Source organism: Sciurus vulgaris (genome assembly GCF_902686455.1).
Source record: "Sciurus vulgaris genome assembly, chromosome: 9".
In the NCBI taxonomy this organism is placed as follows: domain Eukaryota; kingdom Metazoa; phylum Chordata; class Mammalia; order Rodentia; family Sciuridae; genus Sciurus; species Sciurus vulgaris.
This window is the reverse complement of record NC_136469.1, coordinates 104,620,489-104,764,667: the sequence shown is the minus strand read 5'-3', so window position 1 is coordinate 104,764,667 and position 144,179 is coordinate 104,620,489.

Sequence of the window (144,179 nt, the reverse complement as noted above, 5' to 3'; positions counted from 1 at the left end):
ATTTATTTATTTATTTATTTATTTTTTGCAAAAAGTAAAAACAAGAAATAACATGGGTACTGCTAAAGTGTGTCCACTACTTTTGCAGATCTACAGAAAGCTGTGAGAAAGTTTGAGCCAGCCTAAGTTGGACAGTTCTACTTGAGTCTAGAAACATATGTCAGCTTACTACCTTAGCCAGAGTTAATCATGAACTGCCCTCAAAAAATTTTTTTTACTTTAAAGTCAACTAAAAAGAAAATTATGTCAATTATTTTATTATCCAAAACTAATAAGATTTAACTCAACATATAATGTGCCTCCACTAGCAATGTAATGTATGTGTTTAAAGATTAGATAAAATGTAAGCATTGCATAAAAGATTATATAATGGGATAACCCTATCCTGGACAAGTTTTTAAAATTGGTACATAAGGGAAATCACAAAGTCAAGTCCTCCCTGAGACCTCCTTAAAGTGCTTATAAAGTACAGAATAGAAATATGATACTCAAAAATTGTAGCATCTCTGTTGCAATTGTTGGTTAAATGAGAGAGAAGGAGGGAAATTAACAGCAGGTATAGCATAGCATCAATGAACAAAATAAATGACCTTGTTATAAATGTCTGGGCAGGTGGGATCATATTCATGCATGTAGGGGCACATCTTCCCTGGTGTTGGTGCACATCAGTGGTTTGCTGTTAGAAAGGATGCCCCCCCTGGGGACACTGAGAAGCCTCTGGAGACATTTTTTATTGTCACAACTGGGTGTAGAGCTACTACTGGCATCTAATAGGAACAGGTCGGGGATGCTGCCAAATATCCCCAGCCCCCCAGCAAAGAATTACCTCGTCCAAAATGTCAATTGTGCTGCAGATGAGACAGGTCTATGAGACAAGTGAGTTCTGGAGATCTAATGCAGAATATACAGGACTTTGTGTGCAGTGATGTTTGCGTAAATGCAATGGCATTTGCTCAAGGAGTGACAGGCAGGCCGAGCCACTTGCAAGCCATAGTTTTCCACACGTGTGTATGTCTGTGTGTGTTCTTACAGGTGCCTGCCATGACGTGGATGTGGTTTGAAGGCACCAAAACTCATGTTGAAGCCTAATTCCACAATGACAATGTCAGCAGTTGGGGCCTCTGGGAAGTGATTAGGACATGAGGCTTTGCCCTCATGAACGAGTTAACATCTTTTTTGAAAGACTGGGTTAGGTCTCTCAAGAATGAGTGAGGTCTTGTGGAGGTCACATGAGACTGGATTAATTACCAGGAGAGGGTTGTTATTTATAACAAGGATACCCCTGGTATTTTGGCCTCTTCCACATATGCCTGCTCACCACTCCCATATGTGGTACTATCACACAATGCTATGGGTTATGTTATGACACAGTATGAGGCCCTTGCCATATGCAGTTGCCTGATCTTGAAATTTTCAGACTTCGGAACTGTGAGTTAAATAAACCTCTTTTCTTTACAAATGATCTAGTCTCAGATATTTTGCTATAGGAACACAAAACAAGCTGATACAGTGTCTTCTTCATCTTGGGATGAATATTTCTTCAATTATAGAAAAGGAAACTCTCAACTATACAAATCTTTAGTGAATCAACCTTAAAAGTTTCTGTTTAGACTTATTTTTCTCAAAGAAGTTTTAATTATGAAAGTAACCTATCATAATTATGGAAAACATAGATAATACAAAAATGTAGAAAGAAAATAAAATGAAAGAACTGCTCTTTGTGCCACCACTCAGAAAACATAAGTTTAAATTTTAGTGAGTTTCCTTTTTGTATACTTTCAATTCATATGTATTTTTTCAGATTCAGATCATTTTATATTTTTGCTTTTGCCCCATAACTTTAGGAACAGTTAATGATTGTGTAACTAAATCATTATAATGTACTTATCATTTCCTTTTAGTGTAAATTCAGATTTTTAGACGTTTTTGCTGTTATAATTGAACCACAGTTAATATTTTTGTACATGATTTTTTTATACATTTTTGACTGTCGATAGTCATACTTATTAGTCATACTTATTAGACCAAAAACTTTGGGGAAAAATTCTACCCAGTTTATGCTCCCAGAAGTTGTACAAAAGAACCATCTCATCATTTTCTCCAGAACTAAATACCATATCGTTTTTAAGTTAACCATTTAGATGGGTAAAATGTGGTATTTTATTGTCTATTTCAAAATTTACATTTCTATTGTCATGGTTTAGATATGAGATATCCCACAATAGTTCATGTGTGAGATAATACTAGAACTTCCAGAGGTGAAATGATTGAGTTATGAGAGCGTTAATGTAGTTGGTGTTAATCCAATTCACTTGAATGGGTTAACTAGGTAGTAACTGTAGGCAGATAGAATGTGGCTAGAGGAGGTAGGTCACTGGGGCTGTGGTGCCCTTGGGGTATATATTTTGTCCCGGTGAGGTGGCTTTCTCTGCTTCCTGATTGTTGTGCCCTGACCTGCTTTCCTGCACCACATTCTTCTGCCATGTTGTTCTGTATCACCTCAGACCCAGAGCATGGAGTTGGCCATCTACGGACTGAGACCTCTGAAGCCGTGAGCTCCAACTAAACCCTTCCTCCTCTGTGTTGTTCTTCTCAGGTCTTTTGGTCACAGTGATAAAAAGTCTGCCTAAAACAAGATTTCTAGAGAAGTGAACATTTAAAAATATATGAACTATACTGCCCCTTGTTTTTCATGTCCTTTTGATGATTTCCCCCTGTACTTTTAGGATTTGTTTTGATACATTCTTTATCTGATATCACTATTTGATTATTTTGAAAAACTTATTTCTAGAAATTTATGAGGTAGTCACCTACCAGCCATTTAAAAACAAGTTCACTCCAAATTCAGAGAGTTAAGTGTCAAATATTTTCTCTCATTGCAAAAGCAAGAGAGAGAGAGAGAGAGAGAGAGAGAGAGAGAGAGAGTTGATGAAATTAGAAGGGAGAACAGAGTAGAGGAAGGGGATTAGGGGAAAAATAGGAGGGGAGAGAAATGGGAGGTACTAGGGAATTAAATGAAGAAAATTATACTACATACATGTGTGAATGTATTGTGGTTAATCCCACTTTTATGTATAATTATAATGCACCAATTACAAAATAAATAAAAGGGAAAATAGAATAGAAGAAGGGATTCAGACAGTGAGGAGGGGAGGTACTGGGGAATGAAATGGAACAAGTTGTTACATACATCTATGAATATGTTACAATGAACCACACTATTATGTAAAATTATAATCCACTAGTAAAAACATGTAAAAATAAAATAAAAATGAGCTTGCTCTTTTTTAAGTGTGACCTGGAGGAAAAATGGTGGCTTTCCTTTGGATTCAGCTTCCTGTTTTTATAGTGCCCCAAGAATATGGATTAGGGTTTTCAAATTTGTCCCTGGAGATGAAACACCTGCAAGACACATGATCTTTATAGAACAACCTAGAACGTCAACATAGTCATCTTAAACTAACAACATAAATTTGTATTTAATTGGTTATCACCTCTCCTCAGAGTCTAGTACTAATGCTCTGAGAAAATTTTGGATGAAAACTTTAAAATTGATAAAAATGTATCCCACTTACTCGCTTTGTCAATGAACTGGATCAACACCTCTCTTATGCATTCGTTTTTGATAAAACACCATTCCAGAACACAATCATCCTGCAGAAGCCTAATATGAGATGTAATGACCTGAACATCACAAATCCCACCCATTCCACAAGAACTTAAACTCCCCGAAGGCAAGGATTTTTATCCATCTGGCTTCCTCAGTGCACAAATCAGCCTGGAACATAATGAAGGTCACTTGGTAATTATTTGTTGAATGAATGAATTCTGCTTCCTGCAGGGGGACAATGTGAATGTAGTGTCTTGGAGGAGCCGAGTCTGGGATTTGGTAGACCTTTATCAAAGTCAGTCTCCTCCCTTGCTCCATCACCACCTCTCCAGTTATTCCAGAAATAACCCTGAGGTCCCTGGAGGCAACACAACTGTGTCCACCCTTTGGGCTGAGAATAAGCCCTAGGCCGCTACACAGATTTCTGGGAAAGGTTGTTCTCTGGAACATTTTCAGGGAAAAAAAAAAGTGGTCGCCATGTAAAACTTAGTTATATTTTCTTCTTTGCCCTTTGAAGGCAAACTATTTTTAGTATTGTTGTACTTTTCTTTTTAAAAATTTCTTCTCATCATAGACTGCTACTTTTGTAAAAAAAAGAAAACAAAAACAACCCCCCCCCAAAAAAAAAAACCAATAAAATGAATTACTAGAAAAAATTAAATGAAAAAGTACAAAATGCATGACAAATTTGTTACTGGATTCAAGAATCATAAAATTAAACTTTAACAAATACAGTCAGAAAAATATGATAGAGGAAAAGTCACAAAAAATGTGAATGCTGTTCATTGAGAGAGTAGGCATAGTGGATTAAAATAGAATTGAAATTTTACTTTTCTCTCTCTGTTTTCTGCAAGCATCATAAAATAATCCATAATTGAAATAACCTATACTAAGCATGTACATGTGTAGTTATAACAAACCCCACATACATCAGTTTAATGCTTTAATAGGACCAAGTGATCTTGCTTCTTGCTGAATAATTCAGTCATCTATGTAAGATCAATGACAAATGATCCTCACAGTGGATAATATATATATTCTATATCATTTGTATATTTGGATCTTATGATCCTCATGGTAGAGAACTAGTCTCACTAAAGTATGCTGATAGGAATGGAAGAAAAGATTCGAAAACAATTTCCAGCAAGATATTTATTTTTAAATGTTATTTAAAATGAAGTAAGTAGGGGTATAACTTTAAACATTTCATCAATTCCACTTTTAGCAACTATGTACTTAAATTACCTGGAATCTGCTATGGTTGTCTTTAAACTGTAATACTCAAGACTGAAATCAGTGCTTCAGATGTGAGTCATTGAGTAGAAAATTGAATCAGTATGTTAAAGACACATCCATGCCCCATGTTCATTGTGGCATTATTTACAACAGCCAAGATATGGAATCCACCTAAGTATCCATTGAGGGATGAATGGAAAATCTGGTATGTATGTGTAAGTGTGTGTGTGTTATGAAATATTATGATTCAGTCTTAAAAAAAGAAGGAAACTGTGACCTTTGCAACAATGTGGATGAACCTGCAGGACATTATGCTAAGTTAAATAAATCAGGCACAAAAACGTCAAATTCTTAAAAGCAAAAGAGAGAAGAATAGTGGTTTCCAGGGATAGGAAATGGGAGCTGGGGAGGTGTTGGCCATGGTAGAAAGATTCAGTTATAGGGTACAAATTCTGGAGATCTAATGTATAGCAATGATGGTTATCATCATATTCTTGGACTTTACTAAGACATTTACCTTAAGTGTTCTCAGCACAAAAGACAATTATAACTAAGTGAAGTGATGGCTACGATAACTAGTTCAGTTATGTTAATTATTTCAAAACATCAAGGTTGGACACCTTAACTACATAGGATTTTTTTGTCAAGTATACTTCAAGTGTATTTCAAAAAAATGGGGGGGTGGGTTGAAGGGGAGGAACAGAACAAACCTTTAATAATAAGACCTTCCCCCAACACACACATCTTGGCCCTAAGACTTTCCCCCACCCCTGAATCCAACAGAACAAAATCTTGGAGTCAAACATGATGAAGTAGGGTTACTGAAAATGTCCCAAGTTATATTTTTATGCTGAAGTTTATGAAATGAAATTCACTCCCATTAAATATTTCATGTATCAAAAAGTAACTCTCCATGGTGTTTTGGAAAATATAGAATTTACCAAAGACCCCACCGTTTGTTTTAATGGGTGAATGAAAACCCTTGGAAATGAACCATCTTCAAAGACAGCCAGTTTGGTAAAATGTCTTCCCTTAATTGGATCTCTCTCACACACATTTAATGTCAGGAAGGAACATGTGTTCCAGAGAAGGACGTGCCTTATAAGGTGTCACTCTGGGTACACAGCCAAGCGGGACATGGTAAGACGTGGCCCATGCAGCCGCAGTGCAAAGGGCGTCAGCTCAGACCAGTGGCTCCAGCTCCTTCCTCAGGGTCTATTAAAGGCTACATGGACCCCAGTGCCAAGCCTGCCAAAAAAAAAAAAAAAGAGAGAGAGAGAGAGAGAATTAACATGCTGTTTTTCCATCATCCTTTTTGGTTACTACTGAATTCACTTAGCAAACAATGGAAAAGTAAATGGAGTGAGTTTTGCCCTTTTTAATAGCTGACATTGCTATTTTCATCTTTTTCCATAGAATATTCTAACAGAGATGCTGGTGCCAACATTAGATTTTATTCTACTCAGTGACATTTTCTTGAAGAGGTCCCAAGTTTAATAAAGTGGAGAAAGATTTCTTCCAATTGACATAAAGTCTGCACGTAATACAATCTGGAAGAAAACACGGCTAACATTCATCCTGGTGTTGCTGTTTTCCCCCAAGGCCGTTGATGAACCAGGACGCGAGGCCAGCAATAAAATCAGTGATGTGTCCACCAAGAAAAAAAGTGTTGCCAAGTCTGCTGTGATTGATGAGTAATTAATATAAGGCTAATAATGAGGCTTCGGGACCAGGAGGAGGGAGAAACAGTAAAATAGCCTCAGTGTGTGCGAAGGAGTCCACAGGGCGGTGACTCGCCCTGCATGACACTGACCCCGCATCTGCTTTATCCCCCGCCAGGACCCCGAGCAGGTTCCTTGGCTAACCTCGTCGTCGCTCCACCAAGGTAAACATGCCAAAAGGGATTGGGTTTGGCCGAGAATGAAGTGCTCTCTACTCCATCGAGCATTTTTTCTTGGTCACGGGGGAGTACTCAACCAGTTTTCCAAAGGCACATGTGCCAAATAGAATGAGCGCGGCCTAGCGCCGGGGGTTCTTCCTCCTTCCTGCGAGGACGGCCTGCCTCGGAGCATTCTCACGAGGGCAGCCTCTTTCCCCCTTGGGACTCATATGATTTATAACACCAAAGAGAAGTTCATGCTCTGTCTGACTGGGTGGTCAGCATTTGGACTCGATTGTGAAATTCGTTTTCTTCCACTTTGTGAACCTAGCTGGACGTAAGGATGGTTCATTTGGATTTCTCTGGGCAATTTTCATCTGCATGTACCTTGCAGCTTAAATTTAAAAACAAATGGACTAGAAGAGTCTACCTTCCTAGTAGAAAATTGTTCTCTTAAAGGATGTGTGTGTATGTATTGTGTGTGTGTATGTGTGAAATTTCCATAAAGAAAGAAAATGAATTATTGAATTGCAAGCTCCTTGAGGCTATGACCTTATTTTATTCAACTCAGGTCTCCAACTTAGTACCTGGTACATAGCAGGCACCCATAAAATGTTTAAGTCATTTTTATTCATTCTTCATTCTTTTAATCAACAAATAATTATATGCTTAGAACTATCAATCAATAGATAAATGAACAAAGAAATAAATTTACAAATGAGCAAATAAACTATCAGCTTTGTAAGCCTTTTCATATCACTCCAACATTGTATGGTCTATAGAAACGCCTTCTTGTTCACAGACCTTATGCTTGGGAGAAAAAAAAATTAGCACTAAATGCATTTAGTATCAAGGAAGAAAGCAACAACAACAAAAAAACTTTTCGTAAAAATATAAAGCACATGTAGCTTCTCGGTAATTAATAATTTCCCGAGTACCTTCTGGATTTACACACCTTATGGGTATTATAATAATATCAGTTAATATTAAGCCATTATTTTGGATGAAAGAATGTCCTAAGTTTACGTGTATTTTATTTAACCCTCACAACCACAATATAAGATATATACGACTGTATTCCCCACTTCATAGCTGGGAGATTGAGGTGAAGAGAGGTTAAGTGACTTGCCTGGGGTCGCACAGTTTGTCAGTGATGCAGCTGGGACCTGAGCCCTTGCATGCTGACTCTCATACCCATATTCTTAGTCACACTGTGCTAGCTCCTGATTCCATAGCACCACACCAAGCCCATACAGAGTGAGGAGACTGGCCAGCCACGATGGTCTCCATTTGTTTACAGTAAATGTTCTTCTTCACCCACACTCAAAGCAACCTCAATGAAGAAACGGAGGGTATGTCTGGGCCACACTGACCTTAGCTGCACTTGCTAATAAATAAACTAGAGCTTGGGGAGCTAACATTTGTGTAAGAATTCTAGTTATGCAACATCGGGCACCTGTGTGCATGGGCAGGTACCGACACAGAAAAGAAGTTACCAAAATATGAACGTTTGCTGTGTCAGGGTGACAGGATTTCATGTGAATTTGACCTTTTCCCTTCCATTTTTTGGTGCTGTTTTGGAATATACAGTTGTACAATTTATATAATGAGGAAAAAGATTAAATTATTTTTATCATGATATGAAGAGTGACGGCTCTGGAGTCGGTTTGGGTCTGGATTACTTCATGATCCAAAGATCGCTTCACGATCTCGGCATGGGCAGGTGTCTCATTCTCCCACCTTGGGATTTCCTGTCTGCAGATCAGGACTAATGAAAGCATCTGCTGCTGTGGTGGAGGAAGGAGACCTTCATGCGGATGACAGATCGTGCGGAGGCCTGCCCGCAGGCACGGCACTATCACCAGATGTGGTCGCCTTCTCTTACCAGGCCTGGAGAAAAATGACAAAGGAGGACACATCCTGCCTCCGTAGAGCGCATGCATGTGGTTTCTGGAAAAGTAAAGGAATTTGCACCCTGCCTTGGGCTCTTGTTTCTGAAAGGAAAGCCAGGCCTCCATGTGGCCACAGTTCATGCATTTAGACGCCGCTCCAACTTCATTTGGGTTGTCAGCCCCTCTTTTCTGTTTCATATCAAGGGCTCAGAACAGCCCCAGGCAGCAGTGGTCCAAGCGGCTCCGCCCTTGGCACGCTTTGCATGGAAATCAGTGTGGAAGCAACATACTGGTATAGTTTGTCCACTTATTTCCTTTTATCTGGCCAAAGAAGATTCCGTTCACATAAAGCAGGTTACAGTAGTTCTTTTCTTTAATGCTGTCACCACACATATTGGCTCTTCGAAAAAATATCCAGTGAAACCATGAAACCCATCCATGAAAGGAACGGAGGATGGAGAAACCTGGCAGGACTGGTTTCCCTGCCCCTTGTGGGGTGGAGAACACTGAGGGAGACCATCTGGCAGCTCAAAACAGAAGAAAGCAGGAGCCAGAGGTTTGAGGAATCACACATTGTCACCTTCCCTGGCTAAAGAAGACCTTTGCAGTATTGGAGGAATTCCCAGTCTTAAATGGCCAGATCCAGTGAAACACAGGTTTTCTAGGCAGAGCAAGGCATGGGGCAGCGGCTCCTCCAATCACACTCGGCTGAGACTGACTTAGCAGGAAGCTCCCTTGGGACTCATTTGAATGGTGGAGTACCAAAGGTAACAGGCCAGAGACAGTCGATATCAACTCACAACAATTTTTACGGTGAGGCAGTGTCGTTGGTAGGACAGTGGCCCTGACTCTTTTCCATTATTGGACAGAGCAGCAATGACGGTTTTCTCCTCAGGCCATTCTAGGCTTGGATTTGTACATTACTTCTGGAGAATAGCTTCAAGTCACCAATATCCATTTGCTGAACTCAATGCCTACTTAGTTGGCAGTGGGCTTCTTATGTATAACTGAGAACCCCAAAAAAATACAGATGCCTAATATTAGAAAGATGTTTTCAGCTTCCAAAGGCCCGAGAACCACTCCTGGGCAAAGTCTTTGCTAACAGTTTTTACACTTTGAGACCCTGAGCCCAAGACATGAACCCAAAATAGCCACAGGGAGAGGCAAGGTCTCTGTAGGAGGAGTTTGCTTGGGAAAAGCAGAGGATTGACATCTAGAACATGTAGCAAACTCTAGGTGCATCTGAGGAGGTTGGGCAAAGGGAAGCCTGTAAAGTTGAAAGACAGTAACATATCAGTAGTTTTGAATCAAGAGAACACTGGTCACAGAGGCAAATTGCAAGAGTTGATGTCTGTTATTTAGAGGTGATGGTGTAGGCAGATATTACTAGGCAAGCATACAAGTTGTCCTTGTATGGCTAGCTGTTCTTAAGGTATTTTTTTGTTTGTTTGGTTGTTTTTTTTTTTTTTTTTTTTTTTTTTTTTTTGGTACAGCATAGTGCCTAAGTGTAAGAAAACCCATGAAAACCATGCCGGGCACGGGAAATCACATAAGGGAGTTTATTAAGCAAACAGAGAGTCTCCCTGCAGGGTAGAAGAGAAAATGAGAGGAAAAGAGAAAGGAAAGAGAAAGGGAGTGTGAAAAGTGAGGAGGAGAAAGAAAGTGGGTCAAAAGGAGAGAAAAGATGGCGGGATAGCTACCCTGAAGCAGTGGAATTCCGCCAGGCTAACAGGGGACCAATAACGGAGAAGGATACTTGCAAGCTGACTGATGAACCAATAGCTAGCTAGGATGTTCACAGACTGACAGTAGTTGGGAGGCGGGGACATGGCTGCAGTGGAAAGGGCGGGCAGAGCAGCTCTGTACATTACACTAAGTGTCCTTGAGTGTCCCTCACTTGGCTTCCCAACTTCATTTTATTAGGATTGGACATAAGTGACTTCATTTTGGTATTAACTTTCAAGGTGTTTGATCACACTGGGTCTCCCAAACCCTTGTTTTTCTTAACTTATGCACCCCATTCTTGCCCTAACGGTGGTTCTCAAACTCTGCTGTACAGTTCAATCGTCTGGGGAGATCTTAAAAATCCCTAATACCCAAGTCATACTCCACGCAAATTAATAGAATCGCTGTTTAGTTTTTAAGCTCCCTAGGGGATCCCAGTCTGCAGTCATGTCTCAGAATGAGCAGCCTAATCAGTGATTCTCAAAGGGTGCTTCCTGGAAAAGCGTTACCTGGGAGTTTTGGAAATGCAAATCCTCAGGCCCTGCCTCAGACCTACCTTGTTGGAACCTTTAAGGAGAGTTCACCCCTCCCCACCTGCCAAGCAGCACCCTGGGCTTTCATAAGCCCTGCTGGTGAGTCCTATGCACAATCAGGTTGGAGAATTCCAGGCTAAATCACTCTCTAAGGGCTGTAATTTAGGCATTTTTAAAGTTTATTCTTTCCGGTCATTGCTTAAGAAAACTTTTATTCTTGCAATTAATATGTCAAGATGAAAATTTCTGACAGCAAATTTTCCATGTGTCCCAGGGTAAGTACAGATTTCAAACCAACTTTATCCATCTCCACTCAAGTTTAGATTGAATCCATTTTTTATGAAGGTGTAAAACATCCATTTCATTATGTTTACTCAGGAAGATTATATTACTTTACTTTTAAAGATGGAACTAAAATAAAAGATGGGATGCTGAACATACAGAACCCAGAGACTTGAATTACGGCAACTACACACACACACACACACACACACACACACACACACACTTCCAGGTGTATGAAGTATTATCTGTCCCCAGCAGCATGCACACACCCCAGGGACAGAAAGAAATTGGCAATTGACAAGCAGAGACCTAACATGAGCAACTGCATTACTTGGCACAGAAACCATTTGAGGAATTGTTATCTGTGCCCTTTCCTGTGTGACAGAAGATTAGACAGACCTACCTTTGATGCCAGCACCTGCTGCCTACCAGCAGTGAAATGAGAATCATCATTTTGATCCTGTAGTAATAAGTGCTCTCAATAAATGATTTTATAGTTGTTAATTTCATTGCTGCTATTACCATAATCATGGCCTTGGCCACCTGGAGTTCCTCCCAACATAATCCCCCACTTGAGACGTGTAAGCACAAAGAAGGATTTCCTGATCAAACTTCTTTTTCTGTCCAAACCTAGAAAGGGAGCCTTCCAAAAAGCCTGAAAGAGGAGAGTTCGATCAATTTTAAGCCCAATTTCTCTTCCCCAGCCAGCAAAACAACAAAAAGCATCATGATTTCAGAAGGTCCTACTAGAGAGTAAGAAATTACTTTAAGAATATTCTATCTATTCTCTTTGTCACATGCTCGTGTTTGCCACTTTTAAAGTAACACAAAGATTAGCAGCCAATACCCTTCAGTGAAGGGCACATTAGGGACTAACAGGCAGAGAAAATCTGGAAGATGTGTACAGCAAGTCCTGTGTAGTGGAAACCCCAAGAGATGGAGTCAGTTGTAGGAAGTTAGAAGTGAAGGAAGCAAAATTTGGGGCTCAGAAGTAATGGTTCCTAATAACAACCAGGACTAACATTGATTAGTGAAGCACTGGTTCTGTTCAGATACAACCACGAGCCCCAGGCGAAAGATGGAAACTGAGGCACAGAGAGGTTACACAAAGCAGGCGACTGTGGAGATCTGACTCTGTGGAGGAGTGAGGGGTGGCCTGGGCCTCATACCCCATGATTAGAACCTCTGGAGTCCTGATCGCCTCTTCTGTAAAGACCTCGGCTTGTCCACTGCCATATCTGGAATAGATAGAGAGGTGAAGATTTAGACCTTACTTTAAGTGGACGTACAGAAGAATAATTGCAGGATGTTGCCATCACGGTCACCCTTAGGTAACTCGGTGGAAGGTACAGCAGCACTGAGACCTGAAGGCACTAATGCTGGTGAAGGAGGGTGGAAGAGATTCCAGGCAGGGCAGGGAGGATGGCCTTCATGGATGCTTGGAAACCTGTAAGTGTGGCCCTTCAGTTAATGCAAAGGTGAAGAGTGGGTGTTGATCCAATTTGAGTTGTAGAAAGATTGTTCTGGTTGCAGTCTAGAAAATGTATTGGGTTTCAGTTTTACTGGGCAGAGGAGGGACCATGAACAAATATGTATTCAGGGCTTCCCGTGCTAAAAACTAGACATCCAGTGTGTGCTGTCTTGGAACTCACACGCTACTGGGGGAAGGAAAACAAGTTGACAAGGACGCAAATGTTAAACTCTCACTCAGGTGAAAAGAGGGTCATGGCCCCCATGCTTCTCAAACCATCCATACCGAAGGATTAGATCCATGGCAGGCATGTGTTCCTCTACCTGAGTTTGGCCAAACTGCAAGTGGCCTCAAAGCAGTGGATTTTGTATGGATAAGCTGCAGCAATGTCAAATTGCAATAGTCTCTGAACACTTACTCTTGATTACACTCAGTGAAGGTGGATTGTGGTGCTTTCTCCTGAGATAGAAATATGTCTGGAGGAAAGTGCAGTATTGAAAATATTGATAAGAGAAACAGCTGGTGGAACGCAGAGATGTCTGGGCAGCTGTGTAGTGAGCTTGAATTTTAATCTACAAGCTGTTGGGAAGAGCAATGTGCATTGTCATTTCAATCAGTTCCTTCGATGTAAATCTGATTCTAATTCACTGTGCCAGCATCTTGGGTCAACTCATTTAGCTGATAAAGCCAATTTGAACTGACTCACAGTGAAAAAGAAATCACATTGTGATCAGAGCCATGCTGGGTTACCCACTGAGTGGGGATGTGATGGGAAGGGTGTTAGGGTAGAACCCATCTGGAAGCAGCGTGAGTCCTAGAATACATGGCCTGGTGGACTGGTCCCTGCTGGTAGGACACGCGTTTTCCCTGGGGGCCTGGACTCTCTGGGGTGAGGTCCGTGATCTGAAACCCTGAACAGAAATCTTTGTTCCACCAGCTGCCACTTCCCAGGGAACAGAGGCAGGCCAGCTCTCTCATGTTGGGCAGCCAGCCATGGAGAGGTTGTCTCTGTGGTCTTCCTTCTGTTCTTGCAGCCAGCTTCCTGTGTTCATGGTGGGCTCCAGGTGCCTCGGACGGCCTCTGTCCTGGGGCAGTACCTGTAGTAAGCAGACATCCCAGAGAAACCCTGAACAGAGGCGTTTCGGAGGCCTCGCCTCTGCCCAACAGAATTTTTCTAACAAAGATGATCTCCCAGGTAACGGGCATTGCCTTGAATTGTCTACCTGTCGGGAAGAATGGTCCCCAGAGACCATTCTTTGACATTCTTCGCCTCATCCTCTCCCTTGCCTCTTCTCTCTCTCTCCTCCCCCACTCCATCCTTAGAACCAGTCGTGGCGGCACGCTGTCCTCCGCATTCAGGCGGGAAGGTGACTTGGCCAATGGCCAGACGATCATCCCTAACATGGTGTTAGATGCAGTCATGGACTGAGATGTGCTAAGGAGATTGAAAGAAGACCACCTCCCACCACCAGGCCATTCCTGCAGCAGTGTGCATTGACTTGATGCTTTTACAAATCCAACGATCTTGGGAGGCACCCTTACATTATACAGTGGTCCCCTACTCCTGACGGACTTACCTAAGGATTTTCAACTTTGACTGCGATGCATTCCGTAGTAACCCTATGGAACACCCACACCCCCATTCTGCTTTCACTTTCAGGAATAAATTACACAAGATATTTAATACTGTATTTTAAAATCTGCTTAGTGTTGGAAGATTTTGCCCAACTCTAGGCTCATGTAAGTGTTCTGAGCACGTTTAAGGTAGGCTGCTTGGGCTAAGCTGGGACTTTAAGTGTATCCAATGCATTTTGACTTATGTTATTTTCAACGCTTATTGGGACTTAACCCCGTTGCAAGTAGAGGCACATCTGTGTTGCATTTGTGTGTGTTTAAAAAGACCAATCAGTTCAATGTAAATATGTCTTAAATGTCAGCATTTCCATTTCTTCATTTAAAAAACTGAACTGAGGACCTTAAATAATGGAATTTGCCTGATGCTTTCTTGCCCAGACACTTTGCTTCCACTTCACCCATCCACCCCCAGGAACCTATCTTTCACTTTCTTGTTTAAAAAGAAAAGGAAAAGGAAGGAAAAGTAAAACAAAACAAAGCAAAATGAAACCCCAAGCAATGATCTGGCCGGCAGGGGGCAGCAAGAGACAAAGAATAAAATGCTGGATGTCGCTTCCCCCAGCCCCCAACTTTGTCAGACTCCTGGTTTAGATGAGTTTAAATTGGGAAGAGGGTGGTGGAGGAGCAGGGATGGATTCCAAACCACAGAACGCAGATTCATAAAGTTAAGTGGATGCAGAACTTGCTGGAACAAGATTTACCAAGGACAATAGCCAGACTGCCTTTAAAAAAAAATTTTTTTTTGCACTCTTTGGAAGAAGACTGCCCAGTGGAATTTTTAGAGAGAGCCTGATTCTTTGGTGATGTCCACTAACTTGGTAACATGAATATTATTTGGGAAATATAGATAAGATGAGAGAATGGAGTTCCCTTTGATTAAAATCCTACAGTCTATGATTACTCCACCCACGCTAGGGCAGTGGGAGACAGGCATCCAGCACCAGGTGTCCTGGGGCCCACCTAAATGAGTCTTCTCACCCAGGTAGGAGAACATGTGCCATGCTGGAAAGTGAGGGTGTTCTCAGACCTACTTCCCCTCGCTTCCTCCTCGAGGTGGGTGAGAATATGAACGCAGATACAAAGAGACCTGGGCCCAAAGGAAGAGCATGAGGGAAAACAGGAAAGGGAATGAGGGCCGTGGGAGGATTCTGCTTGGGAAATGCTTATTTGGGGTCCCAGAGTGAAATGGCGGAATGAAAAAGTCCTGGCCGTTGGGCTTGTCTGTTCCCTAGGGCTGCCACAACAAAGTGCTTCCAACGGAGTAGCTCAGAACACAGAAGTCTACGCGCTCACAGCCCGAGGCTGAAGTCCAAAGCCAAGGTGTCGCAGGGCTCGGCTTTAGGAGCAGTAAGAGAGGAATCAAGTTTGGTTCCAACACATGGATTTTATTCATGCAATGCACACTCAACCTAACATTCCTAATAATAACAAGTCACAAATACATTGAAGAGTCACTCCCTTGTTCACCCAGAGTCCAATCCCCATGGACTTACTCAAAGCAGCATCTCTTAGCCAAAAAGTCAGTCAGCAAGATTGAAACCAGAATTGGGGACAGGTAGTTAGTGTAGAAATAGGGGATCAGGTAAAATCAAGGAAATAAAGCCATGAAGCCATCTGCCTCTGGAAGTTGGAGACTGTCCTGGGAGAATGGAATGTCAAGGACCTGCAGAGTCTATTGATTACCAAATTTACCTGCCCTTGTCAGGGACTATAGGCACGGAGATGCTAATGAATGCCCCCAGGCCCTTATCTGGCTGAATCACCTTGGCCCTCCCCCTGCCCATGGCTTCTCACTTTATGCAAAACCAGGCCTAGTAACTTGGGCAGGAAGGAGAGATAAGGGGGAGAGAACTGGAGAACAAAAGAGACCTTAACCTAAAGAAGATGTAGGGTACGCTCACTTCTTGGGACTTTAGAACATCAGCCATGGCCCCCTTCTTCCTGCTGGGACAAGGGACAAGTCTGTATTATTACCTTTAAATCTTAAATTTAATGCTTAATCTGCTTGCCTTGGCGTGCTTCTCTAGTGTTCAATCTTCAAAATTAGAAGGAGCAGAACTCGTCACCAGTGAACGGCGGTATCAACAAGACCGAGGGGATTCTTCTCATCCGTAGCTCCTCAGATGTCTTGGATGTCCTCCAAGAGACTTCCCTGCGTGGCTCCTGAGTTCCTCTCTCCTTTCTCTTTCAAAGATACCAGCTGCTCCATTTAGGGTCCACTCAGACCTCAGATGATCTCATTTACACTTACATCTTCAAAGACCCTATTTCTCAGTCAGCTCGTGTCCTGAAGCAGCCCGTGGGTGGGGATTTAGGAGAGGGCGATTATTCGACCCAATGTGGACCTTGACAAGTTGTCATATTGGGGCAATAAAGCTGGACAAGTTTGCACCCCAATCCTGACTGAAGGGTTATAGAAAACAATATTCCTCTAAGACAGCTCCCCAAGAAAAATGGAGTGGTGGTGCGCTCGGGAGGAGGGAGGGGAAAACTGGCCAAACATTAAACCTCCCCCAGAGCATTCTTTCCTGTTAACAATGGGCCCTTCCGGAAAGGGGCTCTAACCTTCCCCTTCCCCCAAGGCAAATTAGTCCTAAATGACAATGGGCAAGATTTGAGGACTCATCCCTCCAGGTCTGGTTTTAACCTGTACAACTAGCCCGATGTCAAAACTGCATGTGCACGGTTTCCAATGATCACATCGTCCTCATTGTACCCTATAAAACCAAAATCTCCCCTGTCACTGGCAGCCATTTTCCCATCTGGAAAATGGGTCCTCACAGTGTCCGAGTCTGCGAAGGAATAAAGGCTTCTCTGAGCCCCTCCAGGTCTGCTTCCTGTCATTTTGCGCTTACTCTGACTATGCACCCTCCTGCTCCTTTGCCTCCAGAAACTTTGACTTTCTCATCTATAAAATGGTAAAAACCCTTAGTGGGACCACGAGGTAGATCAGAATCACATGCTTGGTACGCCTGAGGCATAACCGTGGTCCAGTGGACAGGCAGGCTGAGCCACAGCAGAGGCTCCTCTGTCCCAGTCACAGGCAAGCCCAGGAGACTCTCTCAGACCTCCCAGAGTGTTCCAGGTGTCTCTCAATATTGGGGTTCAATATCGACCGATCCCCAGAGAGTCAAAGTGCACACACGGCAATGCAAACCACACAGCGAGGTTTTATTGCAAGCTCAAGCTTGGACCTCAACCAGCTTCTCATGCCACTACCATGGCTGAGTGGGGAGTGGCCCGAGGGATGAGAAGGCACTCTACTTAAGAAATTTCCAATCATTCACATACAAAGACCTGTACATTAATTGGTTAACATTTGAACAGCTAAACATTTGTTCTCTTTTGTTGGGTCCTGCCAAAACTGAATGGTCCTGGAGGAAGAAGGGAGGTGGGAGGGGGTGAACTATGCAGGAGATGAGTCGGGGCTAGGCCCCCTCCCCTGTCCTTGATAGATAAGGTTCCTGGGCAGCTGCCCATTTCTCGGACAGATATCTCTTAACAGCCTTGATAAACCCAGGGGGGCCCAGTACGTCCTGTTTGTCCTGTATTGACTCTTGACGGCACCTGCGTGTCCTTTCCTGGGGGGGTTTACGGGCCAGTTCCCGACATGGCTTGTTCATACTGTAAAGCCACCTTTCTCTACCATGACAGGAATTTCCCACCTCCCAACGACCTGTCAATCTGCGTTCTCCCCGCCTCTCACGTTATAGGAATTTCCGGCTTACATTGCTATAAACTTCCTGCCTCCCACGTTAGGTCCTAATATGTCATTGGTCCATCAGTCAGTCTGTAAGAATTCTCCTCCGCGATTGGATCCTCTCAGCCCGCGGAATTCCTATGTCTGAGAGAAACCTTGCGCCATCTTTCTCTTTTTCTTTCTTCCCCTTCCGCTGTGCAGACATGATCGTCTGCGCAAAATAAAGGTTCCTTGTGTGAGACCTGTATCTGTGGAGCGTTTCTGGGAGCTAGCGACGAACCATAACTGCGCTTTTATCACCTAACACATACAACATGGCTGCACAGATGTCACCTTGTTCTCAACATCAACTCCTTTGCCCCACACTTTTTTCAGGAATCTTGTTTGTCATAATTGACTTGGAATCTGACATGTGGGTTTTCTACTTACAAGTTGTTGCGACTTTTCTCCCAGATGAGATACATTTAAAAGGGGGCATCTCCTACTTTGAATCTGCCTTCACTACCCTGAGTAATAAGGGGTTTGGAGACAATTTTAATACCTAAGAGAGAAAAGAAGAGCTTTTGAGGGGGGCGGTGATTCCTCAACCTTCAGATGGCATCTTATGGTAACCCACCTAACCTTGCTATCCATGGGCCGGTCCTGACTGTAGCAAGCCTTTGTTTTAGAAATCTGGCAAGTCCTGGGGGCAGGGACATAAGAGAATGGAGCTGCAGTGTTTACAGGAATACTTGTTGTCTCCAGTGGCTCTCGCTTTGATGCTGGCTCAGGCATGATGTTGAGTGCAGCCCACAGATGGGCTTCTGCAGGCAGCATTTACCCCAGGCTCACTGAGATAGATAACAGCAAAAACGGTGTGATACTTGATATTGGTATTCACTCATTTATCTGAAATGCATATTGTGTCTCCGTATAAATCTATTGCTTCTGAAAAGGAATTTTTCTAGGATTGATAAATCTCTTTTTTGCTTAATCAAGGAACTATGTTTTGATATGGCCCAGATTTCTGTAAGTCTGGATCTTCTTGGCGTCAATGACAGCTCCCTGGTCATGTTTACCTTCCCCAGCCTGACTGACAGAACGAACTAGGCACAAATAAACATCCTCAGGAAGTGCCCTCTCATGCCCCACGGGCTCGGGGAAGCTGCAAGAATAGCTGACTGACCCAGAACCTTCCGAGAACGGACCTCAATGGAGATGCGCTTTGATCTGCAAGTGTGCAGCCCGATGGACTGACTCTGTCAGTGCTGTCCTGCAGTGGTTCCTTCTGATTGGCACTAGACTGAGTGACCTCATTTATCCCATTATCCATTCATTTCACAAATACCCAGGCCTATCTGGTTGGCGGCTCCTAAAATGTCTCCCAATCATCCCTGCCTCCTGGCGTTCCTGGACCCCTGGATTCTCCTACACAAGGGTATGGGCTGGGCCCAGGGACTCGCTTCTGACAAAGAGTGTGCATAATGTCACCCGGAAGATTGGGTTAAAAAAGACTGTGACTTCTGCGTGCCTCTCATTCCGTCTCTGTCTCTTTCTGGCTCATCTCGCTTGATTACTCTGATGAATTAGGTGGTCACGTGGTGAGCTGCCTCATACAGACGCTCCTGAGGTCAGAATCTAAGCCCGCCCACTGCCGTCAGTGAGCTTAGGAGCGCGGCTTATCCCATCTCGCCCTGAGTGATCTGCAGTCTAAGCAGACTCCTTCATTCCATTGACACTACCGTACCATGCGGATGTGTCCAAAAGAAATGAAACCAAGAAGCCAAAGAAATATCTGCATTCCACGTTCATAATAACTAAGACATGGAATCAAGCTAACGTCCATGGGTGGATGAATGGATAAGGAAAACATGTGATACAATCATCCCTCAGTATCCACAGGGTATGGGTTCCAGGACCCCCCATGGATACCAAAATCTGAAGATGCTCAAGTCCCTTTTATAAAATGGCAGGATATTTGCATATAACACATGCACACCCTCCCATATGCCCTAAAAAACATTTGTGTCAAATAAAGAGTTAATGCCATGTAATCCTTGTTTTATGGTATTATTTAGAGAGAATAATGACAAGACAAAAAGTCTGAACATGTTTAGAACAAATGTAATTTCCCCCCATCCCTAATTGATGAATTTGAAGATGCAGAATCTTTGAATACGGAGGGTCAACTGCATATATATACACAAAGGAAAACTATTCAGCCTTTAAAAAGAAGGAAATCCTGGCATTTGTGACAACATAGATGCACCTGGAAAGCATTATGCTAAGTGAAATAAGCCAGGCCCGAAAAGACAAATACTACATTCTATCACTTATATGTGCAATTTCAAGGACTCAAACTCATAGCAGCAGAGGGTAGAATGGTGGATGCCAGGGATGGGGAATGGTGGGGGGTGGCGGTGGGGAGCATAGGGACCTACTGTTCAAAATATATAGAAATTCAATGATGATACATAAATAATTCCAGAGAGCTAATATGCAGCATGGCGACTGTAGTTAATAATTGTTTTAACCAGGCACAGTGGTACATGCCTATAATCCCAGTGGCTCAGGAGGCTGAGGCAGAAGGATTGAGAGTTCCAAGCTAGCCTCGGCAAAATCGAGGCACTAAGCAGCTCAGTGAGACCCTGATTCCAAATAAATACAAATAGGGCTAGGGATGTGGCTCAGTGGTTGAGTGCCCCTGAGTTCAATCCCTGGTGCCAAAAAATAAAAAATAAAAGTGTTTTAGTTAGATTTTTCATCATTGTGACTAAAAGACATGACAAGAATGATTAGAAGTCTGTTTTGGGTCTCATAGTTTCAGAGGTCTCAGGCCAGGACATCATGACAGAAGAATGTGTGGAGGACAGCAAGTCAGGACGTGACCACCAAGAAGCAGAGAGGGTGTTTCCCTCACCACGGACAAAATATATGCCCCAAAGGCACCCCCCAATAGGAAATAATGGTCTCCAAAATGCCTGTTACCTTGTCTTTCCCACAGATGACATCTTGCAAAACTACAGCACAATATCACAGTCCTGACATCGACAGTCAAGATACAGAGTGTTTCCACCATGACCCGGTCCCTCCCGCTGCCCTTTCCACCTGACCTCACTCTCTCCTTTACCCCTGAGAACCTCTAATCTGTTTTCCACTTCTATACTTGGTTATTTCAAGAATGCTATATAAATGGAAGCATATCCTTTGTGATCTTTTAGTATTAGGAATTTTCACTTAGCATAGTTCTCTGGAGACTCATCCAGGTTTTTATCGTCTATCAACAGTTCCTTTCTTGTTATAGTCACCAAGGTAGGATGACAATCTAGGTTGTTTCTAGGTCAAGGCTAAGATAAATAAAGCTGCTGCAAATATTTGTGTATAGGTGTCTGTGGAAGCAAACATTTTCATTTTTCTAGGATAAAATGCACCCAAAGTACAATTTCTGGATTGAATGTTTAGTTTTAAAAGAAATTTCCAATCTTTTTCCAGAGTAGTTTTACCATTTTACATTTCCACCAGCAATGTATGAATGACCCAGTTTCTCTGCATACTCACCAGCTTTTTATGTTATCACTACTTTTATTTTAATCATTTTACTAGGTACATACTGATATCTCATTATGGTTTTAATTTGCATTTCCCTAAAGGCTAATGATATTGAACATTTATGTGTTTATTTTTCAGTTGTTTAACCACTTTGGTGAAACAGATTTGTCTTTTGCCTATTTTGTAACTGATTTGTTTGCTTCCTCCCACCCCAGTTTTGAGTTTTCAGAGTTCCCCACACATTCTGAATACTAGTCTTTTGTTCAATATGTGATTTAAAAATATTTCCTTCCTGATTGTATTTGTTCTTTTCCTTCTTTTGCAGAACAAAAATTTTTAATTTTGATAAAGTCAAGTTATTAATTTTCCTTTTATGAATCATGCTTTTTTCTTTTTTAATTTTGTCCATTTTAGATACAGTTGACTGTAGAGTATATTTTGACATATTATACATACATGGAGCATACCTTATCCTAATTAGGTCCCATTCTTGTGGTTGAACATGATGTGAATCATGCTTTTGATGTAACACATCTTAGAATTGTAGCTTCTCTGTAGCTCTAGATCCTGAAGATTTTCTCCTATGTTCTTCTATTCTAAAAACTTTTTAGTTTTACATTTAAGCCCTGATTCATTTTAATTTTCGTATAAGTTATGAGACTTAGGTCAAGGTTTACTTTTTTACTTATAGATGATTAGTCCCTGTAGCACCATCTGTTTTGAGAGGGCTACCTTTTCTCCATTGAATTTATTTTATACCTTTGTAAAAAAAAAAGTTAAATAAGCATAATTGGGGCAGGTGTCTCTTTCTATATCCTCTCTTCTGTTCCATTAACCTATGATCCCTCTACAATATCATAGCTTTGATTACTATGGTTTTCTCTCAAAATCAACTGCAGTTATTTCTTCAATTTCACTTATTTAAAAAAAAAGGTTTTTAGTAATTCTATTTCTTTAATTTCTTCATATAAATTTTAGAATAATATCTGTATCTACCAAAAAATCTTGTATTTTGATAGAATTGTGTTAAATTTATATTTCAATTTATGAAGATTAGACATCTTTGTTGAGTTTTATAATCCAAGAACATGCTATATCTATTTATTTAGCTCTTTTTTTTTCTTCATCAAAGTTCTGTAGTTTTCAGCATATGAGTCCTGTATAATTTTGTTATATTTATACTTAAGTTTCTCTCAGTCTCTCTCTCTCTCTCTCTCTCTCTCTCTCTCTCTTTCTCTCTCTTTCCAATTGTAAATGACATGATACTTTTCATTTTTATGTCCCTTTGTTAATTTCTAATATATGAAAATATAATATTCTTGTATGGTTATATTGCATCTTGTGACATTGGTGGACTCAATATTATTTCCATGACTCACTATTATTATTTCATTAAACTTTTTGCAGGTTTTGGGTTTTGGGGGCTGGGTTTGAGGAAATTTTACATGTAGATAATCTTGTCATTTGCAAATAAGGACAGTTTCATTTCTTCTTTTATTATCCATATATCTTTCATTTCCTTTACTTGTCTTATTGCATTGGCAAGAACTTCTAATATTAAGTTACAATAGAAGTTAAGATAAGATATGATAGAATATATTCATTGTTTATCACATGTAAAAAGACATTGTTATAGTTTAGATATGAGGTATACCCCTAGTGTGTTAGACAATGCAAGGAATTCAAAAGTGAAATGATTGGGTTATGAGAGCTTTAACCTAGACAGTGCATTAATCTGACTGAGTAGATTAACTAGGTGGTAACCACGGGCAGGTAGGTGTGGCTGGAAGAGGTAAATCATTGGGGGTGTGACTTTGGGGTACATATTTTGTCCCTGGCGAGTGGAGCAGTCTCTCTCTACTTCCTGATTGTCATGTCCTCAGCTGCTTCCTCAGCAACACCCTTCTGCCTTGATGTTCTGCCTTACCTTGGGCCCAGAGCAATGGAATCAGTCATCTATGGACTGAAACTTATGAAACCATGAATCCCAAATAAACTTTTCTTTCTCTAAAATTGTTCTTGTTGGGTCTTTTGGTTGCAGCAATGAAAAAGTTGACTAAAATAGTACCCCTGGAGTAAGCCCCATTTGGTGCTAGTGCTTAACTCTTCTTTATATATTTTTGTATTCCATTAGTTAATATTTCATTAATTTTTTCCAACTATGTATTAATGAGGAATATTGGTCTGTAGGTTTTTTCACGTACTGAAGTACATGGTTTTGATATCCAAGTAATACTAGGTTCATAAAATGAATTGATGAATCTATCTTTCATTTTTTTCAGGAAAAAAAAAAAAACAGTATGGTATTGGTGTTTAGTTTCTCTTAAATAGTTGGAAGAATTCTTCAGTTCTCCAGTGAAATCATCTGGACATAGAGATTTCCTTTGGGGAAATTTTAAAATTATAAATTCATTTTCCTTAACAGTTATGGAGCTATTCAAATGATCTATTACTTATTGAGTTGTAGTTGTTTGTGTTTTAAGAATTGGTTCATTTCATCTAAACTTCTTGACTTGTCAGCCTCGTGTCAAATTTGTATCAAAAGTATGTGTGTGCCTCGTCCAGCGAGTACAATGAAGACTCGGCTCTCAAATGAAGTTTTAAGGTCTTTATTTTTACGGGAGAGCTTCTGAGCCGAGTGCCTGGTTCTTCCTCCTCCTCCACTGCCGCCGTCTTCTTTTTCTTCTCTTGTTGTGCAGTTTTCTCTCTCCTTCTTTTCTCTCGTGCAGCTGTCACTTCTCTCTTCTTCCTCTCTCGTCGCCCCGCGGCCACCTCTCCTCTTTTTACGTCCTGCAGCTGCTGCCTGCCCTCCTTGCCTTGCTTGCTCTGCCTTGCTTGCTCCCGCCGCCCCGCAAAATACGCAGCTTTATGGGATATAACAGCCAATCACCTTAATGGGTCAGGCTTTTGGCTCGTGGAGACTTAATGGTGAGTAATGAGGACATGTACTGATCACGAGCTAAGCACGGACGCGGAGGAGATCAGTCAGCCAATAGAAAGCACTTGCAGCTGGGCTTCTCGGCGCCATAGGGCGAGGCCAGCCACCACTGCGGGCCCCACAGGGCAGCAGCCCCCAACATGTGTGTAGACATGTTCACAGTATTCCCTTTTTCTCCTTTAAGTATGTGCAAGGTCTGTAGTGATATCCTGCTCTGTTACTGATGTTGCTAATTAGTTTCCTCTCTGTTTTTCTCTTTGTCAGTCTCACTAGATGTTTGTCAATTTTACTGATCTTTGCTAAGATCCAACATTTTCTTTCACTGATTTTCCTCATTGTTTTTTGTATTTTCATTTTCATTTGTATTTTCTTATTTATATTGCTCCTTCCCTTCAACTTGCCTTGGGCTTAATTTATTCTTATTTTCCTCTAGTCTCAAGATGATAGCTGTATTATTTATTTGAGACTTTTCTTCTTTTCTAATGTATGCATTTAGTACTAGAACTTTTCATTAGGAAGAGCAATTCTCCAGAGGATACCAGCTGGGTAGATGCCTTATCATGCAATTAATTTTGACACTATCTACCACAAGATAGCGAGTGCCAGATTCCTCAAGTTCAAGTCCCTGTCCAAAACTGTCTTCCTCCCACCCATACCATCTCAGGTATCAATGTGTATTTCCAGCCAACTGGCTATAAATTGGGAGTTTCCATAACTTCCTCTTTGAGTTTAATTAATTTGCAAGAGTAGCTCAGAGAACTCAGAAAATATGTCATTTACATTTACCCATTAATGCATAGGATATTTTAAAGGGCACAGGTAAACAGTTGGATGAAGAGATATGTAGGGAAAGATTCAGAAGGGTCTTAAGCACAGGAGGTACTGCTGGTGTGAAGTTGTATGTGTCACCTCCTGGCACATGAGTGTGTTCTCATTCATCAACACAGAAGCTCTCGGAGTGCTGTCCTTTAGGGTTTTACAGTGGCTTCCTTGTATGGCATGGTTGATCATATCACTGGCCACTAGTGATCCACCACTCAACCTTCAGCCCCTCTCCCCTCCCTGAAGGTTGGAGGGTGGAACTGCAACTTCCAACCCTTTAATCACATGGGTGGGTCCACTGGCAAGACCCTCCTGTGGTTACTCAGTGGTTTTCCCAACGTCACCTTGGTGGCATACACTCAGCTATCGTTTAAAGGGGCTTTCTATCAACAAAAGACCCATCTTTCTCCTTTTTCAGCTATTTCAGGAATCAAACACAAAAAGGGCAAATATTTAGCCAAAGATGCTGCAATTGCTCTGGTCACCTAGGAAATTGCAAGGGTTTTAGGAGCTGTGAGCCAGGAATTGTAGATGAAAATTGAAATACATATGTCCTGTTCTATTACAACATAATACTGAGTGAGAGAACAAGATAAAGTTTCTCCCTTGATTATTTCTTTTCAGTTTAGAGACCCTTAGTCAGCCATCATCTTAGGGCAGATATTTTGGCAGCCAGTTCTCTCAGTTTTCCTTCAGCGGAGAGTGTTTTGACTTTATTCCTGAAGGATACTCTTACTGGGTCTGGATCTGCAGTTCTTTTCTTTTGGCTTCTGTGCCTTTTCTTCTAGCTTCCGTGGTTTCTGATAAAAAGTACACTGCAGTTTGATTAGTTGTCTCCCTTTAGGTGAGGTTTTCTTTTCCTCTCACTACTTTCAAGATATTTTTTGATTTTAATTTTCAGAAGTGAGATGCCATGTGTCTTGGTGTGAACTTCACCTAGCTTCTTGCCTTGGTGGACTTAAACCTTTTATCACATTTAGCAAGTTTTCCACCATTATTTCTTCAAGTCCTTTTCCATCCCACCTTCTTTCTCATTTCTTTTGGAGCTCTGATGACGTGAATGCTAGGTCTTTTGTAACCGTCTATCTTTAGCACATGAAACGTCATTCTGATAAAGTGCAGGGATAGTGTTTTTCATTTTCTTTACCGTCACAGCTGGACACTGTCTCCACATATATGCAAAAAGAAATCCAAGACCTCTGTGAATCCACTTCTCTAACAATGGGGTGACCTTCAATTAGGACTCCTATATTCCTCCCATAGCAAAGGCAGGCTGCGACTTCACAGCATTCAATGGGCTCTCTGTCTCTTAAAGACAAATTTACAAAGGAGGTATAGAAAAGACAAGATGAAACTTGGAATAATGGAAATAATTTTTAGGGAAAAAGATCAAAGCAGTGAAAAGATTAAATATAATGCATTGTCAAAAGGCTGGTTCAGAACATAATACTCCCTTGAAGAGGCTTGAAAAGAAATAATATGATGCTCAAAGTTTGTAATACAGTCTTCACAACAGAGTGATTGCCACTTGATTAACGGTTGAAAAGCCATCATGGAAGTATTCTGAGCCTCCCTTATTGATTCAGGTGCTTGCAGTTAAATGGTTTATTAGTGTTTATAAAGGTGACCATGTCCATCAGTTGCATAATCTCTGGTCCCTGCATCTTTGGGCTCATGCCTTTGCTGTCCAGCCAACTAAATCCTTCTTGATTGACAAGTGCAGGGTCTAATAGGCATTCCTGGAACATACCTGAGAGTGTTCCCAACTCCCAAAGTGCTTCCAAAGCCCCCTGAATATCCTGGTGTTAACACTTTTCACACTTTGTCGACATTTGCTCTCGGACACCTGCCTCCCCAAATGAACTGTGTGCTCTCTGAGGTCTGATGCAAATTCCATTTTCTTTACTCAGCTCCAGGGTCTGGCATTTAGGGGACATGCAATCAATGCTTTCCTCATACATGTCCGAATGAACAATATCTCTATGGGTATAGAAAAGATCTTCCCATCCCAAACTCTATACGTTCATTCAATCATTTATTCCAAAAGTTTTTACTGAATGTCTACTATGTATCAGGTGAGGCCCTAGACACTGAAAGTACAAGGAACATTTCAAAAGAATGCAATTTATTTTCCAGCCAGGAGCTCCCATGGAAACACCAAGTTAAACCAGAGCTTCCACGTGTTGGTTTGGACTTCCATAGGGGCCCATAGATCAGGTGCTGGGAAACTATGACTAGTGAGCCACATCTAGCCACCTCCTTTTTTTACAACAAAGTTTCACTGGGACAGAACCACACTCATTTGTTTATGTCCTGTCTGTAGCTGCTTTCATGCTAAAATAACCTGAAATGCTTAAATTCTCTAGTCATTTATAGGAAGGTTTTACCAATTCCTGCCCTAAATTGCAAACTGTGGAATATCTACTCCACCCTCCCCTTGCCTGGAAATACCTGCAATGTCAAACACAGGTAATAGTGTTACCCCTTAGACAGCACTGGCAGTCAAGATTATTGGTGGAGCCTGTAGGGAATGGTATTAAATTAACAGATAAAATATAAATATTTGCCTCCCCATAATCTTTTTTAAAATTTATTTATTTTGATTTATTGTAAACAAGTGGGGTAAAACTTATTTCTCTGGTTGTACATGCAGTAGAGTCATACCATTTGTGTAATCATACATGTACATAGGGTAATGATGTTTGTCTCAATCTGCTATTTTTCCCTTTTCCCCACCCCTCCTACCCCTCTTTCCTCTGTACAACCCATTCTTCCTCCATTCTTGCCTCTCTCTCACCCCCCATTATGTATCATCATCTGCTTATAAGAGATCATTCAGCCTTTGGTTTATTGGGATTAGCTTATCTCACTTAGCATGATATTCTCCAACTTCATCCATTTACCAGCAAATGCCATAATTTTATCATTCTTTATGGCTGAGTAATATTCCATTGTATATATATACCACAGTTTCTTTATCCACTCATCAATTGAAGGGCATCTAGGTTGGTTCCACAATCTGGCTATGGTGAATTGAGCAGCTATGAACATTGATGTGGCTGCATCTCTGTAGTATGCTGATTTTAAGTCCTTTGGGTATAAGCCAAGGAGTGGGATAGCTGGGTCAAATGGTGGTTCCATTCCAAGTTTTCTAAGGAATCTCCACACTGCTTTCCAGAGTGGCTGCACTCATTTGCAGCCCTACCAGCAATGTATGAGTGTACCTTTCTCCCCACATCCTCGCCAACACCTGTTGTTGCTTGTATTCTTGATAACTGCCATTCTCCCATAATCTTCAGATCACATATTAATGCTAATCAAAGCCCCTGATTTCATTGCAGTTTCTTCTTATCTAGATTAAAACTCACAAAATGAAGACAATCAAGGGGACTTTGGAGTTAGAGTTCAGGACAATTGTTTGGCCCCATCGTGGAGCATTTATGCATATGCAATACGCAGCTCCATTGACTGACGTGGCTGCATGTTTGGTGAGGAAGAGGTTCGATGTGACTGGAGGTGGTGAGTGAAGAGATGCGGTGGGACAGCAGAGGGCTGGGAGCTGTAAGAACTTGAATTTGAACTCCTGAAAGATGGAAGCCACTGGAAGGTTTTGAGCAGAGGCGTGATTGCATCTGACCTGTGTCCTCAGATCACTAGGCTGCAGTGAGGCGAGTGTGGGAGCAGGGCCGCGGGTGAGGAGGCTGTTGGAATGATCCAGAAGAGACCCTATGGGGGCTGAGATCATGGAGGAACAGAGGAGGGGCGAGAAGGGGTCAGATTCTGTACTTTGCAGATGGAGTCAGTAGGATGTTCTGAGGGATGGAATGTAGGAAGACCATTCAAGGAAGGCTTCAAGACTTTTGACTTAACAACTGGAAAAACAGATAGGAAAGACGGAGGAGAGTCAGGTTTGGGGGTAATGCCGAGCTGACTGGAGATAAGTTATTTAACATGCCTTGTTTTTCTCCCAAGTTTCTTCCCCTTCTTCATGCTAAAACCAGGACCCCTGCATTCTAAAGCCCACGCCTGTCCCCTGCCTTGGCATCATCAACCCCACCGGGAGATGGCAACATGTGGTTACAAGTGTGGCCTCTAGAGACAGGATTTCTGCATTCAGATCCGATTCTGTCATTGAGAAGGTACATGGGAAACTCGCTTAACTTCTCCACACTTCAGTTCCCACATTTGTAAAGCAGAAATGGGATTTATGCGGATTAAAAGGGATAGTATGTGTGAAACTGTTAAGTACACAGGAAGTCTTGGATCCCTGCATATATCTCAGGTTTGTTTCTAATGTCTTCCAGTTTCCTGGGTCATAGATCAGGACAGGAGTCTGAGGATGAGGCTCTGGGTGCTAGGGACACAGTTGGGACAGGTGAGGGGGGAAAGAGCAGCTTCTCCACCTACCAGCATGGGCCAGGGGCTCAGGGGCAGGTATGGTTACCAACAGAGAACTGATGGACTGAGCACCTTCACATTTCTCGGAAATAAATCATGATACTTTCCAGTGGTGGAAGGGGCAGACATGGAAGAGGGAAGCCAGGACTAACAAGAGATAAGGCCAGTAGAAGAGGGCAGTGGAAGAGTAATGAGAAAATAATCCCTGGTGTCCAAGGACAAGGAAAGAGTATCGAGATTCAGGCAAAGCCTGGAGTGGACATCTTGGAAGAAATGGTGGGATTTCAAGAGAGGCTGGAACACAGTGATGGAGACTGGGTGTCTTCTGGAAGGTCCTTCTGTGGCTGGGGCTCCTGGGCAGAGCTCAGGCCTAGGTGGGAAACCAGTGAGAATAAAGATGTCTCCTTGAGATTCATCTGCTATCCCCACCCAGCTGCTGGGCTGCAATCTCTGCTCTCCCCAGACCCACAGTCCCCAGTCCCTGCCTCCCAATCTCAGCATGATGCTCTTCCATCATCTGGATTCTCTTCTAGGGAAGTTACTCCCCTCATCCTTTGGTGAGTGGTCAAGCCCTGCAGCTCTCTAAGCAGACAGGCCTGGATTTCAACACCAGCCACTGCCCTGTTGTATAACCAGGCACTGTGCTCATGTTCTCAAGTCTCAGCCTCCTACTCTATAAAATGGGCATATTAATATATCACTCTCTCAGTGTTATTCATGTGGATTTGATGAGACCTACCTAGACTTGAGTCTGTCACATAAGGGATGCCGCTGGGGTCACAGCTGTCATTATGGGTAGAAAGTTGACTTGCCCACCTAGGCTGTTTGTCTCTGTTGGCCATCAAGCTGAGTAATTATCTCTTATGGAAAGGAAGAAGATAAAATGAGCCTCCATTTCCTTTGGTAGTTTAAAAAGTGGCTATGAATGCAATTCCCTAAGAAGAGTTCATGCTTTTAGCATTTACATAAGTTCCCATGGAAAGATCTCTGAAAGAAAACACTTGTTTGCAGATAAGAATTAAAAAAAAAAAAAAAGCAGTCTCTGGTTTTGTATTCACACTCAGATGTATGATATGCAAGATGCAAAACTCAAAGGAAGAAAGGAAAACCTTCTGTTACCATCATGAGAGTTCTCAAAACCAGAGCAGAACAGTGTTGCTTTGGAAACTTCTAATCAAGGCAGCCTTAGTGTAAATTTTTCCCATGTGTGCAGCCGACATAGCTATGTAGCCGAATACCTTTAAATCTTTCTAAGGAGTTGCTGCATCCATGGGCAGCCTAGCTCCCCACCTAAGAAGAAGTCTGCATAGCCTTTATTACAAGACATCCTTCTTAAGCATGACCCAGTCCTCCAAATTAACAGAAGTGTTTCTGCAAAGCGATGCTAACGTAGAAGACACAAGGAGACCAGAAATTCGATTCCTGAGGATTTATTCTAAGAAGTAAATGGTCAGAATAAATTCTTTATGCAGGAAGATGCTTCCTGCAATGCAACAAAAAGGAAATAGTAAAAATATGAGAAGTGAACTAATTGCACAATAGTGTGGGAATAGTTGAGTGAGGTGTGGAATATTGTGCAGACACATTGAACATGATAAGTAGAAAGGCTTTAGAAATAAAGAAAGTATTTTTTATGTAATGTTAGGTGAAAAAGCAGAATACAAAACAGGTTAATGTTAGGTGAAAAAGCAGAATACAAAACAGACATTATTTTTTTCGTTGCGATTTATGAAATGTTTGCACACGGCTAGGCATGGATAGATAATGGACAAAGTGAAAATTATCACTCAACGGTGCTGGAAATAGAATTTTTCCCTTCAAGATGTTTGCTGATGCTGTTGCTATGACAACTTTTCAATAAAAGTGTTAAAAATAATTAAATAAAGCTAAAGTACCAAAGATGCAGGCTCCCCTAGCTGGGCGGAATCATACATTCTCAACATACGCTGCTTACAGAATGTTTTCTCCTTCGTTGCCGAGGCACCAGCGATAGATCACCTGCTGACATTTGTCTTCTCACTTGAGGCAGGAAGCTGCTGCTGCCACCTGGTAAGTCTTCAAAATGTGACTCACAGGCATCAAAGTCTCCAAACCGGCAGAGCCAGAGCTAGAAACACTCGAAGCCGCCACCTGGAATTTTACAATGATTGATTTCCTGTCCAGAGAACTGGGGTCTGGGTGGAAGAAGAGATCTCACTTATACATCTCTTTACCGATGGGACCACGTGGTCTGCGCTCTTAAGTCAGCAGTCCTTTAAGCCAGGATAGGCTTATGAACACATTCGTTTTTCCAGCCCTGTAGTAATCCATTCATTCATTTATTCATTCACCGGCTGTTTCTTATCGGTTCTTTTCAGTTATATATGACAGCAGAATCCATTTTGACATAATTATACAAGCATAAAATGTACCTTTTTCTAGTTAGAGTTCCATCCTTATGCACGTACGCGGTGATGGAATTCACTGGATTGTTTTCATATATGTACATGGGAAAACCACGTCAGATTCATTCCACTGTCTTTCCTTTGCTCATCCCACCTTCCTTCCCTTCGTTCCCCATTGTCTGATCTACTGCACTTCTATTCTTCCCCTCACCCCCCTCCCTTATTGTAGATTAGCTACCACCTATCAGAGAAAACATTAGACCTTTGGTATTTTGGAGCCTGGCTTACTTCACTTAGCATGATAGTCTCCAGATCCATCCATTTGCTAGTAAATGTCATAAAGCCATTCTTCTTTATGACTGACTAATACTCCATTGTGTATATATACCACAATTTATTTATCCATTCATCTATTGAAAGGCACTTAGGTTGGTTGCATAGTGTAGCTATTGTGAATTGAGCTGCTGTAAACATTGATGTGGCTGCATCACTGTAGTATGCTGATTTTTTTTTAATTTTTAAATTTTATTTGTTCCAATTAGTTGTATATGACAGTAGAATGCATTCATACATTTTGATAGATCATACATAGAGTGTGATCTCTTGTTTTTCTGATTACACATACTGTAGGATCATATCAGTCAGGCAGTCATACATGCACATGTGGTAATAATGTCTGTTTCACTCTATTATCGTACCTTCCCCCATACCCTGTCCCCTCCTTTCACTCCCCTCTACCTAATATGAAGTAACTCTATTCTTCCCTATCTGTCCCCTTATTGTGAATCATCTTCAGCATTTCAGAGAAAACATTCGGCCTTTGGTTTTTTGGGTTTGATTTATTTCACTTACAATGATATTCTCTAACTCCATCCATTTACCAGCAAATGCCATTTTTAACTCCTTTGGGTCTATACCGCTGAGTGGGATAGCTGGGTCAAATGGTGGTTCTGTTCCTAGTTTTTGAGGAATCTCCATATACTGCTTTCCAGAGTGGTTGCACCAATTTGCAATCCCACTAGCGACGTGTGAAGTGTGCCTTTCCCCACATCCTCACCGACATTGATTGCTGCTTGTATTCTTGAGATGGCCGTTCTGGCTGGAGCGAGATGGAATCTCAGTGTAGTTTTAGTTTGCATTTCTCTAATTGCTGAGATGTTGAACATTTTTTTCATATATTTGTTGATCATTCTTCTGCGAAGTGCCTGATCAGTTCCTTAGCCCATTTTTTGATTGGGTTATTTGGTTTTCTTTTGGTGTTTTTTATTTTTTATTTTTATTGTTTTGTTGGGGACAGGGAGGGAGGGCATCCTTTATAGATCCTGAAAATTAATGCTCTCTCTGAGGTGCAGATGGCAAAGATTTTCTCCCATTCTGTAGGCTCTGTCTTCATGCTCTTGATTGTTTCCTTTTCTGTGAAGAAGCTCTTTAGTTTGATGCTGTCTCATTTATTGACTACTGATTTTACTTCTTGTGCTCTAGGGGTCTTATTATGGAAGTCAGTTCTGTGCTGATACATTGGAGTGTTGGGCCTACCTTTCTTCTAGCGTGTGCAGGATTTCTGGTCTAATACCTAGATCCTTAATTCACTTTGAGCTGAGTTTTGTGCAGGGTGAGAGATGGGGGTTAAATTTCATTCTATTACATATGGATTTCCAGTTTTCATAGCACCATTTGCTGAAGAAACTATCTTTTCTCCAATGTATGTTTATGGCATCTTTGTGTAGTATGAGATCACTGTATTGTTGTGCATTTGTCTCTGTGTCTTCTATTCTGTTCCACTGGTCTTCGTGTCTGTTTTTTGTGCAATACCATGCTGTTTTTGTTACTATAGCTCTGTAGTATAATTTAAGGTCTGGTATTGTGATGCCTCCTGCTATTTTTTTTTTTTTTTTTTTCACTAAAGATTGCTTTGGCTATTCTAGGTCTCTTGTTTTTCCAGCTGAATTTCATGAGTGCTTTTTCTATTTCCATGAAGAACATCATTGGGAATTGCATTGAATCTGTATAGGACTTCTGGTAATATGGCCATTTTGACAATAATAATTTTGCCTATCTAAGAACATGGGAGATCTCTCCACCTTCTTGGGTCTTCTTCGATTTCTTTCTAGTGTTCAGTAATTGTCATTGTAGAGGTCTTTCACCTCTTTTGTTAGATTGAATCCCAGATACTTTATTTTTCTGAGGCTATCGTGGTTTTCCTAATTTCTCTTGCAGCTGATTCATCATTGGAGTACAGGAATGCACTTGATTTATATCACTCACCAAAACTTTATGAAACATCTTTTAGGTATGCAGATTGCTCCACATAAAGAATTAAAATGCCTAGGAAATAATCTTATTGGGAACTCAAAATCCAATTGGGAAAGAGGGACACCTTCCAATTTGTAGGAAGAGTTAAGGTATCCCTTTCATCATGTGCGAAGTCAAGGGAGGAAGCCCTACTTCACAAAGCTAAGGGAGGATTTAGTGAGATTATGTATGTAAGTAGCCAGGAAATAAAAGTGCTCAGAAAAGCTTCATTTCTTTCCTATTAACGTAGTTCACTGAAGTGCCCATTCTTCTTCCATGCTCATTCTAATGGAAGAAGAATGGAATTCCTGGGATTTTGCTGGTGACAGGTAGGGAAAACTCCTCTGAAGTGGGGGCATTAGTGCTGGGTTCAGGAGGATTGGGTGGCATTTTCCTAGGAGAAGAGAGAGGACAGGCTTACTCTAGCAGATGCACAGGCTTGGAGGGGTGGGGGGGAGCGGGTTGAACCCATGCCCTTCTGTGTGTGCTCCACCATGATTTACCAGCTTGGTGCTCAAGATTCCATTACATAACCTCCAACATTCATGCAGAAAGAAATGAAGAAGGAGCAAATGAAAAGAAGCAAAGACTACTTACAGAGAATTTGCTATAGGAAGGGAATCAGCCACCATCACTGGGGTTTGGCAGAACCTCAGAAGCAGGCAGAGGAGTGAGAAAGCTTCATAGTGGAAAAAATAGAAGGCTTCAGGTGTGACTGAACTGGTTGACACAAGGGAAGCTGTAGTTGAGCAACTGGAAGTGAAACGTATGTGATTGGATGGGGATGTATATATTTACTTTGTCCTGAGTTGGAAGCAGAAACAAAAAGTAGAGAAGCTGTCCATAGCTAATCAAGTCCGGGTCATTCAGGACAATTGTCATTGAGTCATTGGTTCCTGAGTTTTTCCTGGAGATACAAGTCAGGCTTGCTACAAGTCTGTCAACGCTGGCTGGCTTCTGAGACTGGCTACTATATAGTGAGTTGGTTCCCCAGGACTGGTATCTACAGCTTGAGTCAGAATTCTGTTTTTCTACATGGTCTGGGCATTGTCCATTTATCTTCAGTTTCTCAATTTGCATTAAGTGCCTGGGGGATCACCCTAGGCTTTGTGTGCAGAAGACTGATTTTGAATGTATCCAGAGAGCCAAAGCCTAAGCTCAGCCCTCCTGAGTGTAGAGTAGCCTCTGCCCCTCTCACCCCAGAGCAAACCTCAGTCCTTTGCATCCCTTTGTCACCCACGTCCTGGCAGTCCAGCAAGTTAGGAACCTTTCCGAGTGGCATTTCAGTGCTGAGCTTGGGACTGGCCCGTGTTCAGTCTGAAGGCACACTTGCTTCTCCTGCCTCCTGCTACAGTCAGAATTCCGTTCACTCTTAGGAGATGGACCCTGGATAATCACTGGCAGCCACCTTGACTATGATTTTGTAAAAGACAGATTTTTCTCACAGATGGGTATTTCTTACATTTTCCTCTCAAAAAAAAAAAAATGCAAACTCACAACTTTTTCCCACTAAAAGCCTTTCTGTGAAAAGCTTGAATAATAACAGAGCCCAAGACCTGTTATTTTCTGATGAGCTGACTTATGCAGGGATAGAACAGGGAGGACTGAGCAGAAGGGGGTGTTATTATGCCATTTAGATGGTCTCTCTGAAAGTCAGATGTCTCAATCACATTTTTGGCAAATGCTGGACTGTAATCAATGCTTGGACGAATCCTCTGACAGGTGCTCAAAGGAAGGATATTCTGAGCTGTTGATTAAAGAAGGCTCCATATGCTTTAGGGGCCAGATACATGGGTAGCGAAATGCAGAAGCCTGACTCATGATGTTTCCCCAGATAGACCACAGGGGTATCTGTAAGTAAATAAACTGTATTTTTTCATGCATTAGGTCATAAAGCATGAAAAGAGTTCAGTTTAACCTCAAAAGATAGGGCATTCAAAAATTGTTTCCAATGTGCTTGGATCTCTATCACTTTTATTTATTTATTTATTTATTTATTTATTTATTTATTTATGGCACTGGAAATTGAACTCAGAGAGCCTTAACCATGGACCCACATCCCAGCCCTTTTTTTGTTTTTTATTTTGAGACAGGGCCTCACTAAGTTGCTGAGGCTGACCTCATATTTGAGATCCTCCTGCCTCAACCTCCATGTTGCTGGGATTAAAGGCATGTGCCATAGCTGCTGACTTTGATTTATTTTTATTTTTTATTTATTTTTTAAATTTATTTTTATTGTAAACAAATGGGATACATCTTGTTTCTCTGTTTGTACATGAAGTACAGGCATACAGGCATTTGTGTAATCATACATTTACATAGGGTAATAGTTTATGTCTCATTCTGTTATTTTTTCCTTCCCCCCAACCCGTCCCACCCCTCTTTTCCCTCTATACAGTCCCTCCTTCCTCCATTCTTGACCCCTCCCACCCCTCATTATGTGTCATCATCTGCTTATCAGCGAGATCATTCATCCTTTGGTTTTTTGGGATTGGCTTATCTCACTTAGCATGATATTCTCCAATTTCATCCATTTGTCTGCAAATGCCATAATTTTATTATTCTTTATGGCTGAGTAATATTCCATTGTATATATATACCACAGTTTCTTTATCCATTCATCAATTGAGGGGCATCTAGGTTGGTTCCACAATCTGGCTATTATGAATTGAGCAGCTATGAACATTGATGTGGCTGTATCTCTGTAGTATGCTGGTTTTAAAAAGCTTTCTCTCAGCAAAGGACTATCAGCAATGTGAAGAGAGAGCCTACAGGGTGGGAGAAAATCTTTGCCACTCATACTTCAGATAGAGCACTAATTTGAAAAATATATAAAGAACTCAAAAAACTCTACACCAAGAATACAAATAACCCAATCAACAAGTGGGTTAAGGAAATGAACAGACACTTCACAGAAGAAGATCTACAAGCAATCAACAGATATATGAAAAAGTGTTCAACATATCTAGTAATAAGAGAAATGCAAATCAAAACTACCCTAATATTCCATCTCACCCCAATTAGAATGGCAATTATCAAGAATACAAGCAACAATAGGTATTGGTGAGGATGTGGGGAGAAAGGTACACTCATACATTGCTGGTGGGATTGCAAATTAGTGCAGCCACTCTGGAAAGCAGTGTGGAGATTCCTTAGAAATCTTGGAATGGAACCACCATTTGACCCAGCTATCCCACTCCTTGGCCTATACCCAAAGGACTTAAAATCAGCACACTACAGAGATACAGCCACATCAATGTTCATAGCTTGTTTATTTTTAAAAGGTAACTTACTCTTCAATTTAAGAAAATAAACATGCACCAAATCCCTGCTAGGCCAGTTTATGATCTACTGGTGGCGATAGACATCTTTAAGGTAACTGTAGACAAAATAGAGGGTAAATTCTCTGTGCTGACTGGCCCTCATCACAGTCCTCCAAGTCAGGGCAGGGCTGTTGGCTGATGGAATAAGGCATGTGAGTTCAAAGAAGAACCATCCTCGAAGTACACATAGGCCTTCTCTACGGCGAACACTATGCTTAACGCTGTGGGAGAGGACAGGAGAAAGGCGACATCTGCCTGATGCAGTGGTTCTGAAGCAGGGCCATCTGCCTCCCAGGGACATTCGTCATTGTCTAGGGACAGTTCCTATTGCCAGAACTTGGGAGATGCTGCTGGCAGCTGGTGAGGAGAAGCCAGGATGCTGCTGACCATCCTACAGTGCGTGGGACAACCCTTCCCGCCCCCACCCTGGCGCATACACAGCAAGGGATTACGTGGCCCAAAGTGTCAATGGTGCCAAAGAGGCCGAGAGGCCTGGTCTCAAATGAGCTTTCGGCTCCATTCCGCGAGGAAACCGGTGGTGGGAGACAGCCTGAGACTGCAAGGCCTGGCAGGGAGTGTACCCTGGGCGCCATGGCCCCTCCCTGCTCCCGTACCACTTCACTTTCCTCGCCTCCCCTTCCCGAGGGGCCTCATGTCTCCAGCACCAAATGCCCTACCAGGCACTCCCTGGGCAATCCATGGTTCTTTGTAGATTTGACCCTTTTCCCTTTTCTCTCTGGAAATTTCCTAACTATTCTTTAAAGCCCTACTCAAATGCTAGATGTCTCCACACATACCACACATACCCCTGATCCTCTAGGCAGAGAAAATTCTCTTCCTTCTCCAGGTTAATTTTGTTTTTCTTTTTGCATTTTAGGGAAAGCTAGGCTCCTAAAAAATTGGGCTTGGAATCTTTCCCATCTCTGTTCTTAAGACCTGATATCATGTCTAGCACTTAGTAGGTGAGCAATAATTTTATGCCAAATTCTTCCTGTGAAATATCACCAAGTACCATGCCTTTCCCACAGGGAACCCTGTGGGATTTTACACAGAGAGAAACAGCTTTTGTTGTGACTCAGAGAGAGCATGTGTTGTCTGGGTTGCATGTAAATCACTTAGCACAATGCCTGACACGTAGATTTTACTGTGTGTCATTTTCCTTCAGTTTCCCTTCAAAGCAGCACTATGAGGGGCACGGCACGGCTTTTGGGAATACGCAGGTGGGAAGGCGTCCTGCCACACGACTGTGGTAAAGACTGAAAACGGTCTGGGCAAAGTATGGTCCTGCCCAATTCTTACCATGGCACATCACCGCCATTGTGGGCCCCAAACACGGGAGGCGAAGGAAACCAGGTGTACACCCAGATCCATCCTCGCCTTCTTCACACAGAGGTGCAGCTGGGAAATGGCTGCCTGATCAGCGATCATGTTTCCAGCCTCCTTGGATCTGATATGGGGTAGGACTAGTACCCAGCAATAGAATGGGGACACATCAGACTTGGGAGCCGGCCCAAAATTCTTCAGAAGCGGGCATGTCTCCTCCATCCTCTTGCTCCTCTTCTGCAGGCCACGTAGATAGATTCCAGGAAGGTTCTAGAGATGGCCAGGTCACAAGACAGGTAGAGCCTGGTTCCCCGATGACCGCATTGAGAACCACAGCTGGAATGCTTGAACTGTTACACCAGTGGGAAATACACTTCTATTACGTCAAGTGTGTTTTAGGGTCTTGTTACAGCAGTTAGCCTCCATTAATCTACACACTCCTTTTTTCTATAATGAAAACCAAAGGAGCAGCATTCAAGGTGCCAAGCTGAGCAGGCTTACCTTCTCCCTCTCTCATAGTAACATTAATTCCATACTAAGGAATGACAGCAGGACAGGAGGAGAGAGCTTAGCGAGTGTCTGGAGGGTGGAAGCAGATGGGAACATCCAGACAAGGTAAGATGGACAGTACAGCCTCATCCCACGTGGAAAAGCTGTAGCACCTCCAGGATTCTGCCTTCTGGGTCCCAGGGACACTCCAGCTTTGGAAACTGCATGTGATTCCATGTAAGGCAGGAATGAGAAGTGAAGTAGAAAATAAGAATGTTATTTACTGGACAGTCCAAGGAAAATATGCTCCCCAGTGTCCCCCAGGTCTGTGCTCAGAACAAACAGAAGCCAGGCATTTGGCTCCCACATCCTCAGAAATATAAGGAGGACTCTTCTCTATGAGATTAAACAAGCTGTTAGGACTAAGGAGGACAACTAGTGTGAGCACTGGGGTCTCTGACAACTTGTCTGCGTACTGATATTGGAGAAGCCACCAGCATAAGGGACAGCTCCCTATCGTCCTGCTCATCCTGAAAGTGAGACCCGTTAACCAGAAACTCCACTCCTCTAGGCAAACTCTGAGCCCTCCCATTTATTGTGCCTGAATATGAATAAGTAACCAAGAGTCTCCAGAAGTTTGAAAATAAATTGAAATGTCAGAGAAGACTAAGATAATCTAACTCCTGAGGAAACAGAAATTAAGAGAAGTGAAGAGACACTTCCTGCCAAAACCCCATGAAACTGTCAGAAAGAGGACAGCAGATACTGCATGGGTGAATAAGGTGATATGAGAAAGAGAGATCAGAATAAAATTTTGGAAATTAACCATGTGGCTACTGAAGAGGGAAGAAAAGTCCCATGCAGAAGAATTTCCAATAATTTATGTAGATTCTCCACCCTCAGTTTGGAGAATATAATTTCCCAATCCTTGGGTGTGAACTGTGTGCACAGAGACTTCCTTCCAAAGAGTCTAGTATGGAAAGGGTAAGGGCGGGGAGAATAACCCTAAAGCAGAGAAGCCCAACCAGCTCTACCTCAGCCAGGTGATCTAGGCAACCAGTCAGCAAACATCCACAACCGCAAACCACCTCCACATAGTGTGATGGAAACAGCCCTGAACCTGCAGCCCTTCTCCCCAGGAGCCACAGTCCCAGTTTGTCAGGAGAAAATCATCAGGAAAATCCCAATCGCAGGGCATCCCACAAAGTATCTGATCAGTATTCCTCAGAAGTGTCCAGGTCATCAACAACTGGGAATGTCTAAGAAACTGCCACAGCCAAGAAGAATCCAAAGAGACACGATGATGAAATGTAATTTGGTGTCTTAAATAGGATCCTGGAAGAGAAAAAAACAGCAGGTAAAAGTGAAATAAATGTAAATAAACTATGAGCTTTAGTTCATAATCATGGACCAATATTGGTTCATTGATTTTAACCAATGTATCATTATTCTTTTTTTATTATTTTTATTTAGCCTTTAATTTTTTACAGACTGCATTTTGATTCATTGTACACAAATGGGGTACATAATTTCGTTTCTATGGTTGTACACAATGTAGATTCAAACCATTCGTGTAATCATACATGTACGTAGGTAATGATGTCTGTCTCATTCCACCATTTTTCATACCCCCCTCCCTCTCATTTTCTTCTACATATTCTAAAGTTCCCCCATTATTCTCTCATTCCCCACCCCCACCCCCATTATATATCATCCTCCATTTATCAGGGAAAACATTCAGCCTTTGGTTTTTTGGGCTTGGCTTATTTCACTTAGCATGATATTCTCCAATTCCATCCATTTATTTGCAAATGCCATAATATTTATTCTTCTTTATGGCTGGATAGTATTCCATTGTGTATATATACCAGAGTTTCTTTATCCATTCATCTGTTGAAGGGCATCTAGGTTGTTTCCACAATCTAGTTGTTGTGAACTGAGCTGCTATAAACATTGATGTGGTTGTGTTACTGTAGTTTGCTGATTTTAGGTCCTTTGGGTATAAACCAAGGAGTGGATAACTGGGTCAAAAGGTGGGTCCATTCCAAGTTTTATGTGAGATATTAGCAACAGAGGAAACCAGGTACAGGCACATGAGATCTCTGTGCCAGCTTGTCAACTTTTTAGCAAATCTAAAACTGTTCTAAAAAAATGTCATTTTTTAATTGTGGTTATAGAATTCCAAAAGTCAACAGAGAAAAGAGAAAGCCCAGGAATTTCTCTAAACAGTAGAACAAAACAAGAAAATGGGAGATAGGAGCAAAAAGGAAAGAGATACACATGATCAATTAGACAAAGTCAACTTGCTACTAATAAGGGTTATAGAAAAAAATGGAGAGGAGGAAATTAGCAAAGAAAGAACATAAGAACATTGATGAACTAAGACCTGAGTCTTCAGTAAAAAGCATCTACCAAGTGCCAGGCAGGATGAATGGAAAAAGAGAAATAACTAATGTTCTCCAATTTTGCTGTAGGAGAAAAGAAAACCAATGGCATGGAGGGCCCTGGTCAACTGCACTAGGATGGATAAGTAGTAAATGGACCCCGTGTGTTAGACGTGGAAGGAATGGAAGAACCAGAGGTAGCTGGTGTTCATGCAGCAGTAAACCGTGGGCACCATCTGCATACTAAATAACGATGCGATTCAGAATATACGCCAGGAACTAAAGACTCAGAATTCACTGAACAGACGTGAGATATGAACGTCAGAACTCAGAGGCCTGATCCAACCACCCATTCGTGATACCCAGTCTGGCTCCCTGTGTCCTCTGCTCAGGAAACAATAATAAAATCCACAGCTACTAAGTAGGCTAACTGGCTAGCCATCGCTGTGGGCAGCCACGCTTGTTCTGTGTCTCTCCAGCAGGGCAAGTCTGAGCCGCTGGCCCCAGGGAAGCTTTCCCTGTGGGCCCCAGGCTGGAACACTACCTAACTCTCTGGTCCTATTCACCTACGTCCATGGGGAAGGTTGGTGTGGCAAGAGAGAAAGAGAACATGGGGATCGTGTGTTCAGGACCAGTAGTGTGAATCTCTCACTGTAGCTTTGTTTTTATTACTTTATGTTTTTAATTGATTTAATAAGCTGCCTGATCTGAACATTTTGATTTGGTCTGTGAGTCTTTCTGGTTCTATGATCCATGGAAGAAGGAGCACGTAAATGCTACCTCTGACAGGGATCGTATTTGGTGGCCACACTGCATCTAGGTAATTGTTGACATGACAAAAACCAGACATATCATTGTGAAATTTCAGAACACTGGGGATAAAGAGAAATTATTAATGCTTTCAGAAAGACAAAGACTTCACTTACAAAGAAATAGGAATTAGGCAAAAGACTTGTCATTAACTACAACTGAGACTTAAAGACAAAGAACTGAAAGAAAATTATTTTCGATCTAGAATTCTACACAGTACCAAAATGTGAGCAAAATGTGAATGTGTAGGACAATTGTCAGGTATGCAAGGATTCTTACAGTTTCCTTTGCCCGCCGCCTCTGTCCGAAGGCACTTGAGGATGTGACCTGGCAAAATAAAAGGTAAAGCAAAAATCAAGAAGACCTGGGATACAGGAAACTGGAACGCAAAAGGGACCTGGATGTTTCCAGAGATAGGATACTGTATGTGGAGCATGAGTATTTCTGGATTTTCTTGTATTAATTAGACGTGTTTTTATGTGTATATTATCTCTTCTGTATTTAATGTGTGCCACAATAAACTTACTTTGTCTTCCTATACATTATACAAATAGTCACTAAATTTAGGTCTGTGAACTATGTCAACATATCAAAATATGTGTGTGATATTATCTTGGAAAATATAAAATAGTATAATTACTTTTAAAAATGCAATAAAGACCAAAGGTGGGGGGAAGAGAGTAATTAGAACCCAAAAAACACTAAACCTCTGTAAGATACAAAATACAATAAGAGCACACTATTCGTGCAATGAACAATGTTTGTGTAGTCACAGAAACACAAGCACGAAGAGCTAACTTTGTACAGTTAGAATTAACCTTTAAACAAGCCTTAATTATTTCCAGAAAGAAATTTTTGTTTTGACCATGGTGATATTAATAGAAAACTATAAATGTCAAAAGTTAGGGGTAAAAGAAGACATGAAATCTGTAGTAAGAGGTAAGGAGGCTAATATTTTCAATTTATAAAAAATGGGAGTTAAGGGATAATCCATATTTGATAACTCAAGAAATAATCAGGTAAATATTTTCAAGTTTTAAAGGTGAACAAATAGGGAAATAAAAGGAAAAGAAACTGTGACTGAATGGTGGAAGAGATGTTTTAGGTGAGCCAACCCCTCATTCATCAGAGCATGAATTAACAATTTCTAAAATTGAAAAGTAATGTAGTCATATTTAGTGACACAGAAAATTCATCAGAAGAATTAAAAACAGACACTATTTAATGAATTACAAATAATTTGTCTCTGGAGAGATGAACTGGGGAAGATGTTGCTTATTAATCCTGTGCTCACATTATTTTGATAAATACTTGTGACTCCTCACTCGAGGCTGGCACTAACCCTGGCTTGGCATCTTCTCTTTGCCACTAGCTTAAGGACTGGAGCACAGATACTGGGCACCTCCACTCCTGTAAGCAAGCCTTGGTTAAGTTTAAAGGCACAGCACAAGATAAGTGTTTTAGCTATCAGGGTGCTGCCCAGTGTTATGGTTTAGATATTGGGTGTTCCCCAAAAGGTGAGACAATGCATGAGAGTTTAGAGGGGAAATGAGCAGGTTAGGAGAGTCTTAACCCAATTAGTGAATTAATCCCCTGAAAGGGATTAACTGAGTGGTAACTGCAGGTAGATAGTGTGTGGCTGGAGGAGGTGGGTCACTGGGTGCATGACTTTGGGGTATATATTTTGCATCCAGTGGGTGGAGTCTCTCTCTCTCTCTCTTTCTCTCTCTCTCTCTCTTCCTGCTTCCTGGTGAGACATCCTGAGCCACTTTCCTCCTCCACACTCTTCCACCATGATGTCCTGCCTCATTTGGGGCCCTGAAGAATGGAGTCAGCCATCTGTGAACTGAGAACTTTGAAACTGTAAGCCTTCAAATAAACTTTTCCTCCTCTTATTGTTCTTGTCAGGTCTTTTGGTCACAGCAGTAAAAAAATTGACTGAAACACCTAGTTACAAGTTCAGCACCCCCCCCCATATCAGACCCTAGCCCCTTACCATCCCTCTCTTTGCATCCCAAATACCATGAGGTAATCAGCTTCCTCTACCATGCCTTCCCACCAGGACTTTCTGCCTTATCACAGCCCAAAGCAGCAGGAGCAAGCAACCCTGAACTGAAATCTCTGACACCATGAGCTAACATGAACCTTTTCCTCCTTTTAAGCTGACTGTCTCCAGGATCTTATCACAGCAGGGAAAGCTGACTAACAGAACACAGGAGGAATGGGATTCTGGGACAGGGTGGGCTGGCTCACCCCTGCCCCTCCCCCTGGCTTACACAGGACTATCTGGGAGACCAGCTTCCAGTTCTGCCATAGGACTTCCTGAGAATCTTCACACAGGCTCTTCCTCCTGTGTGAACCCTTCCCACCACCCATTCCTGAGTCTGCTCTTAAACAACTCCTACTCAGCCTTCATTTCTTGGCTTGAACATCACCTCCTTAAGAAAGCCTCCTCAGGTCGCCCCCTAGCCTGAGCCAGGTTCCCCTGTTGAATACTCTCTCGACACCACCTATTTGTCTTCATAACACTTCATACATACTTATCGTATGCCCCATCCTGGTGCTGTAGCAGATGGGACAAAAACATCAGAAGTTGAAGCAAGAATGCAATCGTTAATGAGGCCACAAGAAGGTGACGGGCATCTAGGTTGGTTCCACAATCTAGCTATTGTGAACTGAGCTGCTATAAACATTGATGTGGCTTCATCACTGTAGTATGCTGATTTTAAGTCTGTAGGGTATAAACCAAGGAGTGGGATAGCTGGGTCAAATGGTGGGTGCATTTCAAGTTTTCTGAGGATTTCCACACTGCTTTCCAGAGTGGCTGCACCAATTTGCAACTCCACCAGCAATGTAAAACTGTGCCTTTTTCCCCACATCCACAGCAACATCTATTATTGTTTGTGCTCTTGATAATAGAGATTCTAATTGGAGAACGGATAAAGAAGCTGTGGTATATATATATATATATATATATATATATATATATATATATACAATGGAATATTACTCAGTCATAAAGAAAAATAATATTATGGCATTTGCAAATGAATGGATGGAATTGGAGAATATTATGCTAAGTGAAATAAGCCAATCCCAAAAAACCAAAGGCCGAATGTTTTCCCTGATAAGTAAAGGATGATATATAATGGGGGTCAAGGGGTGGGGAGTGAGAGAAGAATGGAGGAACTTTAGATTATGTAGAAGGAAATGGGGGGGGGTATGAAAAATGGCGGAATGAGACAGACATCATTACCCTATATACATGTATGATTACACGAATGGTATGAATCTACATCATGCACAACCATAGAAATGAAATGATGTACCCCATTTGTGTACAATGACTCAAAATGCAGGCTATAAAAAATTTAAAAATTAATAAATAATTTTTTTAAAAAGGTGATGAATCAAAGCCAAGAAGAGAATTTTAAAAGAGATGAGTGAGGAGGAAAAGAAGGAGAAGGCAGTGCAAGGGCTAGGCACTGAGGGAGACCCAAAGCAGAGAGAGCAGCCTGCCTGTTGGCCCTCGGGGCTGTGAATCTCTCTTGGTGTTCCCCATTGTTCTTTGGCTTACAGACTCAGACACTTGATGTTGTCTTCTCATGGAGAATGGGTCCACTTTTGGAAAGCAATTTCAAATAAACAAGTCCATGAAAAGAAAATGAATTAAACGGCTAATCTGTGCATTTGTTTTTTAATGATGACTGTATCATGAATTTCAGACTCTGCCTTCCTAGTGCCCATCATTAGTGAACTCAAGAAATAATGTCAGCAATTACAGAATCTCTCCCAATAGACAGAGCATTAGATCAAAAATGGTCCAGACACTCATTTCACAAGAAAGGGATCCATTACAGAAAGTCCTTGCTTGCTCCCAGCATACCTAGAATGCTCATTCAGATGCCACTCAGTCCCTCATACAAAAGAACTACAACTTAGAAAATTAATTCCATTGAAAGTCTGCTTCAGTCTGCTGGAGGCAGGACCAGATATGCATTTTTGAGAGTCAGACTCCTATCTAAAGATTTTTTTTAAGGGAATGGAAGGAATCCACATATATCTGCATAAATACTATATTTTAAACACTGTGTGGAGTACTTAAGTCTCACGATAACATTTTACAGTCCCCTAGTGTTTAGATGAGAAAACAAAACTTACAGACATTACTGGAGACCTAAGTAAGACCACACATCTGGCCAAACTTTGGGAGAAGGTCTAGCTATGAAACATAAATTATTGAAGACTTCTGAACACAAAGATAAACATATTCCAAAACCCACTGCCATCATGGAAATTAGAGAATACATAGATAGAATAGAATTATTTGAATTTTAACAAATACTAGTAATCAACTCAAATATTTAGTGTAGTCTCAAAGTTCTCATATTTGAACTTTAAGATGGAACAAACGTCTCAGTGATTTGTCACAGGGCAGAAAAGTCAGGATTTAAAGTTTATTAATAATGTGGCTGTGAGTCAGTGCTAAAGCCAAGAGGGCCTGGCTGAATCAAAATAAATGTCTTCTAATTAAAAGCAAATGCAAGCCTTTGACAAACATGATTAGTGCAAGTTACGTTAAATAGAAGGAAAGGCGATCTGAGATTGGGTGATAGCAAACATCTGGATTTAGGGGAACGGACGGCTGGCTGGATTGAATTGCCCATGTTTGGACAGCTGGATTATATCATATTTAGGGCAATGTCTTCTCACCCCCTTGCCCCCTGCTTCCCACCAAACAAAAATAAGTTGCTGCCCCAAAACTGCCCCAGGTCGCACTTCCAGCCTCCATGGGTGCACAGATAGCTGGGGCTGGAGGCTGTTACTTCATCAAGACATTGACCTGCAGGCTGGGGTGCCTGGGGTCACGCAGGAAGCTGAAAGACTTCCAATCATAATTTCAGCATTTGTGAGAGTCTGGCAATGAATTCCTCCCTTGGCTTCTGAAAGGGCAAACTCAGGTCATCTTGCTGCTGCTCTAGTTCTCTCTTCTTTCTGCTCAGAAAAGGACTCAAGATCATCACAATTTTTTATTGTGAACAATTTAAGGTCTCTGTTTAAAGTGACATTTTGAAATGTCCTTGTTTTCCCTTACACTCTACTTGATCAGTGACTATTTGTTGAGCTTCTTGCAAGGACAGGAAGTAGGAAGGAGAGAAATGGTGTTATCCTTGTGTGTATACAAGAATTTCCACTGTGGTATTATTGTTCATTATAATGAGAAAATGGAAATGGCTGAAATATCTGAGAGTAAGTGGTTGGTTAAATAAATCATGGAACATCCAGAGCTGGGATGTTGGAGCTATTAAAAATTGCTTTTAGAGAAACATGTAATGACATAAACGTTATTAAGTGACACTTAGGAGCATTATAAAATTATGGCGACCTCAATGGAAAGAAGGGATGTTCTGGGGAGAAAATAGAAGAGTGCTATTGTTTGCATGTGTCCACAGGGATTTACATGTTAAATTTTAATTCTCATTGTGAAGCATTTATTAAAAGGTTGGGAATTCAACCAACTATGTTGCTTAGAGGTGGGGTCTTTGGGAGAGGGATGGAATTAATGTCACCGGAGTGGAGGTCCCAGGATTGAATTCTGGTGGGCTTTATAAGAAGACAGATTAAAAGAGACACAAGCATACGTGTATATTCCCCGTCTCTTGTTATATGTTGTCCTATGCCACCTCACGGCTCTGTCATCAAGAAGGCTATCATCAGATACGGGCTCCTGAATCTCCAGAAGTGTAAACCAAATAAACCTCTTTTCTTTATAAAGTTTCCCAGCTTCAGATATTTCACTGTAGTAATGAAAAATGGACTAACACAAGGAAAAAGAGGAGAGATAAGAGAGGTGAGAAAGACAGGCAGAAGAATTTAGATGTGATAAAGTAGTTCAGTGGGACGTGCCGTCAGCTCCATGGTTAGAAACTGGTGGAAGGAAAGTGCATTTATATGCCTGAGCTATGTGAACTGGAATTCATAAAGACTGGAAGCGTGGACCCAGGTAGGAAGTTGCAGTGTTAGAGGGCTGAGATAGCAAGACCTGGGCCATAGCAGTGGAGTGTGGTGATACCGATGAAGGCAGCGACGTGATGCTAATAATGGTGCTGGGTCTGGCAGAGGCGATGACCAAGGGGATGGCCATGGTCACGGTGGTGAGGGTGGAGGTGTGATGGGCATTAGCGGAAGACAAGAGGAAGAAATGGCTTCTGTGTTTGCCAGACCAAATACATTTTGCGTAGCTGCTACTCACCCCTCCCAGACATATTTAGTTTCTCTCAATGGTCCTGAACAAATGGGCAGACGTTAGTACATTAGTACCTCCCTCAGAGTTTGAGATAGTCATTTGCTTCCTGTAGTGTTTATTTATCTATTAATTTTTTGCAGCACTGGGGATTAAACCCAGGGACACTTTACCCTGAGCTACATCTCCAGTCCCTTTTTTCGTTTGTTTTTGAAACAGGTCTTATGAAATTGCCCAGACTGGCCTGGACCACTTGTGATCCTCCTGCCTCAGCCTCCTGAGTTGCTGGGATTACAGGCACATGTCACTGTACTTTTCAAATTCAAGGGATATTATTTTTAAAGAATATTTTTACTTAGTATTGTTAGTGGGAAATTTATATCTAAAAGACTCAATTATTACTATAAATGAAAAATGATGTATTGGGCTGGAGATGTGGCTCAGTGGTAGATCTCTTGCCTCACACGGATGAGGTACTGGGTTCGATCCTCAGCACCACATAAAAATACGTAAATAAAATAAAGGTATTGTGTTCATCTACAACTAAAAAATATTTTTAAAATGGTGAATCATTTGGCATGTTATCAACACTGATAAAATTAAAAACAGTAAAAACTAAACTTGGTTACTAAATTCTTATGTAGGAATACTCTGAACCTGAGATATACTCTTTCTTTGTTAGAAGTATTAGATCAGTGCTAATGACACAATAGGGCCAAATGGACACCTTCCCCTTCGTGAAATCAACGACTAGAAGAGAACTGCAAAGAGAAAGGCTTCTCTGTGTGTGATATATTGTCCCTGAAGGGCACATTTGCATGTCACCTAAAATCACCCAGAGTTTGGCAATACTGTTCTAGGGAAAGATAGTTTCTTCATCTGGAATATTGAGGTCTCCAGGATCTTAGGAACCATGGACCCCTGGTGGATGAGACAACGTTGGAGAGACAGAGGCGGGTGCGGGGTAAAGATGGATGTCAGGGTCTGCAGAAGGGCACAGCCACTGGGGTTGGGGCTGGGTAGTTGGTAAACAAAATTCCCTTCAAGATTTTGAAAAATTAACAAGATGTAAACCATAAATCATCACGTAAGTACAGCAAGGAACTGAAAGGAAAAAAGAAAAAAATCTTTGTAAGATGCCAACATGAACAAAAACCAAAGTAGGCAGGTCACACAGGACCATCTGAGAAGCCACGTACAGAGTAGGTCACTGTGTAGATGTAAACCTGCTGTATTATTTTTTCTGTGAAAAGGGAAAACAAAAACAGAACCTTGAGCTGTACTTCTCAATTTATGTGGTTGATTTCTTATATTCCCCATCCTCCCACCCTGGGAAGTTAACGGACAGAGTAGACAGGGCTCCGTCCTCCATGACACTCCACGGTGTTTACATAATGTCTCAGTTTTGCCCTCGGAAGAGCCCAGTTAGATAATGCTGCCTACTGTTAGGTCAGGGAGAACTGAGGCTCATGGAGGTAAGGGAAGCTCACAGCTAGCCAGTGGCAAATACAAGAACCATTTGGTGACACTCAAGTCCAGGCCTTGGCCACTCTCTCTCCTGCTCCTAGGTAAAATGACATGATCTTCAGCAACTTAAAAAAATATATTTTAGATTTTTTTCTTTATGACCATAAGGACTCCAATCCTTCGTTCAGCATTACCATTAGGTTAAAATGGCACACTGGGCCAGTTGATGGTTATGCGGTACTCAACGCTTAGGCCTCCCTCCACTGGTCAGCCCACAGAACTCTAAGATAAACAGGCAGAAAGCAAAAGTCCAGTGCCACATCCAAGTGATATCCAGAAACCAAAAGAGTTATTCATTTTTTTTTTTTAATTGGGAATTGAACCCAAGGTTTTGTGCATACCAGGCAAGAGCTCTACCACTGAGCTATGCCCAGCCCAAGTCATTTGATTCTTGAGACAGGTGTTCCACATTCCACATGTACTTTTCTTTCCAAGTGGTTGTTATTCAGGAGCTGGGAATTGTCTTTTGGCTTGATGAATAGATATTAGCACCCTCAAGTATCATTTATCAAGTGCCTATCCAAGAGTGGAACACTGTGGTGTCATTTGGCATACATACAAATTAATTAGCAGTTTTAATGTTAATAGCAATAACTTAGGAGCACCTCAAAGGAAGATTCCAAGTAATTGCCTACAGTTCTCTGAAGGGAAGTCTTGTGGTTTTGATCAGCAAGGAGGTCCTGAACTGCTTCCTATGTTCTGGGATAATTTTTTCTCTCCCTCAGGCACTACTTAAAATACCACAAAGCAAATATAATGTCAGAATGTTCTGCCTTCTGTTCATCCACATGCCTCTACTAGTAGAGTTTTCTTGTATGGCCCCATACAGCTCGAGAGTTGAGTCAGTGACTTTGCTGTTGGTCAGTAAGACAATATGGCCAAGTGTGCAGATGTGACTTCACAGCATCCCCATTTTCCCAGGTTTAGAGGACAAGTAAGTAATCACAGGTCATTGATCATTCTGGGACCAAGAAGAAAGATTGCTAGTTCCGCTCTTGCTAACTTGCTGGCTCTTGTGAGATGTATTGCATTTTACCACTGTGAGGTAGGAAAATCAGTTAGGGTTCCTTCACTTCCAGAACAAACAATAAAAACCCCATTCCTCTGATTCTGTTCTCCAGAGCTTGAACATTGTGGTAGAAAAGTCTATAAACTGTTTCTCCGTGTGAACTGCCAGAGTGAAGTTGAAAAGAGAGACTTGTGGCTTATCAGATCTACAATAAACTAGAGAAATGTCATTCCCAGGCCATTCACTGGATATGTCATTGCCTGTTGCACTGAAGGATTTGCAGATTCAGGAAGAAGCAAGTTGGAACCTGGCGCCCCACCTGCACACTGGACTCAGCCTTACTCAGTCACCTTAGCTTTACTGCCTCCATGATTTGTCAGTAGGTTTACAAATAAGCCTTGGAAGCACAGACTCTTTTGTAAATTGATGCCTCCTGCGGTCCAGATGAAATTTGGAAATTTGAAAGCCTATGTTCCTGGACAGCATGCCCCAGTCTGCCTGCAGCACCTGCCCCTTGTGAAACACCAAGATCCAGTTCTCCCTGGTGTCAACTACACTTCAGAGCATAAAAAGGAAAGAGATTTGTTAGAATTAGGTTTGGTTAGGAGACATCAAAAACTCAGAGAATGTTGTCTAAAACAAACTTAAATTTTATTTCTCAGATACTCTATACAGTTCCCATGTAGAGTTCAGAAGGTGGGCCTGAGACTGCTGTCCTATGGAAGAATTGCTCAACAGTGAGCCATTAGTGTGCATCTGGGACCTTCCCTCTTGGAATGTCCTTGGTCAACAGTTAGCTGATATTGGAGAACAGCTAGAGTTTTTGCTACAAACTGCAAGAAAATAGTGCAGGAATATTCTTAAAATTGAATCAAGGATCTTGCATCACACAGCAGTGTGCCTAACTGTCTGCTTTTCTTGTAGGATATGGCCTTTCGGTACCTGCTAGTAGAAGGTGCCTAACATAACCAGCTCCCATGCAGAGTCCTGGTGCAGAAACATCACACATATGTTGCCGTGCTTTTCACTACTGGGGCAGAGTGAGCTCTTCACAGAAGACAGAATAAGGAAACATGCATGTTGATTCCTCCTGACTGTCCCTGTGTCTTCTTCCTTTATGATCCAGATGTCTATCCTTCTGCATTGCTGTAATAAATCTTAGCCATGAGTCCAAGCATATATTGATTCCTGTGAGTCCTTCTAGCAAAACTCCCCATATGTGCAAGTGGTCTTAGGGAGCCTGAAACATTTCTGAGCCAGTATGACCAGGGGATCCACAATGATCAGAGACCCAGACCGCTGCTACATTTGGGTGTGCTCTCTTCAAATGCCTCTGGATCTTATGGGTCAGGATGACTCTTCCTCATACCTCTGTGTATAGTCCAACCAGCAGGAAGGAGGAAAGGAGCAAGACTACTCTACTAAGTAGTCCCCATTATCAGCAGGGAAAATGCTCAGAGACCCACAGTGGTTGCCTGAAATGAAATCTCAGATAAACTGAATTCTTTAAATACTGTGGTTTTTCCTATATGCACATACTAGTAACAAAATTTAATTAATAAATTAAGCATGGAAATAGATTAACAATATTAATCAATAATAAAGCAATTATTAATAGAACAATAAGATAGACCACTATTTAATAGAAAAGGATTGCCTGAACAGTCATGGTAATACTGCAACAGTCAATCTGATAACCCAGATGGCTGCCAAGTGATGGACAGGCAGGTAGGCTGTACAGTGGATATGCAGGCCAAAAGGATGACTCCTGTCCAAGGCAGGATGGAGCAGGCCAGTGTGGGATTTCATCACACTACTCAGAATGGCACACATTTAAAACCAATGTTGCATTTATTTCTGGAATTTTCCACTTAAATTTTTCAGATGACAATTGACTGTGGATAAAGGGGGACTACTGAAATTTTTTAAATTCTCAAATATCACACAAATCAACTACATCCCATTGGTCAGCATTTGATCAGAGAGCCACACCCAGCTGCAAGGAATGCTGGGGAATGTCTTTCTCTGGGGAATCCAGTGTCCAGTCAACAGCCCGGAGTTCTCTAATGGGGAAGGAGAAAATGGATACTGGGGAACAACTAGCAGACTTGGCACCAAAGGTAGGAAAATAGCAGGTATGATTTTTTAAATTGAATCAAATAAGGATCTTTATACAACTAAGCAAAATTAAGCAGGTTAAAGTATTACATCAATTTTGGGTTGGCTCTTAAACAGTGAAAAAGAGACAGACTTCTTGCCTATAAAAAGATTTATTCTGGGACCAGTGACCAGCTGCTAAATCATTCACAAGCTGTTAGATGATTTACATATGGATGGAATTGAGAATTTCCTTGACATTGAATCCCTATCACTTTCCTCCTCTGCTTCACCTTGTTTCCTAAATACTTCTAAAAATAAAGTATTTTGACTGGAAATCTTTTAACCAAATGGTAAAAACCAAGCCTATAACACCTGGTTCCCTACACATTTCACAAAACTCATACTCATAGGATTGTACCAAGTCAACAACACATTGTAACTCTTGTCCCCAAGGAGTTTCCAGCTTGGTCTGTAACAACATTGGATACTGGGACATATTTTTATGCAAATGTACTACTACCAACCTGCCATAGATGCATGGATTGTTAACCTGGGGATTTGTAGACAGGCTTCGTGGAATTTTCTGGACATCCCTGAAATGGTGTGCAAAATTAAGTGCAAACATGCATTTTTTTCTGTGAATTTTATCTGCTGATCAAAGGAATCTGGAACTCCCAAACCCAATGACCATGAATGCTTACATTCACAGTTTAGCTTCTAATTGTCAAAAGATGATAGATAGGATAGGATTCATTATTGCTAACTTCCAGTATCCCGGAGATTGGTGGTGAGAAGAGATTTGCTAGTCAGGCTGGATGCCCTGAACAAGAAGCAGAGCCACATAGCAGGCCCTAGGGGGTTAGAACTCACAAGCTGGGTCTCATAGTAGTTCTACCACTTCTTCTCACAAGCCACTCCTGAATGACATGTCTGACTTTCATTTAGGACGGTTCCTAGTCTTCCAAATCAGTAGTTAGTGCCAACCAAGGAATCTCCATGCCCTCCAAGATCGCATTGCTTCTTTGCTTTGGCCTCCTACGATGTTTCCTATCCTAAGTGTGACTTCCACTGTGTCCCAAGTTCAAGCACTAGTACATCACATCTATTTGAGTCTTTTTCCTTAGCTAAGGTCAAAAAGATTCTGGTGATAAATAATAAAATCTGGGGATGAAATTGCTCACTTTAGTTTTGTATATTTGCTTCATTGGATTCGAAGTCTGCAGGGCACATGTAATGGTGATCTGAGCAATTCTGTCCAGTGCTGCTGAGAAAGCAGATTGACTCTTGTGAAGTTGGCAGTCTACACTCAAGAGTCATTACAGAACCCTACCCACTGAAGCGAGGTATGTGCAGGAGGTGTTCTGAGGTCTGGAGACTGCAGCACCCTTTTAAGGCATCAGAGACAGCCAGGATCTCACTGTCTAGCGGTGAGCCTCAAAATGCCAGGATAGGCTTTTGTCAAGGGGGTTTGATGGAGCAACCCACTGTGATTTATTCTTTTTATGTTTCTGGAATGAGACACTCTGACACCCTAGAAAATCTGGACTAGTGCTCTTGAATCACAGAAATTATATGAATTACAGAATCATTTAAGAAACCAAAAAACTACAGTGGCTCAAATAAGTTTCTCTCTCACTCACTGCCCAGAAGTAAGGGGTTTGTCCAAACTCTCCTCCACTATATTTTCAAGGGACCCAGTTTCTCCATCATATCAGGGTAGACTTCTGACAGCATGACCCCATTTCAAAATGCAGGAAGAAAGTGGAACACAGACACTATCCCTTTAAGGGTGTGCCACCCAAGTAAGACAGAGGTCTTACCTAGCTGCAAAGCAAGCTTAGAGATGCAAGCTGATGACTGTTCCCTGCTGGAACTGTTTGGGGGTGGGTGGGAGTCAGTTCTACTACAAGAGAAAGGAAAAAAAGAATGGATTCTGTGGAGCAATGATCAGTCTCTGCCACAGTAGATTCTCTTTCAGAAGGAGCCAGAAGCAGCAGAGGAGAGTAGAAAGGCTTTTGAGTGGGGGCCTCTCTATCCTGTCTCTGACTTGGTTCTTGCATGATTTTGAACATGTTGCTGTAACGCAGTGAACTTCAAGGGATGGGTTCAGTGGTAGAGGGCTTGCCTAGTGTGTGTATGAGGCCTGGGTTCAACCCCAGTACTGGAAAATAAATAAATAAATAAATAAATAAATAACATCAGTTTTCCTAACTATGAAGTAGGAATAATAACACCATAATAACACCATTTAACTCACAGACTGTGAAAATCAAGTAGTGCCTAGTACATAGGGAAAAAAAAAGTGTGTGTTTGTGTGTATATGTGGGAGAGAGAGAGGGAGAAAGAGAAAGATCAAGAGAGAGATTTTTCACCAGGAAATGTAAGGAAGAAAATAGAAAAGATAAATGACCAAGATTGCATTGACCTTGAAAACTGAAATGAGAAATGAGATCATTTCTTTTGTAGAAGTTCCATTTAGCCCATGTCCTTAACTAAGGGTACTCTCATTTCTGAGAAGGAAAAGACAATATGCTTCTTTGTGTCAGTATATCAGTGAAATTACCTTCTAAGCATCTTATAATAATGAATTGAGAATGCCTAAGTGGGTGTTATACTTAAAACTTTGCAGAAAGCTTAACCAGAGATATTATGTAGTCATATTTCTTCCTTTTTGTGATACACTTCTCTGATGTTCAAAATCCTACTTCGAGACCCACTGTTTGTGCTCCCTCCTCCTCCTTAAATCCTTCCCTACTCCCTCACAGGCAGAATAAACTGTCTCTCTCCCTGTTGTCCACACACTGTGACTTCTGCCCCTTTTAAGCCCTTCTGATGGCAAGTGGCTTACCTGTCTGTCCACTACAAGATCAGGGGGCTCTCCAGTTCTGCAGATTCTGATCCATAGATTCAACCAACTGCAGATTTAAAATATTTGGAGAAATATTGCATCTATAGTGAACATGTACAGACTTTTTTCTTGTCATTATTCCCTAAACAAGTATAGTGCAGTATACCACTATTTACACGTCATTTACAGGGTATTAGGCATTATAAATCATCTAGAAATTGTTTAAAGTATGTGGGAGGATGTGCACAGATTACGCAAATACTATGCCATTTTATATAAGGAACTTGAGCAGTCACAGAGTTTGGTACGTAAGGGAGTGTACTGGAACCAACCTTACCACAGACACAGAGGGACATCTGTGTAAGCAACTTGAGGGCCACGACCACATTTTATAGGCTATGCTTCATTGTCTCCCTCCCCCTGCAGACTCAAGCACAACACTTCAAACATAACTTGCAACATAATCAACAGTTGCTAAACAAATCAATGAAGGAATTCCACCTTGGTCTCTAGTTCAATGTTCCAGTGCCTGTATGTTATGAATTAAAAAAAAAAACAGGATCCATTATCTAATAAAGAAGCATGTTGGGATAAAGAACAAGTTGCTTAAAATCTTAATTGTTCTGGGGAGGTGAGAAACCTTTGGTTATAATCAAAACTTGTATCTCTCAAGTTAACGCAGCTCTAAGTTATGGAAGTCTGAAGTAGGTCACCCACCTTGACCTTGACCCAGTGAAGATAATAATAATTGCCCTGCCCATCACACAGGGTCACTGTGTTGAGAAGCAAACAAACCATGACATGGGTGAAATGGGTGAAATCTCTTTGGGAAATTCTGAATCACTATACCATCGGAACTCATGGTTCTAGTAGCTTCCCATTTTATGGAACATAAAGGTTGAGCACCCCATTTTAATCTTCTGGCCCTACAGCCACATAATCTTTCATAGCCCAAGGTGGTTTTTTATTTTTTCTTGTTTAAGAGTACAGTGACTTCTCTCATAGTTCAGAAGTCCCAAGGCTCAGAGGTCACTTAATCAAGAAGTTTGAGTTAATCCAATGAATCAAAGAATAAGGTAATGTGACTCAATCTCTCTTTTTACCAAGAGAATTTAGACCTGCTACTTCCCTTTTTATTTTTTCAAACAGGGACTAATTTTTCTCTCTCACTGTCTGCCCTAGAGTGTACAATAATCTACTGTCTTGAAAGGAAATTCTGCAAAAATAAAGTTTAACTGGAATGACAGATGAAGGCCATCCTGGATGTGAAGATACTAGTTTCTGCAAGAGCAGAGCTGACTATCAATTGAATTTTAACAGGGTGGCATCAATCTCAAATGTGGCCTCCTTTCCTGAGGCTACAATGTACTAACATTACAAAGAGAGTTTGATTAAGGACTGGCTACACTTCTTGGTTTCAGAATTAAGCCAAACAGGAGGAAGGGGAGAGCAAAATCCTACAGGAGACAGGCAAAGGCCTCCAAGATGAACGGCTCTGATTCTTGAGGTAAGCTTTCAATATTTATACAGTCCTTTTTTAAAAAAAACCAACAGGGTCCAGAGGAAGCACAGTAGATAAGTGATATTCGAGCAAGGGAGACTTCCTCTTGTGACAAAGCAGCACAGAATACAAAGGAGCGATTCCGCAGGAGGGTTAGGGTTGCTGCTGGTGGAGGAGGGGGGAGGGGGCACTGCAAAGCTTTGAAACCTGGCTGCGTTGTATTTTTAATATTCTCCCTTCTTGCAGTGCAAGGTTCTCAACTTCAGCTCTATTGACATTTTGAGCCTCAAGAGAAGTTCATAATGAGGCTCCAGAATGTCATACTGCCCTTTTGTTTTACTCAGAAGAAAATAGAGGAGGCAAAGCTGGTGCAGAGGGCCTAGATATGGGAGGAGGGCCGGACTGTTCTGGAAGGTAGAGCAGGTGTTACAGTTTGAATCTTAGAAGTCCCCCAGAGGCCCATATGCTACTTGGTCTTAGCACTAAGTACTCTTTGGAGGTGGTGGAACCTTTAGGAGGTGGAGCCTAATAGGGAGAAGTTAGGTCATTGGGGCATGTCCTTGAAAGGGATATCAGACCCCAGCCCCTTACCATCCCTCTCTTTGCATCCCCAAAACCATGAGGTAATCCGCTTCCTCTACCATGCCTTCCCACCAGGACTTTCTGCCTTATCACAGCCCAAAGCAGCAGGAACAAGCAACCCTGAACTGAAATCTCTGACACCATGAGCTAATATGAACCTTTTCCTCCTTTTAAGCTGACTGTCTCCAGGATCTTATCACAGCAGGGAAAGCTGACTCACAGAACACAGGAGGAATGGGATTCTGGGACAGGGTGGGCTGGCTCACCCCTGCCCCTCCCCCTGGCTTACACAGGACTATCTGGGAGACCAGCTTCCAGTTCTGCCATAGGACTTCCTGAGAATCTTCACACAGGCTCTTCCTCCTGTGTGAACCCTTCCCACCACCCATTCCTGAGTCTGCTCTTAAACAACTCCTACTCAGCCTTCATTTCTTGGCTTGAACATCACCTCCTTAAGAAAGCCTCCTCAGGTCGCCCCCTAGCCTGAGCCAGGTTCCCCTGTTGAATACTCTCTCGACACCACCTATTTGTCTTCATAACACTTCATACATACTTATTGTATGCCCCATCCTGGTGCTGTAGCAGATGGGACAAAAACATCAGAAGTTGAAGTAAGAATGCAATCGTTAATGAGGCCACAAGAAGGTGACGGGCATCTAGGTTGGTCCCACAATCTAGCTATTATGAATTGAGCAGCTGTGAATATTGATGTGGCTGCATCACTATAGTATGCTGATTTTAAGTCCTTTGGGTATAAACTGAGGAGAGGGATACCTGGGTCAAAAGGTAGGTTCCTTGGACTAGTGGTCCCATGCTTCGATATGTCCTGCCACGGCCAACATCTGCACCTTTGCTCATTAGGTGAGTAATCTGTGGCTCCAGGAATCTGAACTTCCCACCCCAGACCTGAAGAGTGACGAAGGAACAGCTGTTTGTGGTGTGGTGTCTGGAGTTTGGACAGAAGGACTAGTGTGGGTGGGAGAAACGGGAGCAGGCTGCACACTGGGACTGGGAATTATCTTCCTGTGCTGCCGTGTTTGAGCTCAACCCTCTGAGAAGTCCAGGAATTGTGAACTCAGGCATGGTCTTGTGTGTCTTTATGTAAGTATATTTATCAAGGTCAGAAAACATAACATTTTATATAGCAATTCTTTACATTGATTTGTAACTTTTAAATGTTAATCTGAAGGTATACAAACCTCTGTTCGTATCTTGTCCTGGGTCCTAAAAATATTTGAGCTGAGCTGCATAGCAGGGAATGAAAACTTTAGGGGTGCCCTTCCTAAATCCCCACTGATTTGAATGTTTCTCTCTGGCCCCATGCCTGCTAAGGCAGTGGGTGGCAAGGGCCTCCAAGGGTTTCCTTTCTTTAGTTAGTTCTGAGGCAGAGTCCCCTCTCCCAGGTCTGTTGGAGCCAGGTCTCTGGGATAAGTCCATCCTCTCTGGGCCAGCTCTCCAGCGGTAGCTCAGGTCCTCATCAAGGCAGCAGGAATGGAAGGGTGGTAAGTGGTAAGAGGCGACTTCAACACCTGAAGAGCAGCCCACTGCTCTGAGTCTTCAGCTTCCAGAGAGTGCCGAGTGTAGTCAGGAGTCTGTGGGCCTTTCTGTCTTGCCTGGACACAAGCAGAAGAAGCAAGACCTTACTTTGCTAAATCAAGTACCCATCAGAGGAAATTTTTATGGGACCATTCTGGACAGTAAACACAGGTGGTCAGAGTCCACTGTGGAGTGGAAGTCTAGTAATAAAAACTGGATTTCTGTGGAATTCGCTGAATGTAGAGTCCACTGAGAAAATTCTATTCATGTAGTTAGGTCAGACACAGGATTAGCAAATTTGACAAGATGATGTGCCTCTTAGCATTCTCAAAGCTTGTTAAATATTTTCTCCTAAAAGCAGACTTGTTCTGATGTGCTCAGAATGCTGAGGGGCCAAATCAACAAATTCTTTGTCACATGGTTCCTTCTCTGTTACATTTTGGTAGAGTGAAGTCTAGGAGCTCTGCTTTTTCTGACATGACTTTATAGAAATTGCTAGAAATTCCTTGTAACAGCCTCTCAATTACTGGAAAGTTAACAGGCTGGTTAGTACACAGCCCAGAATGCTGAGACAGCAAGTGAATCAGCTGCTGGCCTTCTGCCTTTGAAGGGTGAACCTTCTCTTCTATTTCTCCTGCCTTCTCAGGATTTAGCCACATTTAATAGGGAGAGGCAGAGGGAGAGTACACTTCTACAGTCATATCAGAGATGGGCTTCGGAGAACATGCCAACTTGAGACTCCTTGCTTGTGAAAGTTTGGGGATACAGATATTTTTTAACCATTGTCATAAGCCGTGACCCCAGTTTGTCTTTATTTTTCTGAGCCTTAGCATAAAATACTGAATCTAAGTGTTCAAACTGCACCTATATCGTTTTTTAGGGATCCAAAGACTTTATTTACCTCCCCAAACCATATGAGGTCTACTTTGGCTAGTAAAAGCTTATAATAACTCTGGTTAGTGTTAGGTACACTAAAGAACTTGGGAAGCAGTACACTGATGTTTTCAACTTACTTCGAAATGCATCAAGAAATAAGATGGCTTGACAGCTTCACTGGGTTGTGATAAGCTACCTGGACAGAAGTGTGATAAATCCAGGATAGCAAAACACTAATTGAGGAATGCAGGTGGTGGATATGTGGGGAAATGACTGTAAAATTCCTTCATGTTTTCCATATTTCAAAGTTTTTTCACAATAAAATGTTAAGTAAACTAAGACCCACAAACTCCCTTTCACTAATCCAACTATTTCCTCAGCAGAAACATTTGAACTGTCATTAACCTCAAGTTCTATTGTATAAATAGCAAGAAACAACCCCAAAAGATGTAACTTCTGTGTCTGGTTTCACAGAATAATAAAAAGATGACATTTTGATTAGTCTTTTAATAAAGAATCATTCAAAGGCAAAATGTATGGTGATTTCATACCCTTTAATGATATCCTCAAAACTTTGCATTGTATAATATCTTAAAAGCAAAATTTGATATAGAGTGTGGGCTTCTAGTCTATGCATAGCTATATAACCTGTAGAAGATAAGAGTTTCAATAACATAAACCCAGAGGAGTAATAGCCTATATGAGTTAATTGATTTCCTTTCCCAATATCAAGACTGTTTTAATTTTTTAAAACTTACTTATAAATTAAGATTTGTAATTCTTTATAACTTCCTTTGTTCAAATTTAAGCATTATGTCCATGAAATGAAATATGAAGATTTTATAGACAATCTAACCACGGTATTTTTTTTATCTCATTAGCATTCTTACTGCTTTTCTCAACCTAACAATCACAAAAGTCTCTGTTCAACTGAAACATTTAAAAGGACAATTATTCTCAATTCCCCACACACTTTCAAAGTAAAACTTAGACACACAGAAAACTGCAGAGATAACATTGCTCCCCAAATGAATTTCTGTTTCACTAAATGCATAATTACTCTATGATTTTTCCTCCTGAGATGGCCTTAAGCTAATTCAGATGTCTATTTAAACATTTGATTAAAGGAAAAAAATAGACCAAAAATACATTTTCTTTGACTCAAAATTATCAGGATACAATGGATGTATTTTTTTAAATTGCAAAGGTCATTTTCTCCTTCATTTTTAAAAGACAGGAGATTCAGACTGGATCATTGGTCTAGTAGAGAAAAATAACACCTGTCTAAATATCTGGTCCAATTAATTTAGCCAAGAAGAGTTAATCAACTAAAACAATATGGTCCTGCACATAGCGTCTGAATCTTTCATCGAGAGAGCAGCTTTCTAAGATGGAGGAATTTGAGAACTACTTCATAAGAGGATGAAAGAAAACCCAACATACATACATACACACACACAGTCATGTCTGCCAGGGTTGCCACACACATCCTGAGGAAAGTGCATATAAGGCAGGCAGGTTATGATACTAACACCATTCACTTACTGTGGAAACATGTATTTAATTAAAATGACATTGCAAGCAAAGATGTGTTGCATAGTCCTTGTTCTACCTTTAGAGCATGAGCACATTTCAATCTCTTCTTTTGCATAAATTTCTTATTCATGATTTAAATTCTCTACAAGAAGCATGAAAATGATCTGCATCTGTACGCCTCACTCAGTGAGTTCTGACAGGTGCCTTGCCTGAAGTTCCGTTTCTTTGGCTTTGATATTCTCTCCCAAATGCATATCTCTGTTGCTTTTTACATTGCTTTATGCTTCCCAAGGAAGTTTTACCCTAAAGAATAGGTGAATTCAAAAGCACAAAGTGAGCTTCATCTTTATGAGGACCACCGGGAACACAGTTGCTCTTCTGTACCAGATGAAAAATCATGTCTGGAAATGGAAGGGGCACTTAAAGAATAACCTGGATGGGTTATGCCATCCAAGATAAGAATGGGGTCTTTCCTGTTCCTCCAAGTAAGACTAAGAACTGCTGACCTCATAGATTTGTCTTCTCGGAAGCACTTGACAGGCACTGTGCATGTGGCCACTCAGGAGCAGGCAAGACTCAAACCACCAATAACTTCTGTGAAGACTCAAGAAAGCACATCTCAGTTATCTGTAAAGGAGCAGAATCTTTCCCACATTGCTTCTTCAATAAAGTGGATCATGCTGCAGAAGGACTGGCTTGCAGCTGGCAGCTGCTGCTTATCTCTACAGTGGCTGGAATGATGTTCCTGAGGGCGGGAACAAGCAATGTGCAAGAAATTTCATGGAGTTCAGCTTGCTGTGGCAAAGAGTTCAATTGCTGCAACCACCCTCTTCCAGCCACCATGGCAAAAAAAAAAAAAATCCTTTATAAGAAAACAGCTTTTCAGAATCATAAAGCTCTCAAACTATCTTACTCTGCATATCTTCATCTGATAGTGGAAGCCAATGTTATGGTTGCCAGAAACTCCCTTGAGCTGCAGATGAGGTGGATGGATGAACACTGTGATACACGCCACATCATCTGTTAGCCTGGAAAGAGCTCTGACTTCCTTCTAAGGTACCCCCACTGAGAATATAATTTCAGGGTGCAGCTCCTATGGTCTAGAAGGCTCTCTCCATTTGCCATTTTCTTCTTACTCTGTTTATACATCGACCTCTCATTTTCTCAAGCAAGTGGTCATCAGTCAAAAACACCCTTGTTTTCTGTAAAAACTACTGTTTCACCTCAGGTCAACTACACTGAAAGGCCACTAAGTCATAGATTTTAAAATTCACAAGACTGAGAGACTGAAAAGAAAATAGCCATGAACTTGAAATGCATATAACTCTTCTTCTTGAACGGAAAAAAGAAAGTTTTCTGTCTTCCAAGTCCTAATCTGGTTGGACTTTCTGTCCTACATAATCCAGTTTCCAAAGGAATCTCTTAAATCCAGTTAGAATTTGCCAGGAGAAAATCTTGGAAATGTCAAGCAAGATCAAGATTTGTCCAGGTCTCAGCTAGACACCAGGTATAAAGGCACATAGAACCTACCAGAAACAAAGAGTGCTTATACTTATTTTATACTTCTCCTGTTGTCTGATGTTTTGTCATTTTAAACTTTTTAAGTAGACTTTTCTATTTTCTTTGTTTATTAACACTACCATTCATTATGGAAAACATTAAGTTCCTGTACTTCTGTTTAATCTACCAGTGAAAAGATATTTGGGTTGCTTTTAGTTCTAAATGATTATGAAAAATGCTGCTTATAACATTTGTTGGTACACTTTTGTATGAACATAAATTTTTATTTCTCATTGCTGGTAGGTGTTTATGCTAAATGATTTTCCAAAACTGGCTGTACCATTTTACATTCCCACCTTCCCAGTTATATACAAAGGTTCCAGTTGCCCCAACCCTTGCCAATACTCTCTATCCTCAGATTGATCTTATTTTAACCATTTTAATAGATATGCCACAATGAATTACAAAATGAATTACAAATTCCTTTGCCTTTTTCCAAAGACTGATGATGTTGAGCATCTTTTTGTGTCTTAACTGTCATCCAAATATCTTCTTTGGTGAAGTGAATGTTCAAATACTTCTCATTTTAGAAATTAAGTTGTTTATTTACTTACTTTTCAGCTTCAACAGATTTTGTTTCTGTTTTCTGTATGCCAGTCCTCTGTTAGATATTCAATTTGCAAGTATTTCATTTTCCCAATGTTTCCTTTTTATTGTCTAACTTTTTTAAAAATATGTTTTTGGTTGTCAATGGACCTTTATGTTATTCATTTATTTATATGTGGTGCTGAGAATCGAACCCAGGGCCTCATACATGCCAGGCAAGCGCTCCACCACTGATCCACAACTCCAGCTCCTGTCTAACATTTTTTGCACACCAAAGATTTTGAATTTTGATTATGTGTAATATATCTTTTTCATTTAGATTGTTTTTCTTGTCATATCTGAAAACTCTGCCTACACCAGTCATGAATACTTCTCCTATTTTTTCTTCTGATAGTTTTGTGGTTTTGCATTTTACATTTAGACCTATAATTCATTTTGAAAAATTTTTGTAAACAGTGAGATATAAATCAAGATTATTGTTTTACATATGTCTGTCCAATTATTTGAGCATCATTTACAGAAAAGGACAATTCTCCATTAAATTATCTTTACAGCTTTCTCAAAAGTCATTTGACCATATATCATTATGAGTCGGTTTCCAGACTTTATGTTCCATTCCACTGATAATCTGCGTTTACCCCTTCATCAATTGCACGATCTCTTGATTACTGTTGCTTAAAAATGAGTCTTACTATCAAGTATTCTGAGTCCTCCAACTCAACCATCAAGTATTTTGAGTCCTTATTTTCTTCTTTATTAAAATTGTTTTAACTATTCTGATTATTTTGTATTTTGATTCTACATATTTCAGAATCAACTTTTGATATCTCAAAGTATTCTGCTGAGATTTTAGTTGTGATTTCCATAAATCTACAGACCAATCTGGGAAAAATTTACATCTTACAACACAGAGGACTGGGATGTAGCGTAGTGGAAAAGTGCACACTTAGCATGCATGAAGCCTTGGGTTTGATTCCCAGCACCAAAAACAAACAAACAAACAAACAAAACAGTGATGAACCTTTCAGCCAATGAACACAGTTTATCTTTCCATTTATTTAGGTGTGGTATGGTTTCTTAACATTTTGTAGTTTTCAGCAAGCCCGGATAGTCCTTCTTTTGTTCCTAATATTGATTTATACCTAAACAGTAGTGTAGGAGAAAATATTACAAACAATAATTTTTTTAAAAATTCTGTTTCCAATTGTTCAGATCTATAGAGAAAAGTACAATCAATTTTGCATATTAATCTTATATCTTGCAACCATGCCAAACTCACTTATAAGTTCTACAAACTTTTTTGTAGAATACTAGGGATTTTCTATATAGAAAATCATGTTATCTGTGAATGGAGACTGTTTGTTTTTTTCTTTATGGTCTATATACCTTTTATGTCTTTCTCTTGCCCTACTACACTGACTAGAACATCCAGCACAATACTAAATAGGGTTAGTAAAAGCAGACAGCCTTATCTTCACCCAATGTTAAAGGAAAAGCAGTCTTTCATCACTACATGTAATGTTAAAGGATTTTTTTTAAAAAAAGATGCTCTTTATCAATTTAAATTTCTTATCATGAATACATGTTATCAAAAGTTTTGTATCTGTTGAAACACCTTTTCTTTTTTAGTCTGTTAATATAATATAAGATGCAGTAATTAAATTTAGAATGCTGAACTCCCTTTGCACTCTTGAGCTGCCATTAACATTTTGTTGGAGAGTTCTGTGCTCATGTTCGTGAGGGAAATTGAACTGTGGCCTCTTCCCCTCCTCCTCCACTCCCTTCTTTTCCTTCTCCTTCTTCCCCTTTACTTCCCCAGGTTTGCATTCAAGTTACACTGGCCTTCTAGAATGAGTAGAGATTGTGCAGAACTGATAACATTTCTTTCTTACATATTTGGTATAATTCACCACCGAAGCTGTCTGGGCTTGAAGTTTCCACTGCTGGATGGTTTTTAAACTATGAATTCTTCTTTAGTACCTATAAAACTACTCGGGTTATCTATTTCTTCTTGTGTAAGCTTTAGCAATTTGTATCTTAAAAGAAAGAGTCCGTTTCATCTAAGGTATTGAATTTACAGCCATGGTGTGATTTATGACATTCCCTTATCATATTTTGTGTGTGGGGGTCTCTTGGGATAGATCCTCTTTTGTTACTAATGTTGATAATTCATGTCTTCTTTCTCAATTCAATCTAAATTTTTCTTTTCAAAAAAACCAGCTTTTGGTTACAGTGATCACCTCTATTTTTTGTTTGTTTCCACTTTTAGTAATTTCTGCTTTTCTCTCTATTGTTCCTCCCCTCTCTTCACTATAGGTATTATTCTTCATTTTCTACTTTTTGTAGCAGTGATATTATATTTCTTACATAAGATCTTTCTTTTCCTGTAGATACTACTTTCATTTCATACCATAAATTTTGATATGTTCCAAATGTTTAGATTTTCCTTAGATAATTTCTATGTATATATTTTCAAGTCCTTTCTCTGTTATCTCTACACTACCACTGAACCATTTCAGGAGACTTTTTTATTTCTGTGATTATAAAACATTGATTCTTTTTCATGATTTTTATTTATTTGCTGCTAATGTCTTCATTTTCCTTCATTTCAAGAGTGTCCTTATATCATACAGCAGAGATATAATAATTTCTTTAAAGTCTTGGTTAATTCCAACATCAAGATAATCTTGGGATTGAAACCTACTCATTGTTATTTTCCCAAGGGAAATATTGAGATTTTTTTCCTGGTTCTTCATATGTTGGTGACTTCTGATTATATCTTGGACATTGAGAATATTTTGTTTGGAGGCTCTGGGTTCCCTTTAAATCCTCTGGAAAATGTTTTAATTTTAGCATGCCATCAATCCACTTAGGTTCAGAGTGCAAGTCCTGACTCCCTTCTTGTGTGCTGAAGCTTCCAAGTCAGTTTAGTCTTTGAACCCTTTACTGCATTCCTTGGTCTGCTCCACATGAGCACCCAGGACTGGGATGCAGGGATGGTCTGCACCGTGGTTCGGTTCTCTGACCCTTTGCTCTGCTGCTTCAGGTCACTTTCTTGTATCTGTGACTCAGTGAATTCAGGATTTGATACAGAGATTTAGGACATTTCTTTGTCCCACTCCTTCCCTGTGATATTCCCCCAAGCTTTACTACTCCCACGGGTCCCTCTTCCTGATTCTATGGCTGGAAAAGCCAGGTTTTATCCTCCTTGTACTGGTCGCAAACTTCAAGAACTGAGTCCATCTAAAGGACAAAGCAGTCAGAGACCAGAGGGTTAGAAATATCGGGTTGCCCCCAAGGAATCCAACGTGTCAGAAGTAGCTGGGCGAGGAGAACCTTCCTTCTGCACAGGGTGTGCTGCAGAAGCAAGCACACTTGGGGAGGGTGGGCAGTCAGCCTGATTTTATCCGTAAGGCAGCCTTGCTCCTTGTTCTGATAGGAGGAGCTCGAGGTTATCATCTACGTGATTGGCTAATTTTAAAATTGGGGCGGGCAAAGGGGAGGGCTAAGATTAAAATGGTTATGATTGGATCTTACCTCCCAATTAAGGCTAAATACTATATTCTGAAAATGGACCACCTGGCTTTCTATGTCTCACAACAGGGTCTACTGGCCACAGAGGAAGACTTCCTCTCAGAGAGTTAGGTCCCTGTTCAGCCTCTGCCACTACTACAGAAGCACAGCTTCGTGCCCAAGTCTTGCTCCAGAGCAGGACTGGGACAGTGGAAAGGGGCAAAGCAGAGAGAGGAGGTATTTCTACCGGACACTTTGTCCTGCAAGGAACTACTTCCGGCTTTGTTCCTCTGTCTAAAAAATGAAGGTTTTTCTTGGAGTCTTTTTCTGTCCCCACCACAGAAAAGTTCCAGCATTCAGGCCAATCTCAAGTATAAACAGAAGATACAGCAGACTTTAAAAAAAAAAAAAAAAAATTAAGACTTTTTTTTAAAAAGAAAGCCTACTCCCATAAGTCATTCTTCACAATTTAATCTCCCTTCCTTACATACCACCATTATTTGCTCTTCAGTGTTCTCAGATAGTTGCTCTATGTATTCTACCCAGTTTTTAGTTTTAATCAGGGAGATAGGGCTGGGAGTGCTTAATTCATCACAGCCATTCAAGACTGAGTTCCTCTGTAAACTCTTTTTGTTTTATTCACTGTGTTTGGAACCTCACCCCTAATTTAAGACTCCCACTCTCTTGATTTTCTAAATCTGTCACCATAGCAGCCTTTTTCAAAGAGACTTCACATTTTACCAATTGTCCTTGCTAATATGAAAACACTTACACCTGCAAAGAGCTCACAGATAATAGGGTCTTTGAGCATGTAGTTGGTGACAGAAGAACCTGGGTCAAGTTCTGTTCTGCGGCTCATCAGCTAGGTAAGATCTTAAGAAACGATCAAACCTCCATGAACTTCAGTTTTCCCATCCGTAAGATAAAGGTCATTCTACAATGTTTATCCGGTTGTTGTCAATATTAAATCAGACGTTAGGTGTGCAGGGTCTGCCTCTATTAGGCACTCAAGAAATAACAGCTATTTTTATTATGAGGAAGTTTGCATTGTTGGTGTTTCCTTGACCAGTTCTTGTCAAAGGATACTCTACTTTGCAGTCCCATCACAGGGCTATGATAACACTAACCACTGAACCTCAATCAAGGTAATTACAAACCTCAACAGTTGGTGGTGCAGACCTATAATCCCAGAGACTCAGGAGGCTGAGACAGAAGGATCACAAGTGTGAGGTCAGTCTCAGCAATTTAGTGAGACCCTCAGCAACCTAGTGAGACCCTGTCTCAAAATTTTAAAAAGCACGGGATGTAGCTCAGTAGTAAAGCACCCCTGGGTTCAATCCCCATTATTAAAAAGAGAGAGAAAGAGAATTGCAAATCTCAGATGAGAGCAGGTTGAAGATCCATGGGGAATCTGTTTGTGTATATTTTGGGAAAGTGGTAACAGAACATTGGCAGTGCCCTCGGTGATCTGTAAAAAAACCCAGCATCTTTTGAAGAAGCATTGGCCAGGGTCTGATGATGTAGAAAGAGTCTAAATAGTAGTGGAAGCACAAAGAGGCGCAAGGACAGTGACATCCCATCTCAGTAAATTTTTTTAGTCTAAGAGTTAAAAAAAAGAAAGAAAGAAAGAAAGAAAGAAAGAAAGAAAGAAAGAAAGAAAGAAAGAAAGAAAGAAAGAAAGAAAGAAAGAAAGAAAGAAAATTGTACCTTGGGCTCATTTATTTCTTTGTTCCCTGAAATATTCTTAGGCTGATTATTTTCTGTTCATCAATCTTCATTGTAAGTTTAAAAGCTTGTCATTGCCTGGAACGCTTTGTTAAAAATTGACATAGCATTCTTAATAATTCAGCCTTCTTCGAGGCCTCTGATTATCTTTTTCCTTTTGAGAATTAATGGCCATACCTTCGATTTCCCCCTTTCCTATCCGGTTTTCTGTTGCCTTTCTCCTATCTGACAGATTATAGCTTGCTTCAGCCTTTGCTTCTTAATTTTTTCCCCCTCACTAGTTCTCTTATTTATAAGCTTATAATGCTTGCCTGGGACTTTTTAATTGCAGTCTATTTGAACACAAATGGCTTCTGAACTTTTTGTTCTTTGCATTTCTGCAACGATAATAAGTAATAGAGTCAGATTTAACTAAAGAAGAAGAATATTGAAAGTTCTCTAGAGCAGAACACAGAATAATACAGCATTTCATTAGTTCTCAACACCCACACTAGAAAACCTACTTGTGATAATTCTTTTCCATCCTGCATTCACAATGTCTGCATTATTTCACAAGTGCCAAAATAAAGCAGTGATTTCTTCCACAGGGAAATGTAGGGCTGAAAATAAGCTGACTTTTAGTGAGGGGAAGGTTACCAGTTAAACTGAATATGAAATTCCACACCAACCAATAACCAAGCTGTCTCTTGAATACCTACTGTATACCTAATAATGAATGAAAAGGAAGCTCCTCCCTCTCTACACCACATTCTGCTCCTCTGATTCTTTTTTTTTTTTTTTTGCCACCTAGAGATGATAATTTATTTTTTTATCATGACCCAGAAGAGAAACAACAAAGAGAGTATTACAAATCCCCACAGTTTCCTTTCCCAACTTCACTACCCTAACATTTGTCAGACACCACTGGCCTTCCAAAATGGACCACTGACAATAAATTTTTGCTCCTTTTAGTCTAATAAACCATTTTTCCCCTGAATAATCTTTCTTGAAAAATAAGAACTTTAAAAGCCCCCCACCTTTGACTGGCCAGTCCCTCACTGGGAACACACAGGTATGAAGGATTCTGACAGTCTGTTATCTACTCAATGTTTGTGTTCCCCCAGAATTCACGTAAAAATCCTACCCCCTCGGGTGGTCGGGTTGAGAGGCAGAGCTTTCGGGGGGTGACTCAGTCTCAAGGGTGGAGGCTTCATGAATGGGATTAGTGTACATAGGAAGGAAAATCCAGAGGCCTCTATCATCCCTGGTGCTATGTGAGGACCCAGCAAGAAGGAAACCACCTACGAATTAAGAAGTAGACCCTCACCAGACCTCAAATCTGCCAGCACTTTGACCCAGGACTTGTGGCCTTCAGAACCAGAGAAATAAGTTGATGTTAAACCACCTGGACTATGGTCTTTTTGTTATAGCAGCCCAAACAGGCTAAGACACAGGCCAAAGGAGTGGGAGATAGGAGCACCATTACAAATATGGCGCTGCTACTCAGGCTGTGAGGGTTCCTGCAGAAATGACCCAAGAACAGAGCTGAGTGGTAAGGGAAGCTACAATGGGCCTTTTCTAGTTGGCCAAGGGCTCTAGAAATCAGCCAGAAAACATATTTATGTGATTAATTTTTTTTTAAGAAAGGATATTTTTGTGGTGCTAGGCAGAGAGTGGACACCTGAGAACAGGCGGACATTAGCCATGCATTCTGAGCCGCAGTTATCTTCTGGTCGGCTGAGGAGAAGCACATCTTAAGTTAGACTCTGTGTCAGATATGAACTCCTAACAAATACAGTGGAAACATGCCTCTCCATGACTGGCTGACAAAGCTAACCAGAAGATATTCCTTTCCCTCTCTGTTGGATTAATTGGACTTGGAACAGTGCTTCTGTAGAAAACGATTATAAAACTGAAAATATATATGAAACAACAATTTTATTGACAATAAGAAGCACAGAAGTATGATCCTTGAGTGAAACCAAAAGAAGTGAGCACAAATCAACCCAGCATTTTCTGGCACAGAGAGAACCGTGGTAGACATTGGCTACCTCGTGAGCTGAGGGGCAGAAACTAGGATTCCTTGGAGAGTTGCCCAGATTGGAGGACCAGCCTCAGCTCAGAGTGCTGCCTCATCCTTTGTGGTAGCTTTCCTGGAGTGGTTTACATGGACGGACACACAAAGGTAAGGTATAAAGTCTACCTGAAGCTCTCCTGGGCTTTACATGCTCCAAAGGAAGCGGGAGCTGGCCAAGGCAGGTTAGCCTTCACTGAATCCTCCTTCTTCCCCCACCCTTCACAGGTATTGATCCATAATGAACCCTTTCACCTCCAAACTCCATCTCAGTGTTTGTTATAGAGCACTGGTAAATGATATCCAACATTTCAGGAGGAAATAATATGAATAACTTGTACTCCTGATGCAGTGGTGAATTCTACCAAACATTTAAGGAGGCGATAACAATCTCAAACTTAGAAAATAGACTAAGAAGAAAGAAAGAAAGAAAGAAAGAAAGAAAGAAAGAAAGAAAGAAAGAAAGAAAGAAAGAAAGAAAGAAAGAAAGAAAGAAAATGGAGGAGAGAATACTCAACACATAGTGTATGGCCAGCATTACCTGATGGCCAAATCTGACAAGAACCCTATAAGAAAACTAAAGAACAATACCCCTTATAAACATAGTATAAAAATACTTCACATAATAATCAGTAAAACAAATCTTATACTTTTCCAGCCCCCAGAGAATTCTTGAAAAGAAGACCAAAGTTTAAAGACTTCCTCTACTTGATTTCATGATTTAATATAAAGCTGTAGAAACCAACGACAGCATGACATTGGTGAAAATCTAGACATGTAGATCAATAGAATATTATAGAGTCCAGAAACAGACATAAGTCTTGACTAAATTGTCAAGGAAATTCAGTGAGTAAATAATAATCATAACAACAGGTACTGTTGTAACAACTGGGCATCATATGAGGGAAAAAAATCTCAGCTATTAACTCATCATACCACAGAGAAAAATTAACTTGAAATGCATCATAGAACTATATGTAAAATCTAAAATTCTAAAACATCTGAAAGAAAGCATATTAGAAAGTTTTCACAGCCTTGGAATTTCATAGGCCACCCAAGCTACAAATCATAAAAGAAAGATGTTGATAAATTATATTTGTATCAAAATTGCTTGCTGAAGATGTATTTGTAGGGTCCTCCTTCTCATCCCTGTAGTGATCTGGAGGGCAACAGGAGAGGAAGAGGCAGGTCAGCCACAGGCCCAAGTGCCAATGTTAAAGGAAGCACCAGGACCCTAAAACTCTTTCCCCTTTGAAAAACACAATTGAAAAACATTTAAAAAGCAAGCTCCACATTGGGAGAAAATAATTGAAACACATCTGTTGTATCTGACACCGAATTTATTTAAACTACTCCTAAAGCTCAGTATTTACACAGATAGATAATGCAGTTCTTTAAAAGGGCAAAATATTTGAACAGTCATATCACAAAGAGAAAGAAAAACAGTCAGGAAACAAATGAAAAGTTGCTCAACATCATTAATTGTTAGGAAAATGCAAATCAGAACCATAAGAACAGCACTCAGTATGCACTAGGATGGCTGTAATCAGACAGATGGACAATGCCAAGCATTGGTGAGGATAGAGAGAAATTGGAATTCAAGGTGGAAATGCAGCCACAGCGGGAGACAATTTGGCACTTCAAAAAAAAAACTCTAAAAAGATGAGCACACTAACTACCTGATGTGATCATTACACCTTGTATACCCGTATCAAATTATCACACTATACTCCATAAATGTGTATAGATAAAATAATAACAAATAAAATAATAAATTAATAAAAAATGTTAAATGTGGAGTTATCACATGACCCAGAAATTCCTGTACTGGGTATGTACCCAAGAGAACTGAAAACTTACGTCCACACAAAAACTTGTAAATTAATGTTCACTGAAGCATTATTTACAATAGCCAAAAAGTAAAAACTGTCCAAATCATCAATTCATCAACGTATGAACAAATAAATATTATGTATCCACACAATAGAAATATTGTATGACCATGAAAAGAAATGGTGTCCTGAAACATAGGCCACATCATGAGTGAACCTTTAGAACATTATGCCAAGTGAAAGTGACCAGATACAAAAGAGCTTAGAAAGATTCTAAGATTTCATTTTAGAGTACGTCCAGAATAGGTAAATCCATACAGACAGAAAGTTGATTAGTGGTTTCCAGGGTCTGGGGAGAGAGGGAAATGGGAAGCTGCTATTAGGTATGGTTTCTTTTCTGCAGTGCTGGAGATTGAACCCAGGGCCTCACACATGCTAGGCAAGTGCTTTACCACTGAGTTGTGTCCCCAGCCCCTTATGGTTTCTTTGGCAGGTGAAATTAGACAGTGGTGATGGTTACACAGCAGTAGAATATTCTGAAAACCGTTAAATTGTTTAGTTTAAATGAAATATCTGGTATATGAATTACATCTAGAAAAAAAACTGGGTTTTACTAGCATAAAAGTAATAACAATTGGTACAAATTCCTCAGTCATTATTAAGCCAGAGTTTACACTAACGCCTTCCTCAAAGCCATTGCTGACATGACCTAATTTTTGGTACAGAAAATATTGTCTTGTGCATAGCAGTTATAATTCTTCCCATTGTTTCTGAGAGACGAACAGCTCTCTCCTTCCACCCACATGTGAGGGAGAGCAGGGCAGGGTGTTATTCACACAAATCCTGCTGCGGCAAGAGGTCAGCTTATTTTTGAACTTGACAAATCAAATTCAGATCCCCGCTTCTCAGTGCGAAGTGATCACAGTGTTTCTCTGTTCTAACACTGTGTTTTTTACTCTGGTGATGTTGGCATTTGCTTGTGGAATTCAATCACCAATTCAGCTACTAGGCAGATTTTAAAGGATGTTCTGTTCCAGGGCTGGCCATTAAAAAGCCAAAATGTATTTGTTTTCCACATCTTCCCAATATTTTAGCCTAAGGAAAAACAAAAAACAGCAACAAAAAAGAACCTCCATATGTTTTACAGTTTCTATGGAAATTTTACAAATAATTGGAAGCCTACGATCAAGTATACTTGAGAAGCAGTACACAAATATGCCTTTTAGTAAAATGTGGTATGTTTTATTCGTATTGTGACTCAAAGGACAAGGAAACATCCTGTGTGAAGAACATGGGACTAACTGTTGGAAGATCTAGTCCTGGATTTATAATTTGTAGAAAACACTTAGAGGCTCTGGGCCCCAATTCTGCCCTCTGTTATGTGTAGGAACTAATTCAGAGGCTCCTGATTTGTTTTTATTTTTTATTTTATTTTATTTTATTTTATTTTATTTTTTTGTGCCAGGCATTGAACCCAGGGGCGCTAAACCATTGCACCAAATCCCCAGATCTTTTTTTTTTTTTTTAATTTGAGACCTGGTCTCAAGTTGCTGAGTTGCTGAGACTGACTTTGAATTTCCGGCCTCAACTTCCCAAGCTGCTGGGATTACAGGCATGTGCCACCATGCAGGGCTTTGTTTTTAATTGACATATGAGTCAGGAAGGTTCTGGAGAGAGAAAGAGAGGGAATGATATGTGATGTGTTAGTAGATAATGTGTTAATTTTAAGGAATTGGCTCATGCAATATGGAGGCTGATTGTGGGAAGCCGTCCTTATTTAGCAGAATCAGACTAGGTTGAGCCATGGGACTCTGGGAAGTATGTGGCGCTGTGTGGGAGTGGTTCCCTGTCTCCTTCTGGAATTTTCCCCCTAAGAGGATGACTTCCCTAACTCCACCCTATCCTGTGCATCACAGAAGAAGTTCCTCCCAGTTCTGGCCCCCTTTACCTGTATGTTTTAAATAAAAGAGAGTTGTTGTTGTAAGAGGCCAGAGCTGGTATGGCCGGACCCGTCATGCCCCCTCTCATATAAAAATAATATTTTTGGGCTGAGGATATAGCTCAGTTGGTAGAGTGCTTGCCTCCCATGCACAAGGCCCTGGGTTCAATCCCCAGCATCAAAAAAAAAAAAAAAAAAAAAAAAAAAAGAGTATTGGCTCTTGTGTGTTTATTGAGTAGATAAGTTTTTTGGGCAATAGATAGACAAACTGCCAATATCCTCCTCTGGCAGTGAACCCTTTTCACCTCCACGCAGGATGTGGCAGAGAGGACCCCCCACAGCTGACGAAGTTAAAAATCTGTAATCAGCAAGCTGCACACTGTGAAAACCAACTGTACATTTCTAGTTCGAAGGCTGACAGACTCAAGATCCAAGATGAACTGATGTTTCAGTTCACATTCTAAGGCAGGAAAAGAAGCAAGTTCTAGCTCAAGGAGGTCAGGCAGGAGAAGTGTCCTCTAACTTGAGGGAGGGTCTGTTTTTTCATTCTGTTCAGGCCTTTAACTGATTAGATGGGGCCCAACCACATTGGGGAAGTCAATCTGCTCTACTCAGTCTACCAACTCAGATGTTCATTGCATCCAAAAACACCCTTGTGGACACATCTGAATGAAAGCTTCCTCAAATTTCTGAGCATCAAATGGCTTAGCTAAGTTGAGACACAAAACTAACCCTCACAATGGGGGAATCCTTACTTCAAACTGAAACCACATATGTAAATCAAATGCAAGCCAATTGTGTGCTAGAGGAAGATTGACTGTAGGGCCACTCCAGGCTTCTTCCCAGTCCCTGTGATGATCGAAAGGGTAGGTAAAGATTAGGCAAGCCAGCCTCAGGCCCGAGGGAGAACTAAAAGTCTAAAATATCACAGGAAAGAGCATGAAGGAGGCCAGGGCTGGTGGTTTCACATTAGTATCCATCTTCCTGTCTCCAACAGTGATTTTTTTTTTTTTTTTTAGTTATTTATTTTGAGCCTTAGGCCACTCTGAATAGACTGTATTCCCTAGACACTCTTATAACTGGGTCGTGCCAAGTGCTGGCCAAATGAGAATAAAGTGAAATATTCTACTCTAGGTTCTGCCCTAGAGGGAAAGGACTCACCTACTCCTTCCTTCTTTCCCCATTCTCCCTTGGTTGAAATACAAACTTGGTGATGAGTCATTTTGGTAACCTATCGGTGAAAATACCACCTCACTATAGATAGGTCAACAGGAAACAAGGAGTCTGTGCTCCCAATGGTCATGCAGAGCAAAGATTTGTGTCTCTGTTACATGAAATTGGATTTATATCTTACCAGAAAATGTGGATCTGTCAGAATTTCTCTGTGGGAGAGTAGCCACATTTTGAAGGAAGATTTTTGGAAAGCCAGTTGGTGTATAGAAGTAAGGTTCTTCCTACAGAGCGTGATTAAATTTGGAACTATTTTGTATATGAGGTAGGCCTGTTCAGTCATCACGACTGCCTGGTTCAAAAGTGGAAAGTCTAATGATGCCCATCAGTCACCCACTCTCCCACATACAGGACAGAGCTCAGTTTCTTCCCTAAATAAATTAAAATGAAAAATTTTAATATACATATATATTAAAAGTATGAAAAGAGCGGACATATTAGCATACCCAAAGTGATTATGTATTCCCATGCAATCCTATCTGGAAAGGCTACTCTCTGGATTTTGTTTGAGCCTCTGTAAAATCTCACTAGAAGAGATGGTTCCTATGTCCTCTTAGAGTATCACCATTCTTTGGCTTAATCTTCTTAAATGACAATGGTCAAGACCCACAGCATTGTTCAGATATAAGAGGCAGGAACATCATCTCATCTGAGCAACATAGAAATGCAGTTCCTGAAAAAGAGTGTGAATACTCTTTATCTCCCTTGTGTATTTTCCTTAACCCACTCCAGTTACCATCAATATTATTCATGGTTCCAGAAAGTTCCCTCGTGCCCTTTTCCAGTCAACGTCTCTCCCCTGTCCCTACAAAAGTAAACTCCATTCCTATCACTGTAACCAAGGACTGAGGATGCCTCTTATTACAATTACTGAGGAACAGATGTTAAAATTGCCAGTTATGGTTCTTAGGGTTTCCCCCTTTATTTCTTTCAGTTTAGTTTCATGTTAAGTTCTGTCACATACACAAACTTAGGTGCTTTCTAGATGAATTCACCCTTTTATCATTATGAAAAGTCTTTCTTATCTCTCTTAATACTCCTTGTCTTAAAGTCTACTTTGCATAGTAGGTTTTTTATTATTAGTGTTTATTAATGTGGTATTTTTCCATTCTTTTGCTTTCCAAATATTTTGACTTTTTTAGTCAAGATAAATATCTTTCCAACAACATATAGTTAGTTTTTTTCTTTTTAAAAATACATAAGTCTGACAACCTCTGTCTTATATTGGAATATTTAAACCATTTATATTTAATGTAATTATTTGTACAATTAGGTTGACATCTTACTATTTCTCTCCTATTGGTCTTGTTGATTGCTCTTGGGGTTTTAATATGCATCCTTAATTTATCACAGTATTCCTTGATTTAATATTATACTATTTAGTGCACAATGGAAGAATCTTATAAAATTAAAAATCCCATTTTAATTATCTGTTGTCCTTTATGTAGCCTTATATTTTACTTCTATTATTTGTTATTAATCTCAAACTACATTATTGTTTTTGCTTTAAACAATGGATCCTTGTAAAAAGCAATCACAGAAATAAGGTAAGTTGTTAAATAAGCAAAATTATTTTTTGTATTTATCCACATTAGCTGATCATAGCCTCTTAAGACCCAGCTGGTTTCACTGTCTTCTGCCTAAGAACTTCCTTCAGCATTTCTTTTTTTTTTTTTTATTGTAAACAAATGGGATACATGTTGTTTCTCTGTTTATACATGGTGTAAAGGCATACCATTTGTGTAATCATAAATTTACATAGAACAATGTCGTTTGATTCATTCTGTTATTTTTTCCCTTCCCCCCACCCCTCCCTTCCTTCAGCATTTCTTACAGCATAATCTCCTGGCAAAGAACTCTCTCAGCTTCCATTTTTCTGAAAATGTACTTCTCTCATCTTCCTTTTTTGAAAGGGATTTTTAGTAGTTATAGAATTTGCAATTGGGGGCTTTTTTCCTTTCAGGATGTTGAAGAGGTTGCTTCATTGTCTTCTGTCCCCATAGTTTCTGGTGAGAAGTCAGCTGTCATGTTATCACTATTCCCCCTTCTGTATTAGGATATCTTCCTCTCAGTTTAAGATTTCTCTTTTTGTCTTTTGTTTCCAGCAGTGTCCATACAATGTGTCTAGACATGCTTTTTATTTATTTTATTGATTTGAATTATTGAACTTCTTGGTTTTAAAGTCTTGAACTTTTCACAAAATTGGGTAACTCTTTTGCCATTATTCGAGACACACTGACCTCACAACTAGTCCTCCAACAAGCCACACTCTTTCATGTGTTTACATGTGGTCCTTGTTTTTTTTTTGGCATGCTCTTCACCATATTTACAATGACTCGCCTCACTTGCCCTATTCATGCTGATTTCTAACCAAATGTTGCCTCTTCAAAGTGGCCTTCTCTGGCAGCCCTGTCATGCTTTAACTTCTTATTCTGCATTAATTTTTCATGAGCTCTTTCACCATATTACATATTTATTTGCTATTGCCTTCCCTATTAAAATTCCAGCCCCCTGAGGGAAAGGACTTTATCTTAGTCATCATTTCATTGTCTAGAACAATATCTAGCAAGCACAGCACAATTAATAAATATCTCACCTGTTTGTTAACACCTGAGAGCAAACTAGTTCTGCAATCTAGTACATGCTGGCTTCTAAGTTATATTCCTGGGGAGCTAAATTCCTTTGTGCTTCAGAATTCTGAGACTGCATGGTAAAAAATGCAGGCTCTTTAAGTACTGATGACTTCTCTGTGGTCTTTAACACTTTACTGTGATCTTATAAAAGAAAATTTGCCAAAGATAAAACTAGGACAAATTACTCAGAACCTTTCTGGAGGCAATTTACTCATATCTACCTCCATAATATACTTATGAGTCTGTGACATTGTGGCCAATTGAATATATAGAGAAAAATAATTTCAGCAGCTCCTGAAAGTAGAGAGGCTAGCCAGCTTAAACCACCATCCTAATGCAAAGAGATAGCAAATACAAAATGTGTTTCAAGAATTAACCTGTCACTGGATGAAAAATACTACCATAAGTGTCCCATTTTCTTTCCTAGTGAAGGAAAGAGAACTTTTGGATAAATGAAAATAGCTTAGTTTGATGCAACCTAAGAAACACTTTTAAGCAGTTACTCTGTAAGATGTTCCATGGAGGAGGAGGAAACAAAGATGAGCCTCTGTATCATGGTCCCCAACTGGATTAGAGTTTCAGTAATCTAGTAGAGTCTGGTCTAGTCTAGTAGTCTAACCTAGTTTCAGGTCAAAATGTATTACTTTTCAACTCTACTGCACTTCTCATCATTTGGGATAGGAAATAGACCCTTTCCCCAATTTGGAGATGTTTCACTGTGATTCAGAACAAGCCTAAATGAAATGCACCCTTTTCACATTGGTGAATAGATCACAATAACTCTCCTGGATTTGTAGTAGTTTATTACGCTCTTCTGCTTGCAGTTGTGAAAATATACCACACTTTCACTGGGGACAGGCAGAAAAGACTTAGATGCAGCTACATGGATCTAATGCAACTTCACTGGAGTTTGTTTGTTGTCTTTGTCACAGTGACTGCAGAGCAACAGCTTCTAACAATCCCAGTGCAGGTCTCTTGCTTGGTCTTCTTGTTGCTGTGGGCTTCTTCACTGATAAGAAAGTCAAATGAAGTTTACAGTTAAGCTAGAACTCTACTTCATTTGGAAAGATCACATATCTGAGCCAAACTAAGGGCCTAGTATTCAATTACAGACTTAAAAAGTCAAAGGGCTTTCCATTCCAGTTTGTATCTCTGCAATTTATAGCTGACATGGGTGAGATTCCAACATAAATATAATTGTAGAAATACATGTCTCTTTTTGGTACATTAACACCATGCATCTTTGCTTTCTCCACTAAGGCACAGAACCTAAGTGTGTTCCAAACATAAACACACATGACATTTAATTGTTTTGGTGGAGCAGTGATTCAATCACAGACATTAAATTTCCTTGCCAAAAGTGACTCCTTTAGATATGACTAAGCCTCTTCCCATTCTCCCCCTGCTTCTACCCCTCCAGGCTCAACCATGAGCCAAGGGTCACCAGCACCCTGAAACCTTGACCTTTCTCTGAAGGATCAGCTCACACAAGCAGGCACAGGTCTCCTCTTCTGAATTTTACACAGCTATTTGGAAATATTCTATGTACAAAAGCCCTACTGTTTGCTCATCAAAGTAGAAAAGTGTCAACGTAAGTGCCAAATACATAAAGGTCAAAGGAGAGGGAAAGGAAAAGAGGGAGGGAGACTGAAAGAAGAAGAAATAGGAGGAGAGAGAAGAAGAAGACAAAAGAACTAGTAAGACAGCCTCTGATAAGCCAGCACAGGCTGCCTACACTTCTTGATTCTTCCCATCTTTACCAAGTTAACACTGTTAGGTAGATTAACCAGGCATGGGCAGAGAGGTTAGGGGGAAGGAGAGAAAAGATAACTTCCAGGAAGGAAATCAGACATAAATATCAAAAAGAAAGTTCATGGGTCCCACAGTGAGATCATAGAGAACATTATCAAAGCAGGCAAGAACAAACAACAACAATAGCAAAAAAAAACAAAAAAACAGGCTGCTCTATTATTGGCTAAGCCATAATACTTTGCTCCAGAGATATTTCAAAGTCAAATTGGTAGGAAAGTGGAATTTATTCAAAGTCAGCTTTGGGTAAAGACAGAAAAAAACTTCATTGTTTCAAAAGTTTCATCTCTGAAAGTTCTGGAAGGACGGAAAAGAGCTTTCTGAAGGAGAAAGGGATGCATCAGGACAAAAGAAATTTTGCAGGTTTCAAGCTTCACTAGCAGAAGCGTCACAGGTTTTAACTCCTTCTGTGTCCGGGAGCTTTCCTTATCATGTCAAGGCGAGCAAAACTTCCCGGAGCCAGCAAGAATTTCAGAGAGGCAGGGCTTCTGTGCTCAGTCTTGAAGAAAGCTTGACTCCCTAAGGCCCATGTTGACCGCCCTGAGGTGACCCCTGCAGTGTGCCCTGGACACTGGTGTTCCATCTTTCTAATAAATTCCTGCCGTCTCTATGTGTGCCTTGTTAATGGCGATGGTTGCTCTGCTGTGGGCAGGTCACACTCTGCAGAAACACGGCATCCTCTCCATCCCTCAGCATGACGGTCACTGCCACAGGGAAGCTTTCCTGACCTTCTTGTCAAAGTCAAACCTCCGTGATGGCTTCTCTTGACCTTACGCACCTCTCTTTCCTTGCGTTTGACCCATGGCCATTTCAATTATTTACTGACTCTTTGATTAATGTTTGATTTCCCCATTAAGCTGTAAGTTCCTTCAACACACAGATATTTCTAGTTTTTCTCATCTTTGTACCCCACTGTGCCCAGCACAGTACAGGCCACAGAAGAAGAAATCAATGTACATTTATTAAATAATCAATGAAAGCATATGTGGGAACCAGAGCACAGAGAAATTCTTTGTTCCTTTTATTAGAGGCAGTGTCCCAAACCTAGTGGCTCTAAGATATTTTGATTGCAAGACCCCTTTACAGTCCGAAAACTATTGAGGATCACATGAATATGACAGCTTGATTTATAATTGCAAAAACTTAGATCTCCTTTAATAGGGGGGTGGTTAATCCACTGTGATACAACCATATACAGGAATATTACTCAGTGAGAAAAAAGGAAATGAAGGTAGCTGGGGATGGAGCTTAGTCATAGAGCACTTGTCTATGTGTGTGAGGTCCTGGGTTCAAACCCCAGTATCACAAAACAAAGCAAAAAGAAATGAGTTTTCAAGTCATTCAAAGCCAGAAGAAACTTAAATGCATATTTTTAAGTAAAAGAAGCCAATCCAAAGGGTTCCATATTGCTTGGTTCCAACTATATGACATTCTGGGGAAGATAAAACTATGGAGACAGAGAAAAAGTAGTGGTTGCCAGAGGATGAGAGGTCAGGGGTGAACAGGCAGAGCCCAGGGGATTTCTAAGGTAGTGCAACTACTCTGCCTGATACAGTGAAGGTGGACAGAGGCCACGGTGCATTTATCAAAACCCGTCAAATGTACTCCACAAAGAGCAAATCCTAATGGAAACCAAGCTTTGCCTAGTAATGATGTATCGATGTTATTTCATTGGTTTTAAAACTGTGTCATAGTGGTAGAGAATATTGATTGTGGGGGAGGTTAGGGAAGGGACATGTAGGAATTCTCCATTCCTTCTACTCAATTTTACTATATACGCCAAACATTGCTCTAAAAAGTAATGTCTCTTCATTTAAAAAATATATAATTGGTAAGGATCCACAGAGCTTTTGTTTATGTGGGTTAGTCCTATTGATGTTTAGCAAATACAAAGCAAACTGAGAAATTTTGAAATATTTATTTTTATTTCATTTTTAAAAGTCAACAAATGAATTAAATATCTACTTACATACATATTTTATTAAATTTGGCTACATCAGAGGCATTTACTTCCAACCAAGGTATAGTAACAAAAATCAGATTTACTATCCCACCTGAACATTTTTTTTATCAGTTCTTTGGTTATACACGTCAGTCAAATTCATTTTGGTATAATTATACAAGCATGGGAGACATCTTATTCTAATTAGAATCCCAGCATCTCTTCTTCCTCTTCCCTTTCCCCACCCACTGTTCCCTTCCCTCTATTGATCTTTCTGCCATTTACCCATAGGTATTTTTTAATTTATTAAGTAAATTTCTAGTGGATATACTCAATGATGAAATTCACTGTCCACCTGAATATTTTTTTAAAAGAGACACAAAAGATATAAAACAGTTCTCAAGACATTGAATATAACCAGTTTTGTCTGCTGCATTGAAGAAAAAAGAAAAAGACATTGAACATAAAGCAACCAAAGAGAGTGATCCTTGGGAGAGAAAAATGGAGGGCAGGGGAACCAGCTTCCTATCAGGGTCAGCTGACATTTTTGGAAAGAGTCAGACTGTACATATTGTAACCTTCTTGGACCACATAAAGGTGACTAGTTGATGGCACAAGGAGAAAAAGACCCAAACACAGCAGTGCCAAACACCGAGAGGAGGGAGCTGGGAGTTCAGGTAAGCCAAGGTTCACGGGCAAAGTCCTGCAGAGGACCCAGCTGCCCAGAGTCAACTTCCCAATCTTCAAGGGCACCCCCAAGCATTCCGATGAATACTGAGCAGATCAGGTATGCGAAGAAACAACCCAAGGCTAGGAAAGAACAGCCTGAAGGCGCTGGAGGGACAGTGCCCAGAGCTCACACAAGGCCAAGGACAGAACCAGTCCCAACAACAAGAGCAGGACACTTCCCAATTCCTGGGGCACCGGGTAGAATGCTAAGCAGGGCTCGCCGTAGTGGTAGGGGGAATGACCTAGACAATATGCTGCCAGGGGCCCGCTTAGTCACCCTTAGAAGCAAGACCCCCCAAAGGATCAAGCTGCCTCCAAGTAATGTCACTGCATTTCAAAATCAAAATAGAGCATATTTTTAAGAATACAAAAATATCTAGGCTCCTCCAAGACAAAATTCACAATCTCTGGCATTTAATTAAAAAATTTCCAGGCATATGGAGAAGCAGGAAAGTATCATCCAAAATGAATAACATCCATGAATTTTGACTAACCCAGAAATTAAACAGATGACAGGATTAGTAGACAACAACACTAAAAAGTTATCCAAAAGTAAAAATTATAAACCCACAGATCCAGTAACTTCATGAATATCAAGCACAAAAAACATAAAACTATTCCAAGACATCATAATCAAATTGCTTACCGGTAATATGAAAGAAATAAATCCAAAAAAGTACCCAGAGGGGGAAAAATATATTATTTACAGAAAAATACAAGATTTTCCTGTTAGGAACAATGATCTAGAAGACAGTGGAGAGCAAAAAAAAAAAAAAAAAAAGGAATCAACCTAGAATTCTTTGCTCAACCAGGGTAGATTTCAGAAAAGAAGACAAACTAAAATGTTTCCAGAAATACAAAAACTGAAAAAATCCTCATCAAAAAAAAAAGAAAAAGAAAAGAAAAGAAAAGAAAAATCCTCACCAGCCAACTCGCACAAGGAATTTTAAGTTGTCTTGGCAGAAGGAGAATGAGACCAGATGCCTGAATCCACACCACTCTTAAAAAAGAGCAGCGCCAGAAATTGTAATTACATATGTAAATTTTCTTACTATCTAAGTCTTTAAGTTTAAGGAGATAGCTGAAAATTGATGTCAATACACTCAGGAGTTTATGTTTTACTTAAGAAGTAACGTGTGAGACAACAGCCTGGAAGTATCAGGTGTCTGTTCTGCATGTGGGACAGGGCTGAAGGGTAATGTGTTAACGTAAAGACCAAACCCTAAAGAGATCACTGAGCTAACACAACACGGAGATCACAGTCAATAAGAAGGAAAGGGAGATCAAGAGGAATCCCTCCAAATCCTCAACCTACAAAGAGTCAAAAAAAGGGCTGGGGAGATGGCTCAGTTGGTAGTGTTTGCCTTGCATGCACAAAGCCCTGGGTTCAATCGCCAGCACTGCAAAAAAAAAAGTCAAAGAAAAAGAGCAAATCGAAAGCAAATAGCAGATGTAAATGAAATCTTATTAGTAATCTCATCAGTATAAATACACTAATATCACTATTAAAAGGCAAAGGTGTTCAGAATGGAAAGCAAACAATCAAACAAACCCAATTTAATGCTGTCTAAAAGGAATTTTCTTTAAATATTAAGACACAAGTACTTTAGGAGTAGAAAATGATAGATCCTGGTGATACTCAAAGGAAAGCTGGACTGAGTATGAGCACTGAACAAGCAGATTTCAGAGTAAAGAATATTCCCAAGGATGAAGGAGGTCCTTCATAATGATCCAGGGGCCAAGAAGCAAGAAGCTGGACAGCAACCCTAAATGAGCATGCTTAAGAGCAGAGCTTCAAAACACAAAACAAAAACCCAGCAGAACTGGGGTGGGGTTGTGGCTCCGTGGTAGAGCACTCGCCTAGCGCATGTGAGGCACTGGGTTCGATCCTCAGCACCACATTAACACTAATAAAATAAAACAAGACGGTGCTGTATCCATCTAAAACTAAAAAAGATATTCAAAACAAAACGCAGAACTGAAAGGCAAAATAGGTGAACACACAATTATAACCTGAAATTTTAATCTCCCTGTATTAATAATGGATAGAACAAGTAACAGATAATCAGAAAGGACAGAGAAGACCTGAACAACACTATCGAACAACTGGACCTAATTGACGTATATAGAAGTTGACACCCCAAAAGTAGAGCGCACAGGTTTTCATGTGCACATGGAACGTTTACCAAGATCGATGATATTCTGGGCTCTCAAATAAATCTAAGTAAATTTCAAATGGCTCATAACATACAAATAAGTTCTCTAACAAAAAAAAAAAAGAAAAGAAAGAAAGAAAGAAAAGTATATAGAATATTCCTTTAGACCTGTAAACTAAATAGCATGGTTCAGAATAATCCATGAGTTGAAGAAGAAATCAAAAGGGAATATTGGAAAGCATTTTGGACTGAGTGGAAATGAAACACACATATAAAAATATGGTGAATGACACTAACAACTTCCTTAAGGGGAGATCTGTAGCATGTGGAGAAGAGACACCCAACCAAATGACCTCAGCCTTCACCTAGGAAGAGGAGGGAACCAAAACCAGAGCAGAGAAGAAAGAAAGAAAATGGGAATGAGCAGAACAAAAGTCAACGCCCAGGAGAGTGGAGTCAGTGAGAGGGTGGAGAGGGAAGGGAGAAGCCTGCTCTTCTGCAAAGCAGCAGACAAATGGGCAAAACTGTCTGAATTCTGGAAACTCCTAAGAAATGTACAGCATCAGATGAACATTTAATCCCAAAAGGCGCCCGCTGCTCAGAAAGAGTGCTTTGTGTGGTTTCACTTGGCTGGCCCCATCTCCACTCTCCAGCCCTGCATCAGCCTGGAACCCAGCAGTCCATGTTCCCAAGGCAGGTCCTCAGGGTAGAAGGGAGCAAGCGGATGCTATTCTTAAAACGTGTGCTTATCTGCTTTGATCTGTCTGGTGGCTCCCTGAAGGACTGGACCACGGAGTTTGCCTTTACAACCCTGCAGCAGAGGACACGTTTCAGTCCACAACTGACCACAAAGGCAATGGAAGCGCCACGTAAACTACGTGTGTGGTAGGCTCTACCTTGGCAAAATATTGTTTAAAATCTGTGTATTTTTCTTTCAACAAAGAAGATGTACAGATGGCAAACAAACACATGAAAATAGGCTTGACATTATTAGTCATCCAATTAAACAACAAGACACACCTGTGAGAATGGCCAAGAGTTGGTGAGCACGCAGAGGAACTTGAACTTCCGTAGATACTGGTGGAAATGCAAAATGGTTCAACTGCTTTGGAGACGTTTGGCAGATTCTTAACATGCTAGGCATCCGTGTAGCTTGTGGCCCAGGCTCTTCTCTTCTAGGTATCACCAAGGAGAAATGAAAGAGTGTGCTCAAGCAAAGGTTTTGACGTGAACGACAGAGCGACTTTATTTGGGAGCCAAAAGCTGAAAACAACCCAAAAGCCCAGTAAGAGGTGAATGAAGAAACAAATTATACTACATCCTTACCAAGAAAATGGATGAGTTTGTTTCTGTATGTTTTTATTTGTTTGTTTGGTACCAGGAACTGAACCCAGGGGCACTTAACCACTGAGCCACATCTCCAGTCCTTTTTATTTATCTATTTATGGAGAAATTAAATTAAATTTTTTTTTTATTTTTACAGACTGCATTTTGATTCATTGTACACAAATGGGGTACATCTTTTCATTTCTATGGTTGTGCACAATGTAGATTCATATCATTTATGTAATCATACATGTACATAGGGTGATGATGTCTGTCTCATTCCACCATTTTTCATACCCTACCTCCTTCCTGTCATTTCTCTCTACATAATCTAAAGTTCCTCCATTCTTCTCTCACCCCCCTCACCTCCACCCCCATTATATATCATCATCCACTTATTGGGAAAAACATTCAACCTTTGGTTTTTTGGGATTAGCTTATTTCACTTAGCATGATATTCTCCGATTCCATTAATTTATCAGCAAATGTCATAATATGATTATTCTTTATGGCTGAATAAGATTCCATTGTGTATATATACCACAGTTTCTTTATCCATTCATCTGTTGAAGGGCGCCTAGGTTGGTTCCACAATCTAGCTATTGTGAGTTGAGTTGCTATAAACATTGATGTGGCTACAATACTGTAGTATGCTAATTTTAAGTTCTTTGGATATAAACTGAGGAGTGGAATAACTGGTTCAAAAGGTGGTTCCATTCTAAGTTTTCTGAGGAATCTCCACACTGCTGCCCCAATTTGCAACTCCACCAGCAATGTAAATTTTGAGACAGGGTCTCTCTAAGTTGTTGAGGCTGGCCTCAAACTTGTGATCCTCCTGCCTCAGCCTCCCAAGCTGCTGGGATTATAGGCATACATCATCACACCCATCTATGAATAAGTTTTTGATACATATGAAAACATGAGCGAATCTCAAAATAGTTAGGTTGTGGGAAAAAAAGACTAAATATATAGTCTATAATCATATTTATATAAAATCCTAGAAAATGCAAACAAAATAGTGACAGAACGATCATTGGTTCCCTAGAAATTGCGGGTGGGGGAGAAAGCAGGGAAGGGGATGAAAATGAAACACAGGGAAACTTTGCTGAGGAGGGGCGTGTGGACATTTTCATTACCGTGATGGAGGTGATGGATTCACAGATGCAGTCAAATGTCAAATTTGATCAAATTGTAGACTTAAAATGTGCAGTTTATTGTATTTCAATTATTTCTTAACAAAGCCATCTAAAAAGAGAAGACACATTTTCCAAAACAAATTAGTGAGAAAAGTGTCATGGCTTGACGTTTTTGCATCATCTGTTTTATGTCACACTTAATGAGAGACAGCTGGTTCTCAGATCTGTTTGCCGCAGTCATTGTTGTGCATTATGTTGTTGTAGCTTAAGAATAAAAAGAGAATCCACCTTCACATAAAAACATAGTGGGAAAGGAGAAAATATTTTATATTTTAATAGCCTCTTCAGATGATTATAGGTATGTTTGGTACCATATCAAAGCTTGACAAGTGGCGGTCCCTTAAAGTCAAAATGTGGAATCTGAAACCAGATTGACAATTCTTCATATTTTGTTATATTATAAAACCCACAGGTCCTTTGTACATTGACTTGATCTTTTTCTATATATAATACTATAACAGATAAGTCATCTGGAAAATATGACTGAGTTATGAAAATTTTCCAAATGTGTTGCATTGCATTATGTATGTGTGTATGTGTATATGTATATATATATATACATAAATATGTTCTATGTATTTGCATATATACATATATGTGTGTATATATATGTATATAATGCTGGTGGGAATGTAAAATGGTGCAACTATTATGAAGACCTATTTGGTAGTTTCTTAAAATATTAAACATACATATCAATTAATTATATATACACATATATGCGTATACATCGGTTATGTATATATATACCAGAAATATATTGCATCACTGATATATCAGTATATACACTGATACTTTTCAATACTTGAAGACTTTTTGGTAATAGATAGGTATTAGTATACAGCACTGATCTTACCAAAAAGTCTTCAAGTATTGGAAAGTGATCACACTCACTGAGGTGAATACAAGTTTTCAAAAATTCTTAATTTCCACTTATCAATTCAAATTTTATAATTTGACAATGACTGTCAACTGTCTCTTAGGGATGACAGACTTGCTTCATTTTCTAGAAAATGCCTGACAAATATTAAAATCTAATTATCTATAATTTCTAAGTCAATGCTGTGGTCTAAATTCACAAGTCCCCCTCAAACCTAATCACCAACATGTTGATAATAGAAAATGCAACCTCTGGGTAGTAATTAGAGTATCCTTGTAAATTGGATTAGCACCCTTCTAAGAGTCCAAGAGAGCTGCCTGGCCTTCTTTCCACCAGGTGGTGACATAGCAAGAATGCACCCGTCCAATGAAGCAGCCAGGTCCTCACCGGGCACTCAATTTGCCAGAGCCTTGATCTTGGACTTCAGGGCCTCCAAAACCATGAGAAATAAATTTCTGTTCACAAACTACCCAGTTTACTATGGTATAGCAACCCAAATGGACTGAGCCAATCATTCTAAGAAAACTCGTTTTCTGTACAGCAAGTGACTTGTTCAGCTTGCCATGTAAACCATCTTGCAAGGACTTTTCTTTGAGGCAACCATTATGCTTTGGTTTACAGCCAAAGTGTTTTCTACGTATTTCCCCTTTTATCACACCAAATATTAAAAAGTTATTACTAAAGGGCTGAGATAACATAGAGTTCATTTTTGCCTAAAGAACATTCTTGAACTGGGGTTTTATTTTAGTGGCGGAGCATGTATGAGTTCCTGGGTTCAATCTCCAGCATCACGGGGTGGGGAAAAAAAAGGAACACGATTAAGTGAAACAGTGTGATGGTGAATCAGGCGCTGGAGGTGACACCTAACGTGTAGTGTGGGGCCAGTGCTTTCCTTTGTTTCATCGCCAGCAATTGTACCTGCCATTGTTTTTGAGCTACCAGATGAAATGTCAACACACTGAAAAAGGAAAAAAGGGTCTCTTGGGCTCCCCTGGACCACACTTTAAGAAACACCACCCTAACCTGAAAGCACAACTTTTTGTGCTTGACCCAAAGCATCCAGCCCAGAGATCAGAGGGTCCCCTGCACCAGACCAGCCATGCTTGAAGAGTCCCACCTCCCTCTTCTCACAGGTGCTTACTGAGTGCTTCCTCTGGCCAGTCCAGTTCTAGGTGCTGAGAATGGAGTGACTGAAACATAAGCCCTCTAAAAGGGGCACAGAAAACAAAAACGCAAAGCGAACATTCACTGTGTGTAATGGTGACACATGGGACAGGAAAAAAAAAAAAAAAGACAGGATCAGAATGCTACAGAGGCCATTTTTTTATGGAATATTAGGGGAAGCTTCACCAATAGAGTGTGTGAATAAAACCCCACCAGCAATGTATGAGTGTGCCTTTTCCCCCACATCCTCGCCAACACCTATTGTTGCTTCTAATTGGGGTGAGATGGAATCTTAGGGTAGTTTTGATTTGCATTTCTCTTATTACTAAAGATGGTAAACATTTTTTCATGTGTCTGTTGATTGCTTGTAGATCTTCTTCTGTGAAGTGTCTGCTCATTTCCTTAGCCCATTTATTGACTGGGTTATTTGTATTCTTTGTGTAAACTTTTTTAAGTGCTTTATAAATTCTGGAGATTAGTGTTCTATCTGAAGTGCATGTGGCAAAGATTTTCTCCCACTCTGTAGGCTCTCTCTTCACATTGTTGATTGTTTCCTTTGCTGAGAAAAAAATTTTTAGTTTGACTCTATCCCAGTTATTGATTCTTGCTTTTATTTCTTGCGCTTTGGGAGGCATGTTAAGGAAGTCTGATCCTAAGCCAACATTATGAAGATTTGAACCTACTTTTTCTTCTGTTAGGTGCAGGGTCTCTGGTCTAATTCCTAGGTTCTTGATCCATTTTGAGTTGAGTTTTGTGGAGGGTGACAGATAGGGGTTCAGTTTCATTCTGCTGCATATGGATTTCCAGTTTTCCCAGCATCATTTGTTGAAGAGGCTTTCTTTTCTCCATTGTATATTTTTGGCACCTTTTCCTAGTATGAGATAACTGTATTTATGTGGGTTTGTCTCTGTGTTCTCTATTCTGTAACACTGGTCTACCTGTCTATTTTGGTGCCAATACCATGCCATTTTTGTTACTATTGCTCTGTAATATAGTTGAAGGTGGTGATGCTTTCTATTGAGTTTATTCTTTCCTTCATTTCAAGGATTTCTGTTTGTTTGTTTTTCAGAATCTCTATTTCTTTATTGAAATGATCTTTTGCTTCCTGCATTTGCTATTTTAACTGTTTATTGGAGTGATCATTCATTGCCTGCATTTGCTCTCTTACATCATCCTTTACTTCCAGATCATTTTAATAATGTACATTCCAGACTCCTTTTCTGACATTTCTTCTACAGTGCTGCCAATGGATTCTATTAATATGGCATCTTGGTTTGTTTGGGGCACTTTCTTCCCTTGCTTTTTTCACATTGTTCGTGTATCTTCCCTTCTAGCAATGTGGATCCAAGGTATTACAGTTTCCACCCTATAGGTTTATACTGTCCCTGCAGGTTTCCAATACCTCACCTTTAAGGGGGGATCAATATTAACAGCACCCAATTCAAACAATATGCAACCTTAAACCAAATAGCCCCTATTAAGACATTAAAAATATTGTCATAACAAACAGATGATGTGTTTGATAATTATCTACAGCTTAAACAATAGGTCTGCAATAAGGTCCACAATTTCTAATGGTGGACAAAGAGAGGATGGGGGAGGGGTGTAGGATGTGATGTTAATGAGGTAAGAAGTGAGAACATAGAGGTGTTAGATCATAGGATGAGTAAAAGAGGAATCAAAAGAAGTTAGTCATTAGCACAAGAAAAGGGAGAAAGAGACTCCAAGAAAACAGATGAAGAAGAGGAAAATAGAGCAAGTAAAAAAAAGAAGAATCTACAACAAATCTGTAATATACTATTCAAACCTCCCAGTTTTCAGTAGCCTGATGTGTGAAAGGTGCTTGATTTCAAAGATGATGGGGATGTGAGAGCAGGAAACAGAAAAGAAAAATGAAAAATAAATAGGGGAAAGAAAAAAGAAAAATTGAACAATTATTTCTGTCGGAGTTCAATATCCTCTCTGCCTCCCTTCTCTTCTGATAGGCAGGGTTGTCTGGAGTTGGCTGGTGACTCCACCCTCAGGACGGTGACAGTTACCAAGGTGGGAGGATTAGACTTGGAGGCAGGACTCCTGGGAGCAGGGTGTAGCAATTGCCAGTCCCTCTGGAAGACTGTATCCCAGGACTCTACTGTGGGGTTCCACTCATGTGACATAGGAGCCTGGTCTTAGCCCCTTCCCTCACTTGTGGACCCCATAATTCCTGACCTATAATCTAGTCTCTAAATTGTATCTCTCCTGTCCCTGCCCTTTTGACTTCCCAATCAGGAAACTCTCTCGCCACAGGTCCTGAGGGCTGAGTGCCAGGACCTGTGTACCTGTCTCAGAAAGCTGTCCTATATTGGGCAAATCAGGACCAGGCATTGAAAGCTGTGGGCCAGCCACATAGCTGCAGGCACTGGGCCAGGTTGGTGGCTAGGAGATGGTTGGGAGAGGAGGGATTGAGGAGCCAAAGGGCCCTGTCGATTGCCAAACCATTGGGACCAGGTGATCAGTGAGTCATGGACCAGGTTGATGTCAGGCCCCAGTGGGTGCTGCCCGAATTGTCTCTCGAGAACCATGTGGTTGGTTGACTGGATGATCTGGAATCTATATGCCCTCATACCATTTTCCCTTTGCAAGGCTCTCTCCTGCCTCTGCAGCAAGATGGTGGCTATTAGCACACTTAGCAAGGATACCTCAGATGTAACCCAAACTGCAGGGACTTTGGTGATGATCTTTCAGGTTCTGGCTATTATCTCTGAATGTAAACAGCCACATTCCAAGTTGGTGGTGGCAGCATCGGCTAACCTGTAGGTACCTCAATAATGAGCTTTTAGTCTCTGGCAGGTGTCCCAAGATGGAAACTGCCCCAACTAAAGATGGTGGTGGCAGTGGTGGCTGTGGCAGGGATAACCCAAGATGGCAGTAGAGGTGTCCCAATGTGTTGGTAAATGGGGAGCCACAGCGTGGGCACATCTGCACAGGGGCGCAGTACTGAATCTGCAAGGCGCCAGGCTGCAAACCAGCGTTTTGAATTCTGTTTCTTGAACTGACTCCACAATGGTAGGAACTATCAGAGGAAATGATAAATGTTACTATATATATTTATACTCAAAATTAAATTCAAATTTAGATGAAACTGATTTTTATAAAGACAAATCTCTTTAGAGAAATTGTTCTGCAATTATCATCAGCTCTAGATGTACTAAAATTTCTACTTTGAAATAATTTATCAAAACATTTTCCAGTGTTGTCACAAAGCATAAAATAATATTTACAGTTGCAATAACAGTGTGTCAACAGAAAGACCCTTCTTAAAATTAGAAATGATCCCAGGATACAAAATCAACAACAACAAAAAAATCAGTCACTTCTCTATCCACTAATCACAAATTTACTGAAAAAGAAATTGGTAAAACAATTCCATTCACAGTTGCCTCAGAAAATAAATTAAAATACCTAGGAATAAATCTAACCAAGGAGGTAAAAGACCTCTACAATGAAAATTATGTAACAAGGAAGAAAGAAATTGAAGAAGACACTAGAAGATAGAACTAAATCATATTCATAGGTAGGCAGAATTAGTATTGTTAAGTTGGCCATTTTACCAAAAGAAATCTGCAGATTCAATTCAGTCCCCATAAAAACACTGTTTTAGTCAGCTTTTCACTACTGTGACTAAATGATCTAGCCAGCACAATTATAGAGAAGGAAAGGTTTATTTGACAGCTCATGGTTTCAGAGGTCCTAATCCATAGAAGGTCAGCTCCATTCCTCAGGGCTTGAGGTGAGGCTGGACATCATGATGGAAGAATGTGGCAGAGGGAAACAGCTCATGTCATCAAGCAGTAGAGAGAGTCTCCACTCTCTAGATACAAAATATATACCCCAAAGCCACACCCCCAATTCCAGTCTCCTCCAGCCACACCCTACCACTTCAATGAATCCCATGAGGGATAATTCACTGATTGGGTTAAGACTCTTACAACCCAGTCATTTCACCTCTGAACCTTCCTGCATTGGCTCACATGTGAGCTTTTGGGGGACATCCCCCATCCAAACCATAACAGACACCAGTTCTGTTATTCACAGAACTAGAAGAAAAAAAAAAAGAAAAAAGAAAAACCGTCCTAAAATTCATTTGGAAGAATAAAACACCCAGAATAGTCAAAGTAATTCTAAGCCAAAGAAGCAATGCTAAAAGCATCACAATATCTGACTACAGATTACACTACAGAGCTATAGTAACAAAAACTGCATGACACTGGCATAAAAACAGACATACAGACCAACAGAACAGAATAGAAGACACAGAGACGAACCCACACAGATACTGTCATCTGATCCTTGACAAAGGCACCAAAAATATATGTTGAAGAAAAAACAGCCTTTTTTAAAAATGAATGGTACTGGGAAAACTGGTTATCCACATGTAGAAGAACAAAACTAGGTCCCTATCTCTCAACCAGCAGAAAAGTCAACTCAAAATCAATCCAAAACCTAGAAATTAGACCAGAAATTTTGCAACTGCTAGGAGAGAATTTAGGGCCAATACTTGAGCTTAGAGGCAGAGGCAACAACTTCCTTGATAGGGCTCCTAAGCTCAGGGAATAATACCAAGGATTAATAAACGGGATGACATCAAATTAAAAAGCTTTTGCACAGCAAAAGGAAACAATTAAGAATGTGAATAAGGAACTTACAGAATGGAAGAAAATTTTTGCTGTTCTTCTGACGGATAGTTAACATCCAGGATATAGAAAAAACTCAAAACACCACCACCAAAAAATAAATAAATAAATAAATAAATAAATAAATAAATGTGCAAGTGAACCAGACACTTCTCAAAAGAAGAAATACAAAGGGCCAACAAATAGAGGAAAAATGTTCAACATCATTAGAAATTTGGGAAATTCCAATGAAAACTACACTGAGATATCCTCTCACTCCAGTTAGAATGGCAGTCATCAAGAATACAAATAAGGGGCTGGGGAGATAGCTCAGTTGGTGGGGGGGAGGGTGATTCATAAAATAGGGGGGAGACAGTAGAGTAGAAGAAGGAGACCAAGAGGAGATGGAAGAGAAAAAGGCGAGCTACTGGGGAATGAAAAGGACCAAATCACACTGTTATATTGTGTGCATGAGCAAATATCAAGAAAAAAATCCCACTGATATGTGTAGTTATAATGCACCAAAGAAAAGGCGGGGGTGGCAGAGACTGAGGTTTTCCCAAAGAAAAAGGAATTCTGCCTCAAGACTGGTACATGGAAGCTCTGCCTGAACTTCCAGCCTGCCCGACCTGCTCTGCCGATTTCAGAATCAAGACTGCAACATCAGCTTATACCTGAATTTCCAGTCTGCTCTAGCAATTCTGGACTTGCCAGCTCCACAGTGGCAGGAGCCAATTCCTTAAAATCTATCTATCTATCTCTATCTATCTATCATCCATCTATCTATCTCTCTAACATCTATCTATATGTCAAAAAATATTTAAAATAAGCAAAAAATATTTGTAATCTTGTTTTACCTAGAGCAACTGACATCATTTTTATTTACAACAACAAAAAAAATGAAGTTGCTAAAAATGTTGATGAGATAATAAGTAAATCTGCAAAAAAGTAAGCCAAGAAAATCTTGTGCTCAGTGAAGATAGCACATTCTAAAGTATTTAAAGTATTATCGTAAGTTGTATTACATAAAATTAGGACCTCAAAACTTTTTTTTTTGCAATTTGCACATCTATGTGTTAAGCATTCATCAGTCTTATCCATATTATACTTTATAAGTAATAAAACATTTTAATAGAGCTTTATGTTTTAGTAAACTGAACAGCAATTTTTTCCTTCTGCTTTATTGAAGAGAAGGGGGGTCCTCTACCTGACATTGTGGCAAGAAAGACAGAAAAATTTCTGCTTGTTCTCTGTGCATTCTGACCCGAAGCAAACACAAGACTTTCCATACTGTCCCCAGACCAAAAAAGTTAGGACTTGATCAGGACTTGAGCTTCAGGTGCCTGCATAAGTTAACAATGAATTACGTACATTCACAGGGGTATCCTGGCTTCCTTTACTGGTAATGCCAGGATATACAGAAACGATTTTTAAGCAAATATGGAATATGGAGGCTAAAAGAAATTATCATTCATATTTTATTTAACCTTGACCGCATTTATCTCAGAGTATGGGTATCTTTTCTACATGAAAGTAGCTTTACTCAGGACCAATATTAAATGTCATTGGCAGGGTCAAAGTGCAGTGATGAAATTTATTCATAAGATATATAGGTCCCAGCTGGAATCAAATTGAGAGACAGACCTGAACACATCTGCAAATTAGTGGGTTTGCCAAGTGCTGACTGACAGAAGGTGTGAGAGCTTTCAGGGAGAGCTCATCCAGGGGGCCAAGATGCCAAATGAAAGGAGTTGAGCTCAATAAAGCATCTGCAGTGACTGAGGAGGAGGGTTCTGCTCAGAATCTGGTCATTGTAACTCTGCTCCCTCCATGACCAGCCCTCAACTTGGGACCCAAGTTCAAAGAGAGCAAAGTAAAACCTGTAACAGCAGCCCTACTCTAGATTACCTGTAACAGGCGAGGTGTGACAGATGTGGTGGAGAGGCGTGGGTCCCCGTGTGCTTTCCACTCCTCTCCAACCAGCAGCCTGAGGAACCGTTTTGTAAAAAATCAAACCAGCAAGCTCTGTCGGAAACCTTGCAGACTGCTCTAAGAAAGACATGGCTGTGTTATGAGAAGATCTCAGAATGGAGACCAAATTTAGACCACAAACGCACCCCTAAACTGCTACATAGAGAACAGTGAGGAAGACATATTGATCATTGGCCACCAAGTGACTTGGGAGCGTGGCTTAGAGAAAAGGAGGGTGTGAATGTTGTGAAGGTGTTCTTCTGGGTTGTGGTTCCTGTCTCTGCAGAGCCCCCTCCCCAGGCTCCTTAAGGCTGGTGCTCTGCAGGGTAGCATTTCTCTTGCCTGGTTGTGCCAGGATCCTGGTACACAGTCCAGGTTGACCCTCCCTTTTGGTTTACCTACTCTTTATCCAACAAGGCCACTGTATGGTTGATAAGAGTTCCTTTATCTAACGACAAATCATAATCAGGCTGGCGTTTTCGCTGCCCCTAAATTACACAAGCCCTCCTGTAGAGGCAGTTTCTTGCTTTCCTCTTGGAGACATTCATCATGCCCCCTGTAGGTGGATTTCTCCAAAATGGAGGGCAGCCTATTCCCCAGGCTGTGGGAAGCCTATCACCGTGATCTCAGGAATGAGCAGTTATATCTGGTTTTCAGTAGGGGAAAAAAGTACCTGTGAGGCATCACCGTTCTTTATTTATCCCCTTCAGCAATCCCATGGCAGCTCCTGCCATCTCCCTACCTGCTTCCTGCTGACTCACACGTGTGGTCAGCTTCTGTGGCAAGTTTTGCTTGCTTGCACCCTCACATCTCTCTTTAGCACCAAGGTCAGGGTTATGACCTGTTTTACAACAAAAGTGACAGAAAATCCTAGTGTTCTGAGAGATGGAAAAGCCAAGTGTTCTAGTCAGAGTTCATTTGGTAGCAAGAAACACCCAAACTAGCTCGAATAAAAATGAAATTTTTTTTTTTTTTTTTTTTTTTTTGGTACTGGGGATTGAACCCAAAGGTGCTTTACCAGTGAGTTACATCCCCCATCCTTTTTATTTTTTATTTCAAGTCAAGGTCTCACTGAATTGCTGAGGCTGGCCTTGAGCTTATGATCCTCCTGTCTCAGCCTGCCGAGTCACTGGGATTACAGGCGTGTGACACCACACCTGGCTAAATGAAACTTTTTAAAGTATACAACCTACAGAAAATTGAAAGCACTGGGTTCAGATCTATTCAATCTCTATGACTCTTGTGCTAAATTCCCAAGAGAAAAAAGAAATTAATAAGTACAGGCAAGGTGGCTATCGTGGTTAATCAGAGTGACTGAAGGAGAAGGATGGTCACCTACCAGCTATATAGGTTGAGGCACATACGCTAGGAGGAAGTATCAGATGTGGCAGCAAACAGATCAATGTGTCCTTGAATCCTGAGACTCCCAACTTTCCCTGGCAAAACCATCCCTGGAATTCAGGGCTCCTGACACTCAGCCCAAGGCCACATCCAGTAGAATATTTGCAATGAATATGCTAAAAGTGAAACTCAAGTATCTAGACAGACTCGCACACAGGCAGTCACTTGATTTACAACAAAAGCACCACTAGAGCAAGAAGGGACAGCCTCTTCAATAAGATGTGCTGGAGTAGCCGGGTGTCCAGAAGAGGAAAAATAACCTTGACCCCTGCCTCAGCTCACATTCAGAAGTTAACTTGAGATGAATTATAGATATAAATGAAAGGAAGTAAATGGTAAAGCTTCTAAAATATACACAGGCAGGGGGTGTAGCTCAGTGTTAGAGTGCTTGCTGGGCATGCACAAAGCCCTGGGCTGGATCCCCAACACAGCAAGAATAAATAAATAAATAAATCATGTAATACAATATACATAGAAGAATATTTTCTTGACTTGTAGATAGGCAAAGATTTCTTCAACAAAACACACAAAAGGACCAACTGTATTAGCAAAAAAAAAAAAAAAAAAAAAAAAGTTTTACAAATTTGGTCTCATTTTATAAATTTTTTTTTTTTTTTTTTTTTTTTTTTTTGGGTGCTGGGGATCAAACCCAGGGCCTTGTGCTTACAAGGCAAGCACTCTACTGACTGAGCTACCTCCCCAGCCCCTATAAAATATTAAGAACTCTGTTCTTCACTATAATATAGTAATTACACAAGCCACAGAATGGGAGAAAAAAATTATAAAAATAATGCAAGGGAGGACTCATCAAGAATATATAAAGAGAGTTCCTGCTGTGACTGGTCTCCTTGACGCATCTGATTGTCCTTGGCTGGGAGGGCTGAGAGCGGGTCAGTCGGCCCTACTTATCCCAGTCTACTTTGTTGGGGAGTGTTCCCTTTCCCTTGTCGCTGGTGAAGAAGGGCAAGGGGGCTTAAGACCCCAACATCTGGCGCCCAACCTCGGGCCCCTCAAGGCTGAACCGCAGCCAAAGTGAAGAGGCAGTTTCGAAACCAAAAGTACCGGCAGATCGGGCCAAGCGAGTTCCGAGGTAAGGCATCCTGGAAAAGATGGGGTAAACACACACCACACATGGTGACCCTGCACTCTCAGCTCCTAGACTCATGCTGAAGAGTAGGGGCCTTGAGTGGTCTGATACACAGGAGGAAAAGCCTGGGACACCTTTACTTGGGTGGCCCCTTGGCTTTCCGCCGCTAATCTTTTTGACTGGCCCACATGGGATCGTGTAAAACGACTTGTTAAGAAGAGGGAAATCAATTTAAGGGAGGGTCCCCCATTGGGAGTCTGCCCTACATTATCCGCCCTTAAGGCCTGCTTCTCTCCAGGACCTCCCAAAGGGGGCTCCAAGTTTCTCCCCAAAGAGCCGCCACCTAAAGAACCGCCGGCTCCTCCCGTTGCATCTCCTTCCAGAAACTTGCCACATAGTAAACAACCTTGGGAGACTTTTAATGAGGAGCCCAGTCCATCTCCATCCGCTTCTCCCAAGGTTGAGGAACCACGAGGGCAGCCAGCCTCTACACATAGGGAGGGCCCACTACCGCCCCGGGGAGGCTCATTGCTGCCATCTTGTATTCTGGGGCCACATCAGACTCCAATGAAAGCCCTCGCCCTCCTCCTTCTGGATGACAGGAAATCTTCCTGGTGGCCATTTTATGATACTGGGTAAGAATTCACAGACTCTAACCTCCCCACTCCCTGTATGGCCTTCCCGGTAAATGTTAAAATGTTAGTTTGGGAAGGAATGGCGACCGATCACAAATTGGCCTGTGCAGGGATGGAAGATCGCTCCATGGGAAGGTGGATTGTGGCTGCCAAAGCTTCCGTGAGCGAGCGGGCAGATGGAAAGGGAGTCCTTATCTTCAAGTCTCTTCTTTCTTGTGCTTCTATGCTCTTCCTGCAAATGCCTCCTTCTTCTCCCCCTCTTAATCCCTCCTCCTCCTCCAACTTCGCCCCACCCAGCCCACCTAGTCCTCCTGCCATGAGGTCCCACATACACCGGTGTGGAGGGAGTAACCAGCCCAACCATCAGTGGCATGTCCTAGTAAGGAGTATGATATAGTAGCCCAGTCCCCACAAGTAGTGGGAGATAATTGTTTCATAATTTTCTGCGACCAAACCTGAATTGATTACTAACCAGGAATAAGGGTTAAAATGCCCTAGGCATCAAGTTTCTGCTAGAACATTTTGGCCCCTTTCAGATCCTGATCTCAGTCAAGGCTTACATTGAAATGTAAATGGAGGAAGCCTGAAGGCTCAGTAGGAGACCCAAAAAAGAAAAAAAAAGAGCAAAAAAGTCTTACCTGAACTCCAGCAAAAGTAAATTTTATGGTGCTTTACTAAAGTAATTAATGGCCGTATCATTTTTCCAGGACTCTTGTTTTTTTTTAATTCTACATTTTTTTTTTGAGCTCATGACTTTTTTGATCAGTTCTATTTTTTTTTTATTCTACTAGAGTTTTTGAACATCTGTTACATTGCAATGGAGATTCACCTATAAAGTTTCAAGGCCTTTGATTTTGTGTTATGTGTATGTTGTGCTGTCTGAAGTCATGTTTTGTCTGTATCAAAACTGAGCGCTCCTAAAATTAAAATTTAAAAATGGATCCAAATACTTTTAATTCACGTGATTTAAAAAGGTTCAATTTAAATTGGGTATACTAATAGAAGTAAAATGTCTTGAAAATAACTCACAAGTCTCTAGGTGTCAAACTAATAAAATGTTGATGTTAATAAAATGTCTAACATCAATTTTTCTAGGACTTTCCTCCAACAAGAAAAAGCTGGCAAATACTGTTCAGGACACTTGTCTAATATCTTGTTTTTTTTTTTTTGTTTTTTTTTTTTTGTTTTTAAATAAGTGAATTAGAGTTGACATGCATGGGATTACTCAAATGGGTTTGTAGAGAAAATTGTTTTGTGTCATCACTAAAAACAAGGTTACTAAGTGTTAGGGGCAGTTATGGCTCATTGTTAGCTCCCAGAAAAACGCCCCGCAGACATAGGTCTCACACAGGAACTTTTATTTTATGCAGAGGATTCACGTCCGCTGGGGGGAAAAGGAAAGAAGAAAAGAGAGAACATGGCGCATGGTTTCTCTCAGACATTGGAATTTCACAGGCTGAGAGGAACCAATCACGGAGGAGAATTCTTACAGACTGACTGATGGACCAATGACATATTAGAAGGTAATGTGGGAGGCAGGAAGATTACAGCAGCGTAAGCTTACTGGAAATTCCTGTAACGAGAGAGGTGGGAAGAACGCAGACTGACAGGTGATGGGGAGGCCAGATTCCTTACATTCCCCCATTTTCTTTTTTATAAAAAATAAAAAAATCTTGCTCTCTAGTTCTTTTTGAAGCCTTCTCTCTCCTTTCTGCCTAGGTGACTGGGGTTGGTTTTGCAGGTGAGATGTAAAAAGTTCATTCTCCTTCCAGGCTTCCAAAGGCAGATGATTTTCATGGACTTCATTTTCTTGATTTGATTGATCCCCTATTTCTGCATTAACTGCCTGTCCCCAATTCTGACTTCATTTACCCCTCTAACACTAGGAACTCCTTCACTGCTGTAGGGAAAAGGGGTGATGACCGATCTGACTTCTTCAAGCTGGAAGTGGGCAGCGTGGGGCAAGCAGTTTGGAGGTTCCTTTTTAGAAATCTGGTCAATTGAGGGGTTCATGGTAGAAGTCCGGTTGGGGGAGAGCAGGCTATAAAGGCATCTGGGGATGGGTGCTTCTATGGGAGAAGAACAAAAAGACATGAGTACTCAAATGAGATTGATACAATATAAATGTTGCAGGATCTGGAACATGCTAATGCATATTATAAAGATGACAGAAGTCAATAATTCTTCACCAGGGGGTGGAAGAACTGAGAAGTTGTTCCCATAACAAGGCCTAGCAAAGGCTGGAGAGGACAGGCCTTTATTTGGGAGCTTTAACATTGTCTAGGTTATCAGGAATATGAACACAACATTTAGTAGAGATCTCTATACTTCTGTTACTAGCAAACATAGATTAAGCCTACCTGTGTCTGTAGGCCTTAAACTGACTAAAAACTTCTGACTCTGGCAGTTTCTCTTGATAGTTACTATTATTTTTAAATGCCCAAGAAAGGTTCTAGATATGGAAATATATTTAGTGAGAACCAAAATGTTTCTGGGTAAGAAAGTGCTTATGTGATAAAATACATGAGGGTCTAAATAAGTGCTAAGAAAGTCTGTAAAGGGCAAGTTTCAATAAGTTTGCATGTAACTAAGTTGGTTGTATGTATGTGACACAGTTAAAGCTATTTAAGGTTTTTTTTTTCCCTAAGGTGAAATCTAATGTTCTGATACAAACCAAAGTTTAATCTATATGATAAAATGACAAGGATTTCTTAGAAACACTAATTTACTCTTAACTTTGTGTCTATTAAGTTTTATTCTTTAGAACAATTAGTCTTAAAAATTGGGGTTTATACAATTATGGTTAAGCAACATGTTAGAGTATTGTACTATGTTACAGAGTCTAAATTTTTCTTTAAAAACTAAATTTGGTAAGATAAAAGTGTCAAGGTAATTGTGAAATGTCACTCTTTGTATATTAAATGTGTTCATATTTTCCAGGTATACAAGTTTTTAAAACAGGAAATTTATCAAGTTGCTATTCTCCAAACTAAACTTGTCTGTAATGGTAATTATAAAGAGTAAATTTTATTGGGGGATTTATTTCTATCATTTAATGTTCTATTATAGGACCTGTCATCAATAGAGCATATGTAAAATTTATTACTTTTTACACTGAGATAAAGAATTTCAAATGTAAATGTATTTCTAAACGTTAGAGCCTGATTTGTTTAAAGGTTAATATTGTGAAACATGAAAACATTTTGCCACAGAAAAAGAAACGTTAAAAAGCTCTCTCAGCCTTTCTTTAATTCATGTTTTAGATGTAATGTTAAATTGTGTTAACTAATGTTCATATAGACCCAGGAGTCAATATATGTAAACTGTTTAAAATGACATTTAAGAAAGAGTGTAATGCGCAGTAGCAAAAATGGGACAACAGTGATTAAGATTGGGGTCTCTGACCTCATACTCTGGACAGTGGACTTCCTTGAGAGCTACACAGAGCTCCTAACATTGCACTTTGCAACTCTACCATCTTAGACCTCATGACTTTGGACAGTGGGCTTCCTTGAGAGCTACACAGAGCTCCTAACATTGCACTTCGCAGCTCTACCATCTTAGATCTACAGGCTCAACTTGATTCCTTGGCCGCTGTTGTCCTGCAAAATCGTCATGGTTTGGATCTGCTAACGGCAAAGGAAGGAAGGCTTTGCCTGTTCCTTGGTGAGAAGTGCTGTTTCTAAGCCAACCACTCTGGCATTGTACAAGATAAAATCAAAACCTACAAGAAGATCTGGAACATCATAGGAGTGAGCTCCACTCTAATTTCCTCTGGACTGGGTTACATGGGTGGCTCCCCTACCTCCTCCCACTTACGGGACCACTAATCACCATTATCTCTGTGCTCACCTTTGGGCCTTGCATAATCAATAAGCTTATCCATTTCCTGAAAAGCCAGGCTAAGTCTGTGCAGCTCATGGTGGTCCGACAGCATTATACAACCCTTCATGATGATGATTGGGAGCCCTATAGGATCATGGATCACTCGTATCAGGACACTGGGGTCTAGGTGTCTCTCCCTTAAGCCCTGCTCCTCCTGAGGGGACCGTCTGAAGTGCTAAGGTGGTAGTCAATGACGGTAAGATCCTCAGAGGAGGACAACCTAAGACAGGCACACCTTCAAGTAAGGCGGACCCTCAAACTGCTAGGATGATGTTCCATGATGGGTAAGACCCTCCCAGGGGCAACCTAAGACTGACACACCCTTAATATAAAACAAAAAGGGAGATGTGTTGGGACTAATGGCACGTTAACTAACTCAGGCTGACTCCTTACTCCCTGGTGGGTGAGCAAAATCAAGGTCTCAAAGGTGGTTTCAAAGGTTCATGACAATAAACCAGACCACCATCAGGGATTGGTTAACCACAGTTCCGAGAACGTGATCAGCTCGTGCTTGCCACATAGTTCAACAGGACTCTCACCTGTGCGAACCACCTGCCTTGCTGACCTTTAAGCTGATTGGTTCAAGCCTAACCCCCACCCTACATAAAAGCTGTGTGATTTCCTCAATAAACGAGTTCCTGCTGTGAAAAAAAAAAAAAAAAAAAAGAGCCAGGTACGGTGGCACACACCTGTAATCTTAGGGGCTTGGGAGTCTGAGGCAGGAGGATCACAAGTTCAAAGCCAGCCTCAGCAACTTAGCAAGGCCCTAAGCAACTTAGTAACACTTTGTCTCAAAGAATAAAAATAAATATAAAAATAAGAAAAGAGCTGGGGATATAACTCTGCGGTTAAGCAACCTTGGGTTCAATTCCTGGTACTCCCCCACAAAAATGAAAAGAATATATAAAGAACTCCCACAAATCAATGAGAAAAGACAATTGCCCCAAATTTTTAAAGAGCAAGATAAAGGCACTTCACATAAAAAAGTGTGCAAACTAGCCCATCAGCATGTGCAAAGCTGGTCAGCATCACTGCTTCCTGGGGAAATGTAAGTTAAAGTCACAATGAGATACCAGTGCACACACCAGAATGGCTGACGCTAAAGAGTGGACCCCAAGCAGGGGTCAGGGCAGGGGGCAGGTAGAACTGTCCACATGATGGCAGCCAGCTACTCTGAAAAACTGTTTGGTGATAACTGATAGAGATAAACACACACCTACCCAGGCCTTTCCCGCCTGAGCACAGACTGCAGGGAAATGAGTGCTGAACCAACCAGAAGAAACATGCTCGCGTATTCCTGGCAGCTGATTTATAATTACCCAGTATGAATAGAAAATAATCCATATGCCCATCAACTGGAGGATGAATAGATTCTTATGCATTCTTATTGTGGCATACTATATGTAACTTTAAAAAACCTACTGGTAAAAACCTAAGATGAATGAACCTATAGACATATGGAGCCAAAGAAGCTAGATCCAAAAGAGGAGCACCCTGTGACTCCATTAACAGGAAGTGCACGAGAAGGCAAACCTAATGGGTGGTGATAGAAATCATAAAAGTGCTTAGAGACGGTGGCATGGACAGAAAGAGGCATGAAGGGCCTTCCTGCAGTGCTGTAGATTTTTATATCTCCATGCAGGTGGTAGCTACATGACTATGTAAATACATGCATATTTATGTAAAAATGTATTCAGCTCTATATTTGTACCACTTTATTTAATGTGCACTTCGATTTTGTGCCTCAACAAAAATTAATAGATTCTAAGTAACGGACTAAATCAATAGCAGCAATGAACCTTTTCATTTTTTTGTTTTTTCTAGCCAATTCTTGAAGGCATAATGAAATAGAGGAATAGAGATTAGTAGAATTGACCAAGTAATAAATCATGAATAGCTTTTAAAATAGCTACACATTATAGTATTTAGATTTTTTAATAATTTATCAAAAAATCCATATATTCTCTCTTATAAAAATGGAAAATATCATCCCATTTTAAAGGCTATGAGAATCTTGATTTTTCTTGCAATGTGTAGTTTTGTGTTAACAATTAAATCACACAGCACAATCTCTTCCCTTCAGCCATGCTTGGATTCTGTTAGATTAGAGAAAGCAAAGCAGGAAAATAATTTTCTTCTCAGATCTGAAAGAGAAAGACTGAATGTATTTCTGAAAGGAACAAACTGAATGGAATTGTAAATGCTGTTTAGCCATGTGTGCTTTCTGGTAGGTAAAGCGACTTCTACACAGTACTTCCCACACAGGGGCTCCTATTAGAGAAATGACATTAGCACTGGGGAGATAAATCATGAGCAAACTCTGGTCTGGGAAAAAGAAAAGGAATAGCCACCAGTACAGAAATGAAGAAGGCAGGGTAGTATTGTATACTTATTGTATAAGTTGAGATAAAGTCTAGATTTTTCTGGAAGCAATATGCAGAAAAGTAGAAATCCACTTGAAGCCAGTGTAAGACCCCCAAAAAGGAGACCCTAACTCTGTCCCACGATTGACGGCAACCCCAATCAACCGCAGGAGGCGTCACTTGATGCAATCCACAAGAGGCTTTTATTCCAGCACGCTGGGACCCAACTCGTGACTCACGCAGGAGTCCAGGAGTCGAGTCCCTAGCAGAAAATCTTACAAGTTTATAAAGGCAGAAACCACACATCGGGAGGGGTCGCACACGGAAGGGAAAAGGGGAACAAAGCTGCCGGGAAATTCCAAAGGGGGTCTGGGTTTGCTGATAACATACAACATGTTTCACAATGTTTTACAACAGGGCGTAGATTCTGGTCAACAGTTTCTGGTAATCTTATATCTTGGAACAGCTTTAAGGGCTTTGTTCCCATCACTGGGAGGGAGACCTTAGGGAGTTGAGATAAAACAGACAGCTTAAAAAAATGTCCATTCTTTCATTAGGAACGGTGATATAAGCCTATGATCCCAGTGGTTTGGGAGGCTGAGGCAGGAGGATCACAAGTTCAAAGCCAGCCTCAGCAATTATGGAGGTCTTAAGCAACTTAATGAGACCCTGTCTCAAAATAAAAAATAAAAAAGGGGAATCTGGGGATATGGCTCCATGGTTAAACACCCCTGGGTTCAACCCCTGGTACAAAAAAAAAAAAGAAGGAAAAAAAAGAAATCCACTTGAGCAGAAGAAAGCACCTGAGCCTGACTGAGTTTGCCTTCAGCACTGGTACCCTCTGAGTGACCTCCTTCAAAATTATATTTGCATCCAAAGGAAAAATTATGTGCATTCCCTTAACCATAGTTTACTTTTAAAAATAATGTTAGAAAATAAAAATAAATTTAAAAATTAAAAATAATTTAAAAAATTAAAAAGCAAAGGTGTAAACAGATTACCTATGAGTTTCTCAGTGATCACTAAAAAAAAAAATAAAATAGTGTTAGGCAAGAAAATAATGAGATTTTAAAGAGAAAAAAATAATGGAAAGATGGAATAGAACACTATCCAAATATTTTCTAAAGAGCCTGGTTCTCCCCTGATTGTTTGGTTGCATGATGTGAGTCCCCCAACTTTCTTCATTTACAGGGGAGGAATCGGGTGAGATGATTTCTACAGCCCTCCCCACACTTGCATTAAATTGGGTTCCATATTCTCCATTTAAAGAACTTGAAAAATGTGTGATAAAGTTTTAGAAAGGTTTTCATCAAATATGCTTTCAAAAGGAAAGCTGGTGCTTGGAGGGGTGATCTTCCAGGACAGTGACATTTGACATGTCCTCTGAGCTGGTCTCATTTGGGTACTTTTCCTCTCTGCACAAAACTCTTCCAAATGCCAGTCCCTCGATTATCATCAGCCTCGACTCCAGAACACCAACCACCCCTGTGCTATTTCTTTCTCCTGTACTGTTTCAGGAGCTCCAAATAGAATGTCATTTGAAGAACAATCATTTTTGTCTATTCAGAGAGACAAAAGGGGGATAAAGGCCATAATCACAGGGCTGGCTCCCTCCCTGGAGCTCTGGAATATGGAAATGTACCAGCTCCTGGGGGAGCAAGACTCTGCTCAGCAGCCCTCCCGGGACTTCTGCACTGGGCTTCAAGGTCAGACTATGAATTCTAAGAAAAGATTCACACAACCCTCACCAAAGAGGAGGTGGAATTTTTCTTTCTGCATTTGCATTATTCAGGACAGTGAGTGTTTTCTGCTCTCAAGTTTAAATCAAATCCATAAAACATCTCTGAAAGAGAAGCAATTCACAGTTCATAGATCCGATGCAAAATGCGTTTAACTTTGGATCGATCCAACAAAATTCTGACTTGTAGTGCTTCTTCTTCTTCTTCTCCTCCTCCTCCTCCTCCTCCTCCTCCTCCTCCTCCTCCTTCTTCTTCTTCTTCTTCTTCTTCTTCTTTTTAATTGGAATTCCTCTCCTCCTGAACTTCATGACTGAAGTCAATATCACCAAGATCACAAGCTACACTTTATTGTTCACACTGACCAGGAAAACACTTGGTTCAGTTTGCAAAGCTCAGCAAGTTAAAAATCCTCTTTATCATAAAACCTTCTTGTGGTTGAAGACCAGGAGGAAGGTGTAAGGTAAGATGCTTTAAACACAGTTGACCTCAGTGGTGGTGGTTCAGTCTCAGGGGTAAATAATCACAACCTTCAACAACCCCCATGCATTTGAAGAGGTATCGCAGCATGGGACACCACACTCTCTTCTGTTACAGTTTCTCTGCATCAGATAGCCTGTTTTTGTTGTTGTTGTTGTTGTTGTTTTCTTATAACCTTTTGCTGCTTCTGGACTTTGTACTTAAAATTCCCCCAAATGATCACAAAAGCATTTTTGTTTTTAAAGCAATTCTCCAAATGTGATCCAAAGACCACAAGCATGAAGAATCTACAGGTGGTCAGGAGAGGGGAGAGCAGGGCTCCTTGTTAAAATGCTGTGTCCTGGATCCAACTCCAGATGCGCCATCAGATCTCTGGAAATGGGGCCTGGCCATGTGGGCCATCAACAAAAGTCCCTAGTGAATCTGAAACACCACGAATTTGAGAAGTCCAGTATATAAAAGAATAAATTTGTATTACTTTAAGCCACTAAGTTTATTAATTTGTTACAGTAACTATAGAAAATGAATAAAGTAGCCAAGCACAGTGGTACGTACCTGTAATTCCAGCAACTTGGGAGGCTGAGGCAGGAGGATTACAAGTTCAAGGGCAATCTCAGAAGTATAGCAAGACCCTCAGCAACTTAGTGAGACCCTGTCTTAAAATAAAAAGTTTAAAAGAAGGACTGGACCCCTGATTTCAATCCCCAGTACTGAAAAATTAAAAATGAAAATTAATTTTAAAAGAAAGAAATTGAATTGGGGTGAGTGCGGTGTGTGGTACAGATTTGGTGTTTAGGTTCATTGTAACTAGAAGAATATAGGCTCTGGCAATTCCACTGCTTCCTTACTTGTTTTCTCAGAGGAAGTCACACAATCTGCCTGCGTGTCAGTTTCCTCCTGTACAAAATGGAGAGAATCATCACTAAGGCACAGAGATTGCCATGCAGCATCTTAAGCCCTCAGTTCATCCTCTCCCTCACCCGGGGATGCCTGCAGCTACTCCCGTGTTACAGAGGAAAACATGATGGCGCAGAGAGGTAAGTAACTTGCCCCAAATCACACAGGAACGTGGGGGAGCTGATTTTAAACCCAGGCAGTTTGCTACCACTCAGTGAGCACCAGGGCAGAGGGAGAGGGGGTGCTGATCAGCGAGTGTTAGTGGTAACTCCTGCCTGTTCACTTCTGTCCTCTGCAGAGCTGGGCGGCCCAGTGTCCTCTTCTCTCTCAGGGCACCTCTCTGGCTTATACCACGTCACATCACAGCCTTCCCTGCCCTCATGGCAAGGGCATTGGAACTTTCTGTGCCTGGAAGGGCAGGAAGGTCTTGGAAGCTTTGTGCTTTAGCAAGACTAAACCTTTGCTTGAGTGATCCAGGGGTTCTGAGAGAGGCAGCTGAGCAAGATGGCCAGCAAGGGGAAGAAGAAGGACACTTGAAGGGCCGGGAGTAGCTGCTCCCATATGACCCGGCCACCCTCTTCAAGGGGTCCTCAGACTCCCCTAGAGATAGTGGAGGCCCATGATATCAGTTAGACATGGAGGCACAAGGTGGTTGGGCAGGTTCAGTCCACTGACGCAACGACTGAAAGCACAGCACAGCCAGGGGTCCAGAGGCAGACTCCAATATGGAGAGAAAATGGCAGGAGACCAATTCTAGACCAAGTGGAGTTAAAAAATATTTTACAAAGAATACAGTTTTGTAAATCTCATTTGCAATTCTAGAATAGGCCATCAAATCTGGTTCAGGGTACCCTGCTTCATGGCATGAACATGCCATGAAGGTTATATTTATAGCCAGAGAAAAGGAAATGGTCTACAGAAAACAAAAGTAAGGTACAGAGACAACATGATTGGTCACAGATGGCATCTGTGCCATTAGAAGCTGATTTGAACACTTGAACTCTTGTGATTGGCTGAGATTTGGCTACTTGTTCTAAGAGTGGGTTACAGTCTGTTTGCACATCAAGTTACGTTGCAGTTCACTATGTACTGATAGATCTTAGTCCAAACTTGGAATAGGTATAGACGTAGCTCTAGACAAAACAATTAACTGGACAGAACCCCGAGACATGGGAGCCCAAGAGGCCCTATTACCAAAGGAACTTCATTATCAAGCAGTGGGCAGAAGATCTGAAAACCCACAGCTTCTGACTTGGTGAGTTCCTGCTCTTCTACCACGCCTTGTTGCTCTTGGAAACAACTGTGATTGGAAACCACAAACAGAAGACCCACATGCCTAGCCCAGGAGCAGGAAGAAGTGCCAGCTCTGCCCCATCACACTATTGCACACACACGTGCACACACACAGGAGCAGGAAGAGGTGCCAGCTCAGACCACGTCGGCCACACACCAGCCGCCTGTCTGCAGCTGTGTGCCTGACTGGTGTGGAAGTGGCCCTTCTGCCACAGCCCTGAGAGGGAGAGCTGGAGAGCGTGGGGAAGGCTGGGGGCAGGGGTGCCCTTGGCTTACACAGCTTTTAGGAACTCAGGTCCACGTCTGTGTTTGCCAAAATGTTTTGATCTCTTTGAAAACAACTCCCAGTCTGATAAATGTCCCTGGGGGCAGAGCATTTACTTAACACAAGGTAAACGCGCTGCGAGGTACACCCAGGGCTGGCAGACTGGCTACCCTTCTTTCCCCCGGGCTTTCTGTCTGGCTGGGCGCTGCTCTGAGAGTCTCCCTCTCTCCCCTCCTCCCTCCTCTCCACCCTCCTCTTTCCTCTTTCTGTGTCTCCCTCTCTGTCTCTCACTATCTGTTTCTTTCACAGTCTTTGTCTCACTGGTCATCTATCTCCGTCTGTCTCTGTCTCTGTATGTCTCTATATGTCTCTGTCTGCCTCTGCCATTCTCTCTCTCTCTGTCTCTGTCTTAATCATGCAAATCTAGGGAGTGCTGTCATTTGTAAAAGATTCAGAACAATAATGATTTTTCAATAGCCACAAACATGCATAATGTCCAGCATCCATCTTTAACCTCTGTCTCACTTCATATGTATAATACATGTCCACATGCACACACTCCAGGATGACCCCTCCGTGACCTTCTGCAAAACCCTGCCTTCCGGACTTTAGGATCAGAAAATCAGATCCTCCGACGACTGGCAAATCAGGAAGGTGGCAGGCTGTCAGGAGGTATCCCCTTCTGAAAGCTGGGTGCGCTGGTGTCTGGGGCAGCCCTAACACTTCCATCCGCTTCCTATCCACATGGAAAGCCTGCATCCATTTCATTCTTATGCTGAAATGAACTACAAAGATTGTCTGGATTTGAAAATTGTGATTATGTTCTGCTCAGAACCTGCCTGGACAGCTTAGCTCCATTCCAGGACCTTAAACTTGGAGGATCCTGCAGTATTTTGTGTTATCATAATTGTGGTCTGTTCACTTAGCACTGAATTCTTAGGGAGTCTATAAATGATACCCCCTTTTCTTCCTTTCCCTGGTTTGGAGTCACCTATGTTGGGCTCCATTATGGGTGGAGACCCCAGGCCAGCCCCAGTGCTGACCGAGTGACCGGGGCTTTACTGTGTGAACATGCAAATGTGCACCACTGGTTCCCTGAACTGGGCCAGATGGCCGGTTAAAGGCAGCTCTCCTCCACCCTATGCTGAGAGTGAGGCTGCCACTTGTCCCTTTACTGATCATATGGAGAAACCAGACCAGAACACCCCTCTGCAGCCTGGCTTGTTTCAACACCAGTTGACCGCCAGTGTCTGGCTCAGTTTCTTCTCCAGGCTCCACACCAGATAACTGGATCACATCTCCCTTGGGGGGCAGGAGTGAGACAGGAATGTTGCCCTAACCAAAGCCCTCCACCTGGGCCCACAAGGGGGGAATACACGTTTCCCCAACCCTTTCTCAGCGGGGAACACTGCTAATCATTTCTGTAAACATTAGTTCTTAAAATCCCCAAAATAACCCTGAGAAATAAACCCTGTCTTTTCACGACATTTTGCAAATGTGGAAACTGTGACTCAGAGAGATTAAGTCACACGCCCAAGGTCACACAGCTAATGGGTAGCAGGAGGATTTTAATGTAGACAGAATGGTGGCAGAGCAGTCGTGCCTAAACCGCACATTCTATCTACTGCCTTAGTCCAACAGTTGTCATAATGTCCCTCAGAGGAAAACCACGAGGACTGCAGTCTGAACAGCAGACCCAACTCCAAAGAAACTAGTATATCTGTATCAGAATATCAGAAGTGCCACTGTTGGAGACAGCAAGTCCTGGAAACAGCCCAGTGCCCACTGATGGGAGAATGGCTAAATAAACACGGCATTTGCCCAACCAGGATGCAGTATATGGCCCCGGCATCGTGGTGACAAACTGGGGAGGAGCCACAGCATGTACAAATCTGGATAAATCACAAGAACCTAAGGGTGAGACAATGAAGCAAGCAAGTAAAGAGCACGATTCCATTTAACTTTAGTCAAAGAATATGCAAATCGAGAATGTATACTGTGTAGGGATACAATCCTAGGAGATGAAGCTCTAAGCAAAGGCCTAATTAACACAGAGTTCATTCAGGGTGGTGACCACCTCCGGGAGGAAGGCAGGGAGACGCACACCAGAAACTTCTGGGCTTTGGGGAGGAGCCATTCCCTAGCCCAGGGGACAGATACCCACATACTGTGTTGCTATTCTTTACATTGTACAGATGAGCTTTATATACTCTTGTATATAAAGTTTGTTTCATAACATTTTATGTAACATTTTATAATAACATTCAAGTCCAAGGTTCATGCAAGAATTGAGAACAAAAAGCTATCTTCTGATGCATGTACGTCACAACTGTTAAACGCAAATTCTCTCCTAAATGCACTCAGAGCAACATAACTCTAAGGAAACCGTGAGAAACGCAAGAGGATCCCTGAGCTGTGCAGAAGACCCAGCTGCACGTGTCCACCTGAGGATGCGACTGGGAGCACTGGCCCCGGAGTCAGACTGACCTAAAAACCACTGTCTTTAGAGTTGATGTGTCTTAGAAATGGTACTATAGATAAAGTGCTAAGAACGTTTCTAGCACAAAGTCAAGACTCAATAACTAGTAGGAGTTACCTTTGGCCTAAAAGAAAAGAATCAATTCAGAAATTTTAACCTTCAGGGTGTTTAGCGGAGTAGATGTTTTATACATTTAGTATTTTGATGTGGAGAACAGGATGTGTCGTAGGTTCTCTGAATTAGGAAACTAATGAAAAGAGAGACCTGGTTTCACAGACATGGGAAACTTGGCTACAACATATTCAAACAGTAGAATCTGGAAATCATTATGTCTCCAGTTTTCAACTGTCAGAGGCTCTAGTTTATTTAACCTTCCACCTGCCTCCAGTCTCTTTTGTGCTTAAATTTTCCAAGATTCAATTGCTCTCACGTTTCTTCCCAGACTGAGGTGTCTCTTGGAATCTTTCCACATGAGGGGACTTTATTCTTTGACTCAGTTACCCTGAGCCAAGGCCCACACACTTGTTGGTATTAACCTGAAGCAGAATTGGAAAGACAAATCTGTTCCCCGCTATGGCCTTCAGCTCCTACCTCTCCTTCTTAAATGTCATCCTCACCTGGTTTCCAAGATACCAAGCCAACAAACCAGTGTTGAGTGGGAACACTGTCTTTGAAGTAAGACAAATCAGAGTCCAAATCGTGGGTCTGCCCCAGGCTAACGGTGTGATCTTTAGTAAGTTACTTACTCTTTCTAAGCCTCTATTTCCTCATCTGTAAAACGGGCATAATTTTAATTTCATAACAATGTCGTTAGGACAGTCCAACCACATAATGCCTGAGAAAGTGTTCAACATAGTAACCAGCCAAACGGTGAGCATTCGGTAAGATGTTAACTGTCGCTGTACTCTCCCAGTTTTATGCAGACTCTGAAATCAGCTTCATTAACTGATTCTCTCTCCCCTGCCTGCACCCTTAATGTTGGGGTTCTTTCTCTCCCCCAACTTTGCCCACCTACCCAGAGGGATCTCCCCAGTCCCACAACTTTCACTGCCACCTACCGTGCACAGTGCACAGGTGATGGTACCTGGGGCTCGCTCTTCAACCTGGTCCCTTACCCAGCTTCTAGGCTTGGCCTTCAGCTGTATATTTACCATGTCACTCTAGATGTCCTACAGGCACCTAGCAACCCATCACAGACTCTCTGATCCATGTCACCTGCTATCTTCTCAAGCACACTTAAGTGGGCCAATCCCCCAAGGCAGAAATGATGAAGCCATCCAACCCTCCGCCTCTCCACCAGGCCTTAGGACTGGAGGACATCTCCCAGGACCAGGCCTGCCCCAGCCGCTCCCTGCCACTGCTTTGGTTCTGGTCCTCTGTACAGCACTAGGGGAAGGAAACAGCCTCCCGCCTGCCTCTGTGTGCACTCACGCCCTTCCCGCCTACCCCTCACCCTCCACGGCTCAACTCAGTTTACCTTCAAAACAGGAACCAAGGGGTTGGGGGCCCAGCTCCATGGTAGAGCAAGTGCTTTGTGTGGGTGAGACCCTGGGTTCAATCCCCAGCCCCCCAATATAAACTAAAATAAAACAAACCAAAGACTACGAATGTGAAGGAAGGGAACATCTGAACAAATATTTAATATGAAATATCAATGGTTTAAACATTAACTTCCAGAAACAAACAAAAAAGAGACATAATCACATTGTTATTACTTAATGTGGTTTCTTGTTTTTATAATTTAACGTAGTTAAGCCCCTCCCCCATATGGGATTAGTTGCTGTGTCCATGGACCCCTGCCACATTTTTATCTGCTTCCATTTCCCCACACACTCCTTGGGTGTGCCTGGCGGTTCCTCTTCCTCGCTCTGCTGAGCCCACACCATTGGCCTCTTTCTTCGCCCCTCACAGGGTCCAAGCTTGCTAACGAATAGAAAACCATCTCAGAATGGCCTTTTCATGTTTTCCTTTAGAAGCAAAGATAATAAAAAAAATTTTCCTTGAAGTCACAGAATGATGATTTCTTGAAATAGTGAAGCGTTTTCCCCTTTTGATAATTCAAAGTTGTTGTGATGGTTGTTATTTAAATCCGCTTTGTTGCCCTGTATCATTAAGCCTAGGCTCCGGGGTCGGCAGGCAGATTGCAGTTAGAACAGGGAAGCCTCCGCCTACTCTTGAGTTGCGGCAAGTTGACTTGTTATTGCGGCAAAGAGGAAGAAAGTCCCGGCTGGACCAAAACTAGGGGGATGACCACGGAGTGGACCAGAGAAGGAGATAGCTGAGGGAAGCGCCTGCTCATGAGCGGGGGAAGCCTTTCCGGTGCCAAGGGAGTCAGTGCCTCTACTTTGCACATCCCAAAACGCAGTGTTATAGGCGCCCACAGAGCAAAATAAGTTTGGGAGACCAGTCTTCACCCTAACTAAAATCAAAGAGATTGGTGCTGAAAAGACAACATCAACGTTTTATAACTTATCCACTCCTTTAACAAGGAAGGACAGCGCAAGATGAAGAACCACAGCTCTGGGACACTCTGCCTGGGTAGAGGGACCTTTCACTGGCTGTGTGACTGAACCACGCCACTCAAACTGTTTAGTCTTTTAGCACAAACCTAAGATTCCCACACACCTGTAGCGTCTCGGTCATTTCTTCTTTTCATACAAGTAACTTCCATGGGTGAGCACTTAGCACATGGGGAAGGGTCTAGAAATATCAGCTAAGGTTATCATTGGGTCAGGTGGTAAGCTAAAGTGGGGACACCTGGCCCCTGGCCCCAGTGGGCTCCCTGAATGCTGGACTAGAGCTCTGGTGGTCTTTATCAGTGTGTTCTTTCTTTCTCTACAAGCCGTCTGTGCAAGTCAAGTGATTGGTAGCTCTACTCTTGGAAAATGGCTCTGCAAAGAGGATTCAAGGCCAGAGAGGTCAGCTGGTTCGCTGGGTCTTCCTCATGGGCCACTTGCCAGGCTGTCAGGCTCAGGAGCGGCACTCCTTGAAATCACAGGCAGATGCACTGTGGACCTGGAGTCTTGTTTATTGTCATAGGAACTGCTTGCTCTATGTGCACCAAACGCCATTGCTTCTTCCTGGGCACAGATCTAACCTCACCTTTCTTTGCACTTAGGGGAGGTCATGTGAATAAGCACCAGTCAGTGAAATCTGAGTATAAGTAATATTGTCCTTCCTGACCTGGTCCTCAAAAGCCTCCACAGGCAGCCCTCCATGATCCACAGAGACCTGAGGCCATAAGACATCAGAGCCAGAAGGAAAAAACAATCTGGGTCTTCAAATATCTGTTTAGATGAGAAACCCACTCAAAAGCAATGCCCACTGTGAGCTTTATGTGAGGGGAAAAAATAAGTTTCTATTGTTATTGAGCCATTACACATTCTTGAGTTGGTTAAAGTTCTAGAATTACCTTAGCAAACACATCTGTCCTGATTATCAGGAAGCCTATTGTTTTATAACAGGGCCTTGAGCCTAGTAGTCACTTATGGAAACCCTGAAGTTTACTAGAAAACAGCGTAGGTCTTAAGTGCTAAGTGGTAAGGCTCACCATCAACATGTATGAGACAACTCGAAGCTTCTCAGAAGAGTTTATTGTCCACACTTCTGAGACATGAGAACGCTCCTGGGAAAGGAAAATTTAAACTGCTGTCCTTAGCCCCAATTTCAGTTCTCAGATTTCATCAATCAGACCATCAAGATTCAGGATTACCTGAGACCATTAGAGACCATGGAGACCAGGGCACTGAGGTACGCAGGAGTGATTACACTCTTGAGAAGATTCTGAATATCACAATCACACAGCTACTGAAGGAGAAAAGAAGATGGAGACTGCATAGAGTGGGAGAAGATCTTAGGTTGGTGCTAAACAACTTTAAAGGCTGGGTAGAGTGACCCCAACACAGGCGCTGTCCCAGGGCCGAAGCCTACTGGGATGACCAGTAATTGTAACTAGAAAGGGAGAGCTCAGGATGGATGGCTGGGCTTACTTCTCAAATAGCTTCTTTCCCAAAACGTTCCTAAGGGAGGAGTTATAGCATGTGGCATATTTGCCACCAAGGGTGTCTGGGACATGTGTGTTGTTCCATATCACCATAAGCATTTCTTTATTTCTCAAGGTCTTTTCTGATTAAAGAAGCAAAATCATAGCAGCTCTCCCCCTCCCCATCCTTTGCTCTCCACTGATGAGGAAAGCAAGCCCAAAAACTAAGGACGGTGGCAACCTATGAAAGGTGAGCATTGGACAGGAAATGGCATCTCAGGTGGGAGCTGGGGATGTCTGAAGATGAATAGGGGAAGAGACAAGCCTTGGAATCCACCGCCCCCCATGGACCCTTCATAAAAGTTCTACTCAGAACACTTCCCTAAGCTTCTGTTCCTTGAGCATAGATGACCATGTTCTGTGCCATGTGACCCCACCCTGGACCACAGCTGATTGAATCAAAGATGTGCTTTATTCAAAGATGGCCAATGGCCTATGAGATGCCTGGTGAGAACTCTCTGCCCAACAGAAATACTGGTGATTAGGCCATCAAATTCTATTTCTGAAGAATATAAAATGGAAGCCAGGTGCAGTGGTGCATGCCTGTAATCCCAGTGACTCGGGAGGCTGAGGTAGGAGGAGCTTGAGTTCAAAGTCAACCTCAGCAACTTAGCAAGGCCCTATCTCTAAGTAAAATATAAAAGAGGGCTGGAGATGTGGCTCAGTGGTTAAGTGTCCCTGAGTTCAATCCCCAGTACCCAAAACAAAACAAAAAAAAAAAAAAAAAAAAATTGTAAAATGGAGATATGGGGAGGGTCTCAGGAATATGAAGTGGAGATTTAGAGATAGATCCTATCTTTGGTAGCAAGAGGAAAAACACAGAAAATACAGGCAAGATTAGAAAGATAATTAAAAAGTCATGAGAAAGCAGGATTGTGGAGCTAGAGTAAGCAGGAACTGTGTAGAGGCAGACGTCAAAATTTGTTATGAGAACCAGGTATTTATTTAGAATGTTTAGAGATAATGTAAGAAAAGAGATTGTCTCACAAAGTTGAACTACTTGATCATCAAATTTCAGCTTCTAGGTTGAAGGGGAAGACCAGAGAGAGGGCAGGCAATAAGATAACTGGTTTCTGGGAAAGTATGGCTACTAAATGACTTCCAGGGGCCATAATCCATTCGGGGCTCTGTGATACTCTGCTGTGTCAGGGACCTCTCTCTTCTCTGGAGGTTATGTGGCTTTTCCTCCATTCCCAAGCGTCCTGGTAACAGGTTTGAGATTCCTGTTTTCCTTGTTTCCAGGTACTTCTGTACTCCAAGTAGCACAAATCAATACAAGGTATGGTGGTGGTGGTGTGTGTGTATGTGTGTTTGCATGGTGTGGATCCATTTGTCCAGCGTGTTGTGGGTTGGGAAGATGAGATGAGAGAACACTTTATAGACTTATTCGTCAGGACCCTCGGTGGGAAAGGAAGAAAGCCAATGTGGGTGAGCTAGCCTGAGCTAGCACTCTCCGCCCCTTGCATTGGCTTCTCCTGACTTGTCAGTCATCTTCAGGCAGGCCTGCTGTCTCCTTGAAACTGAACCAGGAGGGACACAGTTCCAATGTTCACATTCTTGTAGCCTCACTGGTCCTGACTACAAAGACCGTCAGTGTAACTGTTGTAACCGGAGAATGTGGTCAGCACCAATGTGAATCAAGGATTAGATCTTCAGCAAGGGGCATGTGGCGAGGCCTGCTAGAGATGTTGAAGACCCCCACACCCACACTTTGTGTCCCGCCCGAGCCTTATTGTCCTCACTGTCTGGGTTGTGACCAGCACAAGGTGCCTGTGCAGGGACACTTCCCCTGAACACTTGCTGCTCCCTATTAACTCAGTAGGAGGCAGCACTGCCCCTCCTGTCTGCTCCACTCTGAGTCTATGATTCCTGATTTTCAGCTCAGCAGAAATAGGATTGGTTAAAATGATTTTACCTTCAGAAAACTTTATCACACCTCAAATGTCAAGAATCTCCCAAATTAACCTAGATTTCTCTCCTCTTCTCAAACTTCGAATTTTAAAACAGAATAGTAAAATCCTAAAGCCAGAAGGAGTCTCTGGACTCATCTCAAAGCCAGCTGTATGGTTTAAAGTAGACTCATGGGGGCAAAGAGTCTCAGTTACATATTTTAACATTCGGTAGCAAGTCACTAAGTTATCTGAAGGGAATAAAAACAATCAAATATCTGAATGGGGTATTTGTTATCAATTTCTGGAAAGCAGGACTAAACTTTTCACTGGAAGACGACTTATTCAAAATAATCAAGTATCTATGAATGGATAAAGAAACTGTGAATGTGGATGGAGCTGGAGAATACTATGCTAAGTGAAATATGCCAGTCCCAAAGAACCAAAGGCCAAATGTTTTCTCTGATATGAAGATGCTAATTCACAATAAGGGGGTAGATAGAAGTAATTTGGACTAGACAGAGGGGAATGAAGGGAGGGGAGAGGGTATGGGGGTAGGAACGATAGTAGAATGAATCAGACTTTATGACCCTATGTGCATATATGATTACATGACCTGTGTAACTTTACATCTTGTACAGCCAGAAGAATGAGAAGTTATAGTCCATTTATGTATGATGTGTCAAAATGCATCGTACTGTCATGTGTACCTAATGAGAACAAATAAAAAACATATTAAAAAACAAAATAAGCATCCTATAAGAAGAAACATTTGTGCAAATGAAGTGGACAGGCTGTGTGAGCCACAAATGCAAGTCACAGATGAAATTTTAAAGTGACTACTGAAAGGCTTTTAAAAGGCAGAAAGGAATACGTAAAACTTTTTTTAAAAATAGGTTAAATAATACTTTACTAATATTTAACCCATATATCAAAAATTATCATTTCACCAAGTAATCAGCAAAAAATCATTAATGAGATCGTTTGCATTCTTCTTCTGTACTAAGTCTTTGAAATCTGGTGTGTATTTTGCATTTACAGCACATCTTAGTTTGAACTAGCCACGTTTCAAGTGCTCAGGAGCCACATACAGTTAGCGGCTGCTATAAGGGACAGTGCAGAATTGAGCAGTGGGTCTGAACAGAACCTGCAGAAGCTTCAGAACATGCTACACAACCATCCGGGTTCACTCAGAGCATTCTGGAGCAGGGTTTTATACTATAGGCTCTACTGGGCTAATGCATTTTAATTATAAAGAGCCTCCTGTTTCAAAAGGATGTACTTTAAGCTCCACCTCCCCTCAGATCAACTCCAGAAGGACTTGTGATCATTGCATCACCAATATCCTTCAACAGTGAACTAAAGGGACAGAGTCAGGCGGGTACCAGGGGAGTTGGATGAAGAGGCTCCCTCCCGGAGGGTCCTCAAGCTCTGAGACCCAGGAGGATTATATTGGATGTCGGGAAGCCTGCTAAGAACAAATGAGCAAATTTTCCCCCAGTGTTTAAAGCACCGGAGACAATTTTCATATAGCCACCCTTCTTTTTCATAAGAGTTGGTGGGAGAGGCAGGCTGTAATCACTGTGTGTTAACTGAGGACAAAATAGAGTGCGTCAGGCAGATTGCTTTTTCTTGACACCAGCAGCCAAAATGGAAAAACAGCTTTCAGGATATTGAGTCTCTTTTATGTGTTCAGGAAAGAACAGCAGTTTCCAATATATCAAATGAAGGACAATGTTAAGGCCAGCCAGGGCACCAGCAAGAAGCAGGTGAAGAGGGCACCCACCTGCCCCAAGCCGCTCCCTCCACAGCACAAATGGAGGCTCGTGCCAGTGCCCCTTTTGTGGAAGGGGTGTTTCCCACTCTGCTCGTCTCAGCATCCTTTGGTATTTGTTATGATGACCCCCAGATATACAATTGCAGGGTCAAGTCTTGCTCACGCCCCTAACCATACCTGGGGGCTTCTGCTTCCCTGTCTTCCTGCAGCCCCACAGTCTTGGCAAGCTCTCTGAGGCTGCAGGCTTCCTACTGAACAGTGGGCTGTGGTGCAGGCACACCTGGACCAAGTCTCGTGCATTGGCGTAAAATCAGCCACCACCCTAAAAGAAGGCCAAGTTTTCCCTTTGGTTATGGATTCCACGTCCATGGGAGAATCTGATAAGCATATTTGTTATTCTGGGCCTCTGATTCTTTTGTTCTCAAAATGGTGATTAACAGTCACTGACCACCTACTACAGTCCCCTCTGATTCCTTGTATTAGTTATTTAATGCTCTGCATATTAACTGTGACTCCAAACCGTACCCAAAGTGCTTTTATGTACTGTATTAGTTAGCTAGAGCCGCCATAACAAAATACCCAAAACTGAATGATTTAAACAATAGAATTTATTTTCTCAAGTTCTGGGGGCCAGAAGTCCAAGATCAAGGTTTTGGCAGGGTTGGTTCCTTCTGAGAGCAGTGAGGGAGAATCTGCTCCATGTGGTTGCTGGTGGTCTTTGCTTTCCTTGGCTTGTAGATGCATTGGTCCTTCTGTGCCTTCACCCTTACATATTTTTCCTCTGTGTGTGTCTGTATCTGCAGTCTTTATGTAAGGACACCAGTCCATTGCATTAGGAGCTACCACAATGACCTCTTTCTAAATTGGTGACCTCCATAAAGACACTACTTCCAAGTAAAGTCACATTCTGAAGTATGAGGGGGTAGGCCTTCTTTAAGGACAAATACTTGGGTAATTTATGCCCATTTCTAGAGGAAGTCACCTGGAGCGCAGAGAGCCCAAATGGCTTGCCAAGGTCATGTAGCTGGCAAGAAGCAGGAACATCCCAGACCTTCTAGCTCCAGCATTTGCATGGCAAGTCTGCTAGGCAACCCTGTGCGATAAGTTTTGTTATTGCCATTTCGAACTTACACCTGAGGAAATAGAAATCTGCAGGATCACAAAACTAACCAGGTTACCCAGCCAGTCATCAGCAGCACTGGAATTAGAACCCATTGCCTTTTGGCTCCAGCATTCAGGCTGCTAACCACTAAACCATATAACTTCTCTAAATTAAAGTAAGTCTTCCCAGAATTCAGTGTGCCCTTCTGCACATTTCAAGGGCTGCACAGTTTTTTGGTGGTTTTGGTTATGGAATGTATTAGCACTTGGAAATGAGAGGTGGCAATCGTTCAAGTGGACAAGGAGGGTGGGGACCAAGAAAGAGCAAAGGACTTCGGAGGCTTGCAGGAGCCTCCACCCAGCACTGCCCTGGACCTCTGTAGTCTCTGAGGACTGCCAGGTGCAAGGGCCATTTGGGGCTGCTTCTGTTAGATCAAAAAGGAAGCCGAGAGTGAAAGCATTTCTAGCAGATGCTGCCCAGTCCTTCCTCCTAACTGCAAGAGGGTCAGTCTGACTTTTCATGAAGAAATGTGATAACACAGCTCATGAGCAATCGAACCTGTCTTGCTCTGATCATGATGTAATGATTTTCTCTCTAAAAATTCAAAAGTAGAAATACCAAAACATAGTTGAGCTAAGTTTCATTAATGTCACAGCTGGGGTCCACACCCACCTTCCACAAGGATTAGCTGTTCAACTCCCCCTTGAATTGGGAGAAAACATCCATTGAATCCTGACTCCTCTAACCCCCACCCACCCCTGGCAGCCCTGTTGCTAGTCATTGGTTAGGAAAACTTAAGCCGTTTTCTCAATACACTTATTTTGAGTTCTGTACTCATTAAAGTAATATCACTACCATTTTTTTTCATTGATTCTCAGAGAGCTCCACAGTCTGCCCAATTTAATGACATTTCCTTTATTTACATCTTACAAACTGTGCGCCATACTTCAAATAGCACTCTGCCTAAATAAATCAATTTTATTCACAGCCTTAGTGTAAAAGCTCCCTGAGTGTAGTGATTTCACCTGTCTTGTTTACTTCTGTATCCTGGCACCTAGCAATCTTAATAACAGAGGAATCGCGATCTATAAATATCTTCTCTCATTTTATACACAGGTAACTTGCTATACATACTGTTCTGCAAGTCTGTTTACTTTCTGTATATCATGAAGACTGTCATCATTGAGCGGTCAGGAGGCAGGAGGTAGGACACTTACATTGACATAAAGGGTTCCAAACAGATAAAAGCAATCCTCCATCCAGACATGCATGGACTAATCCCAGGAAGCAGCCTCACCCAGCAGGAATTAAATTTGCTGTGCAGGGCATGCCTGGTATGCAATAAAGCCCGCTTTTGTGTTTTTAATCTAAATGACCCACACCATAGCCACTGTTTCTTAGCACACAGCATACAAGTCCAGCTAAATTGCTCAACATCTATTTTGCTCTATGGAATCCCTTTACCTTGCCATCAAGCTAAATACGGGTGCAGTATGCATGATAGGCACCCGAATGTGAGAAGGGGGTATAAAATAAAATAAAAATCCAGTTAGATAGGAGGAATAATTTCCGATGTTCTACAGCATCACAGAGTGGTTACAGATCATGAAAATTTTTATATATTATATAAAGAAGTAGAAGAGAGGAGCTTGAGATTTCCCAACACAAAGAAATGACAAATGTTTAAGGAGATTAATATGTTAATAACCCTGACTTGAGCAGTACACATTGTATACATGTATCAAATCATCACACTGTACCCCATAATATGTATAATTGTTTTAACTTCACAAAAAGTTAAGGTGTACTAAAAAAATAAAAAATAGAGAGATATATTTTAGTGAGAGAAGAATGGGGGAACTTTAAATTATGTAGAAGGAAATGAGAGGGAGGGGTTATGAAAAATGGTGGACTGAGACAGACATTACCCTATGTACATGTATGATGACACGAATGGTATGAATCTACATCCTGCACAACCATAGAAATGAAATGATGTACCCCATTTGTGTACGATGACTCAAAATGCAGTCTGTAAAAAATTAAAAGATAAATAAAAAAAAATAAAAAAATTAAAAGAAGTAAAAATGAAATTCTAAAAGTAAAAAAATATATATATATATAGAAACTTTTTTTTTTTTTTTTTAAATTATCAAAAGGGTGAGGACCTTTGGAACCACCATGGGGCTTAACAAAATAGGCTTATTGTAAAATCATTTTGGTGATCTGCCCGTGGTAACTGCCCCTCCACTCACCTTGGCAACCTAACCCATGGACCCTGCCTGTATCCCAGCTGCCTGGATTCAGTCATCCACTCACACGAAAAACAGGCAAAAGATGGAAAAAGGGAAAATAAACTTTATGCAGTTTGATCAAACTGGGGAGAAGCAGTTAGATGATTTCTCTGGTAAATTCCACCAAAGCAGTTGTAATTTACAGAAATAAAAGCCACCATGATACACTACGCAGATTCAGTTGGCCCCTGCTGGACAGGCAGGGCGGGGGCAGATTCTCAACTTCCTTGGTGCTGTCAGGGTGGAGGGGTGGAGCCCTTCAGCTTCCATTCTCAGCACAGGAAGCTGCTCTCAATTCAGAAGGGGGCCCCCAAATGCAGTCTGTTTCAACTTCGTTACCGAGGGCCAAGCTTTTCTATGTGAATTTGGGGGTGTGTCATTTCTGTAACAACCAGCTATTCAAGGGTTTTCCCAAATTACAGTGTTGAAGTTCTCATTTATGACTGGATGGCAAAGACACCCTAGAATGAAAAGAGGGGTCTAGGCAGAATTCTTGGACTCAAGAAGTTGTAGCAATATAAGATTAATGGGTCCTCGGGGATCAGAAGGGACCATGCAGGACTCACAGACATCACTTTTACCATAGGCTTTCATTTGCTTCAGATCACCTATATCTAGATCCCTCCTGAAGTGATCTTGGGGTTGGCTGTTTTGTTTTTTTTTTTTTTTTTTTTTTTTTTTCATCTTCTTCCACTGAAAAGCATGCTCCATGACAGCAGGGACTTTATCTGCCTTGTTCGCCATTACATCTCCAGTTCTTGGCATGTAGTCAATGTGTATTCGTTGAATAAATGAATATCCAGAAGGAAAGGATTGAGGTGACTCTTGCCTTCTTACATCCCCGGTGCTTTGGAATCATTCCTTCCAAGAATGCTTCTGAAATTTATCAGAGAAAACGTAATTCATACAAACAAGCGGGGTATGAAGCAGGTTCATTGTGTCCTGGTTACCAACTTATCTGAGTCCGTTGAGACAGAACACCTTCACCCAAGCTATCGGAAATGCGTTAAGTACCTACAGACAGGCAGCCAGGGACAACAGAAGCCTAGGAGTCATTGCTCGCTGACTCCCCAGGCCCAGGAGCTCAGCTGAGAGACCCTGGAAAGCAAGCCCACTGTGGCCTTAGACCCCTGGGGATGTGACTCACTGGGCTAAAGCATTGAAGGACAACCTATTGGGTGGCAGGGGGACTGGAACAGAGCCAGGCTATTGTAGCCAGTCCTGTGCCATCTCAGGATGCTGCATTCCCTACTCTTTCTATAATTCTTGAGAACTACAAGCCTAAAACAGGGGAGAAAAGTATCGAATAAGACCAAGTGGAGTGCTGTCCTACAAGAGTCACTGAGAAAGGAGCAGCCATCTAGGGTAACACGAAATCTTTTCTTTTAAAAGGTAAAGTTACGTACGACCCAGTGTCAGTGGAGCCCGACATCAGGTGTCTCTAATATCCTTTAGCTTTTTACTAAAAAGTCCTTTTGTCCCAAATCATGGCCATATCTTCAGGTTGTTACCTTTTCCAGATAAGAATATCTGGATCAGTTATCAACTCCTGAGAATATTACCTGAGTTTAGTGCCTAAAACCAATTTGGTACAATGGGAAAAAAATTATATATGTATATAAACACACCCGTGTGTGTATATGTATACATGAATCTTTGTCCCCTGATTCTTGGCACACAGTTCCAAAACCCCTGGAATCTCTGAAGTCAAAAATATTCTTTTGTATGCTGATACAGACAGCTTCAGGATGAGTGCTGGTCACCAAAAAGATCACAGCATGAATAGAGGGTTGGAACTCTCAGCCCTACCCGCCACCTCCCAGGACCAACGGGCAGAGATTTAAGCACTGGAGCCTAGTAATGGTTAAAACCTCCACAGACGTCCCCGAACAACCGGGATCAGAAAGCTTCCAGGTTGGAGAACACATGGAGGTACTGGAGGGGGGCTTGCCTAAGGAGGGAATGAAAGTTCTACCTACCTCACCCCATGCTTTGCCCTGTCAATCTCTTCCATTTGGCTGTTACAAGAAACCAGTAAATGTAGTAAAGAGTGTTCCTGATTTCAGTGAGCCATTCTAGAAAATTATTTGATAGGAAGAAGGAAGGAAAGGGAAGGCTACATTCTTTTATTTTTCCCCCCATGGGGTTCAAAAGAATAAACATTTTTACCTATTAAAAAAAAAGAAGGTAATGGAAAATGATGAAACCTGAGGTGGTAACTGATTTATAGCCAGTTAGTCAAATTTCAGTAGACCAGGACTAGGACTGGCATCTGGAGTAGAGGGCAATCTTGTGGGACTGAACCCTTAATTTGTGGGGTCTGCACAATCTCCAGGTAGTGTTAGAATTGAGTGGAATGGAATGGCTCACCCAGTTGGTATCTGGAGAATCAGAGAATTGCTTGTTGGCGTGGAAAACTCACACACGCTTGGTGTCAGGAGGGTTGTGATTCACAACAGCTCAACGACAAGCATCTCTGATCTCAGTTTCTGTAAGGGATTCAGAGGCAAACTTGTCAGGATGGTTTGGATCGCAGTCTTTTTAGAAGTTGTAATTCAGATGTCGGCCTGAGCGGCAGTCACCTGAAAGCTTGACTGGGCCCAGAAGATTCACTTCCAAAGTGGCTCACACGTGTCGCCAAGGTGGTGCTGGGCTGTTGGCAGGAGCCCTCAGGTCACCACTGTGGGACGGCTTAAGACACAATAGCTCTCTCCTCCACAGCAAGGCCCTCAGAAAGCAAGATGAAAGCTGTTTCGTGGCCTGGCCTCATACACCCCAGCCTTCCACATCAACAGGATGCTGTGGTGACCCAAGTCAGCCCTCTGATCACAGAGGAGCTTACACAAGAGCCCATGTCCCAGGAGGTGAGGCTCTTTGGGAACATCTTGGAGGGTATCAAGCCACAGCACTCAAACCTATTTTTTGAATAAGTGATGAGTTATTTAATCAGCTCTAAACCCTCCAGACTCAGTCCTCTTGGCTCTAACTTGGGAACTTAGGCTCTGGCACCATGAATCTTTTTACTCCTCTGCATTTGCTCTCTGGAGGAACTCAAATGATCTACTTCTCTCGTGCCTCAAATCTTAAAATTGTAAAATCATCATGAAATTAAGTAATCTTACAGCCATGGAGAATATTCATTATTATAACTCTCCCCCAGGGTTAGTCCCAATAAAAATTATGAAACTCGGGAAATTTGGCTTTTTAAGCCCATCTTTCTAAGTGTCCATAGCCCCTCCCCTAGCTGCACTGCCCCATAAATGCAATATTCAGCTCAATAGACAAAGACACATATTTGGGTTTTTTTCTTTTTTTTATATTTTTCTTTTTTATTTTTAGTTATACATGACAGTAGACTGTATTTGGGCAGAATACACACAACATAAAATATAACTTACTCTATTTAGGTCCCCACTCTTGTGGTCATACATGATGTGGAGCTACCCTGGTCGTGTATACAAATACAAGGCTAGGAAAGTTATGTCCAATTAATTCTACTGTCTTTCCTATTCCCCTCCCCCCTCCTTCCCCTCATTTCCCTTGGTCTAGTCCAATAGACTTCTATTCTTCCCCTTCCCCACCTCACTTGTTTTCAGTTAGCATCCACAAATCAGAGAGAACATTCAGTTTTTGTTTATTTGGGATTGACTTATTTCACTTAGCATGATATTTTTCAATTCCTTCCATTTACCAGCAAAGGCCATAATTTCATTCTTCTTTATGGCTGAATAATATTCCATTGTGTATACATACCACATTTTCAAAGACATATATTTTGCAGGGTTTGTTTTTATATACCCTGAGAAAGTACCAGTTGGAGATAACAATTGTGTATAAATGCATGTTTCAGTAAATTCAATAAAACCAGTTTTCCTCTGGCTTGAAAACTGAATGTCTGATGAAATTATTGGCTTATAATGAGCAGTTTAGGTATATGAAAATCTTTAACACTGGAAAGATCAGTTGTGGGAAGATAATCAAATTTCTGGCTCTCATTGAAGGGCAATTGATTTGCAAGTACACCTGAAGAACGTACATGTTGTTTGGGAGGATGGGCAGAGTTTACTTGATTGTGCATTTAGCACATATATTCTGAGCCCTTCCTGTGTGCCAGGACTTGTTCTCGATGCTAATCTACCCTTACTTCTCAGGGCTTTGCACAAATATCATTTCAGTGAAGGCTCTGCTGACCATCATATTTAAAATTGGAACTGAAATTGCAGCCTTTCTATGTCCCTTACTCTGCTCTGTGTTTTCTTATTTCATAGCATATGTTACTTACTAACATACTATAACTGACTGCGTTATAGTCTTTTATTTGTTGTCTTTCTCCCCCAACCCCTACTCCTTGCCAGAATTTCAGCTCCACAATGGCAGGAATCTTCATCTATTTCACTCACTGATACAGTGCCTGGCTCATAAAGGTACTGAATGGTTGTTGTATGAGTCACATAAGTGTTAGGCGTGTAAGAGTGAATAACATCGATCAGATTATCTGTCTTCTGTGAGCTCTCTCTCTCTGTGCTTACAGGTTTGCTTCACTGGGTTAAATCCGGCTGATATCATTACACTGTCCTAATCATCCAGTCGTTCCCCACAAATCCCCAGGCAGCCTGTGACTTCTTTCCTGAACGGCCTAAGTGCCCTTTCTGCAGAACCTAGATCCTCAAGGGCCTCTAGGTCCCAATTTCACACTGGCTTTTATGAAAACAAAGTTTTCCTTTCAAACATAAATACCCCAGAGTCCCAGGCATGCTTCCTGAACTCTGTCTGGCAGAACCGCTGGGCTTCGAGAAGAAAACATTTGTTTTTACTCTCAAATTGGTCAAACAGGGTTACAAAGCTAGGGCACACTTTTGCCCATAAAGTGAAGATGACCCCCTCACCCACTTCCCCACTCTGAAAAAGACAAAGTTCATTACTCTTCAAAAGCTGCATAAAAGCCAGGACATTCTGCTAACAGGTCAATAAAAACAGAAATGACAAACAGGAAGCATACAGAGAATGATAACCAGAGCTCAACAATGGAACTGCTGAGGATGGATTGAAGATGCTTGATGAACACAATCAGCAACGGCTTGCTTCAAGAAGGGTTTGATCAAAGTGCATGAAACCAGTGTCTGACCTAAGCAACATCCATGACCTTTCAACTGAGATGATTACATCAGAGTATGTGACAGGGATGAGACAGAAGGAACGAATTTTCTAGACAGAAAACAAAACAGGAACAAAAAGCATTATGTCAAGACCACAAAAAAGGAGAAAGAAAAAGAAAAAACAAAGAATGTGTAGAAGGATAAGTTACTGAACCCAGCAATGAAGACCTGTCTCAGGAATTCAAAGGAGTGTTTTGGTGGGAGGGTTGAAGTTGGGGGGGACACAGAAAATGCCTTTGTGACTTTGTTTCTTGTGCCAAAGAAAGAAAACCCAGTAGTAATTGCAAACTGGGGATGACTTTGCCAAATCTGATCCTCAAGAACTGAACTGTCTAATAAAGCACCTTAGCCACATAGGCCGTTTGAAATTAATTAAAATAAAACACATTGTGAAATTCAGTTCCTCAGTTATATTATCATTGCAAGTGCTCATGTAGCCACATGCGATCCACAACAAATCAGGTATAGAACATCCATAACAGAAAGTTCTAGAAGTTAGACAGGTAGAAAAGCAAATCCTGTCTAGCATCTACACCAGTAAAGTGGGGGCAGACACCCTATGCTAGAGCTGGATATGACCTTGGCAACCAAGGTCAAAATTCTTATCACTTCTGATACTCCCCGCTACACACACACACACACACACAAATGATGCCCAGAGAGTTTGGTTTAAAGCATTTGCTAAACATATACTTATAATATGAAAGTGAATAAAACACATCTCAAAACCTCCAGATATACTCTTATTCTGTGTCAGAAAGATAGACATGGAAGAAACTAATTACTTCAAGATGTCAATATTATAACAAAGTGTATACGGAGCACTGGCACAGACTGGATTTTCCAAAAATGGCCATGGTAATATTTCCAGTTCCATGTTGTATCAGTCAGTTTTCTATTACTATACTAAAAAGCCCAGGATAATAAACTTATTTAGAGAACAGATATTTGGGTCCCACACTTTTGGAGATTGCAGGCCGTGATTTGTCAGCCCCATTAATTTGGGCCGTGGTGGTAGGACAGCACATAATGGCAGGAGCATGTGGCAAAGTCAAATTACTCACCTCATGGCCAGGGAGCAAAGAGGACTAGGAAACCAAGGTCACACAATCACCTTCAAGGGCACACCCCCAAAGACCTAGAGACCTCCCACTAGGCACCACCTCCTGAAGACTCTACCACCTCCCAGTAGCTCACCCAGGAGAGCAAACTTTTAACACATGGACCTTTGAGGGGACAGTTACCCAAACCATAATATGCATGTTTTTCCAGAACTTTCCACTCTCTTCTCCAAGAGAAAGGCATCTGTTTCCCATTCTCTTCAATTCACAGGAGCTCATGGCTGCTCTGAACAATATGTTGTGGCAGAAGAGATGCTACCTGACGTCTGAAGCTGGGTCATATGAAGCCATTCCTCCTGGCTTGTTCTTCCACTCTGCCTCTTGAAATGCACAACTTGGGAGCACTCAGTCACCTTGTAAAAAGTTTACCTACTTTGAAGTTGCAATCCTACAGAGACCATGTGAGGGAACAACAGAGAGAGAGAGATGCCCATGGACAGCCAGAAGTTCCATGTTGGGTCCTTCCCAGCATCAACGTCAGCCCAGTGAGTGAATGAGCCATCCCATAATCACAGCCCAGCCTTCAGTGCTTCCAGGTGGGGCCTCGTTCACCGTCAGGTATGGCCAGAGTACAAGGAGGTGTGGTAGAGTAGGAAGAGGGAGTTTCATTCATCCACTCTCTTATTTTATTTACGTATCTCCAGGTACTTGGCTCGTGCATCAGTTAGGATTATTTTCAGCTGCAGAGCCTCCCATGAGGAGAAACCTGACTTCAACACGAAGGACATATTGTTGACCCGAGGAGAAAATCAGAGGTGGGCAGTCCCAGGAACGCTTTGCCGTTCCCAGCCAGTCTCCTGCCATCCTTCCCCTTCACCAGCCGCAGTGTTGGCTGTTATCTGGATGGCCGCAAGTGCCCGCCACAGCCGCAGGCATCATTTATTTTCATGCTGAGATAGGAATCCAGGAAGACAGAGAGAAAAGATGAGTCTCCAGAGGGACGCACCCATGCACCACGGGAATGCAGGAACCATCCATGAAGCCCTGGAATGCAAAACAAGAACTCCTGAGCCACCCAGCTGTGTCCTTGTCCAGCGACCTTGCCTGCAGAAAGTAGCACTGGTACAAAATTGTGTAACTCCATCCCAACTCCACCTCTCATCCAGCCCCTAGCTACTGTCCTTTATGGATATTTACACCTTAGACCAAGGAGTTGCTTCTCACGCTCAAGAAAAGCTAACTTTCTCTCTCTCTCTCTCTCTCTCTCTCACACACACACACACACACACACACACACACCAGTTGTTCAATCCTCTCTCCATCACTCATCAAATGCTCAATTCTTACTTCTTAAATAAATCTGTTTGTGCCTCTATCTAACGTATCCTTAAATTCCTTTCTGTGACATTTGTCAAAAGTCCCACTTGTCCTGAGTGAGGTCTCCTGTCTGGGACTACTTGGACTTCCCTCTGGTGGTAATGCCGTATCCAATGGCAGGGAGGAGAAGTGCATTTGGGTCGCCTCTTGTGTGCTCTTAACTTTTATCAGAGAGGAAAACATTCCCCAGAGGCCCCTGCCAATCAACTTCCCCTTATATGGAATTGGCCAGAGTGAGTCACAGGATTGACCTCGCTGGAGGTGGAGGCGGTAGAAAGAGTGCTGGGGAAAATGAGCATCTGGCTATTACAGTTTCTGAAGCAAGAGACGAACAAGGGGAAGGAGAATTAGAGAAAGTTAAGGGGAGACAACCAGCATTGCCTGGCCCCACTGGGCACAGCAAGGCAGTGGGGATACGGCCCTGCCTTCAGGAGGCCACCATAGGCCATCCCAGGTGATGCCAGGCACAGCCAGAGACAGGGGAGACTGCAGGTGACACACCTGTAATTCACACACTGCGGGGCAGAGAGGAGGTAGGCAGGGAATGGGAGTGAGCAGATCCCTAGTCATCCGCCAACACACCTTCACCATGCCCCCACACTATCACCACACAATTGCCGTATAATTCAGTAAGAATAATGGGACACATTAGAAAACTCTGCTGCCATGTGAGAGAGACATTGGATGGGACTGGTCAGAGGCAGAAAGACTAGACTTCCAAAAACCAACCTTAGTTTCCAAACAGAAACTAGAAGCTAAGTTTGACCAGCCTATCACATTTTAAAATGTGTCTCAGTCCATTCAGGCTGCTGTAACAAAATAACATAAACTGAGTGACTCATGAACAACCAAAATTTATTTCTCACAGTTCTGAAATCTGGGAAGTCCATGATTAATGCTGCGGCAGATTTAGTGTCTGGGGAGGACCTGTGTTCTGGTTCACCAATGGCACTTTCTTGTTGTAGCCTCACATGGTGGAAGAAGCAAACCAGGTCCCTTGACCTATTTTATAAGGCCACTAATCCCTGTCATCAGGGAATTCCTTCAAATTTTAATGTTTTATTTAATCAGAAAAATGGCATATAGGAACAGAGTCAGAAGTACATTTCTTTAGATTCAAGGAACTGTAGAACTTTCCAGTGTATTGAAAAACAGCTTAATAGCACAAAGATGGGTGACTATGTAGGAGAGATTTCACCTCCCTGCCACCACCTTGTACCAGCAGAACACCTGTCCACAGCTGGAGGGGAAAACTCTACTAATTTTTCACCAAACTATCAATCCACATTTTCTCTTCTCTAGTCCAGTCCTGGGCTGGACAGATAAGGCATGTTCAAACAAAAAATGACTCTAAGATATTCTACAATAATAGCTGAGCCACATACACAATGGCTGTAGTGAACAAAGGGCTCCAAGCATTTTTCTGTGGATAAGAAATACCCACGATTACCCAAAGGCTCTGGGTGTGAATACGCAAAAGGGGCATTGAGAGTGTAATTAAGCTGGAAGGATAGGCTAAACAGAAAAGTAAACGGAATGATTATACTGGGAAAAGTCACCTCTTAGTGTGGAAAAAAAAAGTGAATTTACTACTGGGTCTTCTTTTGTCCCACGTGAGTGTCCATCAAGAGTTCTGAAGCAGTCACAGGAATGAAAAGGAAAACATGCAACGTCATGGATTTGGAAGGGTGGGTGTGGCTCATGTGCTGGAGGGTGATTTCTAAGATGCTAAAATCTCCCTTGGGCTTCTCTCCACCCCTGAGTCACCCCCGCCTCCTGTGACCCTGGAGGCAGTGGGAAGGCTGCGGGTGCACCCACCGTGGGGCCATAATGCCAACAAATAAGCATTCACCAGCTCCCTCAGCTGCCTGGTGCTCAGGGAGCCCTGAGGGGGCCAGGCTTTGCCCCACCTGCAAACTCTGCCGCCTCCCTGGGCTCCAGCCATGCCTAGGCTGGCAGGCACCCTGTGCAGGTGAGAATGATCATTGTTTGCTGCTGAGAGAGGTGAGGGAAGAGCAATAGTGAAATTGCTTCTCCTGCTTTCCCAGAGCCTAACCCTCCCCCGTCCCTCTCATGTACACCCTGGTGATTAATTTTATGTGTTAACTTAGCTAGGCCATGGTACCCAGATGTTTGGTCAAACATAGTTCTAGATGCTTCTGTGAAACTATTTTTAGATATTTTAATCCGATATCTTGAGGAAAGCAGATCACCCTCATAATGTGGACCCCAACCAATCAGTTGAAGGCATTGAGCAAAAGACTGACACCAGATATCATGAACTGTACCCAGAAAAGAATCATTGTCCATGTGGCTGTATGCCAGCCTGCATGGCTCTGGGGCTCTCAAACAGGGAGTTCTGGCCTTTGTTCCTGATTGTGCCAATGTCTGAATACCGGAAGGATCGCCTTACACTGAAGAGGCGGATCTTCGTTTGCTCTAGCCCAAGCATGAAGGTTTTATTTTCACTTTCTATGTATAATTGCATGCTGGTCCTTATAGTTAAGACAAAAACAATTCCAGTGTACATGAATGATCTCCTGTTGATCTCTCCTCTTCTCCATCGTCATCATGGATGTTGCCAACATCATTAGGAAGAGCCAACATTGATTATTTACTATGCACTAGGCCCTGGGCTAAAATATGTCATTTATTGTGTCATTTCTTTCTCCAAAACAACCTATGAGTTTGCTGTTTTTTTGTTTTTTTGTTTGTTTTTTTTTTTTTTTTATCTCTACATTTTAGATTTAAAAACTGCAACCTAGAATAGTTAAATAACTTAGTGATGAAGTCACACTGCTGGTATACCAGGACGTACAGCCAGGTCTGACAGACTCATAAGCCCAAGTTTCTCACCACGAGTGTCCCCATGCTCAGCAAAGTCTCACTACCACAAAGCACTGGCCTGTGTCATCTTCTCACTTGGAATGTCCTTCTCAGGACTCTCCACGTTCTCCTCATCCTTTAGTATTCTAGTCCCCATTTCTCGCTGAAGTCAATTTATTTCTGAAAGCTGGGTCCCTGTCCCCAATGCCAATCCAATAACAAGGACACAGTTTAAAGAAAAAGAAAATGAAGGTTTTTCAAGATGGCAGACTAGAGTGTGACTGCATTCCATGTCACTCCAGGACTCAGGATTCAAGAAGAGGAGGTATTGAGAGGCTCGGGACTAGCTCAAAGCCACGGGGTGAGTCTTCCCCACCAGGCAAGGCTCTCCAGCTGGGGCGGTAGATCCCAAGGGTTGGGAACTTTATGGAGGAGAGCTTCCCAGGGAATTTTCCCCACTGGAGAGGTAGAACCAGAGACCCAGACCCAAGTGAGCCCGGCCCCAGCCCGCAGTCTAGTGCCCCTTCTGCTGACCATCAGTCAATACATGGAGGTGCCTCTGCCCACTAGCAGGGAATATACCCCACCTGGAGGCCACCACTCCTAGAGGGGCAGCTTCCTTGTGTATCACTGCATTGTCAAATTCCTCCAAGACTTCAGGCCACTGAAGGCTAGGAGGTGAGTTATTGGAAACCTACAGGGACACTATAAGTCAATAGAGGAAATCTGTAATATCTCAGAGTTTCACTGCTAGAGGGGTAGATACCTGAGCAATATGAGAAAACAAGGTAAGAAAATGTCCCAAACAAACCTAGATGGTATAGTAATAAAATTCAATGACAGCATGTCAGAAGAAATGTCAGAAAGGGAGTTCAGAATGTACATAATTAAAATTATCAGAGAAGCAAACGATGAGATGAGAGAGCAAATGCAGGCATTGAATGATCGCACCAATCAACAGTTAAAAGAGCAAATGCGGGAAGCAAAAGATCATTTCAATAAAGAGTTAGAGATATTGAAAAAAAAACAAACAGAAATCCTTGACATGAAGGAAACAATAAACCAAATTAAGAACTCCATAGAAAGAATATCCAGTAGGATAGAACACCTGGAAGACAGAACCTCAGACACTGAAGACAAAATAGTTAATTTTGAAAACAAAGTTGACCAAACAGAGAAGATGGTAAGAAATCATGAACAGAATCTCCAAGAATTATGGGATATCACGAAAAGGCCAATTTTAAGAATTATTGGGATTGAGGAAGGCACAGAGAAACAAACCAAAAGAATGAACAATCTATTCAATGAAATAATATCAGAAAATTTCCCAAAAATGAAGAATGAAATGGAAAATCAAGTACAAGAGACTTATAGGACTCCAAATATACAAAATTACAACAGACCCGCACCAAGGCACATTATAATGAAAATACCTAACATATAAAATAAAGGCAGAATTTTAAAGACTGCGAAAGAAAAAAATCAAATTTTATCAGGGGGAAAACAATACAGATATCAGCAGATTTTTCAACCCAGACCCTAAAATTTAGAAGGGCCTGGAACAACATTTTTCAAGCTATGAAAGAAAATGGATGCCAACCAAGAATCTTATACCCAGCAAAACTTACCTTCAGATTTGATGATGAAATAAAATCCTTCCATGATAAACAAAAGATAAAAGAATTTATAAATAGAAAGCCAGCACTACTTTCAGCAAAATATTCAGCAAAATATTTCATGAGGAAGAGATGAAAAACAATGATGTAAATAAGCAAAGGGAGGAACTACCCTAAAGGAATAGCCAAATAAAGGAGAAACCAAGTCATGTTAAAAAACAAAAATAAGCCAAATGGCCGGGAATACAAATCATATCTCAATAATAACCCTGAATGGCCTGAACTCATCAGTCAAAAGACATGGACTGGCAGATTGCATTAAAAAGAAAGATCCAACAATATGCCGCCTTCAAGAGACTCATCTCATAGAAAGAGATACCCACAGACTAAAGGTGAAAGGATGGAAAAACATACCACGCACATGGACTCAGCAAAAAAGCCGGAGTATCCATCCTCATATCGGATAATGTGTACTTAAAACCAAAGTTAGAAGCGATAAAGAGGGACATTTCATACTGCTTAAGGGAAGCATAAATCAGCAAGACATAAAAATCATAAATATCTATGCCCCAAACAGTGGCTCATCCATGTACATCGAACAAATCCTTCTCAATTCCAGGAACAAAATAGACCACAACACAATAATACTAGGTGACTTTAACGCACCTCTCTCACACCACTGGACAGACCTTCCAAACAAAAATCGAACAAAGAAACCATAGATCTCAATAACACAATTGATAATTTAGACTTAACGGACATTTATAGAGTATACTATCCAACAAAGAGCAAATACACTTTCTTCTCAGCAGCACATGGAGCCTTCTCTAAAATAGACCATATATTATGCCACAAAGCTACTGTTAGCAAATACAAGAAGATAGAGATACTACCTTGCATTCTATTAGAAATAAATGACAGAATAAAAACCAGAAACTACTCCAGTACCTGGAGATTAAATACATTATTGAATGATGAATGGATAACAGAAGACACTGGGGGAAATAAAAAAATTCTTAGAGGTGAATGAGAACAAAGATACAACATATCAAAATCTCTGGGACACTATGAAAGCACTTAGAGGAAAATTTATTTCATGAAGTGCATTCAATAAAAGAAGAAAAAATCAACAAATAAACAACCTAACACTACAGCTCAAAGCCCTAGAAAAAGAGGAACAGAGCAACACCAAAAGTAGTAGAAGGCAGGAAATAGTTAAAATCAGAGCTGAAGTCAATGAAATTAAAACAAAAGAAACAATCAAAAAATTGACAAAATAAAAAGTGGGTTCTTTGAAAAAATAAACTAAATTGATAAACCCTTGGCCACACTAACAAAGAGAAGGAGAGAGAAAAATCAAATTACTAAAATTCGGGGTGAACAAGGATTGTCACGATTGAAATACAAAACATAATTAGAAGCTATTTTGAAAATATATACTCCAACAAAACAGAAAATCTCAAAGACATCAACAGGTTTCTAGAGACATATGATTCACCCAAACTGAATCAGGAGGACATACAAAATTTAAATAGATCAATTTCAAGTAATGAAATAGAAGAAGTCATCAAAAGCCTACCAACAAAGAAAAGTCTGGGACCAGATGGATTCTCAGCTAAGTTCTACAAAAATCTTTAAAGAAGAGCTCATTCCAATACTTCTCAAAGTATTCCATGAAATAGAAGAGAAGGGAACCCTCCCAAACTCATTCTATGAAGCCAATATCACCCTGATACCTAAACCAGACAGAGACACATTGAGGAAAGAAAATTTCAGACCAATATCCCTAGTGAACATTAATGCAAAAATGCTCAACAAAATTTTAGCAAATTGCATACAAAAACATAGTAAAAAGGTAGTGCACCATGATCAAGTGGATTTTATCCCAGGGATGCAAGGTTGGTTCAATATCCAGAAATCAATAAATGTAATTCACATATCAACAGACTTAAAGTCAAGAATCACATGATTATTTTGATAGATGCAGAAAAAAGATTTGACAAAATACAGCACCCCTTCATGCTCAAAACACTAGAAAAAATAGGGATAGTAGGAACATTCCTCAACATTGTAAAGGCTATCTATGCTAAGGCCATGGCCAATATCATTCTAAATGGTGAAAAAATGAAAGCATTCCCCCTAAAAACTGGAACAAGACAGAGATGCCCTCTTTCACCATTCAACATTGTCCTTGAAACTCTAGCCAGAGCAATTAGACAGACCAAAGAAATTAAAGGGATATGAATAGGAAAAGAAGAACTCAAACTATCCCTATTTGCTGATTACTTGATTCTATATTTAGAGGAGCCTGGAAATTCCACCAGAAAACTTCTAGAACTCATAAATGAATTCAATAAAGCAGCAGGATATAAAATCAATGCTCATAAATCTAATGCATTTTTATTCATAAGTCATGTATCCTCAGAAAGAGAATTTAGGAAAACTACCCCATTCACAATAGCCTCAAAAAATAAAATAAAATAAAATACTTGGGAATCAATCTAACAAAAGAGGTAAAAGACCTCTACAATGAGAAATACAGAACGCTAAAGAAAGAAACTAAAGAAAACCTTAGAAGATGGAAAGATTTCCCACGTTCTTCGATAGGCAGAATTAATATTGTCAAAATGGCCATACTACCAAAAGTGCTATACAGATTCAATGCAATTCTGATTAAAATCCCAATGACATACCTCACAGAAATAGAGCAAGCAATCATGAAATTCATTTGGAAAAATAAGGAACCCAGAATAGCTAAAGCAATCCTTAGCAGGAAGAGTGAAGCAGGGGGTATCGCAATACCAGAACTTTGATTATATTACAGAGCAATAGTAACAAAAATGGCATGGTATTGGTACCAAAATAAATAGGTAGATCAATGGTACAGAATAAAGGACACAGAGACAAACCCAAAGAAATACAGTTTTTTCATACTAGACAAAGGTGCCAAAAACATGCAATGGAGAAAAGACAGCCTGTTCAACAAATGGTGCTGGGAAAACTGGAAATCCATATGCAACAGAATGAAACTGAACCCCTATCTCTCACCCTGCACAAAAATCAACTCAAAATGGATCAAGGACCTTGGAATCAGACCAGAGACCCTGCATCTTATAGAAGAAAAAGTAGGTCCAAATTTTCATCTTGTTGGCTTAGAACCAGACTTCCTTAACATGAATCCCAAAGCACAGGAAATAAAAGCAAGAATCAATAACTGGGATAGATTCAAACTAAAAAGCTTTTTCTCAGCAAAGAAAACTATCAGTAATGTGAAGAGAGAGCCTACAGAGTGGGAGAAAATCTTTGCCACACATACTTCAGTGAGAGCACAAATCTCCATAATCTATAAAGAACTCAAAAAACTACACCAAGAATACAAATAACTCAATCAACAAATGGGTTAAGGAAATGAACAGACACTTCACAGAAGATCTACAAGCAATCAACAGACATATGAAAAAATGTTCAACATCTCTAGTGATAAGAGAAATGCAAATCAAAACCACCCTAAGATTCCATCTCACCCCAATTAGAATGGCGATTATCAAGCATGCAAGCAACAATAGGTGTTGGCGAGGATGTGGGGAAAAAGATACACTCATATATTGCTGGTGGGGTTGCAAATTAGTGCAGCCACTCTGGAAAGCAGTGTGGAGATTCCTTAGAAAACTTGGAATGGACCCACCATTTGACCCAGCTATCCCACTCCTCGGCCTATACCCAAAGGACTTATAATCAGCATACTACAGTGATGCACTCACATCAATGTTCACAGCTGCTTAATTCACAATAGCCAGATTGTGGAACCAACCTAGATGCCCTTTAATAGATGAATAGATAAAGAAACTGTGGTATATATACACAATGGAATATATACACAATGGAATATTACTCAGCCATAAAGAATAATGAAATTATGGCATTTGCAGGCAAATGGATGAAGCTGGAGAATATCATGCTAAGTGAGAAAAGCCAATCCCAAAAAAACCAAAGGATGAATGATCTCGCTGATAAGTGAATGATGATACATGATGGAAGTGGGAGGGGGGCAAGAATGGAGGAAGGATGGACTATATAGAGGAAAAAGAGGGGTGGGAGGCGTGGGGGGAAGGAAAAATAACAGAATGAGTCAAACATCATTACCCTATGTAAGTCTATGATTACACAAATGGTATGCCTCTACTTCATGTACAACCAGAGAAACAAGATGTACCCCAATTGTTTACAATAAAAAAAGAAAAGAAAATGAAGGTTTATTGCTTTGCTAGTAAAGGAGAAACACAGGAGACTCCTGTCCCAGAGGCTGTGATTCCACAAATCAGCAGGAACAGGGTTTTTAAAGAGGTGATTCAGGGCTGGGGAGATAGCTCAGTCAGTAGAGTGCTTGCCTTGTAAGCATAAGGCCCTGGGTTAGATCCCCAGCACCGCAAAAAAAAAAAAAAAAAAACGTGATTCAGAGAAAGTAAGATCAGGAAGGAGAAGATTAGGAAGAGAAGGTTAGGGAAAAGGTTAGAGAGGAGAAGATCAGGGAAGGTTAGGGAAAAGAAGATCAGAAAAGAAGGTCAGGGAGAAGAAGTTGGGGGGGGCGGGGGAGAAAAAAACATGTAAATTTCAAAGGGACAAGGGATATAGTCAAAGCATCAAGTGAACCCTTGGTACATTTCCTAATAGAGGACACTTTTGTCTCTTCCTTCTTGGAATTCCTGATAGCAGTTTCCCTCTCTGCCTTCCCAATCAGCACTGGACCACGCACGAGGGAGTTGGTCATGGTCGCTGAGAGTTCTATTCCCAAGGTACCCGGTCAGTACTCAGTCGGTGCCCGATGGGTGCACTGTCGTGTCTGTAATGGCCAGACCCTACGATGGCTTAGCCGTCTGAGCATAACTAGACTCTCACAGAAGCAGGATGAAGGCAAAGCAGTCAGCCAACCGTCGGGGACAGAAGACAAAGGTCACCACCTAAAGTTTCCTTGATGCCCCTGGAGCAATGCAGAGAGGGTGCAAGTCGGCACAGGCATGAGTCACGGCTCCTCCAGTCGTCTGCGTGTCTGTCAGCTTTTTTTCCCCTATGGTGACCAAAAGACCCAACAAAAATAATTTTAGTGGAGGAAAAGTTTATTTTGGGCTCACAGTTTCAGAGGTCTCAGTTCGTAGATGGCCAACTCCATTGTTCTGGGCCCAAGGTGAGGAAGAACATGGTGGAAAGGTGTGAAGAAGGAAAGCAGCTCAGGACATGGCAAACAGGAAGGAGGGAGGGAGGGAAGGAGAGGGGGAGAGAGGGAGGTGATCCAACCCATTTAGTCACACCTGCCTGCCTACAGTTACCACCCAGTTAATCCACTCAAGTGGATTATTGTACTGATTAGGTTAAGACTCTCATAATCCAATCATTTCTCTTCTGAACTTTCTTGCCTTGTCCCTCACATGAGTTTTTGAGGGACACCTCATATCTAAACCGTAATACCATGTCCCTAGCCTGTGACTCCCACCCCCCCATGGTTAAGAAGAAGAGGGAATGTTTCCAGTTGTAGGGTGTGGGGCAGGTAAGTAACCATGTAACTGGTCGGCAGGGGGAGCAAGAGAGCACATCTGACCCACATTCCAAACAAATCCTATTTTTCATTTGCATTCTGGTTACTAGGCCACGTGATTAGACTAATCACATTTTTAAAGGATGCCTAATAAACATAATCTAAATTATGTTCTTCTCTGAGTAAAAGATAGAATGAAGATTTTTCAAAGTATACTAACCAACACTTTTGTATGGACGACTGGACTTGGAAGGGATCCCTGAGTAGCCTACCCTTCTCTGCTCACTGCCTTAACTGAGCTGTGTCCTTGTCTGTGGGATCTCAGCTTAGAAGTTACCTCCTCTGCCTCTCTGATATGCGGATACTGAGTCACAATAGGTGGCAGGGAGGAGCAGGGGTCCACGGATTGGGGTGGGGGTGGGGGTGGGGGAGGGGGGATGGAAATGGGAAGGACAGTAGAATGAATGGAACGTGCCTTTCCTATGTTCATATATGAACACACAACCAGTGTGACTCCACAGCATATACAAGAATGGGAAGTTATATTCCATGTGTGTATGACATCAAAATATACTCTACTGTCATGTATATCTAAAAAGAACAAAATTTAAAAAAATTTTAAAAAAAGAAGTTACCTCCTCTGTGAGACCTTCCATACCCTCCCCCGCATGGAAACTCCATTACTCCGTGTCACATTCTATGGGCTCACTCCACTGCCCCGTGCCATGTTCTGTGGGCTAACTCCACTGCCCCTGTGGTATTCTATGGGCTTGCCTATGTACCTTCCACTCTCCTTGAGGATGGGACCTATGACTTACTTAAACAGCTAGAGCCTAGCAGATTCCGAGGACGTGGTAGAAAGTTGCCAAATGAATGTGGCCCTGTCTTTTTTAATACTCGGTTCTTTCTATCATTTTGCTCTGCTTGGTATAAACGAGGGGCTCACCACCCCATAAGACAGTGCATTCCAGGACACCAGTAAATAAGACTTTGAAGCCAGCTCACATCTGCCTCCCTGTCATTCCCCGTGGGCCCTGGTTCTGCCTTCCTGAGCTACTCAGCAGGCCCCACCCTACCCATGAATGACTCTCTGAGCATTTGGAGTCTCACCCTCCCCTCCTCCCAGACCTGGCAAATCGTCCCTTCTTTCGTCTTTCAATGAAGCAGCTGGGTATTTATCAACAATGTCCAAGTATACATTTCCCTAGTGAGTACTGTTTGTAGAAGACCAAATAGATTTCAGACCCAAAAGAAGCAAGATGTTTCTCAAAGCCAAGAACTTTGCTGTATCTCTTCATGTCTACTTCCCAGCACTCAATAGATGTCCAGATTAAATCTCTTTAGCTATTCTTCTCTTCTTATTGCACAAACATAAAAAGATAAGCATGGCTCCACAGAGCCTTCCCTACCCTTGTCCTTCCTCAACCCCACCCCAGGCCTGTGGGAAAGATCCAATGGCCCTTTCTATACTTGTGTATCCCTCATCCAAAATGCTTGGATCCAGAAGTGGTTCACATTTCTAATTTTTTCAGATTTTGGAACCCTTGGTATATATACTAAGCTATCTAAGGGAGGAGATCCAAGTCTATATACTAAATTCATTTATGTTTTCTGTACACTTTAAACACACAGCCTTAGGGAACTTTATACAGTATTTTTAGTGCACCTGCACCTGTGTTTTGACTGTGACCAGCCCTATGAGGTCAGGTGTGAAAT